This window comes from Adiantum capillus-veneris, chromosome 19 (assembly GCF_014529385.1).
Source record: "Adiantum capillus-veneris isolate H3 chromosome 19, ASM1452938v2, whole genome shotgun sequence".
Classification (NCBI taxonomy): domain Eukaryota; kingdom Viridiplantae; phylum Streptophyta; class Polypodiopsida; order Polypodiales; family Pteridaceae; genus Adiantum; species Adiantum capillus-veneris.
This window is the reverse complement of record NC_140949.1, coordinates 68,587,562-68,731,740: the sequence shown is the minus strand read 5'-3', so window position 1 is coordinate 68,731,740 and position 144,179 is coordinate 68,587,562.

The window sequence follows — 144,179 nt, the reverse complement described above, 5'->3', positions numbered from 1 at the left end:
AAAGACCCAGCTTCTCCAAATCCACTTGGCTGAGTCTCCATCCAATACAGTGAAGAAGACCTACACTTGACCAAGAAAGACAGGTTACAACAGCTGCAAACTCATCCGCTCAAGGGACATCTCCTATTGTAGAAATTTGATTATGCTGCATTACCTTATATGGCTCCTGTCACAATCTATGAGCCAACTGATTCTGACCCAACAACAAATAATGATGGCTGTTCAGTACTCATTCAGTCAACATGGAATACTATTGTCAATTGTATGCGACAAATGTTGGATGCTGCAGGGTCAGAAGGTGAACTAATTAAGGTAAAAACTGAATTGAGGGAGATTGAGGAGTAGATTGAAAAGTTGGAGCAAGGGAGAGAAGCCCACGACTTGCACCACACTCTCCTTGAGGCTCACTCAGATAGGACCATTCAGCAGTTACAAAGTAAGCTAGCCAAGGTAGAGTCTGAGATGCCGACCATGCGGGAAGAAAAGGCTGAAGCACAACGAGCTCCTGATAGGTTTGAAAACATGCTGAGAATGAAGCGAGTTGAGTTCACTCTTTAGTGATCCGCCACAATGCTCTGAAGACCACATTAGCAGAAAGATATATCTATAATAATCTGGCCGAGATCTTGAATCCAGCAGAGGCAATGCTGTTTTTGACATGGATAACTTGAAGTCTCTTATGGAGACGATGCAAAGTGATTTGCAGAATAAAATTACTTAATATAACAGTGCTCTGACAAATCAAGCTATCCTTGATTACATTGAACAACAAACTACCATTGAAGAAGATGAGGATAAGGAAGAGGAAGCAGAGAAGGAGGAGGATGAACCAAACAAAGGGCATAATGATGATGATGATGCCTCTCCTCCATCTCCACCTCCAGGACCTGGTACTGGTGGTACATGACCAACTAGAGGAAATCAATCACACAGGCAGACCAGCCAGACCAGCATGAAGGGCACCGATCGAGAAATCAGCAGGCAGCTAGAAGAGCAACAACCCAGCAACACTAGGAATCCACCGACACACCAATCACAACACATCAGGGATGTTAAAGGAAAAGGAAAAGCTGTGATTGAGGGACCAGCAGGTGATGAACAACATTCATTACAGCTCATCATGCTAAACAATATATTGAGACATCAGCAAGCTCTTATAACAAGGCGGTATCTGGAGGATGATGATCTTCTCTCTGATCTGGAACGCTTTCAGTGATTGTATGTCAGAGCCAGGGAAATGGTTGAGCATTGGAAATTAGTTGATTTCCATCATCAAGAGGCCTGCCAATTACCTGCGTATCCCAACACAATATAGTTGTTAGAAAGGGTGCCTGAATGGATACTAACTGACTGAAGAGAGAGTAACCAATCCACATTGGCAACGGCAGTCTACTGCATATTGTCGCTCTCTGGTTATGTAATTAGAGCTTCTGCTGGGAAACAATCCATCATATAGATGCATGAAGGATGTCAGGAATCAATTGAAAGAGGTCTTAGTGCAAATGCAGATTGCTAGGGGAGTTCTGGATCAAAGGGTGCGGACCATTCTTGAAGACCAGACTGCCACCAGCAAGCGACCTCAAACTCGAATGTTAGTGGGAGAACATGCAACTGCTCTTTGATGACTGTTTGAGTTGGTGGAAGTAACCAAAAAAATGATGCAGCAAGAGAACCAGGCTATCCTTAACTTCTTAGAATTTGTGCTTGATTCCCAGTTCTCTTGTATGCTTTACCAGCAAGAGAGGCAGAATTGCCAATATTTTTTCCAGCACTTTACCCTCAACATCTAAAACCAGTCGATCAGCTCACATATTTCAAGATTACTGATGATCTTCACGATTGGTATAAGCAATCGACTGTGGAATTGGAAAACTTGGTAAACACTGTTCAACGATGATCTCCAACTGAGTGATCTCTAGGAGCTGAAAGAGGAGGTGCAGAGGATCAAACTTTGTATGGGCCAGTGGAAAATTCAGATTAGAGGCCTCACTAAGATCACCAACCAACTGCTGCAACTCACTGTTGAGTCCTCTAAACTGCCTAAAAAGGACATTACAGCTAAACGAGGCCTAGGACCACAGTATAGAGAGATGGTTGAGATTTTTTTGAAGCTTGGATCAAAACCAATCAACCTCTCGTTGAAGGATGGATCCATACAGCCTCACATTGTCACAAACTGGCCACAACTCGGATAACCAAAGGCAGACGCACGCTCTATGATCCCAATACCAAAACCTATCATCCTCTCACGCCTTATGAAATGAAGATGACCACAGAAAGGCGGGATCAGCTTGAGTAGGAGGCCATTTACAGACTCATTCAGAAGGAGAATGCTGGCACTAGGGCTTCTCAGACGCCATCTAAGCCACAGGGTAAATGGAAGTGGGTTCAATGGAAGGATACAAGGTAGTTCTATCTCAAAATCTGGTCAAGTATTTTTCCTTCTTCTCAGCTAGCATAGACTTTGAGTCCTCGAATCAAACGATGAATTTTTCCACCAGTTTTCGCAGCAGACGCTAGATTTTTCCTCTCACGGGTTGGTGTCATTTGGCTGACGGCCCTTGGAATTACAATTATAAGGGCGTTCACCACTCAATGAGCAAGATTCCAGAAGAATCAGACGGTGGATTTTTTTAGTACAACTTGGCTTGATGCCCATGGAATTACAACTATAGTGGTGTCAAGCACTCGACGAGCAACATTTTAGAAGAATCAGATGGTGGATTTTTTCTCATAAATTTTGGAATCTTGCCAAAATTCAAGAAAGGAGGGAAGGATGTAGATAACTAAGACAGTCTCACTGGGTGAGAACAGGCTCCTGTGAGATGAACAGTGGATCAGTCAATAATTACCACGGCAGTTACCACAGTAATTCCCAAAGCATATAAATAAGATCCATTAGATTGTAATCTGGTTGGCATAAGTCGTGGGCCTGAATTGAATCATTTGTCGGCTGTAACTCTCTTTAAGATTTTCATTCATAATCCTTAGCCGTGAGTTGTTCTTGAGCTACATCATCTTATTGTAATATTTCATCTATAATCCTAAAGACAGCAGTACAACATACTCTAGTCATACATACTTTGTACTCATTCTCTCTGAGTCTGAATCTGAACATCATTCTCAATACTTTGTACTCATTCTCTCTGAGTCTGAATCTGAACATCATTCTCAATACTTTGTACTCATTCTCTGTGAGTCTGAATCTGAATCTGAACATCATTCTTAGTACTTTAGTCTGGTTCTCATTTTAGTAAATGTATTCCAGTTCAGTTTCTATTTCCTTGTTGAGTCTACTATTTGAACTAACACATCACCAGTAGCTGTAAACTTATAACACTGGAATCAACTACCTAAAGAGATTATCTCCAATTCTAGTGCTCATGGAAGCCCTAGACGCCGTTGATCGTAAAGGCCCTGTTTTTGGGGCTCCTTCATATCCAAAAGACTCCTCCACCCTGGGTTCTCACTGGGTTCACATGTACAGTCTCAGGTCTTGTGTGAGTAGTTGTGGCTTTTACCTCTTCGGGATTTACATAGTATTGGTGGAGTGGTCCCCCAAAATATGTATATCTCTCTATTTCCTTAAGATCCATTAGAGAGTACTTTTGGCCATACTTGTCTAGATTATGACCACGTGAATATTTCTCCCCTCTGTGTACGTGAAAACATATAGGCTTTTACGGTCAGTCAGTTACTTGATGCGGGGTTCGTCACATCTGTAATAGACTGTTTGTTCTCCATTATTGAACTTATGTCGCCCCACATATGTGTTTTCTGTATTAAGGCGCTCTGTCTCATTGGGGCATCTGAGTAGCATGTTTTGTTTCTCTATTTTGGGTGGCTCATCAGCCAACTCGTTGTCTACCTTGTCCTTGGTGCCAGTCATCCCCTATTTATCCACAATAAAAGGGTTATGAACCACTAGGTACATCGTTTCCTCTCGGTGCAAATATGTATCCCCATCATAATCGACATCTACGAGGTCTCTGAACTCGCTCGACTTATTTTTCAACTTAACACAGTAGCGGTCCATTCCATCCTTATAGATTTTGGCCTTAAGCACATTTTCAAATTTAAATTTCAAATACAACAATTTTACATCAAATGCAAGCTAAGAAGAACCTGTCCCCATCGAAGTTGTCTCCTTAGGGTTCAACTTGTTAGAATTCTCAGTCATGAGGCTGTATAATCTTTCTAATAATGTGTCAGAGAAGCTCTTCTCTAAAATGGGTTCTAAAGGCGGCAGTGATCTCTGATTCACACTCTCTTCTACTGAATGATTTCTTCCTTGGTCAAAAATGTTGGGCTTCCTATTCTGGTACAATCTTTCTGATTGCAAATTCATGAAGAATTGGTATTGCAAAATCAAAACCGGGCTACCTCATTAGCTAGTTTGAATCCCCCATTGGGCCATTTGATCTTACTTTTGCTAGGTAGTATCCTCTAGTACATGCAACCTATCAAAAATTTTATTGATAGCTATGAGCGTACAACCGTTCTTGTTAGTTCTTGCTTTTAATCGACAAAATTTAGCTAGGTTTTTCAGCAACACACAATTCCTCACACACATCAACAATTTACGTCCAATTTTAATTTTGAAAGAACCACTAGGGTACTATGGACTAGCTGTTTGTGTGCTGAAATTTTGCTTCTGTTTTGGCTTAGAGGTACATGTATCGCGATCCATGTTTGAAATGGGCTTTTCTTGGTACTACCAGGTTCAACATGATTACCAGGTCTTATGGTATCATAATTTTCAGAAATGAACCTTTGGAATGAAAGCTAGATCAATTCTGTCACTTTGCCAGAGCTCTTGCGAGTATTGGGATATTGGGATTGGTTTTTGCATCCAAATTCAATTTTGGAAGGATCACTAGACTCTTTGTGATGCCCTCTATCTATGGTGCCAGTTTGGTATCAAAATGTGTTAGGGAAACATGGATCGCGATCCATGTTCCTTAGTGTCAGAATGCATTGAAACTTGACCCACAGCTACTCCTTGGCCTTCTGATACTATCTATATGGTTTTTGAATGTTTTGGAGTTTTCAAGGTCAACCAAAATTCAGTTTTAGGGTTTGTTCCAGTGGTTTCCCCCTTGATATGATTTTTTTTCCTTTTGCCCTCTTTTTGAACTTTTCTGATAAGGGTCCCTTGGGAGAAAGTAGTTCAAAAGATATCACTTTTCTACTTTCCCAATATCAGCACAAAATTCCAAAAAAGGTACATGGATAGTGATCCATGTTTGGCAAGATTTTGGTCTAATACTTTGTGAGTTTGTGACAAAAGGTCCGATGACGCTATTCCCCGAATCTTTTTGGATTTGATCATTTTTTTCCAAATCAAAAGCAATATTTTGTGTTTGTTTTGCGATACTTTGCAAACAACTCCGTTTTGGTATTTCAATCAGATTTTTTCACTTTTTGTCTATGGCTCCTTTGCCAAAAGTTGTTCCCTTAGTAATCAAGAGTGCATTGGCCAATTCTCACTATCAGATGTCTACCTGGAATATGGATCGCAATCCATGTTGGATAGCCTCTTGTCATGATTTTTGGTTCTATTGGTTTTGTGCTTCTAGTTGATCCCAACTCTCTTCCCTTCTTGAATTTGGACAAGTAGAAGTTCAGTTTTTCTTATTTTTCTCAGTTCCCAAGGTTTTTCTCTGCTCAACCCAATTTCTTGATTTTAGTGATCTTTCAGCACTCTATTTCTAACCAAACTCAAGGTTCTGATGCCTGAGAGCCTGTTCTAAGCAAGGGAAATAGTTTTAGCACATTTTGCCAAAAAGTTACATGGATCGCGACCCATGTTGGACAGGCTAATTAAATTTCTTCTACACAGTCTATTTTTAGCAAGTGTTTTTATCCCCTTTTTGAAGGTTCTGTTGGGTTTGGTTCAGTTTTGAAGCTCTAACCATCAATTCTTCAACTTTTTAGAGTTATGGTCTTCAACACAAAAATAAGGTTTTTGACAGTTTTTTCCTCGATGCTTTTGGCCTCAAATGATGGTGTTATTTGTTACCTAACCTACTCCTATTATTCAAATAAATCTGCAACCATAAATGAATTTAATAGTACAAAAATGATAACGAAGTGTGTGGTGGAACAGTCATTGCCAAGCATGAGAAATTCAGAGAATGAAATACTATCTTCTACTTCACTCACAACTTTCTTTGCTCTTAAGGAGTAGCATTGGCTAGTCTCGGACTCGAGTCTCTACCAAGTACTGAACCTACATCTAGGTGCTTCACTGTCTATGTGTAAGTGGAATGGGTGTCAAAAGATTTGAAAAGAATTTTGTCTTCACTGAGTCACTCACCACCTTAGAATCGGTTTCCTCGGCAGTGGCGCCAATGTTAGCGAGTCATCGCAAACGGACGTCTGCAACATAGCTCTTTTGTACTAACATACTCTCAATATGCAAGGAAGCGACTCGGGATGGGGCACGGAGACTTAATGAGAGTGTCGATGTCACCAAAGTGAACTCACATGGCTACTCATACTATGACAAAATAAAATCAACCACTCCCTAGTTACAAAATCAGTATGCGTCCAATCTCACCGCTCTAGGTCATCACGCCTTTTCGGCATCCAAACAAATTTGGAATGCAACCAAACTTAAGGAGAGGTATCACAACACCTAGCGGCACAATCCTACCAAGTTTTGTCACCATCTGTAAAGGTACATAAATCACGACCCAACACTAAAAATTAGAAAAAAACTGAAACAGAACTACTTGGAAAGGTCCCCCTTAAGCATAGAAAAACACTTATCCATGGTCAAAACTTCAAAAAACAACCATTTTAACCTTCAAATCAATGCATTTATCTCACAAGCAAAGCATCAAGAACCGCAACAAAATTGAAAAGGGTTATACTTAGATTGTAGAGCAAGAGACAAGAAACACAATGTGCTATTTGGAAATGAATTTTGATTACCAGTCTAGGAGAAAAGAGGATTACAATTTGTAGCAAAAAGAAGCTCTCCAGTGTATGTTATAAAATACTTCAAGTTAATGATCTCTCTTTAGTCCAAAACTAAGGGTTTTGACTTAGGTTAAGGGAACTTTCCCACGGCCATTCGGCCACTTACAAGGGTTTAGACTCAAAAAAGCTGAGAGGGTATGTCAAATTACATTACAATTACAAATCATCATAAGTTGAATTACACAGCTTATTTCAAAAAATTGAGTGAGTGTTTATAGGGTGAAAGCATGTTAACGTGTCACACTTTTTCATGTTCCAAACAATGCTAACTAGCACAATTTTGACATATGCTAACTAGTACAATAACATGAGCTACATCTCCCAAGATCTATGACGTATGATATATGAGTAGAAATATCTTGAAACAAGGAATCCAAATATACAACCTCCAAAACGTTTTGATATTATTTGTCAAAATTGTACCGGACGCCCAACTTTTTAAAGATGTGCTAACTTAAAAGTGCTAACTAGCACAGAAAGCGCGACACATTAACATGCTTTCACCCTATAGGGTTTGGTGTGCATCCGCCTGTTTCCACCAAACATTCCCAGGATGAAGTTCAACCTTGCAGACAAACCTGAACACAACCCTATGAGAAGACTACACAAGGGACGACACAATTTAGGAAGGAGAAAATGTTTGAGGAAAGATCAAACGAGCGCCCTACTGGGCGAACACATAGCTGGACACCACATTTGTACTTTATTATTTTGTTGAGCTAGTGGAGTAATACTATGTGTAAATTACGATTCCAAAGTAGTGGATAAATTCTCTGAGTTGTAGTGCTGTTATGATATCTATAAAGGTCCATGAAAACCAGCCATTGGCCATTTAGAATTCCCTAGGTATAAAGGTCAATAATCGTAATGCAGAAGGGGGCTTATCTTAAGAAGAAGAAAGAGCTCTGTTGTACGTATGCTCGAGCTACAAAGCTGCTCCATCTTGTAATCAACTTTTCTAATGAATGTGTAATCAGATTTGAGTTTAACAACTTGCATTGTGTTCTCTTTCTTTGTTCTTCAAGTCAAGTGTAATCATTGTCAGTTTTGATGTGGTTCACGACTACGTGTCTTTCAGTTGTAATTGAAGATTTGAGTGCTTAAATAACTATTTATAATCGTTTTGACCATAGGACAGTGTTCCTAGACCATAGGGTGGCTGTTGCAATTTTCAGGACCTTTTTCATGATGGATCGTGATTTTGGTACCTTGTCGGATTGCGACCACATTGGTGGGATAGTGTCCCTAGGTTTCCTGACTGCCTCCTAAAGTTCTGTTGCATTTCAAGTCCGTTCAAGTGCCAAAATGGCGTGATGACCTAGAGCTGTGAGAAAGGACATAATCACATTTCCCTGATCATTGAGTGTTGGTTTGCTTGTTGAGTTAGTGTGTTTGCTTTTTAATGTTCACTTCTTGAGATTGACGATCTCAAAGAGTCTCCATGCCCCATTCGAGTCACTTCCCTGAGTAATGACATTAGGTTAGTACCAAAAATCTATCTTGTTAGCGGGTCACTGCGAGACGGACGTCTGTAGCATAGCTCTTTTGTAGTAACATAATGTCAATATCCAAGGAAGTGACTCGAGATGGGCTTCTCATACTATGAAAAAAGCAAATCAACCACTTCCTAAATAGAAAATAAGTATGTGTCCAATCTCACCGCTTTAGGTCATCATGCCTTTTCGACATCCAAACAAATTCGGAATGCAACCAAACTTAAGGAGAGTTATCACAACACCTAGGGGCACAATCCTACCAAGTTTTGTCACCATCTAGGAAGGTTCATAAATCACGATCCATCACAAAAACTATGTAGAAAACTGAAACAAAACTACTCGAAAAGGTCCCCCTTAAGCATAGAAACATTCATCCATGGTCAAAACATAAAAAAACAACCATTTAAACCTTCCAAATCAATTCATTTAGTTCACACATTTTGAAATAATTTAACATTGCATACGTTAGGTAATGGTTAGAATCAATAGGAATGAGTAAACTGGCTAAGAATGGAAGAAAAAATCTTCCAAGAAACAGCTATATGTGTGAGTGTGGGGTGCAAAGTGGGGATCAAATAAGGTTGTTGATCAAGGATGGGTGGACATAATTAGTCAGGTAACTATCTTTCGTCGCCATAGTAAACGTTTTTACTTGCTTTCCCATTGGAAGAGGAATCTTTCAACGGCTATGCCCTAACTTAAGTAGAGGGAAAAAAGCGTTGAAAGAAGAATCCTTAGCCCTATGTGGAGGCTTAGGGCTGAAAAGAATGTGTTAGATTTTTAAGCTTTTATATCATTTTTGTTTGCGAGATTGGACTAGGTCTATTTCTAGGGCTATAAGTTCAAGCTATTGCCAATAGTAAGAACTTATTCTCTGGATTTTCCATACTTAAAGACCTTCTGTTCATTAGGCCTAGTGACCTTTCAAGGGTCCTATCACAACTTGTAGAGTCGTGGGTTGGGGAGTCGAGATCTTTCATTTGTAAAAATTTGCTTTTAGAGTGCTTTTCATGCTATTTTTAGCTTTTTATGATTTTTAGTGTTTTTTAGTGAACAACGAGTTGTCTTTTTTATTCCAGTGTGGACGAGGGGAACCTCATGGTTCACTTTTATATTTATTTTTTTGCTTTTTATACTATTTTTAGCTTTTCATGCTTTTTGGCATTTTTGAAAATACTCCAGGGCAGTATGGAAAAGTCATAATTATGTCGGGACATTACGGTGTGGCATAGTTTAACTACGATTTCCATTAGTTGACAATCTACCAATTTTACTTTAAAAATTAATGGTAAGTGAGAGAGTTAACCAGAAAAAGCTGTGCCATGTTTTTAGAAAAGACTGGAGTCTTTTCCCAACAGAAGAAGGCTAATCCAACCTGAGAACTAGCACTACCTTCTACTTTGGGCATGCTCTGGGTAGCTGTAGACTCTTTAAATTGGCATATAGTGCTCAATTTTCGGTCCCGTCTGTTGCATCTACTATCACAACTCTATATGTATCTATTATATGGAGTGGTGCAAGATCTTCACCACCATCTCCATAAGCTCTTGTCTTTTGAGAAGAAGGAGAAGGATACTCTCTCTCTACTTGCTTACTATCTTCTCTCTCGTTTCACGGTGTATGTGCTCTCCGGAAGCTTTCATGGTGGATACCTCTCCGTAGCTCTCATCACCGCTCTCTTGCAGCAAATCAAGAAGCCTTTTGACATCCCCTTACCAATTCTACAGCACAATGCAAATATCTAAACTCCATAGCCATCATCTGTGTGTGTGTGTGTGTGTGTCGTTTTTCTGAGTAGTCACCACTCGTGATGGTTTTTTCGCATACAAGTGCATGTATGGATTAACTGAGTACGTATGAAGTTCCTCATGATTATTTTATCATGTTTAACATGCTGATTTATGCACATGATGTGTTTATGATCACGTGCGTGTATAAGAAGTGCTTTTTGTTTCACGTCATAGAGGTGGTAGGAACACTGTTTTGGTCATAAATCACAAACCGCTATGAATCAGTCCAAAACACTCGTACGAGAGATAAAAAGCATCATTTAGAACATTTTATCTCTTAGCTGTAATATGAAAACCGCTATGAATCAGTCCAAAACACTCGTACGAGAGATAAAAAGCATCCTTTAGAACATTTTATCTCTTAGCTGTAATATGAAAACACGCACGAGCTATGAGATATGGTCAAAAAACACCCTGCTTTCCACTACACAACCAATTTTTTTGACTTCAGGTTGCTTTGGAGAACCACTATATAGGTTCATTGGAAGCGAAAACCCACATAGCCAATTGAACATCTTGATGAAACTTGATAATAAATGAAGTTAGGTCTCCGTTATCACCTCAGAAATGCGAGTTATTAATCGTTCTATAACTGGTTTTACCTACACATGTAGGGGTGCTACCGAGGGGGGGTACCATATGACGTCGTGTGTTAACCGAGTTATTTTTGTATGTTTTATGTTTTATTTTGGCGAGCTGATTTCAACTACTATATGGCCATAAACGTATGTGAGAGTTTATGGTTAAACATCCCGAACTGCATAGGCATATATGATTAAAATGGCTTACTTTTGGGGTTATCGTTTAATGTGTGAGTATCATATGGGTGAAGTGATGTGATAGAGTTCCAATATATATTATGGTCCTAAGCTTGATGCATTGGTTTGATGTCCAATACTTTCATTTTCATGTTTTGCATGCTCGCAAAAATGCCAAAATTTTGTTTTTTGCATACGTGTGAAGTTATGGTTTATGGTTGACCTAAAGGTCGGAGCTATTTTGCATCATGTTTATGGTAATGGAATGTTATCATATGATATATGGGAGCTAATGCATTGATGTGGATGGCTCATATGCATGATTCTGATTGCTTTCCACCTTTCTAGGTCAAAACTAGCTCTATGTGCTAGAAGGTGAAGTGTAGATGTGATGCATCAACTTTGCATGGTTGGAGGTTGTGAAAATTTGATTTTTATATCATGATTAGTTGTTGGTTAGAATCTTTTTATGCATGAAAGAATCATATCTTAAGGGTCATATTTGTGTGGACTCCGATTGATTGCAGAGGTTATGTCAAACTCCAAGTGTGGGAGTTGGTTCAATGTGATTATGATTCATGGTTAGGGTTGAGATTCCCTTATGGTTTATGGTTGATATTCTATGTTGTAAGCTGGTGTGGCTCATGGTTTTTTTTTTTGGATATGGTTATGTTGTCAAAACGTTGTCGAAATTTTGTCAGCCATGTTATGTTCTAAAGTGGTTATGCGGGATTGGTCGTGCCTCACCCAAGTTGGGTGGAGTGCTCGGCTCGGTGAGGTGATTGGATTATGGTTTATGGTTTTGGGAATGGATCATGAAGTGATCTAGATGATTTATGGTAGATGTGTAAGAGTAGAGACCCTGTACAATCAAATTGCTTGGAAAAGATTTTTTGTGCATATGGAAAGCGATATTGTGATTGGACTCATGTGTTATGTTTCTCATGGTAGCGTCACTACAAGAATAGGATCACCTGCATCACTTAGCCTTAGAATAAAGGGTCATTGACCTACGGCTTTTCTAGATCTGGGGTGTTGCCTAGGTGTTCTTCTTTTTGTTAGGATCATCTACATGGTTAGTGTGTCGTGGATTGAATGACCTACACGGCTAACACATCGGGGATTTACCTTGGCCTTTCCTAAACACCCGATGTTGGGCATCAAAGAGGCATGGCACCTCAAATGGTATGGATGGTTTTGATACCCTACCATCGACTAGTATTTGGGATCCTTTCCAGAGCTCGGGTTCATAGATGGAGGCAAAGCGGCCTCAACCTTTGTCTGGCTTAAGTAGGTTGAAGGTGTTCTAGCTCACTCCCAGTGAAGTGAAATTATCTCTATCCATAGTATAGTGGATATGCATGAGTGGACCGATCGATCCCTACACAGGGTCCGGTGCTCTATTAGTTATTTTGTCATAAACTTTTTGATGTTATGGTATACCAAGATTTTCTCATTGCATTAATATATCGTTGCTTGTTTCAATTAGACAGGGCATTTGAATAATATTTTTTGTCATTTTGTCATGTCTTTGTGCTCTCTATTTCCCCCTCCACTATATTGTCTCACTCTTCCTGCAACACGGTGCACATATATATTCACCCTCCAATGTTATATTTTTCTTGAGTATTCTTTCATTCATAAGACCCCTTTAAGGGTAGCACTAGTCGCTAAGTACCTCTAGATGCAGTCCAGATCATGGCCTAAACTCCATGCTTGGTCGGGTGTTGTGAGAACTCCTCCGCTATGCAAATGCTTTTGCAACTTTGTAAATTGTATATTTTGTGCATAGACCCCGGGGAGGGGTATCTCTCACCTAGTATCAGAGCCAATGCTTAAGGTTATGGGATAGCCTAAAGTCAGGCTAGTTATGCATTGTGCATGTATTCATGCATGCTATTCAAGAAAAGATAATGTATTCATGATGCATCTATAAGTGACATTGGTTGGTGATACTTGTTTGACTTGTCTTCTTGAGTGGAAGTGTTTGGTTTGAGTTATGGTGAAGTGGTTGAAGTCTTCAAACAATGTCGTAATTTCTTTGAATGTTTGTTTTGTAGTAACAAATGGCTCCCAGAGTGACGTCTGAATGCTTTAGCCAGGGGAATGAGGTTTTGGCCATAGTGCTCAACAATATGCACGGTTGTCCAGGGATGAATGGGAACACTTTTACTTAGAAATCTGGACCAAAGCCTTTTAAATGCGAGGAAGTACAACTTTTTGGAAGAGTGTTGATAGTAGTTACCTTACCCATCACAAAGAACCCCTCCGTCAATTCTTCATGTATGTTGACGACATTCCAAGAGATTGGTTTACCAACATCAAACTACTGCAACTCAGAATATGGTTAGGCTTAGAAGATTTGTTCTACTACTTGGCAATGCGCTCCCAAATTTTAAGGATTGCCAAAGTTGCTAAGAAGCTTGAAGCTCTTATAGCTGTCATAGGAAAAGAGAAGCTGGAAGATAACTACAAACCATGTTGTTGCGTGGGAGATCTAAGAATGATACCCTATTATGAGAGTTCAAAGAATATATAGAGAATTAGCTCCAAGGCACCCATAATATTGTAATGAAAGCATAAAAACCAATTTTGATGAATAAAAGAAGCGTAGCTCAGTTTTGGTTCACATGTGTACTAAGTTTTCTCTCTCTCATTGACTTGTTTTAGATGGATCTTCTTAATTGTGTAGATGAGCTCCTGAGTGATATTGCACAATGAGTCTCTTTCAATCATGCGGTTAGATTCAGTTTCCATTGGGAAATTGAAGTGGTTCGAGTTTCAAAGGGGACTGGAAACTACTTTGTGCCCAACACTTACATAGCATGGGAGTTATACATTGAAGCTCATCCTAAACATCAAACACAAGTGCTTGATAGGTTTATGACCAACCCACATCTTTGGATTAAGGAAAAGATCCAAGAAGGTGATGTTAATCTGCAAGGATATGTTCTTTACCTTAACTTATCTCTTTTGGACATACCGAGTCATGAACTCATACTTAGTAAAAAAGCCCTTATTCTAAACCAAAGATACAGATTTTGTGAGAAGGTCATAATTAGAGTATAGAAAAATTCAAATGGCGGTATCCAATTCTATTATATACCCTAGGATTGGTCTAATAAAGTCTATGTACCTATCCTCAAATACAACCCTCACAATTTTACCTTTGATAATTACGAGAAACCAAGGTGCATTGGTGACTTTTCCGAAGAAACACCAATGGAAGCAAACTCTAGTAGATATTTCTACAGAAATGATGTAAATGAATAACATACTTATATAAAGTGCTTTAATGGATTATCACCCAAGGATGTATCACGGGGGGGAGAATGGTACGGAAAGAAAGACGTGAGTTTTAGTGCACAAGTTGAAGTGATAAACTTTGACACCCAAGATGTAAACAAATATAGGGGTACAACCTCAGTTGTAGGAACCAAGAAGTGGTTCATAGGAACCTTTTGTATTTATGTATCTCCCTAGAAACACTATGTATCTTTTTGGTCTTATGCGGTTATAAAAATTTGATTTTGAGGATATAATATTTGAGTTTGAATCTTGGTTTTATCATTCTAACTAACTTGAGTGATGGGGTGTGTATGAAGATGACTGACATCTTGCCTCAAGGGATATGGGCCGAATATACTCTCCCGCCTTATGGTGGAGGAGCATTTCCAAATTGAAGTGGAAGTACAAAGACTTATCACTACCACACATGATAGGGAAGAAAAGAAAAGGTTGTTGATGTCTACGGATTTTATTGTACCAAATACCTTCCGAGCTTGGCATCATTATTCTGCAAAACGAACCCCGACTTTAGACAACATGAGCATAAACCCTCACCTATTGGAAGTATCAAGTGGGTACAATCCAAGTTGGAAACGGAGATTGTAATCACTAATCAAATATTGTACATAAATTCTTATGAACTTACCCTAATACCAACAAAGGAAACATGGATGGCCAGAAAAACACTTATTAGTAATGGCTATGGAATGCTTTGACATTGTTATGTTTAATGTATGGGGCCGGCAATGCAAAAACAACGATCAACATTCCTTTAGCCTGATACCTTGGAAATTGTTCTTTGACTTATTTGGAAAGTCACTAGTCTACAATCCTTGCAATGTAAAAATTTTATGCAATGCCTACAAAAGACATCGGTGCCTTGTAAATTGTGCAAATATTCACAGCTCGGTGGGATGGGACACACCAATGTGTTTTCAAAAGAATTTTCCTATTTCGACGACTACTTCAAGTACAGAAATGAGATTATTCACATGGAAATGGGGGTACCTGTGAAAAAAAATTTCCTTGATCAATAATGATATGACCCACACGCCAATGAAGAGATGTTCCTGCCAAAGATCACAAAGGATTATTGGAATCAACCATCCGACATACTCAAGGAATGGGACAAGTATACTCCATTGGTGGAAGGATGTCACAATGGATATCACCGAGTGCATTATGTCAGATCCATTAAGATTTATTAGAAACTTTCCAGATACTTTGTAGACTTTGTGAAAATGCAAAGTTTTGCGATGTAGGAATTTGATTAATTTATTTGTTATTCTTTCTCCTATTTCCCTCTCACCCTGTCTTTAACTATCTATTTTGTTTGATTTAAGGACTTCGAGTGGAATATAATATTTTACTAAGATTAACCTTGGTTGATATGGTGCAATAAGTTAGCATGCTCCATAGAGGAAATGTGGTTGCTCTGATAATAGAAATATTCCTATTGTTCCTCAACACACCATCATCGGACAGAGACATCAATTCTATGCTTCGTAAGTTTCAACCTGGAAATTTAGTGGGGAAGGCAAAGATGTACACAAAGTTCTTGAAGATTGGATTGAGTGCATGGATGACTACTTTGACTTGGCTTATTCGTCCGTAGTAAACAAATCTGTCATCACTAAGTTCAAACTAGAGAAAACAATCAAGCTTTGGTGGAGAGACCATTGCACAAAAAACAATATTGATCCCCATCTCAAGAATATCTATCAGAACAAATTCTATCATTCAGACCGTATGAATGAGTTTCTTGACTATACTCAAGAAACCAAAAATCTGGAATTATACTATCAACATTTCTTAACCCTTGTCAAGTATGCTCCAGCAGGATGAGTCAAGAGGTCAAGGTAGCTCGATTCATGTCAGGGTTACATAATCCTATGAAGACTAGACTCCAAAGTCTTCCTCTTACCAATTTTGCACACATCCTTGATGAAGGCAAACCTATCAAAAAAGAGTTATCTACTACCGAAAAGTGAAAACCAACACCTGTTCCTGTTCATGAAATAAAAAGACCTCGTCCTGAGGAGGAACAAAGATCTGGAAATCCACAATGCAGAATAGAGAACTTATTACTTATGAAAGCCAAATAGGATCATTTGTGCTACACTTGTTTGATCTTGGACATCAATCCAAGGATTGTCCATTTAAGAATTCAAGATTCATAGGATTGGTGGATAATTATGAACATAGAAACTTCAATACAAATCAAAACTTCAAAAATTTTAGACCCAGACCATTGATAGTTCAGAGGAACTTTAGTCAGCAAAAATTTAACCAAAACCGGAGACAACCTCAAAACCAAGGGAATTTTAGACCAGGCATTCCACCTTTTGTTTAGAATGGACCGCTTGTCAACAATAACAATAATGGGAATGTTACCCGTCAACCTCGTTCAGTAGGAGGAGGATATCAAAGACCTAAAGGAAGGCCTCAAGCTAATAGAGATGAAGGGGCTAGAGGTGAAGGAAACCAGGAAAACACATATATTTATGCTGCAATTAAACATCAGAGAGTGAATGAACAATTTTCAGCTATTCAAACCCCAACAAAATATCAAGGTAATCATTTTACCCTATTGATTGATTCAAGGAGTACACATTCTTTCATATCTCCTAAGTGCATCAAAAACCTCATTTTACCTGACCACCCTGATATGGACTTACAGTGGAATTAGCTATGGTTAGGAAGGCTAAATCATCTACTTCAGTGGGTAACTTACATTTTGTTTTAGATGGTCATAATATTTCTGCAAACTTCAGAGTCTTACTTGTAGGAATTGACAACGGAATTCTAGGAATGGATTGGTTTAAAGACAATGATGCTCATATATATTGTAGAGACAAATGATCAAGACTGAGTTACAATTACTGGGAAATGGGGGAAGCTTAATCGAGTCAGACTAGTGAACTTTATCAAACTTATGAAGAGTCATAGGAAGAATGAAAGATTTACGCAGTAAAGCCTAACCCTAAGGAGAAGAAGATAGATCCACCTGAACCCAAATGGATAAAAGAATTCAATGACATATTTCCCAAAGAACTTTCATAGCTACCACCCAAGCGTGATTTTGATCATGCAATAAAGCTTACTCCAGGAGCTCAACTAGTTGCCCGTAGACCTTACAAAATGTTAGTACCTGAATGTGCAAAACTCAAGGAGAAATTAACTCAACTTCTTGAACAAGGCTTCATTTGACCTAGTGTTTCTTCATGGAGTACTCCTGTTCTCTTTAATTGAAAGAAGGATGGTACTCTACATCTTTGTATTGATTATCATGGATTGAACTAGGTAACAATTAAGAATAAGTATGTAATACCAAACAAGTGAATTGAACCTTGACCGATTACATGGATCTTCTATCGTCACAAAGATTGATCTTAAGTCACGGTATTACCAACCAAATCAAGGAGGATGACATACCAAAGACAACATTTAATACTTGTTTTGGACATTATGAATTTACAGTTACTCCTTTTGGACTTACCAATGCTCTTGCAACTTTTAATCATCTTATGATCGATGTGTTTCAAGAGCATATTGGTGATTTTGTTCTTGTATTCTTTGATGATATCCTTGTTTAGTCAAGAAACAAAGAGGAATGTGAACAACATGTGCGACGAGTACTTGAACTTCTCCATCAAAATCAACTTTATGCCAAACGTAGAAAATGAAGACCATATTAGGTATTTTGGTAAAAATCTCACATTATGGGAATCTCCAAAATCGACTAAATTCATGTAATTTGGGAATTTTCCACTTAAAGTGGGAAAAATTGACGTGTGTGGTTAGTAAATAAAGTGAAAATCTCATAGGATTGTGGTGTTGATAAACACCAAAAGTCAAGAGGATGTACAACACATGGATTTGAATAATAACTATAAATTACATAAAACAAAGGAAGATACAAAAAAGATTTTGTTTACAAACTGGCTAGTATAGTCACAATAGAAGCTCCATATAATTCTACTCCACATTTGATACCATATCTGAACTTTGATCCAAGTGTGGTTGATGTGCACGAGTGAGGCCTTCTTTGGCTTTTAGAGAATGCCTTTCTGGAATCTTTATTCTAGAAAATGGTCCTTCTTTGTTGGGTCTCCAGGACCAAACAATTGCATCTACAGTTTCCCACACTTGTGGGTCCTTATAGTTGATAGCCCAATAACCCTTCCAACAATTGCTGTAAGCTTGAGTATCTGTCATCCCACTTTTTCTTGCGCAAGGTGCCCAATATTGAATCAAGAGTTTTCTGTAGTTTGGTGATGTAGGCTCATTATCAATGTCAGATAAAGCCATTGCAAGCCAAACTGGATAGATTTCTGTGTCACTCGGAACAAGCATAAGAAAGTCACCTTGGTGCACATCAGACATAGGGTCAAACTCTTCCCTTGTCCTATCTCGTTGAGGCCCACAAAAATGATCGTTCAACTCTTCAAGGCCTAGGAATCTTTCTGCTCCTTGTTGAAAATTCATTGTAGTGCTTTGTAGGTGAGAATATTCTTGAGTTTTTGGCCAAAACATTTCATACAAGACTCCCTCTGATATGATTGCTTTTCCAATCTCTTCAATTACCTTACTCCAATAATCTATCACGGGTCTATAATATCGCGGAATACTTGAACCATTCCCTAAAATTTTCCAAAATTTTATATAGTTCTTTAGCCCCAAAATGACTTCTTCATGGGCCTTGACATACTCCGCCATTTGTACTAGAGATGGATCTCCATGTGGTAACATTGGCTTGCCTTCTGTGTCTGTTTTCCAAAGGCAAATACTTCCACTCCAACTTGATACACCTACATGTGCCTTATATTGCATCATTGGTTTCATCCTGCATAAAGAACCTGGAACTGAAGCGGTTTGGAATGTCCAACAAGTATGTCTTGTCCTCACAAAGATAGCCATCACAATATTGCTTGAAATCGGGATCTTTGTGAGAAAAAATGGAGCTGGAGATGAAGATGAGCTGTTTCGTAATGTATCCATCAAATGTGGCAAAGTATAGGTTTGTGTAACTCTCAGCTTCTCTGAAAACATACTAAACATGGCGTCTATGTCCTCATGTGTATGCCCACCATTAAAAATCCCAGCTGGATGTTTTGAAAACACCCCTTGCAACAAGCATTGACAAATAGGCAAATAAGTATCGATTTTTGTTTTCCCCTGCACAATTATCCAATTGTAGCAACAAGTTCTCTGGCAATCTGCGAAATGTTGACCCCAATTCCTCTTCTGCAATTTCTGACGACTGCACAATGGGCTCTTTTCCATCACTCAAGTTATGGTAGTCCAAAGCATCCCTTGAGTTCAAAGCATGTAGTAGTGAAATATTGCTCCTTGGAAGTCCATTTGTTACTAGATCACCAAGAGGATGCTTATCTATCCTCTCTAGGTTATGTAAACAATTAGCAATTGAGCCAATTGTAAGATTTGGATCAGCTGGCCACAAACCATTCAAGACAAAGTGTCCGTAATGACCTTCTCCATGTCCATGAGTGATCATGCCAATCAATGCCACCTGCAGATTATATCCTGAATCCACACCCTTGGGAACAATGCGTAATCTAGGAATGGCAGTCTTCTTTTGATCCATCTTATCATGGATTATGCATACATATTTTTGTGGTTGAGTTTCTGAATACGTGCGCCATGCATAATATAGGCTTCTGCAACTCTTTTGTTGTGCCATGTGAACTTCTCTCTCCTCAAGAGAAGAGCTCTCTCTTCAAGAGAAGGTTTAGCTTCTAACCTTGCCTTGATTGAGCTACAAATATTGCACTTAGAGAACTCACTCGTCTTTGTTAAAGTGACATGTGGGTACTCTTTGTTCCAAATTCTACCAAAAGAAGATTGGGATAGCTTCTTCTCATAGCCCATTTGGTCAAGTGTCGTGTTGATTTCACATAAAATATCCACTTGTTTGTATGTTGATGGAATCACCAATTGAGTCTCTCTTGAGCCATCTAGCAGTGTTCTACTTCTATGTGGCATCTTCTCAGAGTTGTTTTCCACAAACTCATTTAGTAGTGCTCTTGCTAAACTAGTATGTTGAAGTCCCCTTCTCAATGTACATGTGTTCCCATGTACATATTGGCGCACACCATTTTCAAAGTTCTCCTTGTATCGATAAAATGATGTCTTTGGTATTCCATGTAGCTCATACCATGCTCTACAACAAACAATAGAGCCATTTAGCCTGAATTGGTATCGTGACTTCTCATCTTTCTGATAACATATAGAAAGAACATCATAAACATAATTAGTGCGTGATTTTTGAGACTCTCCCCAAAATTGTTGTCGTAACCTTGTCACCATATCACGATCTGCAAATTGGCAGCATTTTTGTGCACAACAATCAATGCATGATACCCTTTGAATTGATTTGTTTGAAAGGTAAAAAGTCGAAGCTGGTGCTGCTTTTGATTTTTGAGTCCTGTTCATGAAAGTGTATCGTCTCTTCCTTGACAACTGGACAACATTACTCCCATCAAGTTTTTTTCCAACATTGTCATCGTTGGATACATCCTCATATGTAGCATGCATGCCATCAACAGGAACAAATCGTTGTAATGGGCTCCCATTCAACATTGTTGTCTGCTTGATGGGCCACTTTAGCAAAGTGATGCTACCCACTTCAACCACATCATCAATGCTTGCATTTTCTCTTTCAATACCCACACCCACACAATCAGGACCAAGTTCCTGAAAGTTGACATAATCATGTGGAAATACATATAAGATGGTCCCTTCATTCATGGTTTGCATCATTGTGTCATCTTTTAAAAGGACCCTCTGATTTCTCCAAGACTCTCGAATCATTGCTTCAAATTCTGGGCTTGTCATAGGTATTGCATCTGTAACTAGAGGATCAGAATGATCATGTTCTTCATCACCATTGTAGCTTTCGTGTGGATCAATTAAGTTCCCATTTAATACAAAAGATTGCAAAAGAAGCTTTGACCATCGAACAGCACTCCATAATGAGCCTTGGAGAGATGAAGTATCCATTGTAGGAAAAGGTAGGACCACATCCTTCAAGCATTCCTCCACTAGTATGGAGACATTTCCTTGCCCTATCTTTGTACCACCACAAGTGGAATCTGGATCTGTTCTACACACACAACCAATACCAACAATTTCATTGTCAAGTATCATATGTACTTTCTCCCAGATTCGAAGTCCATCCTGTAAGTGAAAAAGATTACATTGTTAAATCCATAGTTATAGAAAAATACTCTTCAAACAAAAAATCATGCTACAACATGGAAAAGGTTTGCATAGGTTGGACAAGTGGTGAACCTTGAGACCAAATCCTCCTTGCTATATTAATGGAAGCAAGGTTGGAAATTATGGTGGATCTTGAAACCAAAGCCTCCTTGCTATATTAAAGCATAGGTTGGACAAGTGGTGGACCTAGTTGTAATACCCACTGCCACCTATAAACTACTATAGGACTATGCTTTCCAATGTCCAAGTATCCCTTGAGTCTTGCAAGGTTGAACATGTGGTGGACCTTGAAACGAAAATCCCCTTTCTATATCAGAGTTAAGCTTGGACAAGTGGTGGACCTAGTTATAATGCCCAATATCCAAGGTGAAATACCTTAGGACCTTTCTACCTTGCTTGCCAATGTTTACGTAGCCCCTCATTTCTTTAATGGAAGCAAGGTTGGACAAGTGGTGGACCTTGAAACCAAAGCCTCTTTGCTATATGAGAGCATAGGTTGGACCTAGTTGTTATACCCGCTGCCACCTATTAACTACTATAGGACTATGCTTTCCAATGTCCAAGTATCCCTTGAGTCTTGCAAGGTTGAACACGTGGTGGACCTTGAAACGAAAATCCCCTTTCTATATCAGAGCATAGCTTGGACAAGTGGTGGACCTAGTTATAATGCCCAATATCCAAGGTGAAATACCTTAGGACCTTTCTACCTTGCTTGCCAATGTTTACGTAGCCCCTCATTTCTTTAATGGAAGCAAGGTTGGACAAGTGGTGGACCTTGAAACCAAAGCCTCTTTGCTATATGAGAGCATAGGTTGGACCTAGTTGTTATACCCACTGCCACCTATCAACTACTATAGGACTATGCTTTCCAATGTCCAAGTATCCCTTGAGTCTTGCAAGGTTGAACACGTGGTGGATTATTGAAACCAAAATCCCCTTTCTATATCAGAGCATATCTTGGACAATTGGTGGACCTAGTTATAATGCCCCTCCTTTCTTTAATGGAAGAAAGGTTGGAAAAGTGGTGAATCTTGAAACCCAAACCCTTTAGCTATATATAGAGGATAGCTTGGACAAGTGGTGGGCTTAGTTGTAGTATCCAATGTCCAAGGTCCAAGGTGAACTATGTAAAGACCTTACTTCCAAAAACAAAGTCGTACAAGTGGTTCTCCTTCAAACCAAAACGTCCTTAGTGTATTAGAACATAGCTTGGAGAAGTGGTGGACTTAGTTGTAATGGTGAATGTCCAAAGCAAACTATTATAGGACCTTGCTTCCCAAATCAAGTTTGGACAAGTGGTGGATCTTGAAACCAAAACCCCCTTACTGTATTAGAGCATAGCTTAGATAAGTGGTGGACCTAGCTGCCATGGAAAATGTTCAATGTGAACTGCTACAGGACCTTGCTATTAAATGTCTAAGTAGAGCTAGCTTCTTTAATGGAATCAAGGTTGGGAAAGTGGTGCATCTTGAAACCAAAAGCCCTTTATTGTATTAGAGCATAGCTTGGACAAGTGAGGGACCTAGTTTTAATGTGTGATGTCCAAAGAAAAGTATTACAAGACCTTGCTTTCCAATATTTGAATTGGTCAAGTGGTTAAAACTAAGTATAAAACTTTGACCATTTTCTTCTCGAATTGCCAAAAAGCTAGTTTTAGACACCCCTAAATGAAAATGGTTTAGGGTGGCCTTAACAACGTTTTTTCAAAGACTTGAACAAAAGGGTTGCCGAAGAGTAATGAAAATTTATTATGGCTTGAAGTGCCTGAGTATGTGAAAACAAGCCTAGATGTTCCACGAGGCAAAAGGTGACATAATAAGAACATTGGAAACTTAGGATTGACCATGTGGCCTAAACTTTGGCAAGTGAAGTGGTGGCCAAGTTTTGTGGCACAGTGTGCACTTGGTCCTATATGTGTTGACCACTTGTCTAAATCCAGGACCATAAGGCCAAACCTTTGGCACCTTAAATATAGTATGGGACATAATCTAGAACTGCTATAGTAAATTAGTAGTATAGTTAATATGTTAATATTTGTATTATATTTAAGTATATGCTAAATATAATTTATGTTCGAAATTTCACTAATGAAGAATGTTCCCATTTAGCACTCTAGATGCGGGGTCTTAGGGCAATGCCACAATGGGGTGACAAGGCAGCGCTTCCACGTGAGGTTTGGGGGTAGCGCTCTTGATGGGGATGTGGAATATAGCGCCTCGATGGCAGGGCTTGGGAGGCTGATTTTGGGATATTTTTCCGGGCGGGGTTCGAGGCAGCGCCCCGGGCGGGGTCAAGGGGTGGCATATTTTCAACCATGATTTTTTTAATTTTGGCTATGTGATTTGGTTAATGTTTTATATTTCTTTTGTTTTTTTTAATCCTATGATAAAACATGGACTTGTAGCATACGTGGCATTCTAATAAACCCTATCAAGATTAGGCACACAGAGAGCGCACAAGCAACGCACACAGAGAAAGCAGGCGAGCAGCAAACACACAGAAAGCGCACACGGATCGCACACAGTTGGAGTATACGCGCACGTAGAGGAGCAAGCCCGGCATCTAACACAACACACAGGTGGAGCGCACAGGATGGAAAGTTCGCGCACAAGATAAAGAAACAGTAGCGTACGCAACGCTTTCCAGAAGGGCAGGATCGGGCATAGCTTCTTCTCAGGAGACATTGCACACCTCACGAATAGAGAAAAAACAGGTATTTCTCTCTCTCTCACTCTCTGTCTTTCTCCATATAGAGAAGATGGTTCTCTGTAACTCTTCTTGCACACACACTCTCTCGTCAAAAGACAGAGATACGTAGTTTAAAAATATCCCCGCACACATACACATATTCCTACACATCGTCTTCCTCTCTTCCACATACATAACCACAGTGAAATCTGTTATCTTGTTGTCTCTCTCTTGAAAATACATGCACATATTCCCACACATCGTCTTCCTCACTTCCACATACATAACCACAGTGAAATCTGTTATCTTGTTGTCTCTCTCTTGAAAATACGTGCACATATTCCCATACATCGTCTTCCTCTCTTCCACATACATAAACACAGTGAAATCTGTTTTTTTTCTCTCTCTCCTCTCTCTAGAAAACATGTATTTCTCTCTCTCTCTCTCTCTATCTATCTCTGTATCTTGCTATCTCTCTCTTGAAAATACATGCTCATGTATGTGTGCGTCTGCGTTATCTATGTGTATGTATGTATATTTGTGTTATTTCATTGTAATACTTATACATAATGCAGATACACAATTACACTTAATTACGATATGCACACATAGTATATATACATACATAAATATCACAAATAACTAACACATTGTAATACTAGTAAACTTGAATGGAAGACTTACTTGCGTGATCTGTTAAATTCGATTCTTGTAGCGAGTTCTGGATGTATGCTGAGCTGATTTTCCTCTAATCCATTTGTAGATATGATTGTAACTCCTGTTTCTCAAAAATAGTAGTGTTGTTTAGTGATACACCTAATGGACATAAATGGTTGAAACTAGTACATGTAGACCAAAAATACGTGTATTTCTTTGGATGAATATATACACTTTTTGGTGACCCTTACCACAAGTGGTGGACCTTGAGACCAGTGGACTATAAGGACCTCCAAACAATACCTTGTACACTCAATCCTTCTTGGTATCTAGGTTGGACAAGTGGTGGACCTTGTTCAAATTCTCTAACCACTCTCTCTAACATGGTGACATAATTTAGGTGTGATAAATTCATATCTATGCAAACTAGTATCAGTTTAGGCTTGTTAATTTGAATTTGTTTGAATTTATGTACAATATAATGATTTGAGGTTTTCATATTTGAATTTAGGTGGTATAATGATATCTTTTTGTGGTAAACTTGAATTTAAAATCAATTTCACGTGGAATATTTTAAAATTTAGGCGGGATATTTAAAATTTGGGAGGGATATTTTAAATTTAGGCAATCAGATTTTGAATTTTAAATTTAGGCGGAAAGGTTTTGAATTTATAGCGAGATCTCCCTTACATAAGAGAGTATACGTTGGACAAGTGGTGGACCTTAAAGCTACAGCATCCATGCTACTGGACATGATAGGTAGGGAATCTAGTTGAATATTGTATGTATAATATATATGTAATAGATCTAGCTTGGACAAGTGGTGGACCTTGGAGCAAAACCCCATGTAAAACATATCATGCACATTCCAAGTGCTGAGAAAAAATATCATTTAAGATATAGCCTTATAGGTTGGACAAGTGGTGGACCTTAACACCAAGATATTCTTAATGTAATGGCATAGAGTGAAAAACTGGTGAATCTTGAGACCAAACCATGCTACTAGCGATAATAGCTTGGACAAGTGGTGGACCTTGAATGTAATCCCCCCATCTACGAAATATCGTGGGTTTAAGGTATTTTGATGGAGCCTAGCATCTTGGAGACATGGTGCAGCTTGCTTCTCTTCATGTTTCAATGGAGCCTATCTTGGACAAATGGTAGAGCATCCTTCTCTCCATGTTTCAATGGAGCCTAGCTTGGACAATTGGTGGACCTTTGCTTCTCTCTATGATTCAAGTGGTGGACCTTGGAACCAAACCCCCATGTAAAACCTATCATGGTCACTCCAAGTGGTGAGAAAGAATAACCTTTAAGATATAGCCTTATAGGTTGGACAAGCGGTGGACCTTAACACCCAAATATTCTTAATATAATGACATAGAGTGAAAAGTGGTGAATCTTGAGACAAAACCACTCATGCTACTAGGGATAATAGCTTGGACAAGTGGTGGACCTTGAACCTAAACCCCCCATGTTTCAATAGACTTAGCTTCGACAAATGGTGGAGCATCCTTCTCTCCATGTTTCAATGGAGCCTAGCTTGGACAAGTGGTGGACGTTTGTTTCTCTCTATGTTTCAATAGAGTTAGCTTGGACAAGTGGTGGACCTGGGAACCAAACCCCCATGTAAAACCTATCATGGTCACTCCAAGTGGTGAGAAAGAATAACCTTAAGGATATATCCTTATAGGTTGGACAAGTGGTGGACCTTAACACCAAAATATTATTAATATAATGGCATAGAGTGGAAAAGTGGTGAATCTTGAGACAAAACCACTCAGGCTACTACCAATAATAGCTTGGACAAGTGTTGGACCTTCAATATAAACCCCTCATCTACGACATATCCTGGGTTTAATGTTTTTCGATGGAGCCTAACATCTTGGAGACATGGTGCAGCTTGCTTCTCGTCATGTTTCAATGGAGCCTATCTTGGACAAATGGTGGAGCATCCTTCTCTCCATGTTTCAATGGAGCCTAGCTTGGACAAGTGGTGGACCTTGGAACCAAATCCCCATGTAAAACCTATCATGGTCACTCCAAGTGGTAAGAGAGAATAACCTTTAACATATAGACTTATAGGTTGGATAAGTGGTGGACCTTAACACCTACATATTCTTAATATAATGACATAGAGTGGAAAAGTGGTGAATCTTGAGACAAAACCACTCATGCTACTAGCGATAATAGCTTGGACAAGTGGTGGTACTTGAATGTAAACCCCCCATGTACAAAATAAAGTGGGTTTAAGGTATTTCGATGAAGCCTAGCATCTTGGAGACATGGTGCAGCTTGCTTCTCTTCATGTTTCAATGGAGTCTATCTTGGACAAATAGTGGAGCATCCTTCTCTTCATGTTTCAATGGACCCTAGCTTGGACAAGTGGTGGACCTTTGCTGATCTCTATGATTCAATAGAGTTAGCTTGGACAAGTGGTGGACCTTGGAACCAAACCCCCATGTAAAACCTATCATGGTCACTCCAAGTGGTGAGAAAGAATAACCTTTAAGATATAGCCTTATAGGTTGGAAAAGTGGTGGACCTTAATACCCAAATATTCTTAATATAATGACATAGAGTGAAAAAGTGGTGAATCTTCATATAAAACCACTCATTCTACTAGCGATAATAGCTTGGACAAGTGGTGGAGCTTGAACGTAAACCCCCCATGTTTCAATAGACTTAGCTTGGACAAATGGTGGAGCATCCTTCTCTCCATGTTTCAATGGAGCCTAGATTGGACAAGTGGTCGACCTTTGTTTCTCTCTATGTTTCAATAGAGTTAGCTTGGACAAGTGGTGGAACTTGGAACAAAATTCCCATGTAAAACCTATCATGGTCACTCAAAGTGGGAAGAAAGAATAACCTTTAAGATGTAGCCTTATAGGTTGGACAAGTGGTGGCCCTTAACACCCACATATTCTTAATAAAAGTGGTGAATCTTGAGACCAAACCACTCAGGCTACTATCAATAATAGCTTAGACAAGTGGTGGACCTTGAATGTAAACCCCTCATCTACGAAATATCGTGGGTTTAATGTATTTCGATGGAGCGTAGCATCTTGGAGACATGGTGCAGCTTGCTTCTCGTCATGTTTCAATGGAGCCTATCTTGAACAAATGGTGGATCATCCTTCTCTCCATGTTTCAATGAACCCTAGCTTGGACAAGTGGTGGACCTTTGTTTCTCTCTATGTTTGAATAGAGTTAGCTTGGACAAGTGGTGGACCTTGGAACCAAACCCCCATGTAAAACCTATCATGGTCACTCCAAGTGGTAAGAAAGAATAACCTTTAAGACGTAGCCTTATAGGTTGGACAAGTGGTGGACCTTAGCACCCACATATTCTTAATAAGAGTGGTGAATCTTTAGACCAAATCACTCAGGCTACTAGCAATAATATCTTGGACAAGTGGTGGACCTTGAATGTAAACCCCTCATCTACGAAATATCGTGGGTTTAATGTATGTCGATGGAGCCTAGCATCTTGGAGACATGGTGCAGCTTGCTTCTTGTCATGTTTCAATGGATCCTATCTTGGACAAATGGTGGAGCATCCTTCTCTCCATGTTTCAATGGAGCCTAGCTTGGACAAGTGGTGGACCGTTGCTTCTCTCTCTATTTCAATAGAGTTAGCTTGGACAAGTGGTGGAGCTTGGAACCAAACCCCCATGTAAAACCTATCATGGTTACTCCAAGTGGTAAGAAAGAATAACCTTTAAGATATAGACTTATAGGTTGGACAAGTGGTGGACCTTAACACCCACATATTCTTAATATAATGACATAGAGTGGAAAAGTGGTGAATCTTGAGACAAAGCCACTCATGCTACTAGAGATAATAGCTTGGACAAGTATCAGCCCTTGATGTTAACCCCCCATTTACAAAATATCCTGGTTTTAAGGTATTTCGATGAAGCCTAGAATCTTGGAGACATGGTGCAGCTTGCTTCTCTTCATTTTTCTATGGAGCCTATCTTGGACAAATGGTGGAGCATCCTTCTCTCCATGTTTCAATGGACCCTAGCTTACACAAGTGGTGGACCTTTGCTTCTCTCTATGTTTCCATAGAGTTAGCTTGGACAAGTGGTGGACCTTGGAACCAAACCCCCATGTAAAACATATCATGGACATTTCAAGTGGTGAGAAATAATACCCTTTAAGATATACCCTTATAGGTTGGACAAGTGGTCGACCTTAACACACAGATCTTCTTAACGTAATGACATAGAGTGGAAAAGTGGTGAATCTTGAGACCAAACCACTCATGCTACTAGAGATAATAGGTTGGACAAGTGGTGGACCTTGAATGTAAACTCCCCATGTACAAAATATCGTGGGTGTAAGGTATTTCAATGGATCTTAGCATCTTGGAGACATGGTGCAGCTTGCTTCTCTTCATGTTTCAATGGAGCCTATATTGGACAAATGGTGGAGCATCCTTCTCTCCATGTTTCAATGGACCCTAGCTTGGACAAGTGGTGGACCTTTGCTTCTCTCTATGTTTCAATAGAGTTATCTTGGACAAGTGGTGGACCTTGGAACCAAACCCCATGTAAAACCTATCATGGTCATTCCAAGTGGTCAGAAAGAATACCCTTTAAGATATAGCCTTATAGGTTGGACAAGTGGTGGACCTTAACACCCAGATCTTCTTAATATAATGACATAGAGTGGAAAAGTGGTGAATCTTGAGATCAAACCACTCATGCTACTAGTGATAATAGGTTGGACAAGTGGTGGACCTTGAATGTAAACCCCCCATGTACGAAATATCATGGGTTTAAGATATTTCAATGGAGCCTAGCATTTTGGAGACATGGTGCAGCTTGCTTCTCTTCATGTTTCAATCGAACCTGGCTTGGAAAATGGTGGAGCATCCTTCTCTCCATGTTTCAATGGAGCCTAGCTTGGACAAGTGGTGGACCTTTGATTCTCTCTATGTTTCAATAGAGTTAGCTTGGACAAGTGGTGGACCTTGGAACCAGACCCCTATGTAAAACCTATCATGTGCATTCCAAGTGGTGGTAAATAATACCATTTTAGATATAGCCTTATAGGTTGGACAAGTGGTGGACCTTAACACCCAGATCTTCTTAATATAATGACATAGAGTGGAAAAGTGGTGAATCTTGAGACCAAACCACTCATGCTACTAGGGAGAATAGGTTGGACAAGTGGTGGACCTTGAATTTAAACCCCACATATACAAAATATCGTGGGTTTAAGGTATTTCAATGGAGCCTAGCATCTCGAAGACATGGTGCATATTGCTTCTCTTCATGTTTCAATGGAGCCTATTTTGGACAAATGGTGGAGCATCCTTCTCTCCATGTTTCAATGGACCCTAGATTGGACAAGTGGTGGACCTTTGCTTCTCTCTATGTTTCAATATAGTTAGCCTATATTAGACAATTAGTAGACCTCGAATCTCTCCATGTTGTCTAGAGCTGAGCTTGGACAAGTGGTGGACCTTACTTCTCCCTTCCCTTAGTTTACTAGCTTAAAAGATTACTATGTATACTTGCTTAGATCTAACTTGAACAAGTGGTGGACCTTGTATTCACACAAACTTAATTCATTACAAAAAAGTATATGCTAAAATAACATTTGGTTTTTTTTGTTTCAGGAAAGATGGCTCCAAAAAAACAGGTTGCAAGGGTTGCTGTCTCAGTTGACTATACTTGCAATGATGTTAGGAAATGGTATTTGGACATACATGGTATAGAGGGTGCACAATTTCATAAGGTGCATCTATTTATTGCCAAAAAGGAGAATGACAGCTTGTTTGAAGATGTTGGACAAGTTGTGGAAGCATCTGTCTCTGTAGTTGATAGTCATCCGGAGGTGGAATGCATTGACATTCTAGTTCCAATGAATCTAGAATTTCAACTATCTCCAGGAGCATATGCATTGGAGCGCATGTCTAGAAACAAAGAAGAGACAATGTTTTCTCGAGGATGGAAGTTTGCAGAATCAAATCCAAACATCACAGCAGATCAACTTCAAAGCTCCATCATTGCCACACTACAACGAAAAAAGGTGAAAGCTTCACGACCACCATCCACAAAGAAGCAAGCAAAAGTGCAAAAAGTAGCAGCTAAGCGAACTAGTTCCATTTTGGATGTAGACAAGGCATCTTTGGCATCCTCATCAACAGAGGGTTCAATGTCAAAGATGAGAATTGTGGATCCAGATGTTTTAGAAGCTGAGGCCATGAAAGGACAAGAAAAAGATACAGGTGGAATGAATAAGTACATAAATTATTTTCCTTTCCAATATAGGGAATTTGATATCCCTATTCAAAATTGTTGGCTTGCTCCTGATCACTATAATGCACGTATTATGGATAAAAAACACGCTGAAAGTGTGTTATTTGGATTTTCACGGAGTACGACCAAGCCTGCAGCATGTGCATATTTGATGCCTGTTCGAAATGCAAAATCAAAGAAGGGGACTCCTTTGGCAGTAGAAGAGGTAGAGGAGCAAAAAATTAAAGATTATCATTATTGGATTCTTGATGGGCAGCATTCAATCTATGCTGCAAAAGTTTTGCTTCACAATGAACAAAACAACAAAGAGATATTTGAAAGACTGATTAGCGTGTATAAATTTAGAAAGGCTCGCATTGTTGTGAATGCTCCTCCATTTGTTGCAACTGCTATATCTGCCATTGCAAATGAGGAGGCTCAGGCATTGTATGTCAAGCAACCTTACAGCCAAATATTGAGACATTTACGGAGTCAATGGATCTTCTCAGGACGACCACCAAAGGCAGCAAGTGGAATTGCAGAGGGACATGCATCTCGTGCCGGATGGGATGTAAGTTTTTTCTTTGTCTTTTTGATAGTGTTTAATTAACAAATCTTGCTCAATAGTTTAATTATTTCTCTATTTCTTTTTAGGCTTTTCTTCGATTGGCAAGAATGAGTGCAGCAGCAAGTTGGATTGCTAAACAGGCACACATGGTCACGTACTCTGATTTAGTTTATGATTGCTGGATAGAAATCATTGAAAAGCTAGAAGAGGAGAATAAGAAACCCCCAACAACTGTATTTAGATACCTTTGTGGCCTTGAGGAATCAGAGGTAAAGACTATTCAAGAAGAGATTAGAGATGAGAAGATTTTACTGTCAAAGAGTGCAAAGGATGGTGATGCAACTGACATGTATGATCGAATCAAGCAGTTGAAGCAAGACAAATTGATTCAAGATGCACTTCTTGAAGGCTTCAACAATTTGAATGAGTCTTCACCATGTAAAGACTGGGAGGAGGTGGTCAAAATGTATAACATCAATGATGTTGTTTATAAAACAATTTTAATGCTATGCGAGGAATGGATCAATCTAGTTTGACGCGTGGAACAAAGAAAATGGCTTTTCCAGATGGAGCAATAAAATACATGCAATGGGCAATTCACCTTCAAAAGGAGAAAACTGAGCCTAGAGATTTGCCATGGTCAATCTATGTGGTGAGCCTACAAATGGAAGGCAATCTCTACTTGATGCGCCACTTCAATAATAAAGTGCCTATTGGCTTATGTGTTTTAGATATGACAAAAAACGTTGGAGGCAATTTGAAGTGGAGTGAGGAGACATTTAACAATGCTTTGGATGGGATCTTGGCTATTGCTGGAGGGTCAACAGATCCTGGATTTGTCTTTCTTGCATTTGTGGATTTCACTAACTTCACAAAATTGCAATGTGCCTTTCACGCCATGGGAGATAATCTGAGCTACCATTGTTGTGGTGCATTGCATCACTTTCCATCATCTCCTTGCAAAGGATCAATTCAATTCCTAACAATTATTGCCTTCTTGGGACAAGGCAATGCATTTGAAGACCTGAGAAGAAGATCAGAGGAACATCCCATGCCAATTGATTGTTCTCTTCTTCAAGTAGCAGATAACGATATGTCAGATTTGCAATATTTGGAGGCCAAAAAAAGAGCTTTGGTCAAGCACTACATTCGTACATATTGTTTTGAAGACCGCAAGCTTGTTGATGTTTTTGGTGATGGCTCCTTGGTTGCACAAGAAGGAATACAACAGAAAAAAGAAGTTATATGCTTAATTGATAGTGTGGAGGAGGCAAAAAACGTGGAGACCACGCTGCTAGACTTTGCTAAGTCTCATGAAGATATATAGAAATGGGCTGGACTTCAATAATCCACTTCGCAATCAGATGACATTGTGCCTGTTAACAACATCCTCTGTCAATGGAGGACTTTTTGGAAATGGAGACACGTATGTTTTGAGTTTCTTGTGCATGTTAGTGTTTCTTGTTACTGATTTGATACTCTTAATGTTAGATTTTGCTTTATATAGTATTGATTGAGTTTGTATTTTTTATCTCAAGCATTCAAGGTTTGAATGTAAATAATAAATTACTTGAGTTTTTGAATGGTGGATCTTTAGACTAAAACTATAACATTTAATACTCACAAAGACTTAATTACTTAAGAGCTTGAACTCAATAAGTTTTGGACCTTTTATCAATACCCCCTTGATATGATACATTAGATCGTAGCATGGTTAAATGGTGATGCTTCATAAATTGAACCTAGCTTAGACACGTGTTGGAGCCTAAATTTAAACTAACCTTGCTAGAAGGGAGCTTATGTTTGGACTTTGAGAACTAGCATAAGTAATCAATTAGAGCATAGATTAGACATGTGGTGGTGGCCTTAGAGACCAAAATCTTAATGAGCTTGGAAAGGTATTTAAGTACTGCAATTTACTTAGTTTTAGTACTCATTAAATGCATAGCTTGACAAAAGGTGGACCTTACATGGATCCTAATTTCAAGAGGTGTGGTAGACCTTCAAACCAAGCTCATATAGCTTGGACATGTGGTGGACCTTGCATGGAGACTAGTTTAGACAAGTGTGGTACACCTTGTAACCAACACCCATTTGTTATATTAGCTTGGACAAGTGGTGGACCTTGCTTTTATGTTTCAATGGAGCATATTTTGGACAGGTGGTAGACCTTGTTTCTCTCCATGCTTCAATGGAGAGAAACATTAGCTTGGACAAGTGGTGGACCTTGCTTTTATGTTTTAAAGGAGCATATTTCGGACAAGTGGTAGACATTGTTTCTCTCCATGGTTCAATGGAACCCACCTTAGACAAGTGAAGTACCTTGAAACCAAACCCCCATAATACAACCTACTAAATAGGTTGGAAAATTGGTGGTATATGAAACCATCCATGATAGAGCATAGTATAGGTGAAAACGTAGTGGTCCTTATATCAATTACCCATGCATAGCTTGGACAAGTGGTGGACCTTGATTCTCTCTATGTTTCAATGGATCCTATCTTGGACTAGAGATATATCTTACTTAGTTCCATGCTTCAATGGATTGTAGCTTGGATAAGGAGTGGACTTCAAACAAAACTCCACAGCATAGCATATATTAACAATTCATGGGTTTTATAGAGATTTCTTGCCTATTTTGGAGAGTTGGTACACCTTTATTCTCCATTCTTCAATGGATCTGAGGTTGGACAAGCGGAGCTGGAGAAGTGGTCAACCTTAAAATGAAACCTCCCATGCTACAACCCATCATAGATCGTATATGTAGTGGACCTTGAAACTCTTTTATGTCCCTAGCTTAGAGAAGCATTGCACTCTTGATTATCTCCATACATGAAGGCAAGGTTGGACAAGTGGTGGACCTTCAAACCAGAATCTCTATGCAATAATAGGCAAGTGGTGGAGCTTGTTTTCTCCATGTTCCAATGGAGCCTAGCTTAGACAAACAATGGAGCTTGCTTCTCTCCATGTTTCAATGGATCCTAGCTTAGAAAAGTGGTGGAGCTTTGCTTCTCTCCATGTTCCAATGGACCATAGCTTAGACAAGTGGTAGACCGTGAAAAAACCCCCCGTATACAACATATTATGGGGTTTTCATGTTTCAATGGCACCTAGCTTGGACAAATGGTAGAGCTTGCTTCTCTTTATGTTTCAATGGATCCAATCTTAGCCAAGTGGTGGACCTTGAAACAAGAATCCCCCCCCCCCATGTACAACGTATTATGGGTTTTGAAAGCACTGGGAGAAAATAATAGCTTTGATAAGTGGTGGACCTTGCTTCTCTCCATGCTTCAATGGAGCCGAGGTTGGACACATGTTGGAGAGAAGATGGTTGCCCATGAAATAAGACCATGCATGCTATAATCAATCATATGTTGTACACATGGTGGACCTTGCAATTGTTTTATATGCCTAACTTGGACAAGTGGAGGACCCTTGATTACCTCCAGATATCAACAACAAGCCAAGTTTGGACAAGTGTAGTACCACCAAACCAGAATCTCTATGCTACAATAGAGTATAGGTAGGACACGCAGTGAACCTTGATATCAAACCATCCATGCTACTAGAGATGATAGGTTTCACATGTGGTGGAACCTTGTATCAATGTTCTATGTGTAGTTTTTGACTAGTGATAGACCTTGAAACTAATCCCTCTAGGCTACAAGAAAAAAGAGATGGATGAGGAGGCTAGACTACTTTTGTTGCATCAATGCATCCCATGTTACCACATATACTATAGGGTTCTTGGATAAGTGTTGGATCTTGTGTCAATGCTCCATGTCTAGCTTGGACAAGTGGTGGACCTTGGTTCTCTCTATGCTTCAAATGGGCAATAGATTGGAGACACAATGGCTTTTTTTTTCCAATGATTTTATTTTTTGGAAACCTTGGAGGCACCATGTAAGAGGCACTCTAAGTCTTCCATACAATAGACCTATTGGACTATAAAATAATGATATCTTTCTTTGATATTGTCATTATTTTATGCATAATATTTTCTTATTTTTGCAGACACAAAGGAGTTAAGTGATATAAAAACTAGATGTATTTCACACTATGATTGGTATGAAGATCCTTTTGGGACACCAACTTTTCCTATTCCCAAAGATGTAATTTTCCATATTAACGGTGTGGATTTTGAAGTGCGACTTTCATGTATTGAAGGAGCTGGTTATGGGCTATTTGTGCATACTACCCTGGAAAGTGGTTTGACTATTCTAAACTATGGAGGGCATAAGTATAGATTTCAAGACTGGAAAAAGATATGCAAAATTTTTCCAAGAGCTTATAAATATTCTCTTCTAGAGGATCCAAACATACATTATTGGTTGTGTAGAAGAAGGAAACGTGTCGGGCTATATAAATAGTTCTCACAGTACAAATGTTTGTCCCAACGTACGCTATACATTTGATCCAAATTTTCCACCTTGGCATAAATGCACCACTTCACACATCAAGTCAGAAGAATATGGCCATGTATGCATTGAGACTATTTGTCAAGTTGAAGTAGGAGAAGAGTTGTTTGCTGACTATGACTTTACTTGACATTGTAAAGTATTGTACATGGATGGAAATCTCAAGTACATGCATCATTTTCATTTTTCATGGATGAAATCTCAAGTGAATATAACATTTGATTATTGTTTAGTTTATGCTCAACGAGAATCTAAAGTGCTCTTATGCTTTGTGTGTTGTCTAACTTATTTGACTACCTTGGCCATAGAATCTTGATTCTACTCTAGATTTGTGATGAATCTTACCAAAATTTAATCAATGTCTAGGTTGGACAAGTGGTGGGGCTTCAAACATTACTGTCTTAAACAAGTGGAGTTATCTTACTTGAATAAGTGGTGGCCTTTGAATTCAAATCTAAGCCAAATCTCTAATTGTTTGCTTGTAGTCTAGGTTGGACATTTGGTGGACCTTGTATCCATGTTTCCTCAACAGGGTGGCTTTTAGTTTTTACTTTAAGTACTCATCTTTAATAAAGTGTAGGATGGAAAATGTTGAGTTAGTAGATTGTATTTTAGACAAGTGGTGTTTGGTGTACGAATGCTGAAAATGGTTGCAAGGATTCTAACAATGACTTTACCTTAAATAAATTTCTTACTAGGAGTTCTACATATAAATATGGTGAATAAAATTCTAGTGGTTTTGAGATACCATTTGTGTGTGTGTTTTCTTAGATTCACAAGCTGGGATGGATAATGCTCCTATGGTTCAATCAACAACTATAGAATCCATAGATTCTATGGTTTCTAAAGTGCCCAAGATGGATGATATTTCTATACTGGAGTCTAGTGTTGTGCAACTTGAGCAAGCTTCCAATAATGAGAACCAAGAAATCGATGCTTCAAAAATGCAACATACATCAAAAGAGACTGAAAAGTCCACTCACGAGCTATTGCCAATTGGTACTACGTCATGTAGCGTAGATGTTGAGAAATCCATGCTTACAATTATATTGGATTTAAATGGTCTATTGTTGAAACGTTCCCCTCAACCATCCTCACACCACAACTCAGTGCAAATGGATTCAAAAAGATATATTATACTCAGGCCAGGTTGCATCCAATTCTTGAAGACTATTTTACAGAGGTTTAATGTTGCAATTTGGTCGACAGCTACTAGGAATAATGTGTATCAAATCCTTGCAGCACTAAACAACTTAGCTAAGGATACATTGCCTTTCTTTGCAATTTGGTCGCAAGATGTTTGCTACACCGCTCAAACTTAAAAATTATTTAGACCCAACAATCCAAACGTTGAGGCAATGTTCAAGCCTCTAGCCAAAATTGCCATGGGGTTTGAATGTGATCCACAAAGAATAGTGCTTATTGATGACTCTCCTTACAAGATGTCATATATTCTTGATACACATACTTGAACACTCATGTGCATGGTATCTAACAAATCTTTCTTTTTATTCCTTCCTGCAGGATCTTACAAAGGACACTACTAGATGGAGCTCAATCAATAGAGATTTTGATATGTTTGCTCAAAATAATGAAGCAGTCACCTACATTTTTTGTTTATCAATTTCTTGAGAAACTTTCTTTTAGTTTGTAATCATCAAATGAAATGAAAAGTATCCTTCTTATAAGATTGCTAATCTTTTTCTCGTTCAAAACTTTCAATTGTGATTTATAGTTTTGTTAGCATGAGATTGTGCTTTTTTAGTTTGAAAAAAACTGTCAAAGATCCAAGTCTTATTGGCTATACTTAAGTTATTAATTGTGAAAGATCCAAGTCTTTTTGCTTTACTTAAGTTATTGATTGTCTATGTAATAGTCCTTAAAACAATATCGGATGGCTTTCTTGCTCCCATGTCTCACATTGGTCTTTAGGTAAGACAAGTGGTGACCTTGAAAGTATGGTCTCATATCTCGATCAAGTGAAGAGACATGAAGCTTAAATATCACTACTATGTATCTAGTGTTAAACTCCATCAAGACAAAGATACTAGAGTGCCAAATTGCAGTCTAGTTTAAGTGAAAATCCATTTGAGCTAAGGTAAAATTTATAGTGCCTCATTTTTCTAGGATTCTACCCCATCAAGGAAGTTAGAATCTAGCACAAACCAATTAAGACTCTTTTCAAGCCTAGATAGGACAATTGGTGGAACTTAAGAGACTTATTATTGAGTTAGAGTCTAGTTTAGATAAGCAAAAGATATTCAAACCAGCACTTGACTTTCTTACTATTCAATATTCAAAGTCCCTTGAGGCTAACAAATTACATACCTACTTGTAACCTAACTAATGAGTAATTATATAGATCTAAGCAAGTATATATAATGAGTCTTCAAACTAATAAAGCAAGGGAAGAGAGTAGCAAGGTCCACTACTTGTCCAAGCTCAGCTCTAGACAACATAGAAAGATGCTAGTTCTACTAATTGTCTAATTATAGGCATGGAGAAATGATAGAAGGTTGAACACTTGTCCAACCTATCATCTCTAGTAAGATGGGAGGTTTGGCCTTAAGATTCACCATGTAACCAACCTATACATCATTGTATTATGAAGAGTAGAAAAGCAAAGCTCCACCACTTGTCCAAGCTAGTTCTAAAATCCACATGGAGATAAGCAAGCTCCACCATTTGTCAAATCTCTCTTCCATTAAAACATGAAAAAACTCAGCTATGTTGTACAGAGGGGACTTTTTTCCAAGGTCCACCACTTGTCCAAGCTAGGATCCATTAAAACATGGAAATAAACAAAGCTCCACCACTCGTCCAACCTTTAGAGTGGCAAAGTGTATGGGTTGTCTAAACTAGGTATGGGAAAATAATTGAAGGTCCACCACTTGAAACATGGAGCGAAGCAAGCTCCACCATGTCTCCAATATACTAGACTCCATTGAAACACCCTAAACCCATGATATTTTGTACATAGGGGATGTACATTCAAGATCCACCACTTGTCCAACCTAGTATCCCTAGTAGCTTGATAGCTTTGGTCTCAAGATTCACCACTTGTCCACTCTATGTCATTGTATTAAAAAGGATTGGGTGTTAAGGTCCACCACTTGTACAACCTATAAGGTTATATTTTAAATGGTTTTTTTTCTCACAACTTGAACTACCCATGATATGTTTTACATGGGAGTTTTGTTTCAATGTCCACCACTTGTCCAAGCTAACTCTATTGAAACATAGAGAGAACCAAAGATCCACCACTTGTCCAAGCTAAGCTATATTGAAACATGGAGAGAAGGATGCTCCACCATTTCTCCAAGATAGGCTTCATTGAAACATGGAGAGAAGAAAGCTCCACCATGTCTCCAAGCTAGGATCCATTTAAATTCCCTAAACCCATTTTATTTTGTACATGGGGGGTTTTATTTCAAGGCCCACCACTTGTCTAACCTATTATCCCTAGTAGCACGAGTGGTTTGGTCTCAAGATACACCACTTGTACACTCTATGTCATTATATTAGGAAGAACTATGTATTAAGGTCCACCACTTGTCCAACCTATAAGGTTATATCTTAAATGGTATCCTTTCTCACCACTTGAAATGCCCATGATATGTTTTACATAGGGGTTTCATTCCAAGGTCCACCACTTGTCCAAGCTAACTCTATTCAAACATAGAGAGAAGCAAAGGTCCACCACTTGTCCAAGCTAACTCTATTCAAACATAGAGAGAAGCAAAGGTTCACCACTTGTCAAAGCTAGGCTCCATTGAAGCATGGAGAGAAGTAACCTCCATCATTTTTCCAAGATAGGTGCCATTCAAACATGGAAAGAATCAAGATCTACCATGTCTCCAAGATTCTAGGCTCCATTGAAACACCCTAAAACCATGATATTTTGTACATGGGGTGTTTACATTCAAGGTCTACCACTTCTCTAACGTATTATACCTAGTAGCATGAGTGGTTTGGTCTTAAGATTCACCACTTATCCACTCTATGTCATTATATTAAGAATAACTGGGTGTTAAGGTCCACCACTTGTCCAACCTATAAGGGTATATCTTAAATGGTATCCTTCACCACTTGTCAAGGTCCATCACCACTTTTCCAACCTGTAAGGTTATATCTTGAATGATATTTTTTCTTATCACTTGTAATGTCCATGCTATGTTTTACAAAGGGGTTTTGTTCCAAGACCCACCACTTGTCCAAGCTAACTCTATTGAAACATAGAGAGAAGCAAAGGTCCACCACTTGTCCAAGGTAGGCTCCATTGAAACATGGAGAGAAGGATGATCCACCATTTCTCCAAGATAGGTTCCATTGAAACATTGAGAGAAGCAATCTCCACCATGTCTCCAAGCTAGGCTCCATTGAAATACCCTAAACCCATAATTTTGTACATGAGGGGTTTACATTCAAGGTCCACCACTTGTCCAACCTATTATCCCTAGTAGCACGAGTGGTTTGGTCTCAAGATTCACCACTTGTACACTCTATGTCATTATATTAAGAAGAACTATGTGTTAAGGTCCACCACTTGTCCAACCTATAAGGTTATATTTTAAATGGTATCCTTTCTCACCACTTGAAATGCCCATGATATGTTTTACATGGGGGTTTCATTCCAAGGTCCACCACTTGTCCAAGCTAACTCTATTAAAACATATAGAGAAAGAAAGGTCCACCACTTGTCCAAGCTAGGCTCATTGAAACATGGAGAGAAGGAACCTCCACTGTTTCTCCTAGATAGGCTCCATTGAAACATGGAGAGAAATAAGCTCCACCATGTCTCCAAGTTGCTAGGCTCCATTGAAATACCCAATACCCATAATATTTTGTACATGGGGGGTTTACATTCAAGGTTCACCACTTGTCCAACCTATTATCCCTAGTAGGTTTGGTCTCATGATTCACCACTTGTCCACTCTATGTCATTATATTAAGAGGAATTGGGTGTTAAGGTCCACCACTTGTCCAACCTATAATGTTATAGCTTGAATGGTATTTTTTCTCACCACTTGTAATGCCCATGACATGATTTACATGGGGGTTTTGTTCCAAGGTCCACCACTTGTCCAAGCTAAATCTATTGAAACATAGAGAGAAACAAAGGTCCACCACTTTTCCAAGCTAGGCTGCATTGAAACATGGACCTTAATACCAAATTATTTCTAGTAGCATGAGTGATATTTTGTACATGGGGGGTTTACATTCAAGGTCCACCACTTGTCGAACCTATTTCCCTAGTAGGTTTGGTCCCAAGTTCACCACTTATCCACTCTATGTCATTATATTAAGAATAATTGGGTGTTAAGGTCCACCACTTGTCCAACCTATAAGGTTATATATTAAATGGTATTTTTTCTCACCACTTGTAATGCCCATGATATGTTTTACATGGGGGTTTTGTTCCAAGGTCCACCACTTTTCCAAGATAACTCTATTCAAACATAGAGAGAAATAAAGGTCCACCACTTGTCCAAGCTAGGCTCCATTGAAACATGGAGAGAATGATGCTCCACCATTTATCCAAGATAGGCTGCATTGAAACATGGAGAGAAGCAAGCTTTACCATGTTTCCAAGCTAGGCTCCATTGAAACACTCTAGGGGGTTTTATTTCAAGGCCCACCACTTGTTTAACCTATTATCCCTAGTAGCATGAGTGGTTTGGTTTCAAGATTCACCACTTGTACACTCTATGTCATTATATTGTGTTAAGGTCCACCACTTGTCCAACCTATAAGGTTATATCTTAAATGGTATCCTTTCTCGCCACTTGAAATGCCCATGATATGTTTTACATGGGAGTTTCATTCCAAGATCCACCACTTGTCCAAGCTAACCATATTTAAACATAGAGAGAAACAAAGGTCCACGACTTGTCCAAGCTAGGCTCCATTGAAACATGGAGAGAAGGAACCTCCACCATTTCTCCTAGGTAGGCTCCATTAAAACATGGACATAAGTAAGTTCCACCATGTCTCCTAGATGCTAGGCTCCATTGAAATACGCAAAACCCATGATATTTTGTACATGGGTGATTTACATTCAAGGTCAACCATTTGTCCACCCTATTATCCCTAGTAGGTTTGGTCTCACAATTCACCACTTTTCCACTATATGTCATTATAATAAGAGGAATTGGGTGCTAAGGTCCACCACTTGTCCAGCCTATAAAGTTATACCTTGAATGGTATTTTTTCTCACCACTTGTAATGCCCATGACATGCTTTACATGGGGGTTTTGTTCCAAGGTTCACCACTTGTCCAAGCTAATTCTATTGAAACATAGAGAGAAACAAAGGTCCACCACTTTTCCAAGCTAGGCTCCATTGAAACATGGACCTTAATACCAAATTATTCCTAGTAGCATGAGTGATATTTTGTACATGGGGGGTTTGCATTCAAGGTCCACCACTTGTCCAACGTACTTTTCCTAGTAGGTTTGGTCGCAAGATTCACCACTTGTCCACTCTATGTCATTATATTAATAATAATTGGGTGTTAAGGTCCACCACTTGTCCAACCTATAAGGTTATATATTGAATGGTATTTTTTCTCACCACTTGTAATGTCCATGATATGTTTTACATGGGGATTTTGTTCCAAGGTCCACCACTTGTCCAAGCTAAATCTGTTCAAACATAGAGAGAAACAAACGTCCACCACTTGTCCAAGCTAGGCTCCATTGAAACATGGAGAGAATGATGCTCCACCATTTATCCAAGATAGACTCCATTGAAACATGGAGAGAAGTAAGCTCCACCATGTCTCGAAGATGCTAGAGTCGATTGAAATACCCAAAACCCCTGATACTTTGTACATGGGGGGTTTACATTCAAGGTCCACCACTTGTCCAACCTATTATCCCTAGTAGCATGAGTGGTTTGGTCTCAGGATTCACCACTTGTCCACTCTATATCATTATATTAAGAAAAATTGGGTTTCCATATCTAAATGGATCTTTGCTTGGATAAGTGGTAGACCTTGAGACCTAAATACCCATTCTACACTAGAGCATTGGTTAAGCCTTATGCACTTCAAGCATACCTTTAACAACAAGTAGTAGTTATTAGTTGACTTAAGTCTAGTTGACCTCCATGGTATTGAGACTAAGAGAGAGTGTAGCATAAAAAAGAGTCAGGATTTTAATTTGACTTTCTTTCTATTAATGAGTAGATCATAGATGGATTTTGGTATCTAATAAAACCTTAGGGTAGACAATGTAAAACTCATGTCTATTGTTGTGTTTGCATTAAGTGTTCTTGTTCTTTAATTTCAGAACCATTACAGAAAAATGGATTGGCTATATGCTGGCATAAATTGAAGAAAACTATTGAATTACTCATCCAACCTCCTCCAAGACCTTGTCCAAGGAATGAATCACCTCCTTATCACTCACCACTTGCTTTCAAGGACATCAAAAGAGTACTTATCTTGGATCTAGAGGGGTTACTTCTCAAGACAATTGAAATGAAACATGGAGATTCTATGCCATCTTGGGCTCAACACATGCGACTTGTGGAGGATAAAGATGAAGTTTATCATGTGGTGCGACCAGACGCACAAATTTTTTTGGATTTTTGTGCTGAATACTTTGAGCTATGGATATGGAGTTGCTATAACTTAACAAGGGTGCAACGCATCACACAAAAATGTTTTCCTGAGCAGTATACCAAGTTCAAGGTGTTTATGAGTAACAAAAATTGCCAAAATCCAAATATTATGTTAGGATTTACAAGGGTTTATCACAAAAATTTGAGTGATATTTGGAAGATATTTGAGGATTTGGATGCAAACAATACCTTAATTTTTGATGACACTCCATATAGGGTGATGTGGAACATGCCAGGGACATATCTTATATTTCCAAAGATGTGGAGGCAAACTTCCGAGCAACTTCAAAACTTCTTGCAGAGAACCATAATTCCATGGTTGGTAGGATGGTTGTATGCAAGAGATAAGAGAGTCTATACATACAACACAATTGTAAATCAGTATAGTGATTCTAAGACAAATTATGTCCTTGGTGTGTACTTGTCAACACGAAAGAATTGAATAAATATGGCCATCAGATGCTTTTTTTATTCTAGTGTGTATCTTTCAACATTTGTATAATTTGATATAGTCTTTTTTATAAAAAAACAAAGGTGTGTCAATTTTATGACCACTTGAATGGAGTGCACCCTACTCTAAGGGGACTTCAATGTACCATTGGAGTGCATCCTATTGTAAGGGGACTCTGATGTATTGCTAGAGTGCACCCAAATTTTTGGAGACTCATTTTTTATTTGATTGGGGCCTATGTTGGGTCATATAGTAAAAGAAATTCATTTTTTGTCAATTCATATCAAGGTTGCATTTATTTGTAACTATGAGAGAATTGATGTTTGATGTCAAAATAAAACTTGTAAGTATGGATCAGAGAATTCATGGACTTTAAATATCTGAGAGGGATCTTTTTCTTGGGCACAAATGTTTGCTTCAAAAATTTTGTCATTACATACTTTACGTGAAAGAGTTTTAGAACCTAAAAGACTTTGAAAACAAAACTATGGAATCTAAGTGCATGTATTCTTGAATGGCTTGAAAGTTGATGTATACATGCATGTCGCCTTGATGAAGATTTAGATCTGACAAGATGCAAATCTAGAATTCTTGGACGTTACCTTTGTCAATTTGGTAATAACATATTTAGCTTTCTTTTATTATGGGTGGAAAATATATTATTATGTGCATTTGGAACCTAATTGCTTGACCTTCAAACCAAGATTCCTATGTTATTTTTTCATATACTTTTTTGTAATGAATTAATATTGTGGATACAAGGTCCACCACTTGTTCAAGCTAGATCTAAGAAAGTATATATACTGAGTCTTCAAACTAGTAAACCAAGGGAAGAGAGAAGCAGGGTCCATCACTTGTCCAAGCTTATCTCTAGACAACATAGAGAGATGTTAGGTCTACTAATTGTTCAAGCTAGATCTAAGAAAGTATATATACTGAGTCTTCAAACTAGTAAACCAAGGGAAGAGAGAAGCAGGGTCCATCACTTGTCCAAGCTTATCTCTAGACAACATAGAGAGATGTTAGGTCTACTAATTGTCCAATATAGTCATGGAGAAATGATAGAAGGTTGATCCACTTGTCCAACCTATCATCTATAGTAAAATGGGAGGTTTGGCCTTAAGATTCACCATGTAACCAACCTATACTTCATTGTATTATGAAGAGTAGAAAAGAAAAGCTCCACCACTTGTCTAAGGTAGTTCCAAAATCAACATGGAGAGAAGCAAGCTTCACCATTTGTCCAAGATAGGTTCCCTTAAAACATGGAAAACCTAATATATGTTGTACATGGAAGCTTTTTTTCAAGGTCCACCACTTGTCCAAGCTAGGATCCATTAAAACATGGATAGAAACAAGGCTCCACAACTCGTCCAACCTTTATAGCTGCAAAGTGTACCGGTAGTCTAAACTAGGCATGGGAAAATAATAGAAGGTCCACCACTTATCCAATATATTATCTCTAATAGCATGGGAGGTTTGGTCTCAAGATTTAGGAATTGGCTAGCCTGTATTTCATTGTATTATGATGAATTTGGTTTTAAAGTCAACTACTTATCCAGGCTATAAGTTTATATCTTGAATGGTATTCCTTCCCATCACTTAGAAAACCAATGATATGTTGTACATGGGGGGGTTTGTTACAAGGTCCACCACTTGTCCAAGCTAGTTTCATTGAAACATGGATGAAGACAAGCTCCACCATTTGTTAAATCTAGACTCCATTGAAATCTAGAAAATCCATTCTATGTTGTACATGGGGTTTTTGTTTTAAGGTCCAACACTTGTTCAAGCTAAGATCCATTGAAACATGGAGTAGAGAAACACTCCACCACTTGTCCAAGCTAGGAAACATTGATAGTAGTTGGCTTAGTTTGAAGATCCACCACGTGTCTAAGCTAACTCTATTGAAACATAGAGAGAAGCAAAGGTCCACCAACTGTTCAAGCTAGGCTCCATCGAAACATGGACAGAAGCAAGCTCCACCATTTCTCCAAGATAGGCTCCATTGAAACATGGAGAGAATCAAAGGTCCACCATTTCTCCAAGCCAAGCTCCATTTGTCCAACCTATAAGGTTATATCTTAAATGGTAATCTTTCTAATCACTTGGAATACCCATGATATGTTTTACATGGGGGTTTTGTTCCAAGATCACCACTTGTCCAAGCTAACTCTATTGAAACATAGAGAGAAGCAAAGGTCCACCACTTGTCCAAGCTAGTCTCCATTGAAACAAGGAGAGAAGCAAGCTCCATCATTTCTGCAAGACAGGCTAGCATGGATAAGTGCACCTTGAAACCAACCTTCCTATGAGGCAATAGAGCATATTCTACATATTTTATGTATGCCCCATGCCTCAAATTAAGAAGGTATAGATTAGAAGTGGACCTTGCTTGAATGTCACATGCAATAAATTAAGGAAAAATAGCCAAGTGGATTGTATTCCTCAATGGATCCTTGCTTTCACAAGTTGTGAACCTTGAGTCACTTTTACATTAACTTGGACAAGTGGTGGACCTAGAAACCAAGCTCTCCATGTTGAGATAAGTTGTAGGTAGGACAGTAGAACATAGACAACGATAATGGATGCAATATACTCGTCTCCTAAGAATCCAATTGATTGAAACCATGGTATTTTAGTTGTTTTCATTGTGTATTGTATGTGCATAAAGTGGAATGAGACCTTAAGAAAACTCAAATTTTTGACAAAATCTCTATATTTTGTACATGATATATTGAAAGTTGTCCAACCTGGGAATTGGGATTTTCCCACTTTACCTAATATGGTCTTAATGCACCTTCTTCATTGACAAGGTGGAATATTTGGGATTTATTGGAATGTAAGATGATCCGCCTTGTCGTGGCCATTCCGCTTACGGTTATTGGCTTTGCCAGTAACTAACTAAGAGATATCCGAGTTTGGTGTTTCTATCGATCCAAGTAAGATTGAAGCTATTATAGCTTGGCCTACACCAAAATCAGTACGAGAAGTACGTGGATTTATTGGCTGGAGAGGATGGTATCGTACATGTATTGAATGGTATGCTAAGATTGCATCTCCATTGACTAATACGCTTAAGAAGGGTAAAGTGTTTACTTGGAATGAACGTGCTCAAGAAAGTTTTGAGAAACTCAAAGAAGATTTGGTGAATTATCCAATACTACAACTTCCAAACTTCTCAAAGACATTCATTGTGCTTAGTGATGCAAGTGGACAAGCGATTGGTGGCATTCTGTCTCAAGAAGGAAAACCAATATCTTACGAGTCTGGTAAGTTACATATACATGAGTTAAATTATCCTACACATGACTTGAAATTATTGGTTGTTGTGCATGCTATTAAACTAAGGTGACATTATCTTCTTAGAAGGAGATTTGAACTACATACCGACCATAAGAGCCTAAAGTGGATCTACACCCAACCTAACCTTAAAATGCTACAACGAAGATGGATGGAGTTGTTATGCGAATATGATTTTGGAGTTGAATATAAACCTCGAAAGGAAAATCTTGTGGTCGATGCTTTAAGTAGGAAGAGTATTGTAGCGGTTGTCACAACCTCTACTACTTCTTTAATTGACCTTATTCGAGATTGTATGACTAATGACCCGTATTACATAAAAATCCAGTACTTGATGAACCTAAATAATTGCATCGAGAAGCAAGAAAGGAAAATCAAAGTCTTTCATGATGAAGGAGATGATCTTTACTTTGGTAGTCGTTTTGTATTCCAAATCAAGGTGGAAGAAAACTTCAGATATTACAGGAAGCTCATGATATACCTACAGTAGGACATCTAGGATACATTAAGCCTTAATCTACTGTAACAAAGAGTTTCTTTTGGCCAGTACTAAAGCGTGATCTGTTGAACTATGTTACAAGATGTTTAACATGTCAACGTATTAAAGATAAACTAATTCGATACCCCGGTAATCTCCAACCTATTGATGCTCCTCAAATGAAATGCGAATGCATATCCATGGATTTTATTTCGAGATTTCCTACATCTTTGGGATATGACTCTATTTTTGTGGTTGTTGATATGCTTACAAAAATGACCCATTTATTTCTAGTCAAAACAACATTTTTACTGCTAAGGATATAGCTCAAGTCTTCATGAAAGGTGTTTCCATGTATCACGGTTTACCCCGACGGATAATTTCTGATCGTGATGCGAAGTTCACCTCTAATTTTTGGAAAGCTTATTCTCAGTTACTAGAGGAACCCAATTAGCCTTTAGTACTGCTAATCATCCTCAGAGTGATCGGCAGACGAAAAGAAAAAAATCAAATACTTGAAGATATGTTAAGATGTTATTGTATGCATGAGTAGAGTAAATGTACTAGATATTTGTATTTGGTTTAATTTGCATATAATTCCTCATTCCAACAGTCAATTGGAATGTCTCCTTTTCAAGCATTGTATGGACAAGAGTGTCTTACTCCACTCAAATAAAAAGACCCTCTCATATGAGTTCAAGCATACAAAGAAATTGTGGGAGGCTCACCATGGCATAGGCAATCTCCCACAAAATCTATCAATCCGGAGAGAAAGAGCATGACCCGGCTAGGGCTTGGAGGCATCACACAAAGAATGTGCGAGAGTGTCATCAGATGCAAAGATTCAGAGGATTCAAGACCGTGCATCCTCCAATGCAAATAGAAATCATCCCAAATCAACTAATGCTAATCGCACATCAAGCATCAATACAAGCAATCATTTACACACATCAAGCAACGAAGTGAAACACACTAATCTTGGAGTCTCTCAAGCACAACTCTAATTACATGCATTGACGATTAAGCACACAAGATCGCATTCAAGTCGGCCACCCCAACCATGCCAATCATGGTGTCCAAGTCAAATCACACATAATCAAATTAAGCTCAAGGCTTCTTAAACCTAGACACACACAAGCACACCATTAGAGGAAAACTCTAATCCCTCAATCACGAGTATGCCCACTCCACTTAATAGAGAGAGTTAGATAAGGACACTAATCGGAGTAGCTTAGCATAAGTAATAGTTAGATTAGAAAAGATCAACACTTCAAAACAATGAAGGAAAGTAGAGAAACATGATTGACAACGTAATGAAAACTAGATTAATTAAAAGAGGATTACACTAATTACATGTGATTAGCACTAGCCTTCTAAGCATGGGCATTAAGCTCAAAGGCTAGGCCATCAAGACCTACTCTAGGGAGAGAGTTCTCAAAAGGACCACTCAAGAATGACCTCTCATTGAGCATAGGGCTCTTTTATAGCTTTGGGCCTCAAAGCCTTCAACTATGGGATAAAGTGAGCTCTCTAGCATAGACTCATACAATCTTTGGAACTCCAAAATGAGCCCAAGCCCTATACAATGAAAAGTAAATATTGTGCACTATGGCACATCCACAGCTTGGTGCATAATTGTTGTAGCCGTTAGCCACTGCTAACACTCCCCCCTTCCTAATTTGCCGCACGTCCTCGTGTGCTGATGAACCAAGACACGGTGACATGGTAGAAAGCAAGTCCATGGAAGAAATGTTGAGCTGCAAAACATAAGAACAAGTAATGAGCATCAAAGGCCATCAAGAATGAATAAAACATGAATCATAAATGAACAATCATGCTGTCATAAAAATTAATATCTCTCCAACCCAAATGATTTTCTCATATTAAACTAATCACTTAATGTGGGAGAATACACGGGAACAAGGGTTAAGATATAGACATGTGCTTATAGATCTATCTCAACACGGGGCCAATGGTTAAGGGGCCCAAATGAGAGATGGTCTATCAAAGAGCAAGGCTAACCAATGGAGCATAAGAGCTTAGGGTTAGCTTCATTGAAGACCTCCAATAATGTGTGTAAAAGTCCTTTGACCTTAGGCAAGCTAGGGCTGAGCTTGAGGTGGGAACCCGGCCTAAGCTCAAGGTGCTTGTCCTGCTTAAGGTGCTTGTCGTGCTTGACATGCTTGATTAAGATGCTTGAGGTGCTTGACTGGCTCCATGCTTGAGGTGTTTGACTTGCTACATGATTAAGGTGCTTGAGGTGCCTCGAGATGCTTGCCTGAGATGCTTGTGGGAACACCCCCTAGTTCAAGTGCTTTATCATGCTTGATGACTAAGGGGCTTGCTCATCCAAAGTCAAAAAGATCCCTACAAGGAGGGGGGAGAGCCTACAAGGGGGGGGGTGAGAGAGAACACACACACACACACAAGGGAAGCCCAGCTTGAAGAGGCAGCAAGGACACTTGTCAAGTTCCTCCCCATGTTGCCCTCATGGTGTGCTTGAAGCCTATTGGTTGGCCACCCAAAGGGTCCAATGATAATTTAGGATATTTAATTAATTGATTTTGCATTTATCAAGTCCTCTCTCTCAAAGAGGAAAGGGGGACACTTGTCCCAAGGCTACCCATGATGCTTGTAATGGCTCCTGCTTGTGATTGGCTAGGCCTAGAGGGGTCCAATGAGCTTCAAGCATGAGCTACAAGGGGGGGTCAACCCAAGCAAGCTAGGGGGGTTCTTAGGGGGTATACTCACCCACAAACACTCACAAACACTCTTATGGGGTGCTATGCAAAGTGCAAGAGCTCCATCTCCTTCTCCAAGCTCCTTGAGAAGTTGAGAGCCTACACCAACTCTCTTGGCTATGGAATGCAAATCCAACCAAGAGCTATGCTTCAATGCTTAAGCTTGCCAGCTCCTCCTTCTTCATTACTAAGCTATTACGTATGCTAGCAACAAGAGTATGAAAAGTGAGGAACTACTTCTTTCTCCTATGAAATGTTTCTTCTTCCTCTTCCCTATCCTCATTCCCTGCTAGCTCTCTCCACCTTCCAAGGTGTTTGAGGTCTTGGGATTGAGGCTTGGGATAGTTCATGCTTTCTACAAGTGCATGTCATGCTTATTTCAAGAAGGCTAATGGTTTATTGCAAGTAGATTAATTACTTAATGCAAGTAGATTAATTATTGCTTTAAGCACAAGTTGATGCATAAAAAGTATACATCTTCATGCACTCAAATGATTTAGGGAACACAAAGATTAATGATGTTCACAAGTTCTTGATTGTTTCCAAGCTAAGATTGATTGTTGAAATTATGCAAAAGCTTGGTGTGTGAACCTTCCATCTTCATATTGCCAAGGAGGTCTCAAGGAACACAAAGATTGTATTGTACCAAGTCTCTCTTAATGAGAGAATCTATAATACAAATGCCTTTTGGAGGGGGGACCGGCTCCACATAAATCCAGTCCTCAACTGTTGTCATATTCTCTACACTCTCTCTCTCTTGTAAAAGTATTGTTCATGCCTAGTTAATTAAGTGTTATGATAGAGTTGCTACTACCAATTAACTTCACCCTCTATGCTCTCAAAATTGCTCACTCTAATTCTCTTAATTTCACTATTCTCTAAGTTCATAGGCCATTCACATTACACATGCAAAGTGATGTTTTTGCTTCTAAACGATGGGTCAATCATATTAAAAAACTAGACAACATAAAGCAAAAAAATACTCAAACTATTGTGAAGATTAAACCACTTGAAATTTCAGTTTTATTCATGAAACACAAGCAATCAATTATGACCCTAGGCTAATGCAAGTTCATAAACCTACTAGCCTAAAAACTATGTGAACAATCTTAATAAATCATTCAATTCTATCATGTCTATGGGCTATAAAAAAGCTCGTAATCTATTAGTACATTGTCAAATCTTTTTGAAGCAAATGGAACTTTTGATTTAGTCATTCATTGAAAGATTAAAGCACAATCACAAGGCTACCACCCCAAGGAAAGTCTAGGTGCGACTCTCAGCTCCTTGAACCCTTAAGACGGTGTTCCAAAAGCCTACTAGCTTACCAAGGTGACGGCTAACCCCTATCAACCCAGGGGATTGGTTTAGGGCGTTGTCCAAGCGAGCCAAGGTGATTCCCCTCGCCTACCAAGTGCCAATAAGGCGCTAGGCCTCACAAAGACACATCATAACATAGAATTTTTATTTTTATGTGCCTTAGTAGCATTTTTGCTACTTTTTTGGACACTTATTTTCTTTATGATTCATTTTTTAGCACATTTTTTAATACTTCCTTTATGAGATGTTTATGGCAATTGGACTAAAAAAGACTAAAGTCTATTCATAGCCTAGGTCATGTTAAAAGAGAATGGAGTGTTAAAACTATCACTAAGATTCTAGGACTAGCAAGAAATGAACCTATATTGACCTAAGGTCAAGGCCAATTACCTATGATTAACACACATAAAACCTAATTTTTTGATGAGTTTAATTTTCACAAAGAAAAGTATTGAAAATTTAAAATGCCTAGCTTTCGAACATGAAAAAACCATAGCTTAGAACTAGATTCACTTAAGTCAAGCAAGAGAATGAAGAGATGAGAAAGAAAAAAATCATGGAAGGATTACACCTATTCATGCTCTTTTGAGCATCGTTGAGCAAGCATCCCTTTTGTGTAGAGAAGCCTCTTGATCTTTTTATTTGCAAAAGAAGTCTTTTGAAGCTAAGTGTAAACACAAGCTACAAAAGCCAATTATTGAAATCCAAATGCACACAAAAAACATTAATGAAAACCTAAAGCTAGGGTCTTGCATACCCGAATTTGCCAAAGGGAAAAAACCCCAAGGGAAAAAATGCCTTTGGTTATACACATGATGCTCTTTGATAGAAAACTTATGCATACATATCAACAGTGAGAGATAAAATGAGCTTCTACATAAGCAAACTAGCAATTTTTACAATCTCTCATGCGTGATTCAAAGTTTGATTAATTTCTAGCTCAACTTGAAGTATGGAAAAACAAGCCAAGAGCTGAAATTAATGCAACTTTTGAATGAAATGAAGTGGCTCTTGAAAGGCGAATTTTACATTTTAAAGCTTCCAAAAAGTTGGCTAACAACTAGCTCACATGAAATTTTCAATTTAAGAGCAATCTATGAGCTAGAGATGATTGCAACTTCTTAATGGAATGAAGATGAATGTCTCTCACTAGCCAAATTATGTACTTGAAAGCTTAAAAAAGTTGGGTAAATACTAGCTCAAATGAAAAAATTTAACTTTTGACCAAGCTATGAGCTAGCATATATACAACGTTTAGTCCAAAGAAATGGAATGGCTCTAAGTAGCCAAATTTTGCAAATTTTGCAATGATGACCCCTTCTTGGATCAACCTTGCTACATCCCTTCAAAACAAAGCTCAATTGTTAGTGCATGAAAGCATTTATCAATCAATACAAGCACTAAAAAATGCACGATCACAAGCCCAAAATGACACTACTCTCCCATGGTCATTCACAAAATCTCAACTTTAGTGATATGCAAGGATTTTGCATTTAGAGCAAGCACTAAAATGCATAGTCAATGTCAAATCCAAATTTTTAGAACATACAATGCCTCGATCAAGCATTATTGCATGTGCAATGTAACTCTCAAAAAGATGCCCAAACATATCTCCAAGGGTTTTTCAGTTAGTGCAAAGAGAATCTTTCAATTAAGCAAAGCACTAGATCATGCATAAGTCAAAAGAATTTTGTATATTGATATTCATTTATGCATGGAAATGATCATGATCACCTAATCATAACACACACTCAATGCCTACATCCGTGCTCTTTGGCATTCATTGCGAAAGGGAGAAAGAGCTTAAAATGATTTTTCAGCTCTTTCCAAATTGCCTATGAGTTGATTAACCCCCAAGTATATGAGAGTGAGAGAGATAATGCACAAGAGATGTTCAGCCCACCAACTCATGATAAATTACTCTTCAATAGAGGAATTTCATAATATGCTACCATGTCAACCCTCTTTGGCCAATCATCACACGTTCAGATGTTAGTGCTATGAAATCCTTTTGCACATGCATTGAAATGCATACTCACATACCAAGCACAAGTATTAAAGCACTCTCTTGTGGCGATCACACTCATTTGTGTCATTGATACATATATCTGCATGGGAGCTCAATAGTTAGTGAATGAAAGTATCTTACATTCAAAATAAGCACTTAAGCACACAATTGCTTCCTCACATAATTTTCTAGCCAATCATCTAACTCTAACTGCTTTTTTTTAAAGAACGGGTGGGAACAAGCCCCAAATTCTTTATATATATATTTTTTAAAATTTTTTTAATTTTAATTTTTTTTGATGCAGTATGTAAAGACGACAATCAATGAGTTGCGAAGGCTGCATGGTCTGCGTGCGTGAGCGCGACTCGCGGGCGTGGCGGGGTGTACAGGTTCATGTGTGTGTGTATGGGTTTAAACAAAGGCGAGATAGCGGGAGCTGCGGCTCCCTTTGTAGGAGGGCACCTGACGATGAGCGAGGGCATCATGTGTGCATGTGTGTGTTTCAAGTGCCAAGGCTGCGTAATCAGCAGTGTGTGTGTATTGTGTTTTCAAAGGCGGGGTGGAGCCACCGGATCACTGTGTGTGTGTGTGTATTGCAGGCGCTCAGTTCAGAAGCCAGAGAAGCAGCCCTTGTTTGTATTTTTATGGTAGCACAAAGTTAGCAGGCTTCAGCGGATCAGGGACTGTAGCGGGTAATTAGAAGGGAATGTAGCAGGTAAGCAGGGACTAGCCATGGCCACAAGATGGCGGATGAGGGTGGACCAGAGCTCTTGAAGGCGGCCGCGGTGCAGTCGAAGGCGGGCTAGACGTGCATTTGAAGACCCGAAATCAGCAATGTGTGTGTGGGTGTGTGTGATGTGGGCAATGGGCATATGCTACAGCCGACCCGCATGTGAGTGTGTGTGTTGTGCTATGAAGGCGGGCTGTTGAGAGAACAGTGTGTGCGTGTCAAGTGGTGAAAATGCCAAATCTGCCAGGCATTACCCGTTTAGGGGCATCACTTTTGATGCGGGTCAAGACGGTGAGGTCATGCAGTGCCATCAATGGCCAAAACTTGTGTGTGTGTGTGTGTGTGTGTGTGAGATTCTAAGGCGCCAAGTCAAGCAAGTGGACAAGAAAGAATGTGCCAACTGCAGCGATCAAAAACAGACAAGAGTCCAGCCTAGCAAGCGTCCAAAACAAAGTGTGTGGGGTGTGAGAGACATTAGTTTTTTTTATAAAAAAATTTCTTTTATGAGGAGTTTCCCACGGCACAAAGGTAAGTCATGCCCAAGCAAGTTCTCCATATTCAATAAAAAATTAATGCAATTCCCACTTGATTGAGCTTTGCACACACATGTAAGCGTGATTTATCCTGCAGTAAAACAACAACTTTCATACGGTCGTCTTAGCATACTATGTAATGGTGATTGCACATCAATGATTCCCAATTGGCACAAATTGAGTCATTCACTCCAATTGTAAAACACTTAATCATGCACACATCTCATTGCTTGAAGAAAAATAATGAGAATTAAAGCCAATTCATCATTAAAATTCTCGTTACTTTGTGCACAATTAATCCACTTTCCCTCCACATTGTCCCCAATTGAGGGTTACTCGATCTCACACTTTTAATTGGGAAAATTTTATGCCTTGAAGTCGATTTCCAATCCCCCATGCTCATATCCATTTGCTCAAATCACTCGAATCTATTTGGACTTGGTTTAAATTTGCATGGCTACACAAATTTGATTATGGCACTTGAAAATGCACAATGTAATGAAATTTTTTGCCATATCCAATCGAATTGGCATTCACATCACAATGGTAATGTAGATTAATCATTTTCAATTGGGTATCAATTGAAGCATCCAAAGTCAATCAATCAAATACACACCGATCTATTAGGTCTTTTAATCATCATAATTGGCAACCAAGACCAATTATTCATCCCCAATTTAGCCATAATTGGCCATTACTTAGGCACACACACCTAAATTTAGGCCGTCGATTTGTGCAAAAATTTCATCAAACACTCATTGCATTTCATCAATTGCACACTTGATCACACATACATGCTAAATTAACTCAATTTTAATCAAAAATTGATCAAATTTTAACTCAATTAAGCATTGCACACACACAAAAACTAGGTGCACAAATCCAATTTTTTGCTCACTTAGCAACGAAATTAGGCCAATTTCTAATGTTTGCACATACATTTCTTGCAAAATCATCAATCTACAAGCATCTAGGTGTTCAATTTGATTCCAATTTCATCAAATTAGGCATAAATTCCATCAATTAGGCACACACACCTAATTTTAGCAACTCAATGGGATCAATTTAATCAATCAAACATTGAACGGAGTAGGTCAATCCACTTACAATTGATTGCTTGCTTACTTAGTACTCACTCCTCGCGTAGATACTCCATTGCACACACATGTGTGCAACTCCGATTCGGTCCAAAATTGATCAAAAAATTGACCAAAATCAACACTCAATCACATGATTAGGCATAGATTAGAGCAATTAAGAGTGATGATCCTCCTCAATTAAGGGGACTTAGCTTATATTCCAAATCAAAATTAGTGGTTAGGTTAGCACAATTAGCATGAAATTAGCATGGAGTTAGTACAATTAGCATGAATGGGATGTAAAATTAGTGAAGGTTAATGAAAAATTAGCAAAATCAAAAGAGAATTTAGGGGTTTTTTGGGGTGAAATGACTCGATACACATCTAATTAAACCTAATTACACTACGCACAAATCAAATCCTACCTAATTACAAGAAATCGATAATCAAATTACTCTTATCTTTTGCAACCTCAACTCCACTAGCGTAGGCAACCCGTTCCCCGACAACGGCGCCAATGTTGGAGGCTCGCCATAGCATAGGCAATCTCCCATAGAATCTATCAATCCGGAGAGAAAGACCATGACCCGGCTAGGGCTTGGAGGCATCACACAAAGAATGTGCGAGAGCGTTATCAGATGCAAAGATTGAGAGAGCGTGCATCCTCCAATGCAAATAGAAATCATCCCAAATCAACTAATGCTAATCGCACATCAAGCATCAATACAAGTAATCATCTACACACATCAAGCAACGAAGTGAAACACACTAATCTTGGAGTCTCTCAAGCACAACTCTAATTACATGCATTGACAATTAAGCACACAAGATCGCATTCAAGTCGGCCACCCCAACCATGCCAATCATGGTGTCCAAATCAAGTCACACATAATCAAATTAAGCTCAAGGCTTCTTAAACCTACACACACACAAGCACACCATTAGAGGACAACTCTAATCCCTCAATCACGAGTATGCCCACTCCACTTAATCGTGAGAGTTAGATAAGGACACTAATTGGAGTAGCTTAGCATAAGTAAGAGTTAGATTAGAAAAGATCAACACTTCAAAACATTGAAGGAAAGTAGAGAAACATGATTGACAACATAATGAAGACTAGATTAATTAAAAGAGGATTACACTAATTACATGTGATTAGCAATAGCCTTCTAAGCATGGGCATTAAGCACAAAGGCTAGGCCATCAAGACCTACTCTAGAGAGAGAGTTCTCAAAAGGACCACTCAAGAATGACCTCTCATTAAGCATAGGGCTCTTTTATAGCTTTGGGCCTGAAATCCTTCCACTATGGGATAAAGTGAGCTCTCTAGCATAGACTCATACAATCTTTGGAACTCCTAAATAAGCCCAAGCCCTATACAATGAAAAGTAAATATTGTGCACTATGGCACATCTACAGCTTGGTGCATAATTGGTTGAGCCGTTAGCCGCCGCTGCTAACAGAAATGTTGGATGAAATGCAACTACAAACCAATCTCATACGATAGGATATTAAGATTGCTCAAGATAGACAGATGAGTTATGCTAATCCAAAATGATCTGCCTGCCAAACTTTTTGAAGAGGGCGATATGGTATTTTTGAGAGTGAAACCCAAACGTAGTTCTTTATCAATGGGTAAGTGTAAGAAGCTAAGTGTCCTTAATCTACGTGTTCCAGGGAAGTTAAGGTTCAATTTTGTAAAAATATACTTTTTGAGTGCGTTTTACGCTATTTTTTGCTTTTTATGATTTTTAGTGCTTTTTAGTGCTTTTTAGTGAAAAGCAAGTACGCTTTCTTTTTCCAATGGATGAGGGGAACCTGTGGTTCACTTTTAGAATTTTATATTATTTTTTTCTTTTTACGCTATTTTTAGAATTTTGTGCTTTTTGGTATTTCTCAAAAGCAATGTGCTTTTTATGATAACCTAGACATAACAATATTAATTTTAGTCTCTGTCGGATTCAAAATTCATCACCCAGAGCAAACACGAGACCAAACGGGATTTTTACGAAAATTATTTTTATAAAAAGCGGTACCGTAAATACACCGGGGTAGTACGAGAAAGTCAAAATTATGTCGGGACATTACGGTGCAACATAGACTAGCTACGGTTTCCATTAGTTGGCCAGATACTGTTCAATTGGCCAATTTTGCTGTAAAAATTGAATGGTCAGTGAGAGAGTTGACCACCAAAACTGTGCCATGTTTTTAGAAAAGACAGGAGTTTTTTTCCAAAAGCAGGAGGCTAATCTAGCCTAAGAACTAGCGCTACGTTCAAATTGGGGCACACTCCCGGCATAGAGTGCTCAGTTTTCAGTCCCGTTTGTTGCATCTACTACTAGATTAAGGCTATACGTATCTATTATATGGAGTGGTGCAAGCCCTTCATCACCACCTTCACAAGCTCTTCTCTCAAGAAGAAGGAGAAGAAGAAGAAGACAGATACTCTCTCTCTCTCTCTCTCTACTTGCTTACTATCTTCTCTCTCGTTTCACGACATATGCGCTCTTCGGAAGCTTTTGCGGCGGATACCTCTACGTAGCTCTCATCACCTCTCTCTAGCGGCAAATCAAGAAGCCTTTTGACAATCCCTAATTGATTATAAAGCACGGTGATAAGTTCTAAACTCCATAGCCATCATCTCTCTCTCTCTCTATGTCATTTTTCTGAGTAGTCACCCTCTCGGTGATTATTTTTTCGCGTACAAGTGCATGTATGAAGTACGTATGATGTCTATGAACAGTAAAATAGATTTTTTTATTAATATCAATATTTTATATTTATGTGTTTTAGCCTTAAATACATGGGTAGGCTTAAAATAAGTTGAAAAAGTAGTGGAGACCCAAAAATAGAGGTTTTAGGAGTCGCGACCTAAAAGTTACGTTTTCAGCCAAATAAAGACGTTTTTTGCAATTCTGTTCGCGCTTTCTTGTAGAACAGATCTATTCCCGTCGTTTTGAGTACCTGGATTGCTCTATTCTGAGTTTGTTTGTAAAAGTTATGATGAAAAAAAACAAAAGACAACAGCAGGATAGTATACACAGGGACAGACAGAAATACAACATCATACAGCTCTCCCTGCTATCAACCAACAAGAAGTGGATTTGTTTTTTCATGGTAGACTATTGCAATTGAGATTATGAAGGTATATAATTATGTTTTTTTACTTTGATTATCATGTTGAATTGGTTGTACGAGTATGTTCTTTTGGCTATTTTGTAGGCAATGCAGAAATCAATGTGTGAAACAGGATCTGTGCAAAGTTTCATGATATAAATCTAACCTTTACGGATTGCTTAGCGATCACGTTCTTATATTATTCTCGCAGGTGTATTTGGTGCAAAAATCGTGCAGGATTTTCAAGGAAAAGAAGGATACAAGCACGACGGGTGGTGCGTTTGGGAATCATTCATTTATCTCCTCTTCTGGGAGTGCGACTACGAGTGAGAGTGCGAGTGCAAGTGAGACGTTGCATGTAAGCGGACTGAAGCTCGGGGGTGGTCGGGAGGTTCGAGCTCCGTACAACGGAGTGCGCCCATATATTTTATTACTCCTCTGTTGTATGAAAACTCTACAAAAATCCATCAATACAAAGATCTCTTTCTCTATCTTTTGCTGCCTATCTCTATTATTCCGTTCCTGTGACAATTGGTATCAGAGCAAGCGATTGATTCTGGACATGGAAGGATACGAGAGGAGGATGAAGGAGCAAGAAGACCTGATTCGGCGACTACGAGAAGATATGAAAATTGCAAATCCGGAGCGTGCTGAGGCTCTACAAGGCAAAGCAGTACGAGAGCCTGATATCTATGTGGACTTTGATGGCCAATATGAAGGCGAAAACCATGCTAATCCACCACGAAACAATAATCATCATGGCGGCGTTGGGGCACCTGGCGGTGGTGATAGTGGTGATGGTGGGAACGGTGGTGGTGGACATAGAGGTCGTCAACGCGAAAAAGAAACGATGACGATATGGGAGAAGCGACAACCAAATCATTATTAACGAAGACTAAGCTTAAAGAGTTTGATGGCATAAGAAAGATATGCAAAGATTTAGAAGCGTGGATTGAAGAACTCAAAGATTTGGATTATACTTTCAATATCGAGAACACGACCACGAGACTTTCGAATGCTTGAGCAAGGTGACCGATAAGACAATATGTACCAAGATGGCTCAATTGGAGACTTTTGGCGATGCGTACGATAAAGGTAAGTCATCTACCCCTTCTTTGTGATGTTTCATGTTTTTGATATGTCCTTTGAAAGCTTCTGTGATCGAATTTATGCGTAAAAGTTGAGATTTAAATTTGAATTTCTTAATTGATTTGGATAGTATTCATTGCTTCTTATCGTCTAAATTGATTGAGAAATTAAACTTGAAATTAATTCGAGAAGTTAAAAGACTTGTGGACTTAACTAGTGGTAATAGTTTCACGAAAGAGTTAGTAGAATTTTTATTTTATTTTTCTTTGAAGAGTCGAAACTGTAAAGATGATTTCTATAACATAAACATTGATATGCATGATGTTATCATCGGTATCAATTAGATGGTTGAAAATCATGTTTTGATTGATTGTTAAGAAAGAAAAACATATCTTTAATCATTTGATGATGATAAGTCACACTCTTCGTGGAAAAAAAGAGATTCTAAATCTAGTTTTGGCAATGGAATTGATAAGGTGACTTACATAAGAGTGTGAGACGTTGCTTATGTTTTCTAATGAGATTAAAGAAGAATCTGGCGATAAACAGAAAGAGACAAATCCAAAATTTATAGAGGATCTCTTACATGAATTTAAGGATGTGTTTCCAAACAATCTTCCTGGTATACCTCCGCCTAGAGCGGTAGACCATGCCATAGATCTATATCCAGGAGCAACACCTTATTCAAGGGCTCCATACAGGTTCAATATTGATGAGCTTAAAGAACTCAAGATACAACTCGATGAAATTTTGAAAAAGGGTTTCATTAAACCTAGTGTATCTCCTTGGGGTAGTCCTGTGTTATTCCAAAAGAAAAAGGATGGTATATATAGGTTATGCATTGACTATAGGGGATTAAACAAAGAGACCATTAAGAATAAATATCCTCTTCTTCACATAGATGAACTCCTTAGTCATTTGAGTGGTTCCACAATATTTTCAAAGGTTGACCTTCATTCTGGCTACCATCAACTGGCTACCATCAACTGGCTACCATCAAATCCGCATTAAGGCCGAGGACATTTCAAAGACTGATTTTCGTACACGTTATGGGCATTATGAATTTACAGTTCTTGCTTTTGGTTTGACTAATTCACCAGCAACTTTCATGTGCTTAATGAATAATATTTTTCACCCGTATCTTGATGACTTCATTCTGGTATTCTTGGATGATATTTTTGTGTATTCTAAGAATGAAGAAGATCATGCATTGCACTTAAAGAAAATATTTGAGGTTTTACGTAAACATAAATTGTATTACAAAGAAAGTAAGTGTTCTTTTGCAAAGGATCAGATTGTGTATTTGGGAAGAGTGATTTCTAAAGAGGGGATTCACATTGATCTTGATAAAGTTAAGACTATGTTAGTAAGAGATGTAAGAAGCTTTATGGGTCTAGCACAATATGAGAGAGCACACATTAAAGATTTCTCTAAGATAGTAAGTCCTTTGACCGAATTGACCAAGAAAGACAAGGGTTTTGTCTGGACTTCTAGCTGTGAGACTGCTTTTGAGACCTTGAAGGCTAAAATAGTGGAAAATTGTGTTTTAAAAGTTCCTGAGATGGGCAAACCATTTGTTGTGTCCTGTGACGCTAGTGGTGAACAATTAGGTTGTGTTTTGACAGAAGAAGGAAGAGTGGTTGCATATGAGTCTAGGAAATTAAGACGACATGAATTGAACTATGCAACACATGATCTAGAATTGCTTGTTGTTGTTCATGCATTGAAACATTGGCCTCATCTTTTGCTTGGTGTCAAATTTGAGTTGCGTACCGATCATCAAAGCTTGAAGTATATTTTCACTTAGCTATTGTTAAAAAACAGACAAAGGAGATGGATTGAATTGCTGGCTATGCATGATTCTTATTTGAATTATTTGTGTGGAAAAGAAAATAAAGTTGTAGATGCATTGAGTCGTAGGTCCATGTGTAGTTTGTTGACTGTGGTGCGGTCCAATTTGATTGATGATATACATGTTGAAGTTGAATGATTCTTTTTATATGCCTATTTTGAGATTCTTGCGTGAAAATATTGGTGAGATGTATAAGAACAAATATCACTTGTATAAGGGAAATCTGTAGTATTATGACCGCTTGTGTATTCCTGCAAATTCTGTTTTTAAGAGTCAAATTCTACATGAGTGTCATAATTCACCTTTTTCTGGTCATCCTGGATTGAATAAAACATATGAAAAGATTAAAAGTTTATTCTTTTGTCCGCGTATGAAATTGGATGTTAAGAATTATGTGTGTGAATGCTTTCAATGTCAACAAGTTAAGATTGAACATAAGAGGATGCCTGGTGACCTTCAACCCTTACACATTCCTTTACAAAGGTGGGAGTCTATATCCATGGACTTTATCATTAGACTTCCTACTACTCGTGGAGGGTATGACTCGATCTTTGTGATGGTAGATAGACTCACAAAACAAGCTCACTTCTTTCTTGTAAAAATAACTGATACTGCATTGATGTGAGGTCCCCACTCCGCCATATCAAACAACGGATCTGATGGTGAACCTAGTGGCCACTAGATCTATGTGGAAGCAAACAAAGTGGTTCAGGGTTCAGCTAGCGGACGATTTCTCATCACAAAGTGAGTCGAGCTCGAGCCTACTAGCAATGAGATCTAGCTCCACCTCGCAGGGGAAGCGTACTTAAGCTATCTAGAGATCCTAAGACTCACCTTCCAAGAGGAGAGAAACCCCGAGTGCCTTTTTCTCCATGTTTCAGAGGCACGTACTCTCAAGATTTCACCGCTCTAGGGGCAATGAGTATTACTAATATCGAAGTAAGCACAATGGGGACAGAGAGTTCCCGACCAATCGGGACCACCCTTCTCGTAGGCATTGGCAACCTGAGCCAAGCCCCCACTTCCACCCCCACACTCACACTTCCTTGTGTGTCCTAATTACTACCACATTGGTTGTTCAACATAAAGATTCCTTGATTATATTTCGAATCACAGTGTTCGTTAAGACAGCCCTTCAAACAGTATTGCAAATCGGCACCAAGATAGTATTCTAGTAAAAATTCTACTCAAACTTATTCATTAAAATTCCAATGTTCTGGAGGTACAACATCCCCCTTCCAGCGAGAGTTTACTCCTCTCGTTGTCGCCTAGCTGCCCATACAACTAGGTATGTCCACCGCATAGAAAGCACGACATGGACATTCCCATCGCTTAACCAACAGACGTGGGTTCCCACCGCTTAACCAGCAGTCGTGGGTATCCACCGCTTAACCAGCAGTCGTGGATTCAAGAGCCCTTAACGAGGAACTCTGCCCCCTGTGATCAGGTGGGGGTTCATGACTAATTCAACATTGGAAATAGAATGAACATGCCGAGCTAAATTTTTCCTAGCAGACATTCTTTCTTATTGCAAACAGTATATCCGTCAATCAGTTCTTTCCTACGTTAGACTTTAATATACAAATGAATTCAATTGCCGAGGTTTCCGTCGGATGTCTCCAACATGTTTAGGGATATGTTCATTCCTAGCTAAATGTATGCAATGTTAAATTAAACAACTTGAATAAAACTGTGATCTACCTCTTCCATTTCTTCATCATTGGCTCGTGAGATGGCTGGTGCTTGTTTGACCATGGGAGCTTTTCCTTTTCCATTTGTATTGCTCATTCCCGCCTCGTGGTCGTGGGCACCACCGAAGCGAGTTCTCTTAACCGGGGCATTTTACTCACTAATTAAAATGATAAACTTGAAGAAAAGAGCTAAAGTCGGAGAGAATCATAACAACCAAATGGCAGATTAGAATTATTAAAGAATCCTCCTTACAAAAGATTAGATTTTTCCTTCGAGACCTAGCATTTTGATGGGTAATTCCTTACTTACCCTATGGGAAATGGCTCTAAGGTTAATTACTTGGCTTAGATGATTAAGAAATTCAAAATTTTACTAATTGATTCACGAAAGAGATGAAGTAAGCAAGCTCATTCATTTTCCTAGAGCAATATGAAGATGCAGAATTACCGCAGGCATGTGTGACATAAAATTCTCTTCTTAATGGCCTAATGATGGATTAATTTTCAGCCTTAATCACATTTTAATGTGGGAGAAGATTGAGTCTAATTTAATTACAACACTATTGAGTGGTAAAAGAATGAATTTCATCAAATCTACATTATTACTGACTGACAAATTTATTAACTATGCTGCCTAGAGAGAGAATCTTTCTTAATCATGCATTAATCCTTGGTTAATGATGATGAATGGCTACATAATTTAGCTAATTGAATGATGATTATGCAATGGAGTATAGCTATGGAGATTTAGAGAGTAGCTATAGGGAATTATAGCAGGAGTGAGCATAGTAGCTAAGGAATTTGGAGAATAAAGATGAGAATTAAGAAGAGCAGTAATTAAACCATGATTTCCATGATTAGAGGCTGAGAATCCTTTGATTTTTCTGATCCAATGAATCCTCAAGATGAGAATTTTGGTAGCACCTCCCTCCTTGCTTCTCCTTCAAAAACTGTGTGTGTACCGGCAGCACCTCCCCAAGGTGTGTGTAGGTGTGTGTGTGTGTGCACTCGGTGAGTGTGTGAGCATGTGTGTGTGTGTGTGTGTGTGTGCATGCCTTTAAATAGGCCTCCTCAAGCTGAAAATCGATTTGTGATGCTATAAACATCTGAGTGAGCACTTAGTCCTTGCATGGCAAGTCTAGTTGCCTACCCACCAAGTGTCCAGTTAAAGCTCGCCTAGAGTGGCCTGGAACCTGTTCCCACACAGCCTCGGGCCCCCGGTGCCTCCCCGGACAATTTTATGAAAAATTGGTTTTAGGCTAAAACGGGTCATATGAGTCGGATTTTGATGCCGTAAATTGCTATAATGAGCTCTAACTAAGGCGTACTGGACCGAGTACCTGCCATATTTAGCAGCCCCCCGAGGTTCAAAAATGTATTTTTTTCAAATTCGAGGTACGGGTGCAGATTTTCAAGACGGTCAAAACTAGACGGATCGGGTGACCAAAAACTTACTATATTTGGAAAATTTTCACAAAAATTATTCTAATTCACATCTCGAATCTTTATAACATTCTAAACATCATGGCACTGACAGAATTCGGAAAACTGCTAAAAATAGAATTTTTTTTCCATTATGATCATTTCATGGTACAAGGGTGCTCTTTTTGGTTGGGATCAGAGACCTTACAATTGACCATTGCACGCTTGTTTGTGAAAGAGATATTTCTTTTGCATGGCATGTCCCAGAGTATAGTGTCTGACAGAGATTCTAAGTTTACTTCTCATTTCTGGAGAGCGACTTTTGACTCTATAGGTACCCAGTTACGCATATCTACTACTTTTCATTCTCAAACAGATGGGGAAACGGAGAGAGTGACCCATATTTTAGAAGATATGTTACGAATGTATGTCAATGAAAACTAATCTAATTGGAATGAATATTTGCCTTTGGTTGAATTTGCATATAACAGTTCATATTATTTATCAATTAGGATGACTCCGTTTGAGGCAATGTATGGCTACAACTGTACCACACCTATTAATTTTCTTAACTCGAGGAATGAGGTAGAATTGTCACGTGAGATGCTTGAGAAAATGGATAGCGAGTTGGTAAAAATTAGGGGGAATATTAGAGAAGCTCAAAAGAGACATAAATTGTATTATGACAAGAAACATCGTGTTGTGGAGTATGAAACTGGTGATATGGTTTTCTTAAAGGTTATTCTTGAGAAGTCTCATTTGATTCTTGAAAAGGATAGAAGATTGTCTCCACGATTTGCTGGGTCATTTAAAATTTTGAAGGGCATTGGTTCATTAGCTTACAAATTGGAATTGCCTTCTCATGTTAAAATGAATTCTATATTTTATGTGAGTTTATTGAAAAAGTATGTTCCTAATGTGCATCATTTTTTTACAAGACAACTCTAAGTTGAAAGATAACGGAACATTGATTGTAGAACCAGATTTAGTGCTAGATAGGCGTGTTAAACATCTAAGAGATAGAGACATTGTAGAAGTTTTGGTTAAGTGGCAGAACTATCCATTAGAGGATGCATCATGGGTTGATCTTAGTGTTTTCCAAAGAGAATTTCTCTCTCTTTCCAACTCTGAGAACAGAGTTAATTTTGATAAGGGGAGAATGTAATAGGACTAATTTTTGAAGTTCTTAAAGTCCAAAAGAATGTAGTAGGGCATATCTTTCGTTTAGCACGATTTGAAAGATTGTTGAATAGTCTATTAAATAGAGCTTATATGAATGAGTTTGAGATATTAAGAGAGAACATATATTCTTTTTTTAAATAATACACTAAAGACGTATTTGATGAAGATTAATGAATAATAGATAGTCTATCTATGAACAATAAAATTGAGATTTTTATTAATATCAATATTTTATATTTATGTGTTTTATCTTAAAATGCATAGGTAGGCTTAAAATAAGTTGAAAAAGTAGTGGAGACCCAAAAATAGAGGTTTTAAGAGTCACGACTTAAAAGTTACGTTTTTAGCCAAATAAAGACGTCTTTTGCAATTCTGTCCACGTTGTCTTGTAGAACAGACCTATTCCCGTCGTTTTGAGTACCTAGATTGCTCTGTTTTGAGTTTGTTTGTAAAAGATATGATAAAAACAAATAGAAGGCAGCAGCAGGGTAGTATAAACAGGGACAAGCAGACATACAACATCATACAGCTCTCCCTGTTATCAACCAAGAAGTGGATTTGTTTCTTCATGGTAGACTATTGCAATTGAGATTATGAAGGTATATAATTATGTTTTCTTACTTTGATTATCATGTTAAATTGGTTGCACGAGTATGTTCTTTTGGCTATTTTGTAGGCGATGTAGAAATCAATGTGTGAAACAGGATCTGTGCAAAGTTTCATAAAAGAAATCTAACTTTTACGGATCGCTTAGCGATCACGTTCTTATATTATTCTTGCAGGTATACTTGGTGCGAAAATCGAGTAGGCTTTTCGAGGAAAAGAAGGATAAAAGTACGACGGGTGGTGCATTTGGGAATCATTCACAGATCTCCTCTTCTGCGAGTGCGAGTGAGTGCGAAGCTGCATGTAAGCGGACTGAAGCTCGGGGGTGGTTGGGAGGTTCGAGCTCCGTACAACGGAGTGCGCCCATATATTTTATTGCTCCTCTGTTGTATCAAAACTCTACAAAAATCCATCAATACAAAGATCTCTTTCTCTATCTTTTGCTGCCTATCTCTATTATTCCATTCCTGTGACATGCACAACCTCCGACAAATTTTGATATTATTTGTAGAAAATTTACCGGACGCCCAAATTTTCAAAGATGTGCTAACTTGAAACTGCTAACTAGCACAAAAAGCGCGACAGGTTAACATGCTTTCACCCATGGGTGAGCTGATGTGATAGAGTGCTAGTATATATTGTAGATCTAAGCTTGATGCATTGTTCTGATGTAAATACTTTCTTTTTCATGTTTTGCATGCTCCCAAAAATGTCAAAAAGTTGTTTTTTCCATACGTGTGAAGTTATGGTTTATGGTTGACCTAAAGGTCGAAGTTGTTTTTCATCATGTTTATGAAATGGAATATTATCATATGATATATGGGAGCTCATGGATTGATGTGGATGTGTCATATGCATGATTATGATTGCTTTTCACCTTTCTAGGTCAAAACTAGCTCTATGTGCTAGGGAGGTGAAGTGCAGATGTGATGCATCAACTTTGCATGGTTGGATGTTGTCAAAATTGGATTTTTATATCATGATGTTGGTCAGACTCTTTTTATGCATGAAAGAATCATGTCTTAAGGGTCATATTTGTGTGGACTCCGATTGATTGCAGAGGTTATGTCAAACTCCAAGCGTCGTAGTTGGTTCAATGTGATTATGATTCATGGTTAGGACTGAGATTCCCTTGTTAATATTCTATGGTGTAAGCCGGTGTGGCTCATGGTTTGTTTTTTTGGATATAGTTATGCTACCTAAATGCTGCCAAAATCTTTGTCAGCCATGTTATGTTCTAAAGTGGTTATGCAGGATTGGTCGTGCCTCACCCAAGTTGGGTGGACTCCTCACCCATGTGAGGTGATTGGATTATGGCTTGTTGTTTTGGAAATGGATCATGAAGTGCTCTAGATGGTTTATGGTAGATGTGTAAGGGTAGAGACCATGTGCAATGTAACTGCTTGAAAAAGATTGTTTGTGCATATGGAAAGTCCTATTGGGATTGGACTCATGTGTTATATTTCTCATGGTTGTGTCGCTACAAGACTAGGATCATCTACATTGCCTAGACTTAGACTAAAGGGTCATTGACATGGGGCTTTGATGGATCGGGGGTGTAGCCTAGGTCTTCTTCTTTTTGTTAAGCTAATCTACATGGTTAGTGAGTCAGGGGTTGAATGACCTACATGGCTAATGCATCGAGGATTTTGCCTTGGTTTGCCTAAACACTTGGTGTTGGGTATCGAAGAGGCATGGCACCTCAATTGGTATGGTTAGTGTTAATACCCTATCATCGACCGATACTTGGGATCCTTTAGAGCTCGGATTCATGAGGGAGGCGACGCGGCCTCAGCCTATGTCTGGCTCAGGTATGTTAAAGGTGTTCTAGTTTGCTCCCAGCAAAGTGAAATTCTCTTTGTTCATAGTAGAAAGGATGTGGATGGGTGGACCGATCGATCTCTACACAGGGTACGGTGCTTTGCTAGTTATTTTGACATAATATTTTCATGTTATGATATACCCAGATTTTTGTCATTGCATTAATATATGGTTGCATGTTTCATTTAGATGGGGTATTTAAAGATCCTGTGTTGTCATTTTCTTAAGTCTCTATGCACTCTATTTCACCCTCCACTATATTCTCTCTCTCTCTCTCTCTCTCTCTCTCTCTTCTCGCAACACAGTGTACACATATATTCACCCTCCACAACATTTTTTTTTTTGAGTACACTTTCATTCATAATACCCATAGAGTAAGTAAATGTGAATTCTTCTTGAATGAACAATTTTTTTGTCTTATGAGACTACTATTTTTTTTTTTTCATAAATTTGAGTAGTATGCATGCTCAGAATCATGTTTGTGATGACGACGTCTCCTACACACTAAATAGAATTTGTCAGTCTACTTTGGAAAATATAACATCAACTAGAGTGCAAATATGCTTGTGACAGCTAAGCATCTCAAGCACTAGATAGACTAGACATCCATTCCAGAATTTTTTCATAGGGTCAATAGGGATCTCTACCCACTTAGAAATTTAGACTAAGGCTTTATCTTCTCTATCTCATAGTCGAGGATGACTATGATTTCAAGAGAGAGGTAATGACATAAAATCTAATATCTAACTATCCCAAATTATTTTGTCATTTTGAATTGATGATTAATGTGGGAAAAGTAATGGGAAAAAGAGTTAGAATATAGACATGTTCTTTTAGATATATCTCAGTACGAGACCAAAAGGGAGAGAAGGCTTCCTATCATTAAGGGTCCAAAAGAAAGATGGTCTACCAAATATCAATGAGCAGGTAATGGAGCTTAAAATACATTAGGTTTAGCTTCATTAAATACCTCCAAAGTTTAGTGTCAAAAGTCCTTAGACCTAGGACCTTTAGGTACTTTAGAACTTAGGCAAGCTAGGCATGTGCTTGAGTTACTTGTCGTGCTTGAGCTCACTAAGGTGCTTTGAGGTGAGGTTTCTTGATGACCAAGTTGCTTGAGGTGCTTGAAAGTCAACAAGTGCCTTACAAAGGAGGGGGAAATACCAAGAAGTAGAGGATGAGATAGAACACTCACCCACACACACCAAGAGCCACCCCTTTCACAAGACGTTGTTGGGCGCATTTTTGACACCCCATTTTTTGTAAATTTTTACATACGGACATGAATCCCAATGTCAAAAGTGTGTGTGAGCTTTCTCTTTGTGGGGTTTTTAGCTTTCTTTAGCAAGCACATGTACATGCACTGCAAGTCGCTAGTCTAGTGAGAGTTGTCGGGCTACTATAAGTGCCCGTGAGTGAGTTTTTTGAAGGTAAAACTTGTATATAACTTGAACTCATGTAAAAACTTAAAAAATTTCAGCCAAAATCCAGAATTTTTCAGGTTTGAGCTCTTTGTACCTCCTTGATGGTTTTTGTTGCAGTTTTTGCCCCCGCCTTGCCTACTCTATGTGTAGTTGTACCGGGACAGCTCCCTGTTCGCATCAATTTTGCATGTAGCCGCGTGTACATTAAAATTTGTTCATCTTCAGATTTCTTGCTAGTCATTTTTCAAGATTTATCTCAAGCTTTAAAGTGCCCCAATTGGAGTTGTGCTCTTCAGGTTAGAACTAGTTCTCTGCAGGGTTATGGCTATGGTAGCCTAGTGGCAAATTGTGTGCAGACAAATTTGGAGGGCATGTATGTATGAATTGTGGAATTGATGTTAAGGTTGTGGGTTTGTGATGTTCAATGGTGAAAGGGGAGGCCCTTGTATTCATATGAATTGGTCGGCGTGTGCTATAAATCAATGATTTGGCAGGGTTTTGCTCCTATGTGACATAGTCTCTTGGGTGGGCGACGGCCAATAAATTCCCAAGGGGACTACTCTTGTTGGACTTGTGGTGTTTCAAAGGGATTTTACAAAGCTTTTAATTTTGTTGTACTTCTCTTTAAATTCTCTTGGGTGACATCGCTATAGAGGTGCCCGAGTTTGCTTGTTTCCCAACAGTGTTTTGGTGCCCCCACGGAGGATCTTCTTCAAGTGACCTTCAATTGAGAGCTTTGATGGTTATGGTGACAGATTTTCCAAGGTTCTATGGCCATGTTGGTGAGGATACTAATGCATTCGTTGAAAAGATGGAGTTTTCTTGTTTGATGGAAAATAAGGAAGATCCAATGATTATGCTCAAGATTTTGTTCTTTTGCTTGAAAGAGGATGCAAGGATATGGTATGATGAGTATGAGTTTTGGTTGAAATCATCTCAACCTCCATTGGTGATGACTTATGATGCATTAAAGAAGGATTTTCTTGAGAATTTCAAGAACGTAAAGGATCCAACGGATGTATGACACTCCATTGAAGGGCTTATACAGGGTGATAATCAAAGTTTAGATGCCTTTGTGAAGCAATTTAATGATTTATGGAAGAGATGGTGTGTTGCTTTGGACAGTGATGTTCCTCCTCTTATGCTTAAGAAGTGTATGTTTATGAAAAGTTTGAGGGCTGATTTGAAGCTAGAAGTTGAGCTTAAAAGGCCACTTACATTTGAGGATGAAGTAAGGATTGCAAAGCATAAGGAATGGAAGCTAGAGAGAGTGAGGCAGCTTGGATTGCAAGAAGATGTGAAGCCAAATGTATCTTATGTTTTACACATAAATATGGACAATGTATGAAATTTAGACCTCCATGTTTCTCATTCTCTTGATCATGTGAAAGAAGATTTCCATCTACACAATGAGATCAAGAAGAATGCTCAATGTATGCCATATTTATTGATCGGTTTGATGTCAATCTTCCTGCCAAAGATGATGATGCTAGTAAGATGGATGTAGGAAAGAAGGCTACCATGGTAATGAATGAGTCTCAAATGCAAGGAAATGAGAATTTTCAATATCCAAGTCACATGGCCGATGCTTGTAATGTATGTTCTAATAAAGAGGAGTATGTTTGTGACACAAATGTGACTCTTGGGAGTTCTCTTTGTGTAGATGAAGTAGTCAAAGATCACATGGTGGAGGTCAAGGAAGTTAGCAATGGGAAAGATGGTGATGTGTATGATGAGGGTTTTCAAGTATATGCTTTGGGTGATTGTATGCAAAAGGGTGATGAAGCAACTAAGTATACTACTTGTGTTGTTGATGAGGAACCTATCAATGAGAAGCTTCATGGCATGCATGATGGTTTGGGTGATCCTACCTTAATTGATGAAGAGAATATTGAGGTTTTAGAAGATATGGAAAATGATGCATATTCTCTTGTTATGCCTCATGTGAATATGGTTGATGCTACCTTGTTTGATCCTCTTGTCAAGGAGCCTAAGGTATATAAGGAAGATGACTTACCTATCAAGCATGATTTGGTTCAATTGCATAGAGACTTAATGAAGAGTGGGGAGAATGAGTTGGATATGAATGAGGATATAAAAATGGATGAGGTAAAAGTTGAAGACTTTTTAGATGAGATATTAAAGGATTCCTTGCATGCTATAGTAATGAAAGGAGTCAGGTCTTCGAGCGAGCTCAACGGAGCGAGCTTTTTTTTTTTTTTGGAGTGCCGCCCTCTCTACCTCCCCTTCCTCCTCTTGCCGCCCATTTGCTTCCTCCTCTTCCCTTCCTCCTCCTCCACAGCCTCCTCCTCCAAAATATTTCCTCTCGTCCACCTCCTCTCTCCAACTACTACTCTAACCACCTTCCCTTCCTCCAGCTCCTCCTCTAGAAACCACCATCCCTTCCCTAAAGTCCTCCTATCTCCTACTCCCTTCTTCCTCTCTCTTTTCTTAGCCGCTCTAAAACCCCTCTCCTTATCCCTCTCTCTCTCTCTCTCTCTCTTCTCTCTCTCTCTCTCTCTCTATATATATATATATATATATATATCCACCTCTCTCTCGTGTTGTCTTCCCTCTGTGCATGTGTCTCTCTCTCAGCTGTCTCCCCTCCTCACCCCCAAACCCCTACCCCCCTCCTCCTCTCTCGCCCCTCTCTCTCTCTCTCTCTCTCTCTCTCCCCCTTGCCTTCCTCCCCCTCTCAGTGGTGAGCTTCACCCTCTCTCCCCCATGTCTTCTCTCTCTCTCTCTCTCTCTCTCTCTCTCTCTCTCACACCACACACACACTCACACACACTAAGAGACAGGGTGGAAGGGTTGGCAAGACTCTCTCTCTCTCTCTCTCTCTCTCTCTCTCTCTCTCTCTCTCTCTCTCTCTCTCTCTCTCTCTCTCTCTCTCTCTACCCTTGCCACCCTTCCCCCTCTCGCCCTAGTGTGTGTGTATATGTGTGTCAGACTCTCTACCCTTGCCACCCTTCCCTCTCGTCCTAGTGTGTGTGTATGTGTGTGTCAAAGAGAGAGAGAGAGAGAGAGAGAGAGAGAGAGAGAGAGAGAGAGAGAGAGAGAGAGAGAGGGTGCAGAGAGCTATTTAAAAAAAACAAAGCACTAGCAGTATCTCTAGTGCCTCCATTTTTTTGTGAAACAGGGAGAGAGGGGGAGAGAAAGAGAGAGTGATAGCGGGAGGGGAAGAGAGAGGGGGGCATTGGGAGGGAGAGAGAGATCAAGAGAAGAGGGGTGGCAGTTGGAGAGAGAGTAGGAGAATGGGAGGGAGAAAGAAAGCAAGTGGGGGGGGGGGGGGGGGGGGGGAGGGGTTGTATAGGGTGAGCCCGTCTTTCTTTAAAAAAAGAACAATACACTTCACCTCTCTCCCTCAGAATTTTGTCGCCCCCTTCTCTCTCTCTCTCTCACTCTCCCCTTATCGATCGATCTCTCTCCCACTGCATCTTCCTTTTTTCTTTCTCTGCCTCCTATCACATTGTCGCTTTTTGAGTCCCTCGAATCCTAATGACAAATGAAATGAAATGCTATGTTAACTGTCATCAAAAGGCCAAAATGACCCATGCGACCAAAATGATACATTCTTGGTGGATCTAATACAATGTCTGGGTACAAAATAAAATGAGAAAGAAGGGGAGAGAGAGAGAGAGAGAGAGAGAGAGAGAGAGAGAGAGAGAGAGAGAGAGAGAGAGAAATGAAATGTTATATTAACATCTTCAAAAGGCCAGAATGACCTATGAGACCGAACTATTACAAAAGTGGTGAATCTGTTACAATGTCTGGGTACCTTAGTACCAAAGTACTAAGTGTCAAAAGTGTGAAAGTGTGAAAATAAATGTGAAAAACGAAATACAAAGTATTAAATAAACTTCTTAGGAGCATTCTGGGTGTCTGGATAGAATGCTTATAATCCTTTGTTGTAGTCTCCTCCGGTGAAGTGTGCTTATGCATCTCGGTCGTGGTCGTCTCGATTTCCTAAGCTCAATTGCCCTATCAATAAAGGTGTCTTTGGTATGAATGTGGGTACTCCTTTGTGCTGGCTGCTGGCCTCTTGATTCTCCTTCCACTCCGGCTTCTCTCGATCCGAAGAAATCTGTGATCTGCCTCTGAGGCTGTAGTGCTCTTTGTCTTCTCATTAGGTTATCCCTATGCCGATGTAGTTCTAGTAGGTACAAGCATAAGCATCTTTGATCTTGGTATTGCATGACTCTATCTAGAGGTCCAAAGCCTTCTTTAAATAGGCAATGGAAACGCCCACGTATCTCATAGTATACAATGCAATGGAATATGTAGTGTAATTCTGTCTCCGGCTCCATTCCGCATAACTTGCAAATTCTGCTCTCAGGTGGGATTCCCCTAAATCTGCTAAATTCAATTTCCAATTGGTGTGAGGATGTACGAATCTGACCAATAGCACATCTCAAACCATGAGACAGGTGGGTATCCATGTAGCTCGGGCGAATCACAAATCCATCTTCAGATAGCTGTAGGAAGTTTTCTTTGTACTCGGCCATCTTCGTGCCCAATTCTTGTGTAGGGTCTACCCATGTCCTCTTAGTATCCAGTTGTATAAGATCCTAACGGATGATTTTATTAATCTTCGTTCGTGTAATTGCCAGTGATGGAGCCGCAAGAGAGTATTGGAAGAGAGAGAGAGAGAGAGAGAGAGAGAGAGAGAGAGAGAGAGAAGGGGGGAGAGGGGTCCACAAGGGAAGGGAAGGTTTGGTCACACAGGGGGGGGATTGTGAGAGGGGAGAGTGGAGTGTAGGTTTTTTTTTTTTTTTTTAAAGGGAAAGAAAGGGAGAGAGAGAGGAGTGCTTACGCCCCCTTAAATTTTTTTAAAAAAAAACCATGCAAAGCAATAGCGACCTCTATTGCTTTGCATGGTATTTTTATTTTTTTTTTGGGGGGGGGGCCTAAGCACTCCTCTCCCTCCCCCTTTCTTTCCCTTTGAAAAAAAAAAAAACCTACACTCCACTCTCCCCTCTCACAATCCCCCCCCCCCCTCCGTGTGCCCAAACCTTCCCTTCCCTTGCGGACCCCTCTCCCCCCTTCTCTCTCTCTCTCTCTCTCTCTTCCAATACTCTCTTGCGGCTCCATCATTGGCAATTACACGAACGGAGATTAATAAAATCATCCGTTAAGATCTTATACAGCTGGATACTAAGAGGACATGGGTAGACCCTACACAAGAATTGGGCACAAAGATGGCCGAGTACAAAGAAAACTTCCTACAGCTATCTGAAGATGGATTTGTGATTCGCCCGAGCTACATGGATACCCACCTATCTCATGGTTTGAGATGTGCTATTGGTCAGATTCGTACATCCTCACACCAACTGGAAATTGAATTTGGCAGATTTAGGGGAATCCCACCTGAGAGCAGAATTTGCAAGTTATGCGGAATGGAGCCAGAGAGAGAATCCCAGCCATGGTGTGGTCTCTCCATTGCGACTCTCATCACCACAATTTTGGACCATCAAGAATCACTCATCAACGACACAAATACTACATCACATGTAACTTTGGTCCCATATGTCATATCCCATATGTCCCATGTAACTTTGGTCCCATATGTCATACGATAAACAAATCTATCTATTTACCTCTCCCTCCCCCGCTGGCCCCTCCCTCCCCCCCCCCCCCCCCCCCCCCCCCTCTCTCTCTCTCTCTCTCTCTCTCTCTCCCCCTCCCCCCTCTTTATCTCTCATTTTCCTTTGTACCCACGCATTGTATTATATCCACCAAGAATGTATCTGTTTGGTCTCATATGTCATTTTTACCTTATGAAAATCCTTAATACAGCATTTCATTCCATTTCTCTCTAGGGTTGGAGGGACTCAAGGGGGGGTGGTGTGGTGGGAGTAAAGAGAGAGAAAAGGAATAGGGAGTGGGGAGAGAGGTGGCAAGTGGAGGGGGGCAAAGAGAGAGAGGGATAGGGAGAGCAAGATAGGAGGACATATATATACATATATATATATGTATATATGTATATATATATATACATATATATATATATATATGTATATGTATATATATATATATATATATATATATAGAGAGAGAGAGAGAGAGAGAGAGAGAGAAGAAGGGGGGGGAAGGATCGGAGCTAGGGAAGAGGGCGGACGTAGAGCAAGAGGTGGGGGCCAGAGAGAGGAAAGAGGTGGGTTGGAGAGAGAGAGAGAGAGAGAGAGAGAGGGGGGAATGGGTTGGAGGGATCATGAGAGGGCGAGAAGGGGAGCGGTGAGAGGGTCTGATTTTTTTTTAAAAAACCAAAGGCACTAGCAAAATCGCTAATGTTTTAGGTTTTTTTAGAGAGAAAGAGATAAAGAGAGGAGAATTTTAACGTTATAGAAAAGTATATATATATATATAAATATATATATATATATATATAGAGAGAGAGAGAGAGAGAGAGAGAGAGAGAGAGAGAGAGAGAGAGAGAGAGAGAGAGAGAGAGAGAGAGGTGGAGCTCACTCCACGAAGGGAGGAAAGGCAAGGGGGAGAGAGGGAGAGAGGGGAAGAGGGGGGGGGGGGGGGGAGAGAGGAGAGAGACAGAGAGGGGAAGAGGGGGGGGGGGGGGGGGGGGGGGGGGGGAGAGAGAGAGAGAGAGAGAGAGAGAGAGAGAGAGAGAGAGAGAGAGAGAGAGAGAGAGAGAAGGAGGGGGGTAGGGGGTGGGAGGGGGAGACAACAAGAGAGAGGGGTGGCAGGCAAGAGAGAGACACATGCACAGAGGGAAGACAACAGGAGAGAGAGAGAGAGAGAGAGAAAGGAGGTCCTTGGCTACTCCACTGGAGAGAGGGGCGGCAATTGGCGGTGCTGGTAGGAGTAGGGGTGGCACATGGTGGTAGTAAGTTAGCACCACTAACCACTAGCGGTGGGCTAGGGTGGTGGGTGGTGATGGTTTCTAAGGGGTGGCAATGGGGGGTAGTGGTGGTGGGATGAAAAAAAAAAAAAAGCTCGCTCCAAAGCTCGCTTCGCTGAGCTCCCTCCTTAACCGTCCCCTAATGAAAGGGTGTCTCTATGTGGTATCTATTCAAAGTACTTTATGCTTAACGAGGATTTGGATTCTACATATGGTTTATGCTTTGATATTGGGAGTGATAGAATCGATATGGCTGGTGTTTCTTCATGCATTTTGTGCTTATGTTGTATGGCCTTTTGATGGACAACATGTGTATGCTACTGCTGAGCATGAATGCTCTAGCAGATTGGGGGTTTGGAAAACTATGTTGGGCGCATTTCTGACACCCCGTTTTTTGTAAATTTTTACATACGGACATGACTCCCAATGTCAAAAGCATGTGTGGGATTTCTTTTTGTGGGGTTTTTAGCTTGATTTAGCAAGCATATGTACATGCACTGCAAGTCGCTAGTCTAGTGACAGTTGTCGGGCTACTATAAGTGCCCGTGAGTGAGTTTTTTGGAGGTAAAACTTGTATATAACTTGAAATTATGTGTAAACGTAAAAACTTTCAGCCAAACTCCAGTATTTTGCACGTTTGAGCTCTTTGTGCCTCCTTGATGGTTTCTGTTGCAATTTTTGGCCCCGCCTTGCCTACTCTACGTGTAGTTGTACCGGGACAATGGCGTGTAGATTCAAATTTGGTCATCTTCATCTTTCTCGCCATTCATTTTTCAAGATTTCTCTCAAGCTTTAAAGTGCCCCAATTGGAGTTGTGCTCTTCAGGATACAACTAGTTCTCTACTGCAGGGCTATGGCTATGGCAGCCTAGTGGCAAATTGTGTGCAGACAAATTTGGAGGGCATGTATGTATGAATTGTGGAATTGATGTTGAAGTTTTGGATTTTTGATGTTCAATGGTGAAAGGGGAGGCCCTTGTATTCATATGAATTGGTCGGCGTGTGCTGTAAATCCATGCTTTGGCAGGGTTTTGCTCCTATGTGACATAGTCTCTTGGGTGGGCGACAACCAGTAAATTCCCAAGGGGACTACTCTTGTTGGAATTGTGGTGTTTCAAAGGGATTTTCCAAAGCTTCTAATTTTGTTGTAGTGCTCTTTCAACGCTCTCGGGTGACATCGCTATAGAGATGCTCGAGTTTGCTTGTTTCCCAACAATGCATATAGGACACATGTCAAGACCCTAGAAAGGTTGCCTTTGTATTGTGCCTAAAGCCTATTGAATGACCTTTAGAGAGGTCCAATGAAAATTTAGAAAAATTAATTAATTATTCAAGCATTATTCAAGCCCTCTCTCTCAAAGGGGAACGGAGGACACTTGTCAAAACACTATCTCTATTTCTAGCTATGATCTAAGCTTATGATTGGTTAAGCTTTGAAAGGGCCAATGAGGTGCAAGCAAGAGTGGGAGTGAGAGGGGTTGACCAAGGCTAGGAGGGAGGATATTTTTTTCTCATTCTCCCAAACACTCACACAATCTCTCTTCGTGTTGAGCAAGAACTTCATCTCCTTCTCCAAGCTTGAGAAGTAGAGAGCCTACACCAACACCGCTTGGCTATGGAATGAAAATCCAACCAAGATTCATGCTTCAAAGCAGTCCTTACTATCTTCTTCATCTTCATTACCGCTATGCTATGCTCTATGAGTAATGATATGAGAGAAAACTATTTCGCGTATTCTACATCTTATTCCTCTTCCATTCCCTCACTCCCTATTAGCTTTCTCCACCTTTGAAGGTTTTTGAGGTTTTGGAATTAAGTCCAGGGACAAGTTAATGTTTTTGGAAGGTAGTTATGGACATAATTTTGGTCCATGAATTTTATCTTCTTCATTGCATCAACGAGGTTTTAAGGAAAACAAAGCATGTATTTTACCAAGTCTCTCTTCATTGGAGAAGCTATAATACAAAAGCCTTTTGGAGGGGATCGGCTCCAAGTCAAGGCTCCAAGTCAATCCGATTCTCAAATGTTGTCAATTTCAATAACTCTCTCTCTGTTTTACAAGTATTGTTCATACCAATCTAACTAGGAATAATGTTCATCTTTTTACCTTTAATCATTACTCTCCTTATACTCTTTAATAATTCTCGAAAAGGAATGCTCAGTACCGCTACTTTAATTCTGCTACAATCAATGTTGTAGGCATATTACATTACATTAGTGTTGGGGATAAAGACCATTCAGCCAATACCATGATAGTCTAGCCGCTCACCAATTCTAATTGAATTCTTTCTTATTGATAATATAGAAAATTAAGAATTTTACACAATGTACCAAAACCTCTATTTGTATTCTCTCTCTCTCTCTCTCTCTCTCTCTCTCTCTCTCTCTCTCTCTCTCTCTCTCTCTCTCTCTCTCAACCCTATACTCTCAGCCCTTGTATCCCTTCCACATTGCACACTCATAAAAAACTGGTCTCAAAGCTAAAGAGTGAAGTCCTCGCATCATTGCAATGTTGTGGAAGAGAATTTGGTGCAACTGTCTGCAAAATTTCTAGCTCTATTTTGTAGTGGAGATTTGATTGAATAAACAAATTTCTAGTTGAATTTTTTTCCAAATTCCACACCAATTTTGTTGTATATTGGATAGACTGCATGCAGGTCATGGGTAGAAAACTACAAATTTTTACATATCTATTTTGACTTGTAAAAATAACCCATTTCATGTCCATTTAAAGGTTCTTTACATTTTTATGTGATCCACAAATTTGCAAAAGAAAGGTTCTACAACTTCCACATGGTTTGAGATATATCAATTGACCAACTATAGGGTGTTTTAGAAGTCTTAGATGCGTTTTGTGAAGAGTTGCTAGAAGTGGGATGCTTATTGCATACTTTATTTGTTAAATGGGTGGCTAATTTTCTCAAGAATTTTGAGCATGCTTGACAAAAATCTGTGCATGGATTTTGAAGAAAACCAATTACCTCAAATTATGTTTATTGAGGAGATTTATGGTTGATAGTACATCTTGTGGTTTTGTGCTTACTTATGCACATTGTTGATCACTTTGATGCACAATCTTGTGGATACTACCTAGATGTATGCATTTGTAGAGTCATATTGGCTAGTATAGTAGTCCCATCCATTTTTGAGACTTGGTTCAGAACATAATCATTTCTAAGACTTGACTCTAGTCGTGTCATTGCTTAGCGTTTTGTGAGGGTCGTGCATGAGGTTTTTTGAAGCCAAACAATGGGGGCCAAATTACCCACTACAAGGTGGGAGATTAGGTTGCTAGAGTTCCCCTGATCCTGGCCTCTCCATAGGACATTTATGATAGTGGACATCACTTCTGAACATAAATAGTGGACATCACTTCTCAACATGTGTGTTCATAATATTAGGTATTGAGAGATGTTGTGATTCTTGAATCTTCTTGCTGAGATACTAGAAAATATTTTTCTATTCTGATGATTTATGATATTTGGACTATGAGATTTTGTTCCTCATATAAGGGAAATTATGTCAACATGTTCCCGTAAATCTCATGGTTGTGATTGGTTGAACATCACTTATCTTTCCATTCATTCTCTTAGTTTATATTGGGTTTGTTGATTGACATTTTACTCAATTTATAGCTAAAACATTGTCGAACCTTTGTCAGTCTAGATTATTCTTTTCGTTTGATGGCATTATGGCTTCTTCTTCTTCCAACATTGCTTTTCTTAACATTGAAAAATTTGATGGAAATAACTTTTCTTTTTGAAAGAACAAAATCATGAATGCCTTGGTTCAAAAGAAGCAGGTTAATCCCATAAAGGTTCAAGGAGTCAAACACAAGAAAATAAATGTGGAAGAATGGGAAGATCTAGATGAGCTAGCTTAATCCACCATTCAACAAGTTCAAGATAAAGGTGAACAAAAATCTTTGTCTAGGAATATTGTAGAAGCAAATGCAATGGAATCACATATGTTGATGTTTTGTTCTTATCGTCTCTTGACTATGATGTTTTAGTTGTAAGTTCAACTACTACCTTTCAAAACTAGATCATTGATTCTCGTGCATCACTTCATGTTAGTCCATGCAGAGAACATCACTTATCTTTCCATTCATTCTCTTAGTTTATATTGGGTTTGTTGATTGACATTTTACTCAATTTATAGCTAAAACATTGTCGAACCTTTGTCAGTCTAGATTATTCTTTTCGTTTGATGGCATTATGGCTTCTTCTTCTTCCAACATTGCTTTTCTTAACATTGAAAAATTTGATGGAAATAACTTTTCTTTTTGAAAGAACAAAATCATGAATGCCTTGGTTCAAAAGAAGCAGGTTAATCCCATAAAGGTTCAAGGAGTCAAACACAAGAAAATAAATGTGGAAGAATGGGAAGATCTAGATGAGCTAGCTTAATCCACCATTCAACAAGTTCAAGATAAAGGTGAACAAAAATCTTTGTCTAGGAATATTGTAGAAGCAAATGCAATGGAATCACATATGTTGATGTTTTGTTCTTATCGTCTCTTGACTATGATGTTTTAGTTGTAAGTTCAACTACTACCTTTCAAAACTAGATCATTGATTCTCGTGCATCACTTCATGTTAGTCCATGCAGAGAATGTTTTTAATCTAATGATGGTTCAAGGAAAGGTGTACTCCATCTTGGAAACGATTATGTGTGTGATATAGTGGGCACTAGTTATGTGTGTTAATGATTGTAAGTTCACTTTGAAGAATATGAGATGCATTCCAAAGTTGGCTAAACATTTTATTAGCACTAGGAAACTTGATGATGAGGGTTATCATACCTCTTATGGAGATGATTCTTGGAATTTGTGAAAGGGTTATTTAATTGTTACAAAGGGTTTCAAACCTGTAACCCTTTACACTTTCCATGTTGCTAGTGTTAAGAACAATGTTATATGTATAGCCAAGCAACCAAATACCTCTTTGTGGAATTGCTTGCTTGGTCATACGAGTGAAAAGGAAATGAAATCATTGTCTCATTTGGTTTATTTATTGGATCCTAATTATTCTACCTTTAAGGTGTATGAGCATTTCATGTATGGTAAACAAACACAAACTCCTCACAAATCCAGTGTCTATAGAAGAAGTGAGCGCTTAGATTTAATACATGGTAACATTTGTGGTTCTATGTCTAGTGTCTCATTAGGGGGTGCTTCTTATTCTTCCACGTTCATAGATGACTATTCTCGCAAAGTTTGGGGTTATCTTGTTGAACACAAGGATCAAGTACTTTATGCATTCAAAACTATTTTCTCATTAGTTGAGAACTAGAGTGGAAAGAAGGTCACGTGCTTACACACTAAAAATGGTGGGGATTATGTTTCAAAGTCTTTTTAAGGCTTATGATTCAAAGGGAATCAAATGTAAGTTGACTGGTCCTTACAATCCTCCACAAAAGAAAGGATGAACATAACAATAATAGAGAAAGCTAGATCTATTTTGTCTAATGTCAATCTACCCAAAGAGTTTTGGGCTGAAGCACTTGCTAGATCAGTTCATATCATCAATATGTCCCCTTATAGTGTGCTAGATGAGTAGGTCTGTAGACAATGAGAACAATCCCCATAAGAGAATTCGAACAGGCAATTGAGCTGGTAATTACCAAGCAATTACTATGGTAACTGCAGAGTGGACATCCAGACAGAGGCCAAGTATGATAATTATAAAAGGACCTACTATATTTTGCAGAGTGTTCCACTATCATGGAGTCTAGTTTCTTGGAGCTCATTATGCTATTGTAGTCTTGTCATTAAGCCAAAATATATCCTTTGGCTCATACTATATTCTATTCCATTCCCAGTTTTATTAATTTGAACATAATACAGTTCCAGTTTAGTTCAAGTATATGTGTGATTTATATTTCAACTATTATTTCCATGTCCATTTCAATGTTGGTGTATCTGTTTGATTTATTGTTTGAAGTCTGATTGTGTGAATTGGTTTAGCTAACTCTAATAACCAACCTAGAATATCTAACTAAAAAAATCAACTCATTTCATTGTGGTGATCACAGTGGCTTGAGTTGATTTTCTCTTGATAGTGAATCACTCTCCCAATTGGTTTTTGGGTTTCCATCATGCCATTAAGCAGAGTTTCCCATGGTAGAAGGCCATCAACTAGACTCACAGAGAATCTACAACATTTTCATAGTGCATGGTTCTTCAAGGTCAAACGAGAAAGCACCAAGCTTCTGGCTATGAGAGAGTTGAGAGAGGAAAATAAAACAAGATGGACCCTCTCCGTAGTCATCAAAACTATAAAAAAGACCTGGGTGATGGTAGAATCTTGAGGATTGGCACCCAAACATGTTGAACGTCCATTTCTTGGCCTCCAACCAATCATAAATCTAGTTATTCTTCCTTACATGCTCAACACGTCATTGGTAGCATGCATCTGAGCTTGCAATGATAACATGATGCAGCCCCTTATCCAAGCATTATAGCCCATCCCTTTCCATGTGAGCTCATCCAAACCTTTCCATACCCACGTTTTCTGAATCGCATGAAAACCGGAGGTGACCCTCTTAAGAACTTTTCTTTGAAGTCTTCACAAATCAATATGCTTCTTATTGTCCACCTTCATCAAGAGATCAAAGTGCTTGCAGATTTATACATTAATTAAAAACAATATTAACTTAATATTAGTCAAGGGATTACAATGAGAAAGATGTATATAGGAGATTAAGAATATAACATAAACAAGATCTCTTGAGCGATAGAGTTATGAAATTCAATCAAGAGAAAAAATGTTCTGAACGTTGTTTTCCTACCTATTTAGGGCCCAATTTCCTAGCCATCTGTGGCTTGTTTTCATAGAAAACGAGTTTCGTAAAAAAAAAAACCCCAAAATAGGACTTTTTTGACCTTCTCATGGAGTACATGTAGTCTCCCACCCACTTTCCTTTTTACCAGTAAACCACAAGGACTCTTACTACCCAACTTGCATTTCATGTTTTAAGACACACTTTTCATATAGCACTCGTTTTGTACCATCAAATCCTTGCACTTGAGCTTGCACACATGCTGTAATACTTTTTCATATGTCATCATGCCCCATCATTGCACAATTTATATATACACTTAAATTAAGTTTAATCTACATCTTTTAACCCTCTTCCCTATCATGGAACTGGACCAACCGACATCCACCCCTTTGAACCTACACATCCTTCGGCATGTGCCAACCATTATCTTAAACTGCAACCATGCACATATATCCACCCATTCACTGCTCAACTATAAGCATGCTTTGAACAATGCTCCAGCCTATGGATTCATAAGAGTGTCGCTATCTAAAATAAAACAAAATGTGGTGACTAGAAAAAAAGAAGAAACTATACAAATAATGGAGAAGCATAATAACCACATGAGCATGCATGGCTTGTATCAATCAACATCAAGCATCCCTGATGCAAGTAGGACTTTCTTGGATCAAGAAACAAGCCACCATACCATATAACTAAAAGAATCTATCCATATTGAACCTGCCTACTAGAGGGGAAGCAGTTCATCTGGACCCAAGAATATGAACAAAGTTTCCAGTGCTTGAAGGAGGAAATCAACAGGAATCCACTCCTTTGTCAACCATAGTGGGATGTAATTTTCTAGCGGTGTACAAGGATGCATTTGGAATGGCGATGCAAGCTATACTGGCCCACCTTTATGGGAAGACATACTATCTAGACTACTTTGATAGTTGTGCCAGTTCAGTTTAGTTGAACAAGGGTATTCCACTATAGAGAAAGAAGCACTAGGAATGGTTTTCAATGTCACAAAGTTCAGAAACTACTTGCTAGAAAAGCTATTTCACTTCTAAGTCAATCATCAGGCACTTCTCTTTCTAAAAAACAAAGTGATCATTCATGACCGGTTGATTAGATGAATAATTTTTTTAATGGATTTTTGAGTTTAAAATATTCCATAAGCTAGGAAAGACACATTGTGGTGTAGATTTCCTTCAAGAAATACACAGGACTTCTTAGATACATCACTGAGGGATGAACCAATATATGTCAAGCTATTTGAAAATGCAACAATAGAAGGATTCTAAGATCCAAAATGGTAGGATGTGTACTGACTTCCTTCAGCTTGGAGGATTTCTAGAGGATTAGTCCCAAGCAAACAAAAAGGAAAACATAATGAAGAGTTTGAAGTTCACCATCATTGGAGGAGCTCTATACATACTAGGTATTGATGGGCTGCTTCAGAGATGTGTACCAATGCAAGGAAGAATGCAGACTGTCACAAAGGCTCATAGTGGGGATGCAAGTGGGCACTTCTCCACTGGAATTACTTACAGTGCATCCTACAAGTAGGCCTCTGGCTGCAAATCATGGTGGAAAATGTCATAGCATTTTGTAAAGCCTGTGATATTTTTCAACGGATGGGAAGAATTGTATTAGTAGCTAGCATGACACCTCTAACTCTAGTTCATCCATGAAGAGTGTTCATGTGGGGATTGGACTCATGGGTCCACTCAAGGATATCACTCCTTGGAGGAACTGATACATTATAATGGCTACTTGCTATGTGAGTAAATGGGTTGAAGCCAAGGCATTGCTAGATAACACTACAAAATCCACAACAATATTTTTGTATGAAAACATCATTTGCAGAATTGGATATCCCATCAAGATAGATCCAGATCAGGGTACACATTGAATCCATGGATGGAACACTTCAAATACTAACTTGAGATCATTTATTTAAAGCATTGAAAATCCATGCCATACTATCCTAGGTGGAATGGTCAGGCACAAAACAGTAACAAAGCGCGATGAAGACGATCCTGACAAAGATAGTTCAAAAGGAGCCACACTAGTGGAATGCAAAGCTTCAAACAACACCATGGGCTTATAGAACTACCTACAAGGTCACCAATTGCCATTTGGTACAAAGTCAGTGGTCTTGATGGAGTTTGCAATCCCCAGTCTTAGGCTAACCGTGGAGGATGGAATGGACTTCAACACAAATCTCAAGAAATAATTAGATGAATTATTGTATATGGATAAGATTAGGTAGGGTACCATGCTAGAACAAGAAGTAGGTCAATGACGAAGAAAGCACTGTCATGATATTAAGATCAAACTCAAAGAGCTCAAACAAGGGGACTTAATGCTGGCGTATTAGTCTAAGCTAGGCCCAAAGAAACCCACTCTACAAGTATCTTAGGCAGATCATTATGAGGTTGACTAGGTCTTAAAGGATTTATTAGGGTTACTATTGCCTAGGATTTTACAATGGAGCTAATATCAAATTGTACTATGCTAAGTCAGATGCAGCTCCACCAACACTAGTCTTGTAGATCTGTGCAGACTCTAAAGGACCTCCAAATTTCTTTGAGATTCTCAAATATAAGCCATTAATTTTTTTGGAAATATTGCAAAATTCAAAGAAAGGGGATAAGGAATTGTATACAGAGGGAATAGTCCCTAGAAGAGAATTCAGGCTGGCTAAACTAGTAATTACCAAGCCAGCTACTATGAGGACTACACAATGGGAAGTCAATCAGAGGCCCAATCTAGCATTTATAAAGATGACCCACTATTAATTTAGTAGAGAGTTGCACTACCGCAAATTCTAGTGACTTGAAGCTCATTATGCTTTTGTACTCTTGACATTCTCTTGTACTGTTGTCATTAAGCCTAGAGGCATCCTTTGGCTCATACTATATTCCATTTCATTACCACTTGTATTAATCTAAACAAAGTCTAGTTCCAGTTCCGGTTCTACTCTCTGTGTCATTTCTATTTTGATTACCATTTCCATTTCCATTTAAGTGCCACTGTATTTGTCTCATCTACTATCGAAAGTTTTCTTGCCTAAACTGATTTAGCGAACTCTAATAACTAGCCTAGAATATTTGTCTGAAGAGACTAGATCATTCCAAGGCCAAAGAGATTATTTGGTATAACAATTTTCGTTCTTATTAGCATCTTTAGTTTTTATTTGTGAAACATTTTGTCTTGTTGGAAAGGGGGAATGGGAAACACACCCGAAACACAAACATATGCGTCTCTATAGCCTAGGGTATTCCCATCACCCCAATCGTTTTAGAAATCACCTTCTTTGAACAACTCACTCACACTAGCAAACCACCATTTTAACACAAACTAGCACACACATTCTCTGATAGAACACCACACCGCACTCATAGTCCATCGCTATCCATCTCAACCCTCTCAAACCACCCACCAACACTCTAACTCACCCACACACCAACCCTAAACCCTAAACCCTAAACCCTAAACCCCAAACCGACTCTATGGTACACTGTAGCTGCACACTCGCAGCACCCAAGAGGACTGGACATCATAGATGCACACCTCAAGAGCTCTCCTCTCTATTCACACTCCATATGAGGGTCATGTTGCACCCTATATACACACAAACGACGAAGCCCTTGCCAACACATGTGGGCTCATATGAGCGCCAAGTGGCACCTTGCAAGGTTCTCATCCTTCAAACCCAAATAAATTTCTTCACAATACCTCCAAGGACACCCTCTTCTGGTTGCAACCTCAAACTTCCTTGGATCATTGCTCACTTGTCCTGATTGCCTTTTTGTAGTAGAGACCGGTCCAAAATTCCCATTGCTGACTCCAATCCATGAGATCCTTGTGACCTTTCAACCTTGCCAAAGCCCACAAACCAATGCCTCCAAAAAAACAAAAATTCATGTAACGTCACCCACTGGCAATTGGCATCAACTTTGATCGGCCATAAGCCATATCTCCAATCACCACGCCATCAAATCCTATCAATCCTGCATAGTGTCCAATACCTTCTGAAACATGGTCAAACCCAAAAAAAATGTAAGATGGCTTGGACTTCCAATGCAGTCAACTTGGCACATACCTAGGCCATAGAAAATTTTCATTTGGCCATGATTTGCACTCTAGAGCTTCGATTGACGATACAAAAAGATGGTCGTGCTCTACAACTTGAGCACTTCAACGCTATCTATTGACATTAGATCTAACAACCTATCCCTACTTGCCCTATCCATTCGGAATTTGCAATAATTTTCATATTTGAACTAGCATATCTTTCACATCAAGGATCCATTTGATGAACCATCTGAATTGATTTCTAGAGAATCACAAGCACTACATTCTAAGGCATATAAACACTTTGGGAACCTTTCCATCCATCCTAATTAGCTCTTTTTAAAACCTTCTTGGCCTAAAAGAATAAATCAAGCATACATTTTTCTATCACCTACCTACACAGGTACTCTATACCTATTTTAGCCCTTTCCTTTGCGCTTGTAAACATGCATATCCCTTGTATAGCACACTTCATGGCATTGAAAAACTTTGGTTGCACCATCATTACCAATCCCCTTGTTGAAAATCTAAGTTCAACCATACATAGTCTTATTGACCTAAAAAATTGCACCGTGAAAGCAAACACTCCATACACCACAAAACACCTACCATATGTGCAAAACTAGCACTTGCTTTGCACCACTTGCACCACCGAAGCATACACTCCATACACCACAAAACACCTACCATATGTGGGAAAGAAATTCTCCTCCTATGCACCACTGCTACTCAAGCAATTTTCCCAACCCCCTGCTTTACTTCCCATCATCCACTTGGATCAAACCCTTAATATTGGTCTTGTCCATCCACCTGTGACCATTTCACGTACTGCTACACCCGTGCACATAGCCAATCATCCACATAACCTACCCATAGCATATCTCCAAATCTCTAAGCACTCATTGACAAATTGCCCACCTCAAACCAAATATATTCAAGCACACCATCAATTTTAGGGCACATCATTGACCCACCCTTACATTGAAGTAGAGAAACATCCTTGTCAAGTGGATTGTGTACCTACTGCACATCTGCATCCACTAGCATACCTTTTAACCACCACAAATATACCTCCTTGGAAATCTTAGACCGAGTCTAGGATGTCCCTTCACCTACCATGGATCATACCTACTGCGTTGTAAACTCCTCATCTTTGGATCCATGCTTGCCTCCTCACCAAAACCACACTCAATTCAAGCATCATCAAGATCTCCCTGATCAACTGGCCCTTCAAGGTCAATTAGCACCACTTTCTCGTCAGCTTCAAATGATTTATCTTCAATCAACTCTTTGACCAATGCATCATGCTATGCCAAGGAAGAGAGAATCTCAATGTCTATCACATCATCTTGGTCTTATCCCATAGGAAATGCTATCTCTTCCCTTTTGGGAAAATCTTGTACTTGTTGCATCACCATGGTGCACTCCACTGCTATCTTCACAAGCATGGCCATTAGCATGGTGCCGCATACCATTTACCTCCATATCATCACCTGTAGGCTCAGACTCCTCCATCTCCATCCGATATAATGGTTTGCACTTCACCCAACTCCTTACACACATTCACTCCATCTCTAATCACATGCAACAGATCAAACTCCTCATACCTTGATTAAGATGACTCTATTTCCCAGCTCGTATTAGCATCCATAAAGCTACTATCACTTGGCTCAATCTCCTCTTCCTTCTCAAGATCTATAATCTCCTCAAGCTTCACCTCCTCAGATCCATTTGTAAACCCCACCTTTTGATCTCTAGCACACCTCAAAGAATTTTGATCCACTGTACCTTGACTTGGCACCACATCTTTTGCCCAATCTCAAATCATCTTCATTTCCTCTACAAGTGGATCCGCTCTAGATGGCATCTTTGGCATAGGAACTGTCCGATCTCTTTGGAGCCATAAAAGCATCAGTTCCTCTTGCACCTTCACCTCTCTTTGCACCAATCTTCAATTGACTACCATAAAATCAAGTAGCTTAGGCCCATAGCACTTGGAAAACCCTACCTAGCTTTGTGCTTCTTCATAATATTCTTTGTTCACCCTTTTGCTAGAGCTACTGCTTCTTCGTACGACACCGGGCCATCTAATTCCACCTTGTCTTGCACTTCTTCATGCACGCAATCTATAAAGTTACTCAATTTTAGAAAACCAACATTTTTAGAAGTAATTGTCTTAACTAGCTTTCCCCAAATGGATTCAAACTCCCACTCAAACGCTTGAAAATCCCCTTCCAAGAATTTCTTTAATCCATCCAACCTTTACTTCACCTCATCCATCTGTGCATCTTCCACAAATTAAAGATTCATCCAAGGCTTCACAATTGGTCTTTTCTTCTCCAGGTAGTCCATTGAACCATTGCTTTTCTTTTTCACGAACCAGGAGCAAAAACACTCGCACCATGCCTTCTTTGCTTTTGACAAACCTTTCTCCAAAAAGAACAAACCATAATCTTGGAGCCAGGTTTTTGCATCTTCGACTCCAAAAAAAATGAGAAAACCAAACAATCTCATCTCTAGCAGCACTTTCTCTTCAAAGACCCCATCTTTGGCATCACCAAAATCACCACTTCAACTTCAATCAGGAGAACCAATGTACTCCTTCGTGGGGGCACTAGAATATGGAGAGGGGTAATGAAGAGGACACCCAACACAAACATATGCCTCTCTTCATCCAGGGTATTCACCACACCACAATCCACTCAAAAAACCCCCTTGAACAATTGACTCACACCAGAAAAACACCATTTGAAAACAAAATGACGCACACACGTTCGGATAGAACACAACACTGTACTCACATTCCACCGCTATCCATCTCAACCCACACAACAGCAATCTAGCTCACACTCTCCACAAACACGACACTGCACTGCACTTAGATTCCATTATTATCCATAACAACACTCTCAACCCACACACTAGCAATCTAACTCACACTCTCAACAAACAAGAACCACCAGTTTGGGTGGGTACACACCTCCACACAATCAAAACCGTGGGCACAAGATAAGAGTAGGAGAAAGAGAATGAAGGAGGGGGAAAATTGGCACCACAATAGGGCAATGTAGGCTCTAGTTGATTTTATAAAAAAAACGTTTAGGTAGGCATGAGAGCCAAGACCATGGCCATGTCCAACTTGGAATACAACGCACACCCTTAGGAGGGTCATTATGTATAAATTGTGTCTATCGCGTGCGTTCAAAGATTATTTGTAAAACTCCTTATCTGTAAGTTTTTAGGAAATAAAATGCATCCTTTTTTTCTTCTTCTCCTGCACTCATGTGATAGTCAAATAATTATTGAGTGACACCCCCCCCCCCCCCCCTCCACCTCCCTTCCCCCCAAGCACAAACCCTAGGCTTTAGTCCACAAAAACCTCCATTTGGGGACCCCTCAACGGCTCCCCATTGCACCATTGACCACCATTGACTCCACAGTATGATCGCCTCCACAAGCACCCACCTTCACGAGAGAAACCTCCAAACAACCTTCCTTTTTGGTATGAGAAGAGTCCCAAAAAATGAATATAAGGCTTGTTTTATAGAGGCTTATTGGCCACTTTTGGCATCTTGAATTTCATTGTTTCAAATTGACGCTCCATTTAGAAACTTTTGGCAAGCTTGGTTGAATTATTTTCTCCCACTTTCTCTGCAACAAGATCCTGAGGGAGGCACTAATGTTGTCCCCAGTGCTTACCTCTCTTCAATTTAAAATCGTGACCCCAAGGAGCCGTGTGACTCCCCCACTAGCAATATGCCATGTCACCATCAAAGAGTGACTCGGGCTACTGGTGCGGCCACCGTCATCGACAAACCACCTCAAAACTACCACCAACACCTATGTGCATAGTGCGCAACATGATTAACGTAGCACGCAACAGGGATGGCTGCCATTGTCACACCGTCCAATAACTCCATTTACTGACTCTCATCCATCAAATTTTTACCTCCTTTCAATGTTATTGAGCCCACAGACCGATGTTGTCAAAACAAAAAACTCATCTGATGTGACTCCACTAGTAATAGGCATGAACTCAACCACGTCTCCAATTTCCACGCCGCTAGATCCTATCATTCCAGCAAAGTACCAACTACCTTTTGAATTTTGTTGGAACCCAAAAAAACATGATACGGATTGACTTCCAGTGGAGTCAACTTGGCACATACCTCGCCCCCATCAAACTTTCAATTGGTCATAAGATGCACTCTAGAGATCTGATTGACAATCCAAAAAGACTCGCATGCTCCACAACTTGAGCACCTTAACCCTATCCATTGACATCATCTCTAGCAACCTGTCCCTAATTGCCCTATCCATAAAGAATTTGCAATGATTTTCATATTTTAACCACCATATATTTCACACCGAGGCTTTGTTTGATGAGCCATATGAATTGGATTCTAGAGCATCTTGAGCACTGGATTTCACTAAGGCATATACTTAGGACATCAGGCATCCTGACCATCCATCCCACCTGGCCCTTTTTGGAGCCTTCTTTGCCTAAAAAACCAAAGTAGATATACATTTCCATATCACCTTCTTGCACAAGTCCTCTTTACCTTCTTTAGCCCTATACCCTTGCATAGCACACTTTAAAACATTGAACAACTTTGCATGCACCAATGTTCCTAAGAATAAGCGCAACAATATTGAAATCTATATTCTTAGGTTATGGAGAGTCTCATGACATGGGATGTCGTCTTTGGGATCTTGAATCCAAAATTATTTTTTGAAGTAATGATGTGTACTTCAATGAGCAGAAGATGCATGAGAAACCTATACCTAATGTTGAGATTCAATGCATGGTGATTCAAGAGGATGGGATATTGCATAGTGTTTAGAGTATATCATGTACTTGAAGAATAACCACAACATGTGCAAGACACTCATGTGCTAGAAGAAATAGTGGAAAAACCTAATATGCCTCTGACAGATTGCGGTGAGCCTTCATGCTATGAGGAAGCTATGTCTAAAGATGATAAGTTTAAGCGGAAATTGTATATGCAATTTGAGATGTAGTCTTTGAATGAAACTTGGGGACTTAATACCTTTGACAAAGGGCATGAGCTTGCTTTGTTGAGAATGGATCTACAAAATCAAGATCACTTCTATTGATAATGAGTCAAAGTACAAGGCTATACTCATTTTTTTAGGGTTTTTAGCAGAAAAAAGGTGTTGATTTTGATAAAATCTTTTCACCAATTTAGTGAAGATGACCAATTTTTGCTTAGTGCTTGCATTGGTAGCCATTGAGGACATGGTATTTGTTGAAATGAATGTCAAAATGTAATTCTTACATGGGGATCTTCATGAAGACGTTCATATGCAACAATCACTAGGGTTTTTGATTGAAGGAAATGAAAAGATAGTTTGCAAACTTAGAGAGGCTTTGTAGGGCACAAAACAAGGACTCCATCAATGGTATCATAAGTTTGATGCTTCTATGATGTCTCAAGGTTTTAGAATGAGTGACAAAGATCATTGTTTCTACACTAAAATGGCTATTAATGGTAGTCTTTTGATATTGATCTTGTATGTAGATGGCATGTGTATTATCACCATGAAAATCACTAGAGCAAGTTGCGAGATAGATGCAATGAAATCAAAGTTTCACAAGAACTTTGATATGAAGGATTTAGGAGAAGCTAATTACTTTCTTGGTATGAGGATTGTTAGAGATAGGAGAAAGAAAATTCTTTACTTATCTTAGACTGAGTACATTTCCAAGGTACTTCATCATACTAATATGGATTGGGGTTAGAGACAAGAGAAAGAAAATGATTTACTTATCTTAGACCAAGGACATTTCCAAGTAACTTCATCATTTTAATGTGGATAGGGGGAAAGTATACAATAGCCTATTACCTCCATATGTAAAAGTTAGCCAAATCTATTTTCCTAAATTAGAGGATGAAAAGGTTGAGATGGTTCCTCATGCATCTATTGTTGATAGATTGATGTATTCCATGATGGCTACACGCCCAGACATTGCATTTGTAGTGGAGGTAGTAAGAAATTATGTCTAATTTTCTGAAAGAATCATTGGGAGGTAGTGAAAATATTGATGAGATATTTCAGCGGTACAAAGGACAAATGCTTATTCCGAGGCATGTTTAAAGGACACATGATGCTAACTATGCAAGGAATGTGGACAATAGAAGGTCCACAAGGGCTATGTTTTCACATTTAGGGGGGGTGCAACATCATGGAGATCTTGTTTGCAAAATTGCATCGCTCTATCAACCACTAAGGCAGAATATGTGGCCGCCTTTGAAGCTTGCAAAACACCTATTTTTCTTCAAGCTCTTCTTGTGGATTATTTGAGCATTAATGCTAAAATTTTGATATTACATTGTGATAGTCAAAGTGCTAGTCAAGCTGCACAAAATCCTATGTTTCATGCAAAGACAAAGCACATTGAGATCAATATCATTTCATTTGGGCAATTCTTGAGGGCGACTGCATCCAACTTGTCAAGGTGCACACACATGACAACATTGTTGATGTTCTCACAAAGGGTTTACCTCCTGAGCATTTTTCATATCATTGTGACTTAAGGGGCATTGGGTAGATCCATCTCTACTTGTTGGCACATTGGCCTTCAAATGGGAAGTTGTTGGGAATAGAGGCCATTAGGCCAATGCCATCACAGGCTGACCGTTCATTAACCCTAATCTCATTCTTTCTTATTGATGATATAGAACAATAAGAAGCTCACACATAGTGTGAGAAGAAGCTTCACCGAAACCTCTCTCTCTCTCTCTCTCTCTCTCTCTCTCTCTCTCTTTTAAAACCCTAATCTCTCAGTACTTGCATCCTTTTGCATTAGACACTCTTTAAAATTTGGCATTATTTTCAACCATTCAATCTAGAGCTTTAGTGCTGAGATTAATTTTGTACTTGCGACTTTATTTCTTGGTAGATCATTTAAACCTACACCATTGTTGGCAAAGCTACCAGAAAAAAATACATCAATGCTTCCATGACTTGAGATAAGAATTCCTTTATTTCACATAACTCGTTACATTCTTTCTAGCTACAAATGGCTTTTACACTCTCTTCGACTTTATATTTGTCTCCCTTCAAACATACCTTGGTAAAATAAACCAACTCCTTGGCTAGTTGATCAGATTGTAGAAAGACTTAAGGCATGCCCTCTCAAGATCATCCATACACTTGAATTTGATCCTTTCTGCACCCACTAGCACTCCCTTTGAATCCAAAATCTCCTTACAAGAAGAGGCTGTAGAATTTCATAAATGTGAAAACAATCTAGAGCTATCTTCTTATAATTTCCAACAAGGACACCTTTTTTATGTTATTCCTCACATGAGGTGCCAGGATCTCTTTCAAGTAGAATACCCTTAGGATTTTGTAAACATGTATGCAAAGATAAAATTTTATTTCTTGTGGTTGAAATCCATCTTCATCATCTTTATACATTGCCTCTTTTTTTTAAACAAAGTCTTACTGTGAGAATGAGAATATGTCATCTCATTTTCTTTGTTGTTGGTTGGTATAACAAAAAATTCACTTGCACTTCTTTCAATTTGGTAGCACCATATGCCATAATTCCCTCCATGATGCAATATGTCATCCAAATTTTGCATCTTTACAAGCACATTTACACAAAAGATGCATGAGCTACTAGCATTTTTAAAGATTTTGAGGCCTTCTTAGCCCTTAAAGCTTGAGAGAAATTAAAAAACTGAATTATTGGAGTGTTCTTACCTGCAACATGCTCCAATAGAGAAGAATTGGACCCTTGACATTCCTCCCATAAAATCTACCAAGAGATTTGCAACATACGAGTGCCTTTTATCTCCTGTTGGACCATCCATGAGTTCTTGTAAGGGCCTTCTGCTAGCCCTTACGCAAGGCCAACACATCTAGGCCACCAACTTAAAAGATGAAAAAGAAAAAGAAAATAATAGAAATAATGTTCGAGTAAAAATTCAAGTTCAATTCAAGCACCATAGTATACCTACGAACCACTTCTGGATTACACAATGAGAATAGGGGCATAACCAATGTATGGGAAATTAGCTTTTCATTTTCAAAAAATTAACATAAAGAAAAAGTTAAGGAAAAAGAAAAAGAAAAAGAAATAGAAGATAAGGATAAGGATGAGGTGAGGAAGTTGCTTGTTGAATTTTTTTTGAAAACCAAGATAAGCTATCAAGATAAGTAGAATGAACTTATCAATAAAGAAGAGAATCTATCAAGATAAGTGAAGGCATTTATCTAAAATGTGCTTAAAAAGAGGGCTTCTCTTCTCATTGTACACTTCTCCACTTCAATTTCTCAGGTGAAAACTTGAGAGTAAGCTTGAGAAAGCCATAGCCAAGCCTCTTTTAGACACACACCTCCTACACACACACACAAACACACACACACACACACATCTCTCCAAGAGAATCCATGGTCAAAACCCTAATCAAGTTTGTCAAAACTTGATCTTCTTCTTTGCATTAAACTCTCCCTCTCCTTTCTCCTACGTCTCAAGATTTCCATAGCTTGAAATTTACCTCTTGCCATTCTCTCATTCCAAGTGGCCTAAAGAGTGATCTTCAAGCGAAATGACGAGGGAAAGACCGACTAGGTCAACTCACTTCTTCAATACTCTCCCAAAGCAAAGAGAACACTCTACCACACACACTCACACTAAGGCAATGTTTTCTTGTTCTCTTTATGCTATTGCACTTTCTTGAAAGTGATTTACTTTCATGCTTATAAAAGTTTATGCTTGAGCTCTCACATTTTCATAAGCAAGCCTTTTTCTTGAAAAGAAGAAATAACTTCTTGGCTCTGTTGTTTCCTTCTAATTATGGATCATTACTAATCATAACTAATTTTGGTGCTAACAACTAATCACGATGTTATTTCAAGTTTCTTACAATACCAGACTAATGTGGCATAGAGAGCGTAGAAAACACTCTCTTTAACCACAGGTGACTGGAGGTCATAATAATTATCTAAGTATTTCAAGTTCCACTATTTCAAGTTTCTTAGACTACCATACTAATATGGAATAGAGAGAGTAGAAAGCACTCTCTTTGACCATAGGTGACTGGAGGTCATAATTATCTATATATTTTAAGTTTTGTTATTTCAAGTTTCCTAGATTACCAAATAAAATATGATAGAGAGAGTAGAAAGCTATCTTTTACCATAGGTGATTGGTAATCATATTACCTATATAGTATGCATAATTGGATTGGTATTGATATCCTTAATTATCCCTCAATATCTCACATAAACCTTTTTATTGATTTTTAGGTTACTTTTTATTCTCTTACTTAAATTACTCTTATAAAGATAATTCCATTAATCAAAGGCAACTAAGTAATGAAATTATTTTTGGAACTAACATTATTTACAAAAGAGGAATTATAATGTTTCCAAAATAAATAATATCGAGTTTGCATAGATTATGTGTGCAAAAGTTTTAGTGACATACTAAGTTAATATCTAGTTTTCAAGGCAAAGTTATTTTTGAAGAGTAAGTTTATAAATATTAAATAATTTTTTCTTTGGGAAAGAATATTCCCATTCCAAATAAGGTATTTCCCTAATTTCCCTCTTGCCAATTGAAAAATCACAACTCCTCAATCCTCACCTAGTTGTGTGATAAATCCTTTCCATGGAATCAAGAGATAAGCCTAAACCCTATCTTGAGAAGAATTAGTTGATCATTCGTATTCCATTGCATGAGCATTTTGTATGACACTAGTATGCCCACTCTTAGGAATTCCACAAATTACTTTTAGACCATCATTTATCGAAGGAATCTAATCTTGCATAAATTATCATTTAATATTTCACAATCAATTAAAGTAAGTTTTTGATTATTTGTCTTACAAACCACAAGTTGATGCATTCTAAAAACTAGTGTTTACTACTCATGGTACACACTTAAGCAAAGGGAGTTTTACCAAACACTAAGCAAGTTTCTCAAAGCAGATCCACCAAAGGAAATAATGGCAAGCAAGTAGATTGCAAGAAATGTTTTTAGTAAAATAAGTCTCAAATGCAGAGAAAGTCGCAAGTATGCAAAATAAAATTTCAATGATATTTGGAATCCTGGTTAGAATGGGTTGCCAACTAACTAATATGAAGATATCACTAGCACTAGTAGGCGATCATAGGGGTTTTTCCAAAATCCATCGGGGTTAGAATGAGTTGCCAAACTAATTAATAATAGGAAGATATCACTAGCACTAGTAGGTGATCTTAGAGGTTTTTCCAAAAGCCATTCATTCTCAACTAGCCTAATCTTTATATTTGAGAGAGTGGGACATGTATGTAAAAAAAAGAGGAGCCAAGTGGACACTAAAAGGCATTCTACAATTCAAAACTATAACTAAAAAGTAATTGACATATTTTGCAGGTTTATCATGGCATTACCCAAAAACAAATATCATACGAAAAAAGTCTAGTGACGTGAAGGAACTCAAAGAATATGATGTTGGCAATATAAGACGCAAGAATGATGAGCTTGGTAAGGGTTTTTCCATGCATGAGGTACTCATAGTGTGTTTGCTATGAATCTCCCAAAACAATGGGCACTAGTGTGGGTGGCTTTGAGTACATACATGTTCTTGATACCCAAATAGGTGTAGAGGAAAATGCATGATAAACATGAAAAGTGATAAATGTGCTTCCATAAAAGATGAAACAAGAGTACCCCTTGCACATGTGCTTTTGATCATCATTTTTAAATCACGAGTTTGGATGAAATAGGTGGATGCTCTTTGCAAATATCTCAAGTGCTTGGCAATATGATTTATTGCAGGGCTACTTGGAGGGTGGAAGAAGTGTTTGAGTGAGGTGGGAGGGGTTGAAAGACTTTAGGCAGGGGGGTACAAAGCTCATTGCTTCAATATTCCAAGTGGCTCTGCGATATCGGATACTATGGCTTTGCATGAGTTCCACAGTCTCTTGTGAACCCAGTTTAATATTGAGAAGCTGACATCCATTTTCTTCAAGAATTCCAATTTGGGGGTACCGACAATAATTATTTCAAAAAAGAGAAATAAATAGGAGATGCTATCATCTATTATAGGGAGTCCAAATTAGATCTTTAAATGCTCTCTTTTGGATTCCCAAAACATAGCTTGTCTTCATGGCATCCCCCCCCCCCCCCCCCCCCCTCTCTCTCTCTCTCAGCCTCTCAGCTCAAGTGAAAACCACTTGTAGTTGCCCCAAGTATCTCCATGTGTTGGTAAGCGAAGGCACGTATCTTGCATTTGACCATGACGAACGCCGTAGGTGCTCGGTATTTTCAAATTCAGCACAGAAGGTGAAATTACCAATTACTGATAATTATACCTTCTGTGACCATGCTCTTATATTGTGCATCGTTCTGTAGAACAGAGGAGGCACTTCTATTTTCCCAATAGTGAGGGTGCATAGTAGGATAGGATATGGGATTGCAGACCGGCTCCACGGACCCCATTATGGCATGGTATTTCTCTTGAAATTTGCAGATTTGTAAGAAATCAATCAAAATAGACACCTCCAAATCAATACGCGGCGCCGCATCTTGATTTGGGAGTTTTTATATCGTGACTTGCTGGACCTCACAACGAGAGAGAGAGAGAGAGAGAGAGAGAGAGAGAGAGAGAGAGAGAGAGAGAGAGAGAGAGAGAGAGAGAGAGAGAGAGAGAGAGAGAGCATACTACCTACATTGCTTGCAAAGAAGCTGAGGATGGAAGTCTCCAAGAAGGAAGTGGTTCTTGAACTCTTTCTCTTGGCCCTTCTTGCCGTGGTGCATGCCATCTACCAAGGAGATCATTGGCCTTCATTGGTATATTGTATTTCAAGAATGAAAACACACCTGCTGTTGCCTGAAAGCGTATTTGATTGTGTGTGTGTGTGTGCGTGTGTGTGTGTGTGTGTGTGTGTGTGTGTGTGTGTGTGTGTGTGTGTGTGTGTGTGAGAGAGAGAGAGAGAGAGAGAGATAGAGAGAGAGAGAGAGAGATTTTATTATCGTCCTCAAAGGTCAAATATGACCTATTGGACCAAAGTTACATGTGATGTAGTATGTGTATGGCTGATGAGTGACTCTCGATGCTCCATAATTGTGGTGATGAGAGTCATGATGGAGAGCCCACACTTTGGCTGGGAGAGGAAAGTGTGTAGGTCTAAGTTATGGATGAAAATGTGAGAGAAGCAAGCTCAGATGTGACCAAAAGCTGAGCACTCTAGTAGTGTATGGTACTTAGACTCTCAAACTTGTAGTGAGCATAATGTACACATTTGATTTGACTCTTCTCCATTTCCCCAACGCCCTTTCTCGCATTGAAGGAAATGGGAGCTAAGCCCAATGGCTGCGATAGTGTGTATCGTTGACAAGGGGATAGGCTCAAGCATGTAAGTGTGTGTACGGTTTTCTCTTTTAGCAAAGAACATGGTTTTGTAGTTGGGGGAAATATGGATGGTGTAATGTATAAAGCGTGACCCACCGGATTTCTCCCAAGCCCTAATACATTGGTGTTGTAGAAAAGCTTCATTCACTTGGGAGTCAATTGAAGCATCATGTAGCAAGTGTAATGCATCCGATCTCCCAAACCACTTCTTTATGTCTTGCATCCATCCCGTGCTCAAGATCTTGCTTTTATGCATCTTTTGAACCTTTTTTCTTGCTTCCCATGCAATTGTAGGAACTGGATGTGGGGTTTTGATGAATCTTTATCATGTACTCCACAACCCTTTCCATGCCCATAACCTCAATTGGAAGACATCCCAACTCAAGAAGTAGGAGAATATATGGTGTTTGTGTCTTCACGTGGAGAAAGTTTATAAGAAAACACTTTTGGACATTCTCAAACTCTTTCCAAGTAGACTTTGAGATGCTCCCGCCCCACACTTCAACTCCATAAAGAAGAACCGGTGTCACCAGTGCATCAAAAAGATACTTCTTGAGAACCCAACACTTGATGTTTCAAGCATTGCACATGTTCTCAAATGCATAAAATTATCTCTTTCTCGCTTCCAAATAATGCATAGCACATTCATGCTACGTGTGATTGGACGGAACCACAAGGCCAAGGTACTTAAAGCTCTCAACAACTTCAAGTGCCTCATTGTTGTACACAATGCATGGCTTCTCCTTATGGTTGGTTTTCACAAGCATAACCTTTGTCTTGGATTCGTTCACAATCATCCCACTATGCAAGAAAAAGTTCTCAAGGACAACCATAAGCTTTCGTGCATCTTCTAAAGTGTGTGATAGAAGCACTACATCATCCGCATACAACAAAATCATGATTACCGCATTGCAAATAGTGACCTCTTCAATGCCTGCTTCTTACATAAAGTCAAGTACCGTTTGTTCCAATTCATCGATGCATAGACAAAAGAGAGTTGGTGACAACGGACATCCATGTTTAACCCCAATAGTTCTTACAACAATTTCTGAAATTTCTCTTCCATGCGCAATTGACAAATCACCTTCTCATAGATTCAAGAAATCGCAAGCAAAAACTCACTTGGCACTTGGAGTTCTTCCATCCTTCTCCACAAAATTTTTACATGCAATCATATCAAACGATTTCTTAAAGTCCACAAAGCAACAATATAATTGCTTTTCTTTTAACCGACATTCCTCCATGAGAACACGAAGAGTGAAAAGATGATCAATGGTGCTATGGCATTGAGGAAAACTCGCTTGTCCCTTTGCATGCTTGTCATTATCTTCCACCCAATCACTCAATTTCATCTCCATTATGCACCCAAACAAATTTTCCATAAGAGACCCAATCATTATAGAGCGGAAGTTGTTTAAATTCTTTACATCCCCTCCTTTGTGCAAAGGCTTAACCCAATTATTACTCCAATCATAGGGCCAACTTTTTAAGGCCACCACATACATCCTAAAAAGAAAAAAAAGAGGGCATACATGGGAGTGAACCATAAAATGGCATTTTTTTAGCATTTTCTTGCTCATATAATTACCTACAATGTGTTTACATATCCACGAGACTCAAGTTACCAAAATTCTCAACCCGCTTGCCCCTCGAGCTACTCCAAAATATTCCACATGCATGTACTGAGCTACAGTTCAGGAGTTGCATTTTTGAACTCTCTTCTGATAGTTTGTGATGCAGAGCTTCCATAGCTAGTTAGAGGTACCGTTGTTGCAGTCTCTTCCATCTACAAGAGCCCACAGCTCATTTAGGAGTGTGTAGCCTCTTTTGGAGTGGCCTCACACACACACACATAGAGTGGGAGTTTGAGAACATTTTCTTCTTCGACTACAAGTACAGGTACATAGAGCGGCTTGGTTAGCTTTCTTTGTGCTTCTCGGCCTTGATCTCGGCTTCGGCTACAACATTGAAATCAACTCACAGGCTACAGGTTTCAGTGCTTGCGATACTCTGGTTCCGTTGGGAGTAGTTGTTTATGCGTACATGCATATGTTGACACTTTTGACAGTGTTTGAGCTCTTTTGAGAGCGGTTTGACTCCCCACAATGATGTTTATTTGCATGCACATGCTTTTGATGCTTGTTTGAATGTTGTAAAAAACTTATATGTCCTTGTGGATACTGCCCTTGTACGCTTTTGTGGAGCCCATTGTTTGGCTAGTACGGTAATCCAGGCCATTTTTTACACTTAATCTGAAAGATAGCCTTTTTTGAGACTTGGCTAAATGTTTTGTTGCATAACCCACGATGTTGAGGATCGATAACGTGAGTTTTTCAATGAGCTGGGATATTCTCAAATGTGGAGATACCTTCGGTGATACAAGTAGCTAGAGCATCCCTTACGAGCCCTTGCCATAGGAGATGTATAGAGTGGTATAGGTGCTTTTGACACCGAGTTGGCAGTGTATGGTCAGTTTGACAGTTTATGCATCTTAGTTGGTCTCTATACAGTGTGCTTTTGAGAGGCATTGCCCTCTTTTATGCTTTGTGACATATTTTGTCATTTTGTTGCATATTTTGGTTGACATAGTCCCAAATAAAAAGGAGACTCTGCCGAAATTTTTCTAAAATATTTTGATAGTTTTGTCACCACGTCTACTAGCAGAGACCGTGACATTTATGACATAAAGAAGTTGGATGGAACTAATTTTCAGCTTTGGAAGATTCAAATGCATGATGTGCTTGTCCAAAAGAATGAAAAGTTTCCTATTACCTATGTGGCTATAGCTAAAGATATGTACATGACTTAGTTTCAGTGGTGGGAAGAGCTTGATGAGCTATGCGGTCTATGATTAGACTGCACCTTGGTGAGTCGATGTACTTTGCATTGTTAAAATGCGAGACTGCTCATGCTTTATGGAAGAAATTATGCGACACTTATGAAAAGGATACTGCTAGCAATAAGGTTTTCCTGATGCAAAAACTTTTCAACCTTTGTTTGAAGGAATCCACTAGTGTTGCCAACCGTATTAATGATTTTGATTCTCTTTTTGCCGAGATTTGTGCACAGCGCATGAAATTGATGATGAGATGAAAGAAATATTTTTTCTTTGTTGTTTCCACCCTCTTGGGATACTTTTTGCACAAGTGTTAGTAACTCTGCTCATAATGGTACGCTAAAGTAGATGATGTTATTGTTGCACTTTTGTCAGAGGAGATGTGTTAGAATACCATGACTAGCTCGCATCATGGCAAAGCTCATTATGTGCAAAGGGATGATAAGAAGCATAAGGGGAATTTTTTGCAACGTGAGTCCAAGAAAGAGGGCAATAGAGATGCATCAAAGGGTAGATCAAAGTCTCGTGGTCACCACAATGTTCAATGCCATTATTGTGATAAGTTTGGTCACATAAACAAGGATTGTTATGCTTGGAAGTGTGACAAAGAGAAGATAAAATGTAAAAGCAAAGATCATGATGATAAAGAGGAGAACCCAAAGAGTTTGGTTAAGATTGAAGAACTGAACATAGTGCAGGATGACAATGATGCACAAGACATTAATATGTTGACTAAAAATAATGATGTCTTTTATGATGTACATGAAACTCTATCATTGTAGATTTCTATGACAGCTGAACTCCTTGTTAGTGGTGAAGCATCCCATACGTGGATTCTTGATTTGGGTGATTTGTTGCATGTCACACCTCATAGGAATTGGTTTACTACAAACAAGGAAACCATTGGCTCTGTTACACTTGGTGATAGTTCCTCTTGTGACATAGGTGATATTGCAATGATTATGGCAAATGGGGTGAAGTTTATCATCCATAATGTGCACCGTGTTCCAGCCTTGACATGGGATTTGATTTGGGTTGGACGTCTTGATGACTTGGGTTACAAAGCATTTTTCATCTCGCTCTTGGCATGTTACGAAGGGTCATCTTATTATAACCCATGGTTCTAAAGTTGGTTCACTTTCTCCTCTTTATGTGTCTGATAAAAACAATGTTCTTTCTGTAACCGACCTGCAAACCATTGCTTTGTAGCATATCCAGTTAGGACATGTGTGAAACAAGAGAATGGAGACACTCTCTTGTTTGGGCTACTTACCGTCTTTGTCATTTTGATATTTTTCCTTTCACTGACAATATGGAAATCAAACATGGACACATCGTACACTTTCTTTTGACAAAGAAAGAAAACCCTTAGAGCTTGTGCAATGAATGATTATGTGGGCCTATGACTTCTAAATCCCATGGTGGTGCGTCTTATTATGTTACATTCATTGACGGTGCTATGCCATGAAGTCTAAAGATGATATCTTTTTTTCTATCAAAATAAGTTCTTATCTAGTGTTGAAACACAATTTGAACATAAGTTGAAATCTTTGCGCTCAGACAATGGTGGAGAATATGTCTCCAAAGAGTTTACAGACTTCTGCTCAAGTAGGGGAATTAAGCGTCAGTTTATATCTCCTTATACCCCTGCACAAAATGGTGTTGCGGAATGAATGAATAGGACCATCCAAGAGCGGATTATGTCTATGCTATCACATGCTAATTTACCGCAAGCGTTTTGGGTTGAAGCATTATGCACAGCTAACCCTGGTAAAAAGCATTGGGATGCTGTCAAGTCGATTCTCACATACTTGAGTGGCATTGCAGATAGACATTTATGCTTTCTATGGTTGTGGAGATTGATCCATTCAAGGATTTGTATAGGCAGTGACTATGTAGGCTGTGTTCACAGCCATAAATCAACAACAGGTTGGATTTACACATTTGTTGGTTCTAATATTTTCTTGGAGATCCGTTCTTCAAGACTGTACATCCATTTCTACCATAGAGATAGAGTATGTTGCATTGAGTGAGGCATGAAAAGAAGCTATTTGTCTTTCTCGCCTATTGAAAGATCTTGGCTTGGAGTAGCATACACCATTTCTTCATAGTCAGAGTGCTATTGCCTTGGCTAACAATCATGTGTTTCATTCCAGAACAAAACACATTGATGTGCGTTATCACTTCAGTCGTGAGTGCCTGGTAAACAAGAGGCTTGATTTAGTGAAGATTTCTACATCAGAGAACACAGTGGATACACTCACTAAAAGTCTCTCTAGCCATCAATTTCAGCACTGTCATGAGTTGATGGGCATTGGATGAAGAGTGGTTCTTTTCCATTCTTATGGTCCCCCACATTGGCCACCATCAAGTGGGATAATTTTAGGTTTAATGGCCATGTGACAGAACGCCCATAACTAATGGCTACTAACCCTAAGTGTACAGGTATACACTTGTGTGAGCCACTAACACAAAGTACAATGTGTATTGTGCCTTAGTGCATAAGATAGAGAAGAAATAAAGGGGGCACATAGTATGTGTCGGCTCTCCCCTTCCAACCTATGTGTGTGGCTATGGTGGTGAGTGAGTGAGTGTGTGTGTGTGTGTGTGTGTGTGTGTGTGTGTGTGTGTATGTGTGTGTGTGTCTGTATTTGTCTTCCACTGTGCTCCCTACTCCTCCCCTTCACAAGGTAGCTCTAAATTCCAAGTCATTACATTGTTTCTTGTCATCTTTGTAAGCATTCTTATGAGTTATCCAATAAACCTTTCATTCATACCAATGCATTGGGGATAACATGTAGTAGTATGAACATGAAGCTTCTCACATACATAATCCACCAGCTCTCCCCTGAAACCTGGACCCTTGTCAAAAAGAAACTCGAATGGCATGCCAAATTTGCAGTAAATACCTATATATATAAATAAGGAAACATATTTACTGGTGACGTGCTTAACAACTTTGGCTTCAGAACACCTGGATAGATAGTCAATAACAAAAACTATGTAACATTTGCCTCTAGTTATCATAGGTAGAGGACCTATTGCACCGATACCCCACTTGGGAGACACATCATAACCCACAATGGTGCCTCTAATATCTAATTTGAGAACCCTTCTTTCGATGCTTTTACACTCTTTAAAGGACTTGCACCAATGATGAACATCACGTTGAATGCTTGGCCACACATACCCCTGCTGCAAGACTTTATGCAAAGTGAACTTTGAAGCAAAGTGACCACCACAAGGACCCTCATGATTCTCCTCTAAAACTTTGTACATTTACTCTCTCCAAGGAACTTTCTCATCGTAATATCAGCCCCCTTCATACATAAGGCATCACCAAGTAGCACATACCTTTTGGCACGGCATAGGAAGACATACTTTTTTGACTTCTCCAACTTTGATGGAAGCACACTTGTTTGTATAGAAACTCTTCCTCCCTCTCTAAAGCTTTCCTTCCCAAATAAAGAGAATATTGAGTCCTTATCACATACAATTGTCCAATTGAAGCTTGCGTTGCACCATGTTCTTCTTCATTTTGAGACCTATCCAGATGCCTTAAACTCCAAGCTTCAAAATATTTAAGCAAATTATTCACTTGAAAACACATATATTTTAAACCTTGGATTCTTACTTTGCCACACCCCAAGTACATGCTTAACCACAAAAAGAGCATGACCTCTTACCCTCACACGATGGATGCCAAGCTTAAGGCAAAGGTTGAGTCCTTTCTCCAAAGTAGCATACTCGGTTTCATTGTTGCTTTGTGCTATAAGCTTCAAACTCCTTTTAGTTACCAAATCACCTTGAGTATCATAAATTACAACACCTCATGAAGCTTTGTCATGTGCTTTCCTCTAAGATCAATCAAAAAACAATACATAGGCTTTGTCTATGTTAGGAGCTTCCATGTGTTGCTTCTTCACCATGTCCTCCTTAAGAAGAAGATGGATTTCCTTATAAATAATCAAATCAGCCAGTGTAGCCCTTGTACTCACCTCAATAAGAAAAGAAAAGTGGAATTCCTGTAACTCCACAATCCACTCCATGAGCCTCTTTGACTAAGTAGGGCTATTCACCAATTAAGGTAGAAGAGTGTAGCTAGTGAGGAATGTGAATGGTCTAGGGATAAGGTAGTGCGTAAACCTCCTACATGCTTAAACTACACTCACCATGATGAGATCCACCTCAGCATAGCCTCTTTCCACCTCTAGCTTCACCCTACTAGCACAATAGATAGGCTTCATGTAGTGGGAATTGTTACCTCTTTGAAGAAGCATAGCTCCAATAGCATCCTCACCCACTAATGGATTCACATAGAGCTCATTATCCCAATTAGGAGCTTCCATAGCAGGATGAGAACTAAGAACCTCTTTGATACCTTCAAAAAACCTCTTCACATTCATTTGTCCATTGTAGAGGATCCATCCTTGCTACTTGTTGTAGAGTATAAATAAGCTGAGAGGACAAGGGAATGAACCTTGACATATACTTCACCTTCTGAATGAAAGTAGAAAGTTGGGTTGTATACTTAGGTGATAGGAGGAGCACCAAAGCCTTCACTTTGTCATGATCCACTTCAATCCCATTCTCTGAGATCATATGCCCCAAAAGCTTCACTCTTGGTTGAGCAAGATGACACTTCTTTGGGTTGAATTGACCTCCAACTTCATCACATTGCTTCAATGCCATACCAAGCTTTGCACAATGATCCTTTCTAGAGCTAAACATAGAAGTCATAAATAAGATCCTTCACAAACTTGCCAAGAAAGGGAGAGAACACCTTATTGACGTTCTTTTGATACCACACACAACCATTCATTATAGCAAAAGGAAGCACACAATAACAAAATCATCCCCATGGTATGATAAATGTGTTCTTCTTTTGATATTCTAAAGCCAAGGTGAGCTGAAAATATCCAGAGAATCCATCACATACACTATAGCTCTCATGACTAGAAGAGAACAAAAACAAAGTAAATTGTGACAAGACTCTACCATGACACAAAAGCCGTTGATAGCATGAACAACACAATCATACCTTGGACAAGCCAAAAGTATTGATCTTGAGGAGTCATATCGTCATAAACAAGCACCGACACATTCTCTATGTACATAGCCGTAAGAACTTTGAGGGCAGGGCTTCTGTACATAATCATCATTTGTTGTTACTAAATAATTTGAAGTAGATTGCCCAATTGGTAACAATCTCTGAAACATGGGTCAGTACCTTGTAAGGACTGCACTTGCTGCCATTGACCATGGGCATGCTCCTTTCTTGTGTAGATATCACCAGCTCTCACATTAGCTTCCATAACCTGCAGACTCTGTACATGTTAGAACTACTCAACAGAGAAAATGAGCTGAAAAGCGACTATTAATCTGACCTTCAGATCTTGAAGTGCAATCAAAAATTTGTTCTTTCATTTCATCAACATGGGTAGGCAGCATCACCTCTCCAAGCGAATTCGCTAAACTTTTTGGAGGAGTAGAGGGAGCAGTTCTGGTTGTTGCAGGTGTTGGGTGCATTTCTGACACCCCGTTTTTTGTAAATTTTTTCATATACGTACATGACGCCCGATGTCAAAAGGGCATGTCGGCTTTCTTTTTGTGGGTGTTTTAGCTTGCTTTAGCAAGCACATGTACATGCATTGCAAGTCGCTAGTCTAGTGACAATTGTAGTGCTACTGTAAATGCCCATGAGTGAGTTTTTTGAAGTGAGCCTTGAAGTGAGCCCGTCAATTTTGCTCATAGAGGCATATGGAATCAATTTTGTTCATCTTCAGATTTCTCGCCAGTCATTTTTCAATCTTTTTTTCAAGCTTTAAAGTGCCCCAATTGGAGTTGTGCTCTTCAGGTTACGACTAGTTCTCTGCATGGTTATGGCTATGGCAGCCTAGTGGCAAATTGTGTGCACACAGATTCGAAGGGCATGGAATTGATGTTGAAGTTATGGGTTTGTGATCTTTGATTGTGAAAGGAAAGGCTCTTGTATTCATCTGCATTGGTCGGCGTGTGCTGTAAATCCGTGCTTTGAGAGGGTTTTGCTCCTTTGTGTTAAGTATGGAGCTTGATTTACCCTTGTAATTTTCTGTGGTAAAAGCGCACATTTGTAAGGCCCCCATTATGAGGAGAAGCCATCGTGCGTGAAGGAAAATTACTCACCGGAAACCAAAATTTTCACGGACAAGAATCAGGGGCAACTTTGAAGGCCTCGGGGGTAGAGGCCCCCGAGACTTTTTTTTTCACCGGAATATTCTTTTTCACCGGAATATTATGGCAGGACGACGGCCGGAAAGTGGTCGGAAAATAACCGGTCGGATGGCCAGTGGCCGGTAGTCAATGGCCGATGGCCGGTGGTCGGAAGTCAATGGCCGGTGGCCGGTGGACGGAAGTCAATGGCCGATGGCTGGTGGCCGAATTCAAAAGCGGACTTGTCTTCTCAAGGGCGGCCACACATGGGCGGATTGGAGGGTCCGATTTGGACTTATTCGCATAAGGGCGGCTACACATGGCTGTCTCTCGTAAGAGAGGGCAACCCTTTTGGACTATAAAAGGAGGCCATTTCTACACACATTTCATAGTGTGAAGTTGATGCAACAAGGTGAGTGTGAGGTGGTGAGAGTGAAGCAAGGCGGGAGCTCCATTAAGGGTATAATCCATCAACGGTGGCCTTCAATGTTTCGGAGATGAAGACCACGGAGGACTTGATGAAGTCACTTGATGACTTCTACGAGAAACCATCAGCATCCAATAAGGTATTTCTTATGAAACGTTTGTTCAATCTAAAGATGGCAGAGAATGGTTCAGTTGCAGAACACCTAAATGACTTTAACACAAACATAAGTCAACTTCGATCAATGAAAATCAATTTCGATGATGAAGTGCGAGCTCTCCTTATACTATCATCTCTACCGGATAGTTGGGACAACCTTGTGATGGCTGTAAGTAATTCTATCTCTGGCACAAATACTCTTAAGTTTGATGATGTTGTGGGTGTTCTCCTAAGACAGGAAATGCGAAGGAGAATCACAGGAGAATCATCAAGTGCTACACTATCAGTGGAAACAAGAGGAATGCTTAAGGAGAGGTTCAAAAACCAAAAGGGTCGTGATCGCTCAAGGCGGAGCAAGTCACGCACAAAGTCAGTTCTTGAATGTTGGAACTGCGACAAGAAGGGCCACGTCAAGAAGGATTGCTGGTCCAAGAAGAAGAAGGCCAATGTGGCAGGTAAAGTAGAGCAAGATGCTCTAAGTATCTCATTAGACAATGTGTCTAATTCCTGGATAGTAGATTCCTGGGCTTCATTCCATGCGACACCACACAAGCAACATTTCCAAGACTACACCAAAGGTAACTTTGGGTATGTATACTTGGGAGATGATGAAGCTTGTGAGATTGTCGACAAAGGTATAGTTTCTGTCAAAACTGTTAACAGAAATGAATGGAAGCTTAACACTAGGTTGGTAATGGGACACTTTTATGTCCTGGGACACTTTTATGTCCTGTGAGGTGACCATTTTCCTTGAATTATGTCAAGAGTTTCAAAATGGATTTGGAGGTGCTATCTGTCTAGAAAATTGTCTCATGAGCTGAAAAAAACTTGACATTTTTTTGGAATATCAATTCCATCTTTAACCTTGTCCTTGCACAACATTTCACAACCTAAACTGTGTGAAAAAACGGGTCCTGTTTTTGGCTTTTTTTCAACATTTTGCAACTATACCACTCTAGAATTCATGTTTATGAGGTCTATAATGCTAGAGAACTATCTTTAGTAGTCCTCAACATGTCCTGATTCTTCTAGGGAGAAATAAATGTTAAAGTTGTAAGTTATGCCCAAATTACAAAAATTGTCAAATCCTGTTTTTTAGCCAATTTTAGCTCTTCTATGATTTTTTTGGTGGCTTTCATGATATCCAAATGCAGTTTTGATTCTCTATGTCCCATATTGTAACATAAAGCTAGTATTCCTTGAGTTTTGGGGCACCTAATACCCTATTTTGCATAGTAGACAACGATGGTTGATTTTTTCAATTATAGAAGAAAACGAAACATTCTAGTATATCAAGTATAGCTTTTTCAATATTGTTAGTTTCTTGTGACAACTACATGCATTTTGTAGGTAGTAACCATATCTAGTCATAAGGATCAAATTTGGCTAGATATTGAATAGTTTTTATGGGATTCTACAACTCATAATGTTGAACCCAGTTTTTTCATGTTTGCTGTATTTAGCACTTCATCTTTGTCCCCAAGATTCCCCTTGGTAAGAGATGTATTATTATTTTGACATGCTCCATGGCTCCTTATGAACCTAAAGGACAATAGGGAACTAAGAAAACATGCATATATTATTTTTATTGAGCGTGGCTATAGAAACTTTGATGATAGGTTTACAGAATGGTAAAAGTTAAACTAGGTTGGTAACCTAACAGGACATAAAAGTGTCCTTTCAGGGTTTTGAAAAAAACCTCCAAAACCATAGTAGATCCACTCATTTTGTAGAATCCTTTCATGAGGTTATAGTTCAAGGCCTACTACACAAGGAAAAAATAAGAAACTTGTAAAATTTCTCATCTTTTGGTCACACAAAGCCTCCAAAGTTGATGGACCAGTACATTTTCATCAAAACAGTCATTTCTTACGTTTTGTTGCATAAAAATAAGATTAGGGATTTTTGTAGGACTTGAGATAAATTCCCTAGTTAACTTCAATGGGTTGGTGATCAGAACATATGATTGCTTCTCACTCACTATTGTTTGTTTTGCCAAAAGAAATAGGTACAAAAACGTTGAATTTTTACCATTCTGCAAACCTATCATCAAAGTTTCTATAGCCACGCTCAATACACATAATATATGCATGTTTTCTTAGTTCCCTGTTATCCTTTAGGTTCATAAGGAGACATGAAGCATGTCAAAAGAATAATACATCTCTTACCAAGGGGAATCTTGGAGACAAAGATGAAGTGCTAAATACAGCAAACATGAAAAAACTGGGTTCAACATTATGAGTTGTAGAATCCCAAAGAAATTATTCAATATCTAGCCAAATTTGATCCTTATGACTAGATATGGTTACTACCTACAAAATGCATGTAGTTGTCACAAGAAACTAACAATATTGAAAAAGCTATACTTGATATACTAGAATGTTTCGTTTTCTTCTATAATTGAAAAAATCAACCATCGTTGTCTACTATGCAAAATAGGGTATTAGGTGCCCCAAAACTCAAGGAATATTGGCTTTATGTTACAATATGCGACATAGAAATCAAAACTGCATTTGGATATCATGAAAGCCACCAAAAAAATCATAGAAGAGCTAAAATTGGCTAAAAAACAGGATTTGACAATTTTTGTAATTTGGTCATAACTTACAACTTTAACATTTATTTCTCCCTAGAAGCATTAGGACATGTTGAGGACTACTAAAGATAGTTCTCTATCATTATAGACCTCACAAACATGAATTCTAGAGTAGTATAGTTGTAAAAAGTTGAAAAAAGCCAAAAACAGGACTTGTTTTTTCACACAGTTTAGGTTGTGAAATGTTGTGCAAGGACAAGGTTAAAGATGGAATTGATATTCCAAAAAAATGACGAGTTTTTTTCAGCTCATGAGACAACTTTCTAGATAGATAGCACCTCAAAATCCATTTTGAAACTCTTGACATAATTCAAGGAAAATGGTCACTTAATAGGACATAAAAGTGTCCCATTACCAACCTAGTGTTAAAGATGTTAGGCATGTTCCTTCTCTTCGCAAAAAATTGATCTCTACAGGACAATTGGATGATGAAGGTCACAACATTGCATTCAGAAACAAACGGTGGAAGATCTCAAAGGGATCTTTGGTGGTTGCCAAGGGTGAAAAAGTCGGTACACTTTACTTGTGTGCTGTTAGCACGCAACCTTCAACTTGTGCAGCAACTACAGAAGTTGACAGTGTGGTGTGGCACTACCGACTTGGGCATATGAGTGCCAAAGGAATGCAAATCCTTCAAACAAAGAAGCTTATACCAGGTTTGAAAGAAGTGGACTTAGAGTTCTGTGAAGATTGTGTTTATGGTAAACAAAAGAGGGTAAAATTTCAAAAATCAGGAAATGAAAGAAAAAATAAAAAACTTGAGTTGGTTCATTCTGATGTTTGGGGTCCTGCAAGTACACCATCACTTGGTGGCTCATTGTACTATGTAACATTCATAGACGATGTGACTAGAAAAACATGGGTTTATGTCATGAAGAATAAATCCGATGTATTTTCCATATTTCAAAGGTGGAAAACCTTTGTGGAGAATGAAACAGGTACCAAGGTTAAATGCCTTAGATCCGACAATGGAGGCGAATATTGTAGCCAGCAATGGCATTCGGAGTCAAAGAACAACCCCAAGGACACCTCAAAAAAATGGGATTTCGGAAAGGATGAACAGGACAATCATGGAACAAGCACGAAGCATGCGGCTACATGCAGGCCTACCGCTTGAGCTTTGGGCGGAAGCTGTAAGTACGTCTGTGTACTTAATCAACCGGTCACCCTCAACGACATTGGATGGGGGAGTTCCAGAAGAGGCATGGACAGGTAAACCGGTGAATTATGCATTTCTCAAAGTGTTTGGGTGTGAGGATTTCATGCACATAGATAGAAGCCTAAGATCAAAGCTAGATGCAAAGTCCAAAAATTGTTTCTTCATTGACTATGGAGAAGGAGACTTTGGGTATCGCCTATGGAATCCTGAAGATGGTAAAATCTTAAGGACTAGGGATGTAATTTTTAACGAACAAAATATGTACAAAGATTACTTGGAAAGAAAACAAACAAAAGAAATAGGTGATGAGTACATGGAGCTTGAGGACAACGAAGACTCAAGGACTGCAAAAGGTGACAATGTGCAACAACGTCAACCAAATGAGGAGCCTCAACCTATTCCCCGAAGATCTACAAGAGCAAGTAGACCTCCAGAAAGGTTTGTTCCTTCCTTCAACCATCTCTTGATCTCAGATTCTGGAGAGCCGGAATCATATGAAGAAGCTATGCAACATGAATCCAAAGAAGAATGGACGAAGAGCATGCAAGTGGAGATGGACTCACTACATCGCAACCAAACATGGGAGTTGGTTGAGTTGCCTAAAGGTAAGCGGGCACTTCAAAACAAATGGGTGTACAAGTTGAAGGAAGAAGAAGGTGGGAAGAAAAGGTACAAGTCTAGGCTTGTGGTAAAAGGTTTTTCTCAAAAGAAAGGTATTGACTTCAATGAAATATTTTCTCCTGTTGTAAAAATGAACTCAATTAGGCTTGTCTTAAGCCTTGTGGCTACTCATGATCTAAATCTCGAGCAAATGGATGTAAATACGGCATTCCCTCACAGTGACTTAGAGGAGGAAATCTACATGCTTCAACCAAAGGGGTATGAAGTAAAAGGTAAGGAGAAAATGGTTTGCAGATTAAAGAAGAGCTTCTATGGTTTAAAGCAAGCATCAAGACAATGGTACTTGAAGTTTCATTGATGGATGTTGGATCATGGATTCACAAGATGCAACTCGGATCACTGCGTCTACACAGAGAATTTGGGAGATGGGAAATTCATCATCCTAATGTTGTATGTTGATGACATGTTGATTGCGAGTGCTAACATGCAGGACATCAAAGACCTAAAAGAGGAGTTGTCCAAATCTTTTTCAATGAAAGATTTAGGTGCTGCAAAGAGGATACTTGGTATGAAAATATCAAGGGACAGGATGAAGAAGACAATAAAGCTATCTCAAGAAGATTACATCAAGAAGGTACTAGAAAGGTTTGCAATGCAAAATGCAAAACCAGTTTTTACACCTTTGGATGGTCATTTTAAACTAACGAAGGATATGTGTCCAAAGACACAAGAGGAGATAGCCTATATGTCTAAAGTTCCATATGCTGCAGCGGTAGGTTCTCTAATATATGCTATGGTCTGGACAAGGCCAGACATTGCACATGCAGTGGGAGTTGTGAGTAGGTTCATGGACAACCCAGGTAAAGAGCATTGGCAAGCTATGAAGTGGATACTTAGGTATCTAAAAGGGACAAAAACAAATGCTTTGTATTTTGGAGGAACTGATATTTTTCTAGAAGGGTATGCTGATGCAGATATGGCAGGTGACAAAGATACTCGAAGGAGCACTACTGGCTATGTGTTTATGGTTGGAGGCATAGCAGTAAGCTGGGCTTCAAAGCTGCAAAAAGTGGTTTCACTTTCTACCACGGAAGCAGAGTATGTAGAAATGACGGAGGCAAGCAAAGAAATTATGTGGCTTCACATATTCTTAGAAGAGCTTGGATTCAAACAAGACAATTGTGTCTTGTACAGTGATAGCCAAAGCGCTATCCATCTTGCGAAGAACTCAGCCTTTCATTCAAGGACAAAGCACATTGAGGTGAGATATCACTTCATACGCACTCTTTTGGAAGATGGACAACTAAAGCTAGGAAAGGTGCATACAAGTGAAAATCCTGCAGAAATGTTTACAAAGGTGGTCAACAAGGAGAAGTTGAGCTTTTGCTCATCTTCAATCGGCATTCAAGGATAAGAAGCCAAAATGGAAAGCAGTCACAGGTTTGGTTTGGAGATCAGTCTCCAAGTGGGAGATTGTTAAGTATGGAGCTTGATTTACCCTCGTAATTTTCTGTGGTAAAAGCACACATTTGTAAGGCCCCCATTATGAGGAGAAGCCATCGTGCGTGAAGGAAAATCACTCACCGGAAGCCAAAATTTTCACAGACAAGAATCAAGGGTAACTTTAAAGGCCGCGAGACTTTTTTCTTCGCCGGAATATTCTTTTTCGCCAGAATATTATGGCCGGACGACAGCCGGAAAGTGGTCGGAAAATAACCGGTCGGTTGGCCGGTGGCCGGTGGACGAAAGTCAATGACCGGTGGCCGGTGGCCGAATTCAAAAGCGGACTTGTCCTCTCAAGGGCGGCCACACATGGGCGGATTGGAGGGTCCGATTTGGACTTATTCGCACAAGGGCGGCTTCACATGGCTGCCTCTCATAAGAGAGGGCAACCCTTTTGGCCTATAAAAGGAGGCCATTTCTACACAGATTTCATAGTGTGAAGTTGATGCAACAAGGTGAGTGTGAGGTGGTGAGAGTGAAGCAAGGCGGGAGCTCCATTAAGGGTATAATCCCTTTGTAAACTACTTCTTGTTTTGAAGTACTAAAGCCATTGAGTGGCTGCTTTCCCGTGGACGTAGCCCACATTGGGTGAACCACGTATATCGTGTGTACTCTCTCTCTCTCTCTCTCTCTCTCTACTCTATAATCTCGTGTATATAAATCTGTCTCTCACCATTAAGTAATCTACTCAATTATCTATTTAGCTACGTCTTATTTCCTAACACTTTGTGACATAGTCTCTTGGGTGGACGACGGCTAGTAAATTCCCAAGGGTCTACTCCTATTGGACTTGTGGTGTTTCAAAAGGATTTTTCAAAGCTTTTGATGTCTTTTAGTTCTCTTTTAATGCTCTTGGGTGACACACTGTAGAGGTGTTTCAGTTTGCTTGTTTCCCAACGGTGCTTGGGTGCCCACCACCGAGGAATCGCTTCAACTTACCTTCAGTTTACAGGTTTTTAAGACATGGCATTTAATTTTCCGGAGTTTAGTGGTGGGAAATCAAATGAAAGTTCCAAAGCTTTCATTGAGAGAATGGAGTTTGCTTGCCTTCTTGCTGACAAGCAAGACCCAGCGTTGGTGCTGCGAATCTTCTATTTTTGTTTGAAGGGAGATGCTAGGGAATGGTTGGAAGGCTACGAAATGGATCTACAATCAGCCCAACCTCCTCAAGTTATGACTTGTGAAATGGTAAGTCATGCTTTTCTTACACACTTTCAACAGGTGGAAGACCCACAAAAGGTATGGCAGTCTATTCAAGGTTTAGTACAAGGTGAAGGCCAAACCATAGAAGACTTTGTGAAGGGGTTCAATGCATTATGGACAAAGTGGTGTACATCTTTGGGGGCTAAAATTCCTCTAGCCATGTTGAAGAAGGATAGGTTTCTTGCAAGTTTGAGGAGTAACCAACGCTTGAAGGTAGAACTTAAGCAACCAAGGACCTTTGAGGAGGCAGTTGAAATTGCAAAGAATAAAGAGTGGAAAGCAGAGCGTCTTCATCAACTTGGAATCAATGTCGAGCCAAAGCGGTAGAGCAACCAAGGGTCCTCATCAGGGAGCCAGGTTATGATCAACAAGTTTCTCATGATGTGAATGCCTTTCGCAAGGAGATGCAAGAGGTTGTAGGTTTTATGAAGAATCTTAGTATGATGGGAGGTTGAAAAGGTCAAAGCTATGGATATGGACGTGGTTATGGAAGAAATGAGGGTTATACATGTGGTAGAGGAAGAGGCCTGGCTGGAAGAGGGGATATGTTTCAATGTTACAATTGTGGTGACTGGGGTCATAAAAGCCCTCAATGTGACAAGCCAAAGAGAATGGGTGGTGACATGTTTCCTCTTCCTCCACAAATTCCTTCTCGAGCTCAAGATTATGGTATTGAGATTAAGGGGGAAGCAGGTCCAAGCGGTTTGACAGCTGAAGAGAAGGTCAAAACAAAAGTGGTAAGCATAGTCCGTTTGGAGAAGAAAGAGGATGATTTGGGAGCTATGGTCATGCATGTAGGTAAGATGGTTACAAGAGATCATTACATGAGTGATGCAAGTCCCATCCATAAAAGAGGGAAATAGGTTGAAACAGGTACAGGTAAAGAGAAGAAGAAGAGAAAACCTAGGAGACATTACAATGCATCTGACTTTCCTTTGGGAGAAGGGCAACCAAATTATAGTTTAAGGGCTGATTTGGTGGGTAGAAATGCTGATGTTACCTTTGGGAAACTCATGGAGATGTGTCCCAAGTTAAAGAGGCAATGAAAGCACGTAGTCAACCCCATGAAGAAGGAGCCTGCAAGGGGGTCAGTGAGAGTCTTGTCTTTGAATGAGCTACCTGATATATGTCCTAATATGGATGCATGGAATAAGAGGAAGTGCATTGGAGAGGCTTATATTGATGGAGGTGCACAGGTATGTGTTATTACTCAAGCTTGTGTATCAAAGTTGGGACTCAACATGGTGAAGAATTTAGGTTTTCGCTTGCATAAAGCTTGCCAACCAATCAAGGATGAGGTGCTTGGGAGTCATAAAGGACTTGGAGGTGTATTTATTTGATGTTAAAGTTCTGGTCAATTTCCATGTTATGCCCACAGGTATTGGTGCTTTCCCTCTTATCCTTGGAAGACCATGGTTACAGGCAACCAAAGCTATACAGGATTGGGGACATGGTACCATCACTCTCTACAATAGAAGGGGTGATAAGAAGAGGTTTGATATGGCTAGCAAGCAATATTTGGATTCTGATTTTGATGAGAAAAGTGATGAAGAAGAGTCCTCAAGTGAAGAAGAAGACAATGGGGATGATGGCGAAGTGGAAGATAGCAGCGATAGTGATCTAGATGTTTCCTCCTTGTTTCTTGAAGAAGAGCATGATGAGAAACAGAGATTTCTTGGCCTTATGGAGAATGAGGATACCTCTGGTCATTATGAGAAAATTGAAGAGCTTATGCAACCCAAAGTTCAACCTAATGTCAAACAGGAGCTGATACAAGGTATGTTGTCTCCCGACTTGACTAGTCACGAGAAGTGTGAGTACCTACATATGATACAAAAATTACCCCATTTATTCATCACTTATTATGAGGAAATTAGAGGCTTTAAGGGAGAGGAAATCCACATTCCAATCAAGGAAGGAGCTCAGCCCGTACGCCAAAAGCTAAGGAGAATGGGGCAGGTACAACTTAATGATTTAAAGGAAGAGGTAGACAAGCTTCTTGAAGCAGGTTTCATATGTCCTGTGAGCATTGCAGAATGGGTGAGTCCTATTGTTGTCACACCCAAGAAGGATGGAAAGTGGAGGATATTTGTTGATTTTAATCCTCTAAACGCAGCCATGAAGAGGGATCCATACCCTCTTCCTTTCATAGATGACATACTTGATTCTATTGCAGAGCATGAGAGGTATAGCGTATGTGATGGATTCTCTGGATATTTTCAGCTCACCTTGGCTTTAGAAGATTGAAAGAAGACCACATTTATCACACCATGGGGATGATTTTGTTATTGTGTGCTTCCTTTTGGTCTTATGAATGGATGTGCGTGGTATCAAGAGCGCGTCAACAAGGTGTTCTCTCCCTTTCTTGGCAAGTTTGTGAAGGATCTTATTGATCTTGCTACAGACTTGAAGAAAATGCTAGAAGAGAGGATTTTAAATATCAAGGTTGATTTTACTTTGGGGGAGTGCTTGGCATAGCCAAGCATGAACTCCATGAAGAAATTATTGACATCATCAAGAGAAAGAGGCAAACACTTGGAGAGACTATTCACCCACAAGCTGAAGCATTAGGAAGAGGATGGATTCTAGGAGGACCTTTTTATTTGACATGAGATTATGGAGGTGATTAACATTTTGACAAATAGATGCACACCATGTGTGAAATAATGGTGGGTGTGTAAGAGAGGTGTAAGAGTGGTCAAAGGATGCACTCACCCCCACACACCCCCCCCAAAGGGAGTGGACAAATTTATGATTTTCAACCTTCCATAACTCCTACATATAATCTCCAATTTGAGCAAAGATTATAGATATGTAGTCCACATCGAGCTCTTTCCATAGATATGTTATATGATATGGTTTTGCCCGCTATATTCTAAATTTCTTCTTTTTGTTTTTTGGGGGGGGGGGGGGGGGGGGTGAATTCAAATAAACTATCCATTTTGTTTGTTTGAATTCAAAATTTGTCCTTTGATTGATTTCTTAGCACTAGAGGTTTGACTCCCTTAAAATTCCAAATAAAAAGGCCCTCTTAGACCCCATTCTCTTTCTAACGGGTGATGTTGTAAAGACACAAGGAGTACATGTGCAAGCTAAAGAAGATGATGAACCTATGGTTGGATGTTATCAGTCTTCTTGGAATGTAAGACAAGTGAAATTTGATGATGATGGGAAGGAAGCTCAAAGCATTCCTAGAAGCCACTCGCTGGGAGGTACTACAAAGACATTGGTCAAAGGTAGGTGATCTTGAAGAACCATTTCTTTCCTTAATTAATCATGGGTCTAAAAAATGTCAAAAACTCTTTACAACAAATGTAGATGGCCAATGGACATAGAACATGGTTAGATGGTCAAAGTTACAAAACATTCATGAGGCGAATCGTATGCAGCATGTCTAAGTGTGACGATAGATGATATAAAGGAAGAAAAAAACTTCTTTATATAGAATACATCTTCATATCATCTTATCCTTGGGTATCTCTACATTTTGGGAGTTTGAATGGAAACAAAGGTAGTGGTGGATGATGGTTCATCTTATGCCAAGATACGAAGTAAAGATGGTAAATGTAATGTTCAATTTCTCAATGTTTTTGTAAACCATAAAAGAAATCATGACAACCTCAAAGCTCATCCTATACTAAAGGTGAGCAGAGAGTTTCATCATCATATAGAAATGATGGGTTTTGTCCAAGTATCATTGTGACGTGGGATTGCAGTGGTATATAACCCCGAGGGATTCTCCATGGAAAACTTACCGCACCACGTAAGTGTAGGGGAGGGGGGTTTATTTACAAGTTGCATAAGCGTATAAGTTAGGAACAGGTCCTCAATGATTAAAAATAAGGGAGGGGTTGGGGAGGGGGGAGGGGGGGAATTTGATCCGAGTTGATTACTTGTAATGATTGGTCATGGGTGTAAAATAGAACTCGAATGAATTTTGGAAAAGTGTTTTTATCATGCCACACATCAATTTTTTCATCAATACGGTCATAGATAAGGGCTAATTTGGAGCAGTTCAAGGGTTGATTTACACCAGCTTTGCATGGGTCAAAATTGGACGATAGCTAGAGTATAGGATGATTGGGCGCATACTTTGAAATTCAAACTAAGTTACATTGAGGCTACATCTAGTATCAACAGAAGTGGTTCCTTAGTACGTTTCCAGTCAATATGCTACACACTCTTTGACTAGTTTTACTCAGTTAGATAATGTGAGACCTAAGTTTTATATGTAAGATAGGGGTATGATACTTTTCTTCATTGATTGTCGTATAAGTGTAGAAAGGGGGGTCATATTCCCTAAAATGAGTCGTATATAGGGGTTTTGTCAAATTTTTCCACTCGCAGGTGGCATCCCGTTGTGTATATAGAGTGAATCCCCCGGGTATATAACATAAAATATTCTCACCTGATCCAAAAATAAGTAAAACTTTTTCTATGGGCTCCTTGGTAACAAGGAATGGATCAATATGTGTTACAAAACTTGAAGATTTGAAGATATGTGAGAAGCAATATGTACATAACATACGAATAGGCATAAAAGAGAGTGGGTTGTTAGAGCCTATTGAAAATGTTTTGGGTTTGTGTGAGCAAGTTTCTCTTGTAGATACTATGGGTGACCTTGATGCTGTAATGGAGTCTAGTTTTCATCTTGAGAATGAAGTTGTGAAGCTTGGTTTGTGTGAGCAAGTTTCTTTTGTAGATACTATGGGTGATCTTGATGTTGGAGTCTAGTTTGCATCTTGAGAAATGTATCAAGTCATAGAAGCCTTTAAACAAAACCAATGTTTCAAGCGAACAATTGGCCCAAAATTCCATGCTAAAACTAGATATAAGAGTGTACCAAAGAAGGTGAAACCAGTAGCTTCACCCTTACCACCCAACAACGGGGAAAAGATTGAGCAGGATTCTTTGCAACCAAGTTTGAGGATTCCTAGAAAGATTGGGCACACCTTCCCAAAGGAGTCTTTTCAAGTTGCAAATTGGCTACGAGGAGTTTCTAAGACAAATTGCTTCAAATAAATTCTCTCAAATCATGGTAAGACTTTTGCATTTGAGCCACATGAGATAGGATGTGTTGATAAATTTATTGCAACTCCTGTGGTAGTTTATACAATACCTCGTGTACCTTGGAATCTATGGCCTATTCCGGTTCCAAAGGATCATTTGCCAAAGTTAGTAGAGCTAATGAATGAAAAGATAAAAATGGGGATTTTGGAGTCTTCTTGTGCTCCATACTGAAATAGGTGGTTCACAGTTTAAAAAAACAAATGGTGCTCTATGCTTCATCCAAGATATGCAACTAGTAAACAAGGTGACAATTAGAAATGTAGGTACATGTATAATTGTGGTTGAACTTGAAGACGTCTTTGGAGGGAGGGAAATATACTCAATGGGAGATTTCTACTTAGGGTATGATCAATTCTAGCTTGCATTTGAAAGAAGAGACTTGAAAACCATGATGACACCTTTAGGTTTAGTACTACAGGAAGCAATCAATTAAGTTTCACATATGATGAATGGGATGAATAAGGTCTTATGTGACTCTATTCCTCAGATCGCAATTCCTTTTATTGATGATTTTCCTATCAAAGGATGTGAAGAAGGTGAGAAAGATGAAGCTTTGGATCTTAGGGGGTGCCACAGGTTTGTGACAAATCACATAAATGATTGTGATAAAATTCTATCTAGGTTGGAGAAAGTGAATCTTACTTTTTCAAAAAAAAGTTTATGTTTGTTTTCAATGAAGTGCTCATTATGGGGTATATGTGCAAGCCATATGGTAAGGAAACCTTGTCTAACAAAGGTAGATGCCATCAAGAGAATGAAAGAAAAATGAACTAGCATCACTGAGGTCAGAAGGTTTTTGGGACCGTGTGTCTTTTATGTTATTTGGATTCCACATTATGCACATATAGCTAATACTATTTATCAACTTCTTAGAAAAAATCAAAAGTTTAAATGGACAGATGAAAATGTAAAATTCTTGAAAAACCTAAAGGAGTTTCTCCATTTGGCAAAAACTTTGAGAAAGGTAGACTATGAGTGTAAAAGGCCAGTAATTGTGACAGTAGACACCAATCCCTCTATGCCATGCTCCACATCACGTGTAGGGGGTAAACACAGTGGTAAATCACTTGAGAATACATCACTACTAAGTGCTTGCCAAAGAAACTATCCACTGGTAAATAGAGAGTTATAGGGTATGGTTATAAGCCTTGATTACCTAATTGGTGCATGTGTGGTTGTAGAAATAGATTTTCTACCTCTTCTTGGGATGATTACAAGCTGCTCAACATCCGAATCATTCCTATGTTCCGGTAGATTGCCACATTAAGCCCTTAAATCCTAATTTTAAGCACATTGTAGGTAAAGACAACACAATAGAAAATATGCTATCAAGGGCAAGGTACAAAGAGGACTCGGAGAGAATTGATGAGGGTAATGATCTGGGCACACAATTCTATTCATTTCTCATGTCAAAGGTAACATTATTTGCATGTCTATCTATGGCTGCATGTCTAACCCACTTGAATTGTTCTTAAAGGGGATTTATGAAGGTGATTGGGTTCCTGTTGGAAGCTACTTGAGTACTCTAACAAGACAAGATGTTTGGTTTGAACAAGAATACAAGATGATACACAAGAATCATATGGGTACTTTTTTAGGGATAAATACTTATGGAATCATCCTAAACAATAGGGTGGTACACCACAAAGGAGTATATGTAAAAATGAGACTCAACTAGGCTCATGCAAGAGTTTCACGAGAGTCTATGGGCTGGACACGGGGGTGTATGGGCAACCTTCTCTAAGATCAAAGAAAAATAGCGGTGCAAAGCGTGTGACATACAAGGTGCCCTTAGATTTGTACTTCAGAGTATCATTTTGCTGGTCTTGAACTGCTTTGTATATGTACATCCATGAAAATACCAAGATGGTTGCTTTATTTAGACATATGTCAACCATTACATGAAACTGATGTGAAAATTGGTCTGCCATCAATGCTGATTGACACATTGGCATGTCTTAAGCTAACCATTGTCCCTTTATAGGATTCTCTAAACTCTATTTTGTTTGGTGTCACTATTTTGTTTGAAAAATTTAGCTACGTTGAATGCTTGATGGCATGGACTCATGCACCCTTGTCTACAAGTGCTAGTTTTGTTGATCCATCTACAAGCTAGACATTGATTTCTACATCCATATTGCCAAGTCAGTTTGGCTCAATCTAAATTTCTTTGATAGGAGGAGACGGTGTTTCTAGTTTTTGAATTGGAGCTATGTTCTATCGTTCTCTACGTTTTAAAATCCACAACTTCACTTCCTCTTTTGCATGGTCTTGGATGGATTTGGATTTTTTATTTTGTTCCTTCACTTTGTGAATCTTTTCCAACATGTCAACACTGAGAGGCAAACGGTACTTCTTTAATGTGCAACCATTGATCGAATTAGGCATCTCCTTTCCCTCTAATGTTGCAAGTTTTACTGCTCCACTAGGTGATATGCCAATGATCACAAATGGGCCATTACCTCATTTCTTCAACTTCTTGGAATATTGCGACTGATATATAGTCTCCTTTTTGAAGCTACTTGTTTATGACGTGTTGGTCATGAAATGCTTTTGGTTGTTGCTTTTGTGCATATATGTCTACGACATCCCTAAGTCGCAATTTATATAGCCTAGCTAGTTGAACAACTTGGTCCCACACCTCATGTAGAGTCTATCCTAAGTCTGCACCTACTCATACTGTGGAACCAAGAATTGTAAGGGAAATATATCATTGATCCAAACACCAATTTGAAAGGCTTTTCTACCCAACTTTGTTTCGTATGCTGCCCTATACACCCAAAGACTTATGTAACTTTTGGTCCCACTTGGATCTTGACTCGTCCACAATTTTGGTGAGCACGGTACACAAAATTTTTTTGTTCTCTCCACTTATCCATTTGGTTGATGGTGATGTTGTGCTGAATTCAAATGAAGAACCATGCATTTTTGCAGTAGTAAGTCGATCATATCGTTTAGGAAGTGAGTCCCTGGATCACTCACTATCCCAATGGGAAGCCCATATCTAGTGAAGATGTCCTCATATAAGAACTATGCTATCGTTCTGCCATCGTCCTTTTGTGTGTCTTTGAATTCTACCCAGTTGATCAAATAATATGTGTCCACTATTATGTATTGAGCATGAGATAGGTCCAACAAAGTCTATCCCCCAATTGGCAAAATCCCTTGCAACCATAGTTGGTCTTAAGTAATGGAATTTTGTCACATCTCATATGTGCTTTGGTGCGTTGGAAATCATCACATTGTTTTACACATGTTTTTGCATCCATGTACAAGGATGGACACCAGATTCCTACAAGAAGTATCACTTTTATAGTTTTATCTACCAAAAATTGACCTCATGCCATTCCGGCATGATCTTGCTAAAGAATCAATAGGTACTCGCTTTTCACAGTAAAAATTTACAAATGGTTATCATTTTCTCTTTGATAAAGGTGATTTTCAATTATGACATGGTTATCCACCTCCCTCTAGGTTTATTTCTGTTTGGATCTACTCATGTTTGCTTGCAAGAGTCCATTTTCTAGGTAATTTACAATGTATTTTCTCCACTTGGGTGTGGTTGCTAACTTGAGCAGTGTACCATGTTTGATAAGTTCTTGAATTGCACAAGTGTCACTTATACTAAGATAGTCATAAACACTTTTTGTTGCATATGATTCCAATTGACTCCATCAATCTTTGAAACATTTTCATATTTGCATTGTGAATCTCCGTTGTTCGTACATGATGTTGCCTCAAGTATGGACTTTCTCTGATGGCTCTATACATAGCCTAAGTATTCCATCATTCCCATGCTTATATATCCATACTCCTATTAGCAGAAGTTAGTGTGTTTTCTCAAGATACCTCATAATCTGCAGAGAACTAATTGAAAGCAATGGTACAACATGCTCGCTCCACCTTCGTACCATCTCAATATTGAACTTAGATACAAGTTTGGCAAACCATCATCAACTCCAAGAGGTGCTTCTCCACAAGTCAATAAAATGGTCCGCCCTCTCATACATACACCACTTTTTGACTTCCACAGTGAAATGACACTCTAGCAATGTAAGAAACCATCAAACAATTCTTCTTGTATTGCATGGTTTGTTTACCAAGTACAATAGTGTTGGATGGTCCACAAAAACTACAAATTTGTTCGTGAGAAGGTAGTGTCTAAACTTTTTGACACCATAGAGCATTCCCAATCATTCTCTATATGTGTGTCATATAATATATTTCAGCACTATTGAGTTTCTTGTTGGAGTAACAGATGGAAAAATCCATATAGTTCTCTCTAGGTTGTGCTACAATACAACCGATTGCATATGTCAATGCATCTACATTTTAATCCATTCAAACTTTGTAATGAGAGCATAAAGAGATTTTTCAATAACTACACATATATAGATAAATCTTTAGTAGTAGCCACAATAACCCATAAAGGCTTGTACTTCCCTAACTTTTGTGGGACTTGGAAGAGAAACAATGACTTGAATCTTCTCAAGATCTATGGAAATTCCATTTATGGACACGATATGCCTTAAAATCTCTCCTTGTCTTACCATGAAAACATAATTTTTTGGGTTCAAGTAAATACAATAATTTTTTCACTTCTCAAAGATATTTTTTAAGAGCTCTACATGTTTGTTTCTCACGAGAGAATGCACGCAAAAGTCATCCATCACTACAAGAGGTACTTCACATCAGCGATGCTCGTAGTGTGATGCTTAAAAGTGAAAATCCACGGCGTCGCTATAGGCGTTGCTAGTTTATTTGTAACTTAGTGATGCTCATAGTGATGCGCATAGAGACACCGACACGGGTAAAAAATAAACCCAGTGCACTTGAAAACTCAGATCTCAATTCTGAGTTTTCGGCACTCAAGCAAGCAAAGGTAACCCGCGCTCTCCCTCTCTCTCTCTTTCTTCTCCACAAACACACACATACACGAGGAGAGGAAGGAGAGTGAAGTATGCTCCTTCCCTCTCCTCTCCCTCATGTTCCCTTCCCCTCTTTCTCTCTCTCTCCCTCCCTCTCTCTCTCTCTCTGTCACACACACACACACACATTGTGTTTTTGAGAGAGAGAGAGAGAGAGAGAGAGAGAGAGAGAGAGAGAGAGAGAACATGCATAAACAAAACACACACACACACACACATGCATAAACAAAGAATGCATACACACACATTGAGAGAGGAAGAGAGAGAGAGAGAGAGAGAGAGAGAGAGAGAAGAGAGAAGAAGAAGAGAGTTTTAACGTCGTAGGAAACTATTCCAAGAGACCATATAAAGTTCTAGCCGCCGACGAGGAGTTGAACTCAAGACCTAGTATTCAAGAGGGAAATGGCATAACCAATCTACCACACTTGGGTGATAGAAAGATTATACCATTTTCCTCTTTTTATTGGCACAGACACACACACACCCGAGAAGAAGAGAGTTTTAACGTCGTAGGAAACTATCCCAAGAGACCTTAAAAATCTAGCCAACGAGGAGTTGAACTCAAGACCTGTTATTTATGAGGGAAATGGAATAACCAATCTACCACACTCGGGTGGTAGAAAGGTTATACCATTTTCCTCTTTTTATTGGCACACAAACACACACACACACACACCCGAGAAGAAGAGAGTTTAACATCGTAGGAAACTATCCCAAGAGACGTTAAAGATCTAGCCCGCCGACGAGGAGTTGAACTCAAGACCTGTTGAACAAAGAGAAAGAGAGAGAATAAAAAACCAAAGAGAGAGAGAGAGGGGGAGAAGACGAAAGAGAGAGGTAAGGGGAGAAAACAAAGAGAGAAAGAGATTATGTTAAAATTTAAATTAGATTAGGTTAGATTACATTAAGATTTATGTTTATGTGGAGTTTAATATTAGGTTAGATTTAGATTTACGTTAGATTAGATTAAATTTAAGTTTATTTTGAGTTTAAGATTAAATTAGATCTAGATTTATGTTCGATGGACCATGCTGACTAGCAATTCTACGAGAGAGAGAGAGAGAGAGAGAGAGAGAGAGAGAGCACGTGGGAGAGAAAACGATGAATTTGAAATTTAGAATCGTGTTATGAAGTGAGATCCATTCACAGCTACGTAGCTAGTAGCCCCATTGGTATGTCTTTTACCCTTCAATGGAGCAAATCATCACATGTTGAATTAGGTTAGATTTTGGATTGAGTTTTTATATTAGACGAACAATGATCCCTCTCTTCCTCTTTAAGGATGCGACCTTATGGTGGAAAGCTTTCAATGGCATGATACTCAGATTGAAGGCCAACATGTAATGTGTTAAGTAATCCCTAAAATAAAGATCTACTGTGAAAAGATGTTAAGATGCTGTGAAATTATACAGTTAGAGAAGAGGCAAATGGGTTTTCTCCACTACATGCACTATCATGTAGACGTGGGTGTGTAGATTTTTGTACCCACAAATATAGGCATTGACCAATAAAGACACGATTATAACCCGGTGGTTCTGATCTTCGTGCACCTCTAGACCGAGGTGTGTGGGGATTGGACATGACTAGAGAATGTGAGGTAGTTTACATTGTGAACAAATACAGAGAGAAAGAGAGAGAGAGAGAGAGAGAGAGAGAGAGAGAGAGAGAGAGAGAGAGAGAGAGAGAAGATGGAGAATTCCAATAGAAAATTAAACTTGTTGTCCAAGTTATAAGGTTTTAACCCTCATTATGAGTAGTGACAAGGATGTAGGGCCATCCAACCAAAACACTTATCTCTCAAACAAGGATCTTATGTCCTTGTAATCAATGCAAGCATGTTGTGCAATGGACAAGACACATTTCTTTGCAGCACGTTCACAAATTTGGCGAGTTTGATCCATCTATTATAGATCGAGTTGTTGCCAATTACAACTCGTCGGACTCTGACGCTGGCCAATAGGCAGCAATCTTGCAACCCAATAGATGTGTTCGCATGCGCTTTGGTCAAGCAGCATATGTGAGGCCACAAGATGTAGCCTCTGACAGCTCTGGGGATGATCATGTAGACCACATTCCCAACGAGGCAATGTTTAAGCCCGAGATCCATGAAATGATTGAGACAATCATGGATTCAGAAAGGCTTATATATCTATGATGATATGAAAAGTGAAGCCGATACACCATTGTATGATGGAGCATGTGTGTCTAGATTGAAGGCGCTCCTAGTTCTTCTCAACATGCAGACAAAGTTTGGATGGAGTGACACTAGCCTCACAACACTTTTGAGGTGATCTATTACAATGTGTATACTTCAATAAAAAACTCTAGATGTATAATGAACTCATATATTTTTACACAATTGTACCATATTTTTTTCATTGTGTAGATTGCTCAAAGAGTACATACTGCTAGCAAATAATGTGATGCGAAATCCCAAAGAGGATGAAAGAAAAATTTTGTGAAACTTGAGGATGGATTACAATTCGATCCACGCTTGTCCTAACGACTACATTCTTTTCAGAGGGGAATACATAGACATGGAGAAGTGTATGAAATGTGATTCCGAGAGATATCGAGTAGATATCCATAGGACAAAAATTCCACAAAAGGTTTTGCGACATTTTTCTCTGCTTTCTCGCATCAAGAATTTCTTCGAATGTAAGTCCATGACCACCCTAGCATCATGGCATGAGGAGAATAAATCTTCGGATGGTGTGCTACGGATTCCTGTAGATTGCCCTGCCTGGAAACATATAGATGAAACATGGTCGGATTTTGTCAAGGAAGCTCGAAATTTGCGCCTAAGCCTAGCTATGGATGGCATAAATCCATTTGGTCAAAGATCAACATCTTAGAGTGTATGACCCGCTGTCATCGTGAACTACAACATTCCCCCGTGGTTGACTACGAAGAAGGGGCACCTATGGCTAAGCTTGATTGTTCCCGGGCAGTATAAAGTGAAGAATATGGATGTTTATATTCTTCCACTATTGAAAGAGCTACACCAATTATGGATTGGCATAGAAGTGGTGGATATGAGCCGACACACAGGTCGACGGAATGCTTTGATCAGAGGCATTCTAATGTGGACCATGCATGACTATCTCGGACTAACAGAATGCTCATGTGATTTACACTTAAACTCAAACACTGCAAATCTTGGTTTTTCTCAAGCTTATCTATTATCATGTGTATACAGGTAGGCTTCAAACAAGCGGATACAGAGCATGTGTCACATATGGACCTAGACTAAATGCACGTCGGGCTCCCTCATTGAAGAAGAAAATCTATGAAGGTCATCAAGTGTATCTTCCAGAGAATCATGTGTTACACGATGGCTTTTTGGGAAGAGAGCCACCGAGGATGTCTGCACAAGCATGGTTAGAGCAGAAGGAGATGTGTGATGATGGTTTTCCCCCAGGGATGAAGAGACTCTCTCTATGGTACGAGTTACCATATTGGCCCCGACTCATGATCACTCACTTGCTCAATACAATGCACATATTCAAGAATGTGGGTAATCTGCTATGAGACCATCTGATCGGCAAGAAAGATACTTTGGGAGCCACGGTTGACCTTAGAAATGTGGATCGTATGGAGCAATATTGTTCGCAGACAGCATTTGATAGATCAATAAAACTCCCTAAAGCACCATGGATTTTCATAGGAGCCCAAGAACACAAAGTAAAAGAGACCATTTGATCTTTGCGAACCCCCACTGGAGTAATGCACTCGCTACGAACGTGTTTTACTAAAGAAGCAAAGCTTACCGGTTTGAAGTCACACGACTCGCATAAAATGTGTCCGGTATGTTCATAGTGGAATATATCATAGTTGGAATTGTGTAACAAACTCGTGTGGACTTTAATATCATTGCTGCATGTGTTTTGCAGTTTATTTTATCGGTGGCCATTGAGGGATGTTTGTCTCTTGACATCTGTAACACAATCTACAAACTTGCAATGGATCTCACAAAAGGAGATCAACGTAGAATCCATACCATTCTCCAAACTAGATGCTGCAGAGGTTGTGTGCATGTTTGAGAAATACTTTCCTACTACCATGCTAACCATTCAGGTGCATCTTCTTGTTCACATAGTTGATGAGGTTAAAATAGCTGACACAATACATTCCAGATGGATATTCTTTTTAGAATGTTTCATGAAAACGCTCAAGGGATATGTGCGTTAGAAGGCACGTCCGGAGGGTAGCATGGCAAAAGGTTGGTTGGTATGAGAGTCCCTAGTGTACATTGGAGAGTGGCAAGACGGATCTGATAAAGCCCGGGACATGCTATGGCAAACCATAGATGATGAGCGCATATCTGGGTTTGTCATGTGCAATATCGGTGTTGAGAAGAAGATGATGGAAGATCTAGAGGCTAAAATCAACCAATTTCTCATGCTTCACAATCCAGTGATGCAAAGGTGGATTACTCTCTATGAGGATGCAAAGCAATAGCAAAAAAGGGCACGAATCGAGTGGAGACGGGGAAGACAACCTACTGATGCATTATCCGATCGGTCTGGAGAGACTACCAATATTCATGAGCTTAAGATGGTTGCACAACCAATTGAAAAGCGCACAACAGTGCGGTGAAGAAGTGACTGAGGAGGAGTGGGAGTACTCGCGGGGTTGCGTGACCAAGGTAAGTTCGCAATGTATGAATAGTGACTTTCTAGATGTTTTAACAACCACTCATAATCTTTGTTGATTTTATTATCAGTCATACATAGCAGCATGGTGTAAAGATCAACATTTTAGAGTGGAACGCATCAACAAAAAGCGTTTTACTCAAGATTGTGGAATCATGGAAAAATTTGAACAGTCTAGTCGACGACGGTCCTATGATGCAGACCTTGTGGTTGTGGAACTCACTTACTTTGGCACGCTACAAGAGATTTTGAGGATCGATTAGAGAGGATTTTTTGTGGACTTGTTCAATGTGCAATGGTTCAAGATAATCATGGAGGGTTGCAACGCTAATGTGCATAGAGGAGAGTCTGGTTCTCCTGAGGTGGATTCAACTAAAAAATGGACTGACCTCAGAGACACTTTCGTACTACTCGAGCATTGTGAACAAGTAAGTATGTAAATAGTTAACATCCAATTTTAGAAGTTATGTGCTTGGAATCTCTCATGTAAGTTATGTGGCTCTGGCAGGTGATATTTCATCCTACAAAGTCTACATCAAACTGGTGGTACGTCATAGAGGTAGCCCCTCGTAGTGCACGGATGTATGAAGGCTACCATGTGCCAATCACAGGAGCATCAATGGATGACATCAGAGAAGATGCTCAATCAAAAGTCGCTCAGGTGATGCTAGAAGAGCATGAAGCTGCTATAGCTACTCTCTATGGGGTGCATGTAGAGGATCTACAAAATGAAACAGAGGACATCTGTTTAAACGGAGAGCTCTATATAGATATAGGAAGTTATGCTGAGATTTGCGAGGATGAGAGAGAGAACTCTTTAAGCCATAAGTATTGTATTTGAACAATTTAGCTCCATTTTGTAATATATATTGTTTTCACGTGGTTTTGTTGTCCATTTTTGTCTATATGCGTCATTGCATCATTGTATTTAATGGTCTTTTCATCCACTCTAGGTACGTATGCTCTATGTATGTTCTCACAAGCAGGGACGATGAGCAGTGCGCTCGGAGTGGGATGCAAACTAAAGCTGCAACCGTGAAGCTGGTTTGCTCAATATAGATGCTGCTCGTCCCACCGCTAGATCTAGTTGATCGGGTGTAAGAGACACTAAGAAGTACTACTACTGCTTCTCAGCGTCTCTTTCACCGGATCAATTAGATTTAGTGGTAGGGCAAGAAACTTCTATGAGCAAACCTTCGCGATGCAGCTTCAGTCTTCATCGCACCCGAAGCTTAGTGCTTTTACAAATACACAAAAATTCAATGAAATCTCTCGACAAAGGAATCCCTCCCCCTTTATGAGTCCTCTCTCTCTCTCTCTACTTGTCCATGTTTTCTTCTCCATTCATTCAATATTAAATTTAAATGTTCGTGTGTTTATTGCAGGTATGGATCATGAGGAGTTTATTTCTTTTTTGTCACCCCAGTGCTTAAATGCCTTGATGGACATTCTGAGTTCTCACAGAGGCATAGTTAGTATTAGGGTTTACTCTTTTCTATTTGTTGTATTGTTTTATAAATTATATGTTTATACTTACAGAGAGCTATCTTAGTGTTTTTTTTTTTGCATAATCCGACAGATAGGTCACTTGGACATGATGAGACGTCTGATTAGATGATGTGAGTCTAGCTGTAGCTAGATAGCATTAGCTTCCTTTTGTCATAGCATATGTATCATGAGATGATGTTTATACATCTTTTTGAAAACCATGTATATTTTTCCAATAATGACAATGGTGTTGTAACTATTACATTTGCAAAGTTTAACAATCAAGTGATTTTGCCTATGATGTGTATAGTTGTCATTGATTTACTTTCATCAATTTACTTTTGTGAGTTCTGTATCTTTATTCTGCAAACAATACTATGGATGATGGAGTTAATGGCTATATTGTCTTGTGGGTGACTACTTTGGGTCTATATCTAAGCTTGCACTTTCTTTCAAAGGTGAATCTGGGCTTATCTTGGATTCATTTAGGTTTACTCAATTTTTGAAACATTCAATATGGTTGATGGGTGGCAAGGCATTCAATGCCCTACCACAAAAAAAAATATCTCTCGAGCGTCGCTATGACCGTCTCTATATAAGGCTCTGCAACGTTGTCGTGCTGTGGCACATACGTAGTGTGAAATAAAAACATTCACCTCACTTTTGACACTTCTCGATGCATGGAAAGACAAAAATTAATGTACATATCGTGATATATGCTAAAGCGGCTACTACGGTCGCTATCATGTACATACCTATCCGAGGAGTTGTGGCCCTGGATGTGGCTCACTTGCGTGCTCTTTCACTTGATAAGATGCCTAATTTTGTTTGAAAATGTACATAGTCCAAGTGTTTCATGGTGGCACACTCATCTCGCCTACAAAGACTGATGTGGGCAGAAACTGCCATAAATAGCAGCGAGCTGAAAATGGCCTAGTTTTGGTCCAAAGTGGCAAAATGGCCCAAAAATTGACACATCAGCTCATAATTCCGTGGAGAAGAGAGAGAAGGGGGCTTTTTACAGGAAAAAATCTGCAATTTATCACTACTGTGTAATGGCTTCCAGGGTTGCTCAATCTATGTGTAGGGCAGTCCCGCCTCTTCAAAATCTTGTATCTGAGCTAGTGAGGGAGTGAATTAGGGTTTCCCCTTATCAAAATGGTGTGTGGGCTTCACTTTAGAAGCTCTTAAATCTCTGCAAACTCAAAAAATGGTCGCCGTGAAGGTGGAAGCTTGTGTATTCGTTTCAACTGTTTGATGCTACGACTATGTAATTGGGGGTGAGGCTACATGATACCACCAAAGAGGTTTGGGTTTTGATTGAGAATTGTGATTGTATGAGCATTGAGGTTTTATGGTTGAACATTTAGTGTTCCTAATTAATCTTTTAAAGTAAAATTGGATGTGATTTGATGGTCCTTTCATCATAACCTCGACTACCAAAACAACCACGTTCCAAGCACAATTGCAAAGGGGGTTTGTGACATTTTTTCCACAAACGCTCTTAGAGTTAAAACCACCTTTAGGAAGAGGGTTGGTGATTCTCCATAAAGGATTTTTCATAAAGTTATTGTGACTCTTATCATGAACTCTCACAGCCATAGGTTCCGCACCTTCCTAGCTAGATCGCACACATCCCTACATTTCTAGTGAACCCGATGCGAAGTTGCTGGGGTGGGAGTTTGTGAATTGATCTACACACTTTGTTAGCCATGGATGAAAATCAAGAGACACATGGGATGCACTTTGATCCTGGAGTCATGCAGATGTTTCAAGCATTTGCCATGTACATGCAGTAACAACAAGCAGCGGAAAGAAGCCAGATTTGAACCGCAAAAGCACTACAGTTCATTGTGAAGAGAATTGACCAGTTTGATGGAAAGGAAATCACAAAGTATCTACGAGATTATATGAAGGAAATGGAGTTGAACCGAGTGTGTGAGGAAGACATGGTTCGAAGTGTTGAGCTAGTTTGTGTCCCAGAGATCAGAGACCGTATTAGGGAAATTCAAAATTCTCATGGAAGAAATTGGGAGGAATTCAAGCTTGATCTAAAAGAAGACTACTTTATGGAGGACTCTAAGAGGGTGACCAAAAGAACTTTCTTAGATTGGGTTGCAAAGCCTAAAGAAGGGATTTCTGCTAGAGAGCATCTCACAGAGTTTGAGCGACGATATGCTCAACTATCACAAACTAAAAAAGCTTCCTTGGATAGGGAGAAGGTAGAACTTTTCCTACAAGCAGCAACGGGCAAAGAAATTGAAGAAAAGTTAGAACTTCTCTTGGAAGACAAAGATACAAAGCAAGGTTTGAAGACAAGGTGGAATGATGTACAAGATGTAGTCTCCCTATTGGCAAAAAGACAACGCAGAAGAGACAAGATGGTGGTGAACAATGGTGCTCCAGTTCCTGCTATTACTCAGAAGCAGCCAAAACCTTCTATTGTAGCTTCTAAGGATGATGGGTCTATGCTTAAAGAACTTGTGAAGGGCATACGTGAGCTGAAATTAAAGCTAGCAAGGCTTGAAGAAAAGGGGCAAACGGACAGTCATCAAGTCAAAGACCTCAGAACAGAAAGGGATTTGTAAATAGGTGCATCTGGTGTGATAGCCAGACCATCCAAGAAGGGACTGTAAAAGCTTCAAAGATGCCTTGGGTAAAGATCTTGTCTTCTTCAAAGAAGGGAAGATACATCTTAGTGAAACAGGGAAGCCCTTGGTGACCAACTTTGGCAAAAGAGGGATGAAAAACCTAGTTGAGGACATGGAAACCAGTCATGCTATCTCAATGGTTAAAGGAGCAGCATTTGGCTTAAAGGCTGGTCAAGTCATGCTCAAAGGGTCAAAATCTATTGAAGACGTGAGTGAGGATGGTGAAGATGTCTGGCCATCTACGATGGAGTTAGCTATGAAGGGAAAGTTTACTAAAGATGTCCTACATGAAGCAGGAGATTGTATCCGTCTTGAGACTGGGTGGAATGAACCTGTAGATGCCTTGTCAGTGCATTCCTACATTGCAAAGTGTCGAGGAAACAAGGCACTTGTTGAAGAAAAATGCAGGAGAGAAAATGGGAATAAAGGCCCCTCAAAGAGGGCTACTAGAGGTGGAGGGAGAAAGGATCTGAGTCCCTCTCAAGAGCCCATGGCAAGGGATCCTCCATCACAAGAAGTACCAATGAAGGATGATGCACCAAAGGAGAAGCAAGATAAAGAAACGAGCAAGGGAAAAAACCCATCATACAAGCTACAATCAGATATTGAAGCTGCCATAGATTTAAAGAAAGTTTTAGAGGAAAGGATCTTAAATAGCAAGGTGGAGTTTACATTGGGAGAAGTCCTTGGCATTTCAAAAAGAGAGTTCCATCAGGAAATCATTGATATCATAAGAAGGAAGCGACAAGCTTTAATGGAGTCTATCCAATCAGAGGATGAAGAGAGTGCTTCAAAGACACATGTGATACAAGTACAACAAACAGATGAAGGAGAATTTTGTAAGATGCTACCAGTCTTTGGGCAGCAGAAATAGGCATGTTAAATTTGAAGATGAAGATGAAGACGAAGCCACTCATAAGAGCCACTATTGTAGAAACCATTGGGCAAGGGCTACAACAGAAACCTTGCATTAGGAGATTTCGGAGGTCTTTTGGAGGGCCTTTTGGAAGAGAGAGGAAAATAAGCTCCTCCAATGAGAGAAGAGCCTACGTTACGTAGAAAAATAGATTGATATTAACAAAAATATAAAAGGTGTCCCTCTCCTCATTTAATAATCTAGTGGTCCTTGAAGACGAGCACTCTCTTTCATTTAATGCGAGCACCTTTTTCAGAAGGTAGATGCGGTGCATTTGATATGGGCTACGTCATCACTAGAACTCAAAAAGCCACAAAACTATCAAGTGGTGGAAGATTTTGAAACTTTTGATATTGTCAATGCGTCCGGAACGCACATATCTCCTAGAAATGAATGTCCAATTGCCTCGCTCAGACATCCAAAGAGGCAAAAAAATGTCAAAAAGCCCTAAAGGAACATTTTACTAACGGCGCGTGAGGGGCCATTCCAAAATTTTGTAATGCCTCCTCGCGCGCCGTTAGTAAAAAGCCCCTTTTTCCTCTTTTTAGGGAGCTTTTTGAGAGAAAAATGTCCAAAAACCTCTAAAAAGGGGCTTTTTGGAAAGATAAGTGTCCAAAAATCACTAAAAGGATCTTTGTACTAACGACGCGCAGAGGGGCATTCTAGAATTTTGGAATGCCTCCTCGCGCGCCGTTAGTAAAAAGCCCCTTTTTCCTCTTTTTAGGGAGCTTTTTGAGAGGAAAATGTTCAAAAACCTCTAAAAAGGGGCTTTCTGGAAAGATAAGTGTCCAAAAATCACTAAAAGGAGCTTTGTACTAACGGCGCGCGGAGGGGCATTCTAGCATTTAGAAATGCCTCTTCGCGCGCCTTAAGTAAAAAGCCCATTTTTTGGGGTTTTTTGACATTTTTTGCCTCTCTGGTTGTCGGAATGAGGCAAGTAGACATTCGTTTTTAGGGTATTTTGGCGTTCCGGACGCATTGGTGGTGTCAAAAGCCTCAAAATCTATCACTATTTGACAGTTTGTGATTTTTCAACTTTTAGTGATGACGTAAGCTGCATTGAATGCGCCGCACCTGCCTCCTGAAAAAGACGCTCGCATTAAATAAAAAAGTGACCGTTTTCAAGGACGATTGGGAATATAAATCTACTTTTTAGAGTGTCTGGTTGTCCTTTTGGACGTACTCACAAGGTACAAGTGCATTTTATAAAAAGTTTCTAGAGAGAGAAATACAATTTCTTACAAGGCCCTCCAAATGACCTACGAAATTTTCTAATGGTTAAGGTGGGAGATCTTGAGGAGCCTTATGTGGCCTTGATAGACCATGGTTCGGAGATTAACCTCATGTCTAAGAGTCTCTATATGAAGGGAAAGTGGCCAATTGATATTGACCATGGGTGGATGATTAGGGCTGCAAACAACTCATCTAGGGATCTCTATGGTACTTGTCCAAATGTTAATGTAACCATAGGAGATGTGAAAGGTGAGCAAAATTTCTTTGTTCAAGAGATGTCAAGCTACCCTCTAATCCTTGGACAACCATACATCACCGCAGTGCCAATGGAGACAAAAGTGTTGGATGATGAATCTGCCTATGCCAGGGTCAAAAGAAAAGATGGAAAACGAGTTGTTCAATTCTTGAGAGTTTGCGTTGACCATGAGGAGCGAAATCGTGATAGTTAAGGGACCATTCTCTACCAAAACCAAGCAAGGAGTTTCAAGATCAAAGGGAGATGAGGGATTTTGGGCGAGTACCATTGTAAAGCGGGAGTGTAGTGGTACAGAAAGAAAAACGTTCGAGATCGCCTGATCCGAAGGGAGACGAAGCTTTTTCTACAGGTGCCCTAGTAGCAAAGGATGGATCAATATCTTTCACAATGCTTGGAGATTTAAAGAAAGGACAAAAACAATATGTAAATAGTGTACAGAGAAAATACAAAAACCATAATTTGCTAGATGAAGACGAGTACATTTCAGGTGTTTTTGAGGAGGTTTCTTTTGTAGATACTTTGGGTGATCTCAATGCTATAACAAGTTCTAGTTTTCAGCAACGAAATGACCTGGTAAAAGTAGCTTCTATGGACATGTATATAATCATTGAGTCTTTCAAAGATGAGGAGTTCTTCACTTTGCAAAAAGATCTAGAAGTACGAGTGGAGACAAAATACAAAACTATAGCAAAGAAGGTGAAACCAGTGGCATTGCCTTTGCCTACAGATTGCAAGGAAATGATGGATCAGGCTTCTTTGCAACCTAGTCTTCGCGATACAAAAATAATTGGACACAAGTTTATGCAAGAGTCATTGAAGATGTTAAAAGTTAGAGGAAATGACTCCTTGATAGATATTGAAAGAAAATGCTTTGAACAGACACTCTCCAAACATGGAAAATCTTTAGCATTCGAGCCGCATGAGATAGGGTGTGTGGATCCATCTATAGTCGAACCAATGGTAATATTCACTATATCTCATGTGCCTTGGAATCTATGACCAATTCCAGTGCCAAAAGCACTATTGCCAAAGCTTATAGATTTACTCAATGAAAAGATAAAGATGGGGATTTTGGAACCTTCATGTGCCACCTACTCAAGCAGATGCTTCACAGTACCAAAGAAAAATGGAGCTCTACGCTTCATTCAAGACATGAAGCCTGTCAACAAAGTCACGATCAGGAATACGGGTACAGGGCCAGTTGTAGATGAGTTTGCAGAAGCATATGCAAGAAGGGCAATATATTCTATGCGGGATTTGTACTCAGGGTATGATCAGTTCCAACTAGCAATGGAAAGAAGGGACTTGACTACCATGAGAACACCCTTGGGTTTGGTAAGGATGTGCACCTTACCGTAGGGAGCAACCAACTCGGTTGCGCACATGATGAATGGTATGAACAAAGTCCTTCGTGACTTCATACCTCAAATAATAATGCCTTTTCTTGATGACGTTCCAATCAAAGGATGAGACTTAGCTAAAAAAGATGAGGCTCTAGATTCGAGGGGGTGCCATAGATATGTAGCAAACCACATCAATGATTGTGATAGAATTTTAACAAGGCTGGAAGAAGTGAACCTTACATTGTCTGGGCAAAAGTCAATGTTTGGGGTTGAAGAAATATTGATAGTGGGACATCTTTGTAATCCTCATGGTCACCCACCTTGTCCAACTAAAGTGGATGCAATATGTAGAGGATGAAGGAAGTATGCATAAATATCACGGAGGTGAGAAGGTTTCTAGGTGCATATGTCTTCTATCTCATATGGATTCCACATTATGCACATGTTGCAGATCCTCTTTATCAATTGCTAAGGAAGAATAAAAGGTTTCAATGGAATGATGTACATGTAAAAGCTATGAGGAAGTTGAATCAATTGTTTCCGTCTTCACCAACTTTGAGGAAGATTGACTATGAGTGTGGAAGACCGGTGATTGTGACAGTGGACACTAGTCCAACGGGGATTGGATGGGCAGTAGAACAAGATGATGAACAGAAACACAGGTATGTGGTGAGGTTTGGAGGTTCTAAGCTCTCGCCAAAAAGCATATCCACAGGTAAAAAGGGAGTTATGGGGGGTGGTTACAGCATTAAAGTGTGACAAAGAGTACTTCATTGGAGCATCTGTAGTTGTGGAGACTGATTGCTTACCACTTCTAGGGATGATTGCAAGCTGCTCTACTCCTGATATTTCTATGCTTAGGTGGATTGCTTATATAAATTCCTTGAACCCAAAATTGAATTAATGCAATGGCAGATATGCTTTCAAGGGAAAGGTATGAAGACGGGGATGATATGATTGATGAGGAAGAAGATGTGGGCACAAAATTCTACACAATTTCTCATGAAAAGTGTGATGATATATGCATTGTATCTTCACTTGAATCCTTTTCAGAGGAGTTCTATGAGGATGAATGGTTCCTCATAAGTCACTACCTGAGTACTTGACAAAAGCAAGATGATTGGAGTGAGTCAAAATTCAAAAGGATCAGAAAGAAAGCATATGGATTCTTCTTGAGGGATGGTTACTTATGGAAACATCCTAAAAGAAGATATGGGACTCCATTACGAGTAGTATTTGATAAGCCTACTCAGCTCAAAGTTATCAAAGATCTTCATGAAAGCCTATATGCTGGACATCGAGGTGTATGGGCTACTTTTTTAAAAGTGAAAGAGAGATATTGGTGGAAAGGCATGTATAAGGATGTAGCGGATTTTGTGGAGTCTTGTGTCACATGCCAAATGTATTCCAATGTACGTCACCATGATGGATTGCATCCTACATACCCATTAGCCATGCACTATAAATGGGTTGTTGATCTAGTTACAATGCCTTTAGGGCTTTGGCAAATGAGATACTTGGTACTTGCACGAGAAGACTTGACAAACCAAGTGGAAGGGGGTGCATTGAGGACAAAAACTACAGAAGCTGTTTGTAAATTTTTGCTTGAAGATGTAATTTGCCGCTATGGACTAAAATGTACTAGTTACAACAAAATTGTCATTACTGAGAAAATACATTGTTGACCAATATTTAAAAAATTGACGTTCGTACACACATTTCATCTCCTTACACATGCTATGAGAAAACAAAACTAGTGCTATCTGGCTATGACTAGATTAACGTCTACTAATCTGACGTCTCATCGCATCCAAGTGGATGGGGGGAAGGGAAACACACTCAAAACCCAAACAATTTTCCTCTCTATAGACCAGTAGCCAATGCACCCCGATCCACTAGAGTTCACCTTGAAAACTCACACAATCGACATCAAGCCACACCGGTTTGTTTACGACCGTGCCGCAACACACATCACTCTCTCTTTCTCTCGCACACACACAGAGATCTGGTGAGGTACATCTCCAACACCGGCACCAGATTGTCGGAACAGAGCAAAGAGAAGAAGGGGGGAAAGAGGAAGAAACAACACCAAAAATGGATAGGATCTGCTTCAATTATGGTAAAAAAACTTCATCTACACAACCACAAAACTTTTCTACAATGCCTCGGCATGGAGACCTTGAGAAACAAAGGGTAAAAACTGCAAGTGTGGCTTCTCCTTTCATGCAACTCTCCTCATTGAGAACACGGCAACAAAACACATCTATGGTAGCACCTTCGCTCTTGCCTTCATCCGGCCTTGAGAGTTCAGGAACATGCCTCCGAGTCCGCCTTCTCTAGGTTGAGAGCTTCACCCTTGAGCAAAAACCACCTATTCTTCTTACTCCTTTTCTCCTTCTCGGCTCTCCAAGAGCTCGCCTGTGAAAAACCCTCCACAACACTCCCCTGAAACTGTCGAAAATGGGGGGGCCCTACGGGCACGTGCATGGCCTCCTCCTTCTATTTTTGGACTCTTCACTTTCTATTTCTAGCCTCGTTTTCTGCATGTGAAAGCCCCTTGTGGACTTGCCTTTAGCCCCACACCTTTCATGAGCCACCCCTTATCCAAGCGGGGCATCGACAAGGCGGTCGGTGCACTTGTCAAGGATGCTTGAATATTTAGTCTCGTTGCATACATCATTGCCTATGTCATCGCCTACATCATCACTACAAGACTCTAGAAGGATCTAAAAGTATCAAAGAGATTCCAGAAGCTTCTAGAAGCTTCGAGAATATTCCATAAGAATCTAGAAGATTCTAGGAGAAGTAGAAGGATCAAGAAGCTTGGAGAAGATTTTCGGAAAAATCTGGAAGTTTTTGGATTTCTCTAGAAATATGAAGAAAAATTTAGAAGGTTCTAGAAGAACTAGAAGTATCAAGAAGGTTCTAGAAGATTCTACCCTCCTCAAGTAACCTCCTCAAGCACTAGTATAAATAGGGGTCTTGGACCACAAGCCCCTCAGTCTTGCCAACACCAGTTGTTGTGAGGGTCCTATGAGGAAATTCCTCTTCTAATTCTTATGTTCAAGCCTTGTCCTTGCAATCAAGCCTTGTCTTCTACTCAAGAAACCTAATCCAAGTTTTTTATCTAGCTCTCTTTATAAAGTATTAAGAATTGTAATCAATTTTAAGCTTATCATCAAGTCCAATTTATTGTACATTATGAGCGCCACCTCTTGCTCTCTTCTAGCTCTATACGTGCTCTTAACAGTTTGGCAACACTACCATCTCTTAATCTTTTCAAGCCATCATGGAGCCGACGATGGAAGGTGTGATCAACGCATTGCAAAGCATCCAAGCTCAGTTACAAAAACTTTGTGAGAGTAACGCTCAACTTCAAGCATGGAAACCCTAATCTTGGTACTAGTGTTGCAAGATTATCAACGTCAAATTCAAGAGCTTCAAGAGACAAGCACACATCAAGCACAAGCTGCAAGATCCAACTGTTCTCATCAACATAAGAAGGAGCCAAAGGTCAGCATGCCTAGAAAATTTGATGGGACTAGATCAAAGTCTAGAGGTTTTCTCCAACAAGTGCGTCTGTTCATTCGAATGCAATGAGAGAGTTATCCAGATGATGCCTCTCAAGTAGGCCTTATTTGGACACTCCTCTCGGGTACCGCTCTCTGTTGGTTTGCTCCCTTACTTGAAAAATAATCTCCTCTCCTTCATGACTTGAAGCTTTTGTGCGGGAGTTCTCTCCAACCTTTGGGGATACTGATAGATCAAGGGTTGTTGAAACGAAACTTAGAAATATCCACCAAGAATCAAGACTTGCATCTGTATATGCATCCGAATTTCAACAGTTCACTTGTGTTTTAACTTGGCATGAGGAATATTTCATTAGCCAATTTCGGTGGGGATTAAAGGATGACATTGAAGACCTTTTATTAACTATGCCAAAGGTTCACACACTAAGCGAGTTCATCTCTCAAGAAATAGAATGTGATAATCAACTATTTGAGAGACGCCAAGAGAGGCGTCTTAGGGAACCATTGAGATCCCAAACACAAGTGATACATAATGGCTACACACCTCAACATGGACAAGAATCAAGCATTGAGCCCATGCAAATTGATGCAGCTTGTTTTCAACCTCTCTTAGCCCAGGAGAAGCAAACGTGATGCATTAATGGCTTATGTATGTATTGTAGAGAGCAGGGGCACATTGTTCAACAATGTCCAAGGAAGAGAAGAATAAGGGTT